General features: G+C 54.6%; 46 protein-coding genes across 46 annotated transcripts; 20 read left to right on the top strand and 26 right to left on the bottom strand.

The window, feature by feature from the left end:
• Positions 1 to 15654: 15654 nt before the first annotated feature.
• Positions 15655 to 16346, bottom strand: HRG_03761 (uncharacterized protein; the record flags this gene model as incomplete). Its single annotated transcript, XM_044862232.1, has 4 exons — positions 15655 to 15741; positions 15801 to 15862; positions 15951 to 16130; positions 16199 to 16346. 4 exons carry the CDS (start codon positions 16344 to 16346, stop codon positions 15655 to 15657), a joined length of 477 nt encoding a protein of 158 aa, XP_044723258.1.
• Positions 16347 to 17023: 677 nt separating this feature from the next.
• HRG_03760 (ABC transporter domain-containing protein) lies at positions 17024 to 18970 on the bottom strand (the record flags this gene model as incomplete). Its single annotated transcript, XM_044862231.1, has 1 exon — positions 17024 to 18970. One exon carries the CDS (start codon positions 18968 to 18970, stop codon positions 17024 to 17026), a length of 1947 nt encoding a protein of 648 aa, XP_044723257.1.
• A 472-nt stretch (positions 18971 to 19442) lies between these two features.
• HRG_03759 (proteasome maturation factor UMP1 domain-containing protein) lies at positions 19443 to 19987 on the top strand (the record flags this gene model as incomplete). The annotated part of the gene is made up of 2 exons (XM_044862230.1): positions 19443 to 19445; positions 19514 to 19987. The coding sequence occupies 2 exons, from the start codon at positions 19443 to 19445 to the stop codon at positions 19985 to 19987; spliced, it is 477 nt and encodes a 158-aa protein (XP_044723256.1).
• A 707-nt stretch (positions 19988 to 20694) lies between these two features.
• Positions 20695 to 21487, bottom strand: HRG_03758 (ubiquitin-2 like rad60 SUMO-like domain-containing protein; the record flags this gene model as incomplete). Its single annotated transcript, XM_044862229.1, has 2 exons — positions 20695 to 20862; positions 20918 to 21487. 2 exons carry the CDS (start codon positions 21485 to 21487, stop codon positions 20695 to 20697), a joined length of 738 nt encoding a protein of 245 aa, XP_044723255.1.
• A 2837-nt stretch (positions 21488 to 24324) lies between these two features.
• On the bottom strand, positions 24325 to 26803 carry HRG_03757 (non-SMC mitotic condensation complex subunit 1 domain-containing protein; the record flags this gene model as incomplete). The annotated part of the gene is made up of 5 exons (XM_044862228.1): positions 24325 to 25795; positions 25864 to 26228; positions 26278 to 26353; positions 26410 to 26594; positions 26759 to 26803. The coding sequence occupies 5 exons, from the start codon at positions 26801 to 26803 to the stop codon at positions 24325 to 24327; spliced, it is 2142 nt and encodes a 713-aa protein (XP_044723254.1).
• A 688-nt stretch (positions 26804 to 27491) lies between these two features.
• Positions 27492 to 28169, top strand: HRG_03756 (uncharacterized protein; the record flags this gene model as incomplete). Its single annotated transcript, XM_044862227.1, has 3 exons — positions 27492 to 27623; positions 27689 to 28041; positions 28097 to 28169. The coding sequence occupies 3 exons, from the start codon at positions 27492 to 27494 to the stop codon at positions 28167 to 28169; spliced, it is 558 nt and encodes a 185-aa protein (XP_044723253.1).
• Positions 28170 to 28254: 85 nt separating this feature from the next.
• HRG_03755 (major facilitator superfamily domain-containing protein) lies at positions 28255 to 29907 on the bottom strand (the record flags this gene model as incomplete). Its single annotated transcript, XM_044862226.1, has 1 exon — positions 28255 to 29907. The coding sequence occupies one exon, from the start codon at positions 29905 to 29907 to the stop codon at positions 28255 to 28257; it is 1653 nt and encodes a 550-aa protein (XP_044723252.1).
• Positions 29908 to 31541: 1634 nt separating this feature from the next.
• Positions 31542 to 32718, top strand: HRG_03754 (syntaxin; the record flags this gene model as incomplete). Its single annotated transcript, XM_044862225.1, has 3 exons — positions 31542 to 31694; positions 31754 to 32418; positions 32478 to 32718. 3 exons carry the CDS (start codon positions 31542 to 31544, stop codon positions 32716 to 32718), a joined length of 1059 nt encoding a protein of 352 aa, XP_044723251.1.
• Positions 32719 to 33578: 860 nt separating this feature from the next.
• HRG_03753 (aminotransferase class I and II domain-containing protein) lies at positions 33579 to 35135 on the top strand (the record flags this gene model as incomplete). Its single annotated transcript, XM_044862224.1, has 3 exons — positions 33579 to 33767; positions 33816 to 33875; positions 34065 to 35135. The coding sequence occupies 3 exons, from the start codon at positions 33579 to 33581 to the stop codon at positions 35133 to 35135; spliced, it is 1320 nt and encodes a 439-aa protein (XP_044723250.1).
• A 558-nt stretch (positions 35136 to 35693) lies between these two features.
• Positions 35694 to 37419, bottom strand: HRG_03752 (carboxylesterase family domain-containing protein; the record flags this gene model as incomplete). Its single annotated transcript, XM_044862223.1, has 2 exons — positions 35694 to 36729; positions 36818 to 37419. The coding sequence occupies 2 exons, from the start codon at positions 37417 to 37419 to the stop codon at positions 35694 to 35696; spliced, it is 1638 nt and encodes a 545-aa protein (XP_044723249.1).
• A 3470-nt stretch (positions 37420 to 40889) lies between these two features.
• On the top strand, positions 40890 to 42136 carry HRG_03751 (uncharacterized protein; the record flags this gene model as incomplete). Its single annotated transcript, XM_044862222.1, has 3 exons — positions 40890 to 41064; positions 41170 to 41230; positions 41317 to 42136. 3 exons carry the CDS (start codon positions 40890 to 40892, stop codon positions 42134 to 42136), a joined length of 1056 nt encoding a protein of 351 aa, XP_044723248.1.
• A 134-nt stretch (positions 42137 to 42270) lies between these two features.
• HRG_03750 (NMD3 family domain-containing protein) lies at positions 42271 to 43880 on the bottom strand (the record flags this gene model as incomplete). Its single annotated transcript, XM_044862221.1, has 2 exons — positions 42271 to 43753; positions 43816 to 43880. The coding sequence occupies 2 exons, from the start codon at positions 43878 to 43880 to the stop codon at positions 42271 to 42273; spliced, it is 1548 nt and encodes a 515-aa protein (XP_044723247.1).
• A 445-nt stretch (positions 43881 to 44325) lies between these two features.
• Positions 44326 to 45294, bottom strand: HRG_03749 (pre-rRNA-processing protein ESF2; the record flags this gene model as incomplete). Its single annotated transcript, XM_044862220.1, has 1 exon — positions 44326 to 45294. The coding sequence occupies one exon, from the start codon at positions 45292 to 45294 to the stop codon at positions 44326 to 44328; it is 969 nt and encodes a 322-aa protein (XP_044723246.1).
• A 630-nt stretch (positions 45295 to 45924) lies between these two features.
• Positions 45925 to 47433, top strand: HRG_03748 (aldehyde dehydrogenase family domain-containing protein; the record flags this gene model as incomplete). The annotated part of the gene is made up of 3 exons (XM_044862219.1): positions 45925 to 46329; positions 46384 to 47268; positions 47320 to 47433. The coding sequence occupies 3 exons, from the start codon at positions 45925 to 45927 to the stop codon at positions 47431 to 47433; spliced, it is 1404 nt and encodes a 467-aa protein (XP_044723245.1).
• A 1797-nt stretch (positions 47434 to 49230) lies between these two features.
• Positions 49231 to 49413, top strand: HRG_03747 (uncharacterized protein; the record flags this gene model as incomplete). The annotated part of the gene is made up of 2 exons (XM_044862218.1): positions 49231 to 49296; positions 49351 to 49413. 2 exons carry the CDS (start codon positions 49231 to 49233, stop codon positions 49411 to 49413), a joined length of 129 nt encoding a protein of 42 aa, XP_044723244.1.
• Positions 49414 to 50049: 636 nt separating this feature from the next.
• On the bottom strand, positions 50050 to 51501 carry HRG_03746 (phosphomevalonate kinase; the record flags this gene model as incomplete). The annotated part of the gene is made up of 2 exons (XM_044862217.1): positions 50050 to 51112; positions 51233 to 51501. 2 exons carry the CDS (start codon positions 51499 to 51501, stop codon positions 50050 to 50052), a joined length of 1332 nt encoding a protein of 443 aa, XP_044723243.1.
• Positions 51502 to 52523: 1022 nt separating this feature from the next.
• HRG_03745 (PPR repeat family domain-containing protein) lies at positions 52524 to 56036 on the bottom strand (the record flags this gene model as incomplete). Its single annotated transcript, XM_044862216.1, has 1 exon — positions 52524 to 56036. One exon carries the CDS (start codon positions 56034 to 56036, stop codon positions 52524 to 52526), a length of 3513 nt encoding a protein of 1170 aa, XP_044723242.1.
• Positions 56037 to 58000: 1964 nt separating this feature from the next.
• On the top strand, positions 58001 to 60220 carry HRG_03744 (DEAD/DEAH box helicase domain-containing protein; the record flags this gene model as incomplete). Its single annotated transcript, XM_044862215.1, has 3 exons — positions 58001 to 58233; positions 58300 to 59004; positions 59059 to 60220. 3 exons carry the CDS (start codon positions 58001 to 58003, stop codon positions 60218 to 60220), a joined length of 2100 nt encoding a protein of 699 aa, XP_044723241.1.
• A 477-nt stretch (positions 60221 to 60697) lies between these two features.
• On the top strand, positions 60698 to 60985 carry HRG_03743 (uncharacterized protein; the record flags this gene model as incomplete). Its single annotated transcript, XM_044862214.1, has 1 exon — positions 60698 to 60985. The coding sequence occupies one exon, from the start codon at positions 60698 to 60700 to the stop codon at positions 60983 to 60985; it is 288 nt and encodes a 95-aa protein (XP_044723240.1).
• A 448-nt stretch (positions 60986 to 61433) lies between these two features.
• Positions 61434 to 62074, bottom strand: HRG_03742 (COPI associated protein; the record flags this gene model as incomplete). Its single annotated transcript, XM_044862213.1, has 5 exons — positions 61434 to 61609; positions 61662 to 61730; positions 61786 to 61844; positions 61914 to 61985; positions 62055 to 62074. The coding sequence occupies 5 exons, from the start codon at positions 62072 to 62074 to the stop codon at positions 61434 to 61436; spliced, it is 396 nt and encodes a 131-aa protein (XP_044723239.1).
• Positions 62075 to 63618: 1544 nt separating this feature from the next.
• Positions 63619 to 66192, top strand: HRG_03741 (elongation factor tu GTP binding domain-containing protein; the record flags this gene model as incomplete). Its single annotated transcript, XM_044862212.1, has 3 exons — positions 63619 to 63810; positions 63868 to 63928; positions 63986 to 66192. 3 exons carry the CDS (start codon positions 63619 to 63621, stop codon positions 66190 to 66192), a joined length of 2460 nt encoding a protein of 819 aa, XP_044723238.1.
• Positions 66193 to 67930: 1738 nt separating this feature from the next.
• HRG_03740 (beta-glucosidase (SUN family) domain-containing protein) lies at positions 67931 to 69619 on the top strand (the record flags this gene model as incomplete). Its single annotated transcript, XM_044862211.1, has 3 exons — positions 67931 to 68284; positions 68338 to 68576; positions 68629 to 69619. 3 exons carry the CDS (start codon positions 67931 to 67933, stop codon positions 69617 to 69619), a joined length of 1584 nt encoding a protein of 527 aa, XP_044723237.1.
• An 835-nt stretch (positions 69620 to 70454) lies between these two features.
• On the bottom strand, positions 70455 to 72197 carry HRG_03739 (PCI domain-containing protein; the record flags this gene model as incomplete). The annotated part of the gene is made up of 3 exons (XM_044862210.1): positions 70455 to 71417; positions 71485 to 71788; positions 71860 to 72197. 3 exons carry the CDS (start codon positions 72195 to 72197, stop codon positions 70455 to 70457), a joined length of 1605 nt encoding a protein of 534 aa, XP_044723236.1.
• A 435-nt stretch (positions 72198 to 72632) lies between these two features.
• On the bottom strand, positions 72633 to 73980 carry HRG_03738 (acetyl-CoA acetyltransferase; the record flags this gene model as incomplete). The annotated part of the gene is made up of 2 exons (XM_044862209.1): positions 72633 to 73775; positions 73831 to 73980. The coding sequence occupies 2 exons, from the start codon at positions 73978 to 73980 to the stop codon at positions 72633 to 72635; spliced, it is 1293 nt and encodes a 430-aa protein (XP_044723235.1).
• A 716-nt stretch (positions 73981 to 74696) lies between these two features.
• On the top strand, positions 74697 to 75320 carry HRG_03737 (ubiquitin-conjugating enzyme domain-containing protein; the record flags this gene model as incomplete). Its single annotated transcript, XM_044862208.1, has 4 exons — positions 74697 to 74738; positions 74790 to 74854; positions 74914 to 75138; positions 75197 to 75320. The coding sequence occupies 4 exons, from the start codon at positions 74697 to 74699 to the stop codon at positions 75318 to 75320; spliced, it is 456 nt and encodes a 151-aa protein (XP_044723234.1).
• A 1341-nt stretch (positions 75321 to 76661) lies between these two features.
• On the top strand, positions 76662 to 79619 carry HRG_03736 (kinesin motor domain-containing protein; the record flags this gene model as incomplete). The annotated part of the gene is made up of 3 exons (XM_044862207.1): positions 76662 to 76778; positions 76840 to 79262; positions 79376 to 79619. The coding sequence occupies 3 exons, from the start codon at positions 76662 to 76664 to the stop codon at positions 79617 to 79619; spliced, it is 2784 nt and encodes a 927-aa protein (XP_044723233.1).
• A 785-nt stretch (positions 79620 to 80404) lies between these two features.
• HRG_03735 (ubiquitin conjugating enzyme) lies at positions 80405 to 81536 on the bottom strand (the record flags this gene model as incomplete). Its single annotated transcript, XM_044862206.1, has 3 exons — positions 80405 to 80837; positions 80883 to 81343; positions 81408 to 81536. 3 exons carry the CDS (start codon positions 81534 to 81536, stop codon positions 80405 to 80407), a joined length of 1023 nt encoding a protein of 340 aa, XP_044723232.1.
• A 1805-nt stretch (positions 81537 to 83341) lies between these two features.
• Positions 83342 to 83674, top strand: HRG_03734 (uncharacterized protein; the record flags this gene model as incomplete). Its single annotated transcript, XM_044862205.1, has 1 exon — positions 83342 to 83674. The coding sequence occupies one exon, from the start codon at positions 83342 to 83344 to the stop codon at positions 83672 to 83674; it is 333 nt and encodes a 110-aa protein (XP_044723231.1).
• Positions 83675 to 85647: 1973 nt separating this feature from the next.
• Positions 85648 to 86183, bottom strand: HRG_03733 (uncharacterized protein; the record flags this gene model as incomplete). Its single annotated transcript, XM_044862204.1, has 2 exons — positions 85648 to 85656; positions 85689 to 86183. 2 exons carry the CDS (start codon positions 86181 to 86183, stop codon positions 85648 to 85650), a joined length of 504 nt encoding a protein of 167 aa, XP_044723230.1.
• A 976-nt stretch (positions 86184 to 87159) lies between these two features.
• Positions 87160 to 88395, bottom strand: HRG_03732 (uncharacterized protein; the record flags this gene model as incomplete). The annotated part of the gene is made up of 1 exon (XM_044862203.1): positions 87160 to 88395. One exon carries the CDS (start codon positions 88393 to 88395, stop codon positions 87160 to 87162), a length of 1236 nt encoding a protein of 411 aa, XP_044723229.1.
• A 4435-nt stretch (positions 88396 to 92830) lies between these two features.
• On the top strand, positions 92831 to 93811 carry HRG_03731 (uncharacterized protein; the record flags this gene model as incomplete). The annotated part of the gene is made up of 1 exon (XM_044862202.1): positions 92831 to 93811. One exon carries the CDS (start codon positions 92831 to 92833, stop codon positions 93809 to 93811), a length of 981 nt encoding a protein of 326 aa, XP_044723228.1.
• A 661-nt stretch (positions 93812 to 94472) lies between these two features.
• HRG_03730 (cyclohexanone monooxygenase) lies at positions 94473 to 95921 on the top strand (the record flags this gene model as incomplete). Its single annotated transcript, XM_044862201.1, has 8 exons — positions 94473 to 94667; positions 94714 to 94748; positions 94801 to 94831; positions 94881 to 94927; positions 94988 to 95199; positions 95260 to 95355; positions 95409 to 95634; positions 95702 to 95921. 8 exons carry the CDS (start codon positions 94473 to 94475, stop codon positions 95919 to 95921), a joined length of 1062 nt encoding a protein of 353 aa, XP_044723227.1.
• A 496-nt stretch (positions 95922 to 96417) lies between these two features.
• Positions 96418 to 97571, top strand: HRG_03729 (leucine carboxyl methyltransferase domain-containing protein; the record flags this gene model as incomplete). The annotated part of the gene is made up of 2 exons (XM_044862200.1): positions 96418 to 96670; positions 96730 to 97571. The coding sequence occupies 2 exons, from the start codon at positions 96418 to 96420 to the stop codon at positions 97569 to 97571; spliced, it is 1095 nt and encodes a 364-aa protein (XP_044723226.1).
• Positions 97572 to 98593: 1022 nt separating this feature from the next.
• On the top strand, positions 98594 to 100288 carry HRG_03728 (transcription initiation factor IID, 18kD subunit domain-containing protein; the record flags this gene model as incomplete). Its single annotated transcript, XM_044862199.1, has 3 exons — positions 98594 to 98647; positions 99318 to 99407; positions 99467 to 100288. The coding sequence occupies 3 exons, from the start codon at positions 98594 to 98596 to the stop codon at positions 100286 to 100288; spliced, it is 966 nt and encodes a 321-aa protein (XP_044723225.1).
• Positions 100289 to 100541: 253 nt separating this feature from the next.
• Positions 100542 to 104138, bottom strand: HRG_03727 (fusaric acid resistance protein-like domain-containing protein; the record flags this gene model as incomplete). Its single annotated transcript, XM_044862198.1, has 4 exons — positions 100542 to 101728; positions 101789 to 102250; positions 102302 to 102376; positions 102632 to 104138. 4 exons carry the CDS (start codon positions 104136 to 104138, stop codon positions 100542 to 100544), a joined length of 3231 nt encoding a protein of 1076 aa, XP_044723224.1.
• Positions 104139 to 104858: 720 nt separating this feature from the next.
• Positions 104859 to 105351, top strand: HRG_03726 (clathrin adaptor complex small chain domain-containing protein; the record flags this gene model as incomplete). Its single annotated transcript, XM_044862197.1, has 2 exons — positions 104859 to 104890; positions 104952 to 105351. The coding sequence occupies 2 exons, from the start codon at positions 104859 to 104861 to the stop codon at positions 105349 to 105351; spliced, it is 432 nt and encodes a 143-aa protein (XP_044723223.1).
• A 180-nt stretch (positions 105352 to 105531) lies between these two features.
• HRG_03725 (uncharacterized protein) lies at positions 105532 to 107380 on the bottom strand (the record flags this gene model as incomplete). The annotated part of the gene is made up of 4 exons (XM_044862196.1): positions 105532 to 106128; positions 106186 to 106191; positions 106543 to 106619; positions 106681 to 107380. 4 exons carry the CDS (start codon positions 107378 to 107380, stop codon positions 105532 to 105534), a joined length of 1380 nt encoding a protein of 459 aa, XP_044723222.1.
• A 647-nt stretch (positions 107381 to 108027) lies between these two features.
• Positions 108028 to 109028, bottom strand: HRG_03724 (regulator of vps4 activity in the MVB pathway domain-containing protein; the record flags this gene model as incomplete). The annotated part of the gene is made up of 2 exons (XM_044862195.1): positions 108028 to 108912; positions 109005 to 109028. The coding sequence occupies 2 exons, from the start codon at positions 109026 to 109028 to the stop codon at positions 108028 to 108030; spliced, it is 909 nt and encodes a 302-aa protein (XP_044723221.1).
• Positions 109029 to 109724: 696 nt separating this feature from the next.
• HRG_03723 (PDZ-like domain-containing protein) lies at positions 109725 to 112967 on the bottom strand (the record flags this gene model as incomplete). The annotated part of the gene is made up of 4 exons (XM_044862194.1): positions 109725 to 109933; positions 109988 to 112285; positions 112354 to 112550; positions 112618 to 112967. The coding sequence occupies 4 exons, from the start codon at positions 112965 to 112967 to the stop codon at positions 109725 to 109727; spliced, it is 3054 nt and encodes a 1017-aa protein (XP_044723220.1).
• Positions 112968 to 114513: 1546 nt separating this feature from the next.
• HRG_03722 (uncharacterized protein) lies at positions 114514 to 115287 on the bottom strand (the record flags this gene model as incomplete). Its single annotated transcript, XM_044862193.1, has 4 exons — positions 114514 to 114629; positions 114700 to 114816; positions 114866 to 115064; positions 115231 to 115287. The coding sequence occupies 4 exons, from the start codon at positions 115285 to 115287 to the stop codon at positions 114514 to 114516; spliced, it is 489 nt and encodes a 162-aa protein (XP_044723219.1).
• Positions 115288 to 116612: 1325 nt separating this feature from the next.
• HRG_03721 (dnaJ domain-containing protein) lies at positions 116613 to 119309 on the bottom strand (the record flags this gene model as incomplete). The annotated part of the gene is made up of 8 exons (XM_044862192.1): positions 116613 to 117492; positions 117559 to 117652; positions 117698 to 118192; positions 118247 to 118378; positions 118469 to 118751; positions 118794 to 118988; positions 119052 to 119176; positions 119222 to 119309. The coding sequence occupies 8 exons, from the start codon at positions 119307 to 119309 to the stop codon at positions 116613 to 116615; spliced, it is 2292 nt and encodes a 763-aa protein (XP_044723218.1).
• A 1601-nt stretch (positions 119310 to 120910) lies between these two features.
• HRG_03720 (CUE domain-containing protein) lies at positions 120911 to 121542 on the bottom strand (the record flags this gene model as incomplete). Its single annotated transcript, XM_044862191.1, has 2 exons — positions 120911 to 121207; positions 121273 to 121542. 2 exons carry the CDS (start codon positions 121540 to 121542, stop codon positions 120911 to 120913), a joined length of 567 nt encoding a protein of 188 aa, XP_044723217.1.
• A 902-nt stretch (positions 121543 to 122444) lies between these two features.
• On the bottom strand, positions 122445 to 124468 carry HRG_03719 (NOT2 / NOT3 / NOT5 family domain-containing protein; the record flags this gene model as incomplete). Its single annotated transcript, XM_044862190.1, has 8 exons — positions 122445 to 122510; positions 122570 to 122711; positions 122767 to 122976; positions 123030 to 123231; positions 123301 to 123378; positions 123427 to 123878; positions 124174 to 124318; positions 124387 to 124468. 8 exons carry the CDS (start codon positions 124466 to 124468, stop codon positions 122445 to 122447), a joined length of 1377 nt encoding a protein of 458 aa, XP_044723216.1.
• Positions 124469 to 125402: 934 nt separating this feature from the next.
• Positions 125403 to 126801, bottom strand: HRG_03718 (cobW/HypB/UreG, nucleotide-binding domain-containing protein; the record flags this gene model as incomplete). Its single annotated transcript, XM_044862189.1, has 6 exons — positions 125403 to 125732; positions 125792 to 126299; positions 126344 to 126440; positions 126493 to 126504; positions 126560 to 126643; positions 126702 to 126801. 6 exons carry the CDS (start codon positions 126799 to 126801, stop codon positions 125403 to 125405), a joined length of 1131 nt encoding a protein of 376 aa, XP_044723215.1.
• A 367-nt stretch (positions 126802 to 127168) lies between these two features.
• Positions 127169 to 128730, top strand: HRG_03717 (mob1/phocein family domain-containing protein; the record flags this gene model as incomplete). The annotated part of the gene is made up of 2 exons (XM_044862188.1): positions 127169 to 127384; positions 127441 to 128730. The coding sequence occupies 2 exons, from the start codon at positions 127169 to 127171 to the stop codon at positions 128728 to 128730; spliced, it is 1506 nt and encodes a 501-aa protein (XP_044723214.1).
• Positions 128731 to 129231: 501 nt separating this feature from the next.
• Positions 129232 to 131614, bottom strand: HRG_03716 (fungal specific transcription factor domain-containing protein; the record flags this gene model as incomplete). The annotated part of the gene is made up of 9 exons (XM_044862187.1): positions 129232 to 129487; positions 129557 to 130356; positions 130414 to 130751; positions 130798 to 130814; positions 130893 to 130955; positions 131068 to 131150; positions 131217 to 131244; positions 131306 to 131348; positions 131407 to 131614. The coding sequence occupies 9 exons, from the start codon at positions 131612 to 131614 to the stop codon at positions 129232 to 129234; spliced, it is 1836 nt and encodes a 611-aa protein (XP_044723213.1).
• Positions 131615 to 132204: the final 590 nt, after the last annotated feature.

Below are 132204 nucleotides of genomic sequence, written 5' to 3'. Positions count from 1 at the left end.
TTTTATTTAAGTAAGTAGCTCCGAAATAAGAGCGCCGGTCTTATTTATATATAAACTAAGGGGTAGGATATAGTTCTATTATAACTATAGGGCTTTAAACGTAATTATAAAGCTAGACCGCTACCCCTTACCCTTAATCTTAGATATACTCTATAACCTTTTAAAGGTAAAGTAGTTTATAAAGCTAGACGTAAAATAGGCGTTCTATAAAGTATAGATCTTAGAGGGTAACGAGTAAAAGACAGCGTTCTATATATACTATAGCTTATTTAAGTAGCTTATAATACCCTTTAGCCTCTTAAAAGCGCTAGCTACCTTTTAGTATTATATTAATAATATACTATAGGACTTCCTCGATAAGTTCGCCTCTATATATATAGATAATATCCTTATCTATATAAGCGGCTCCTATAAGGACTATATATAGAAAGTATAAAGGGTCTTAGAGTGCCTTTAACTTTATAGGCTCTACCTTAACCTAGATAAGTATAAATTTAAGGTTAAGAGGGTTAAGTACCTAGGCTTTATTATCTATATAAGTATAGGTATATAGGCGGATCCTATAAAGATCTAAGCGATCTAAAACTAAGCGGCCCTAACTATATAAATAGGTATATAGAGCTTCCTTAGGTTTACGAACTATTATAGGATATTTATTAAGGGCTTCTCTTATATTATAAGTCCCTTAAATAAGATTACTAGGAAATAAACCGCTTTTTATTAAGGGCCTATATAGGAAGGAGCGTTCTATATACTTAAGGACCTATTCTTATAGGCCTTAGTACTACTTTAGTAGGACTTTAACTAGTCTATATTAATTAAAGCGGACTATAGCGGCTAGGTACTTAAAGGAACGCTCTCTTAGGAGGTAAATAAGCGGAAGTAACTAATAGCGTTTTACTCTTATAAGCTAACCTTAGCGGAGTAGAATTACGCTATTTATAATAAAGAGATACTAGCGATTATTAGCTACCTTAAGTAATAGTAAGTAAAGCTCTAGAGCTATAAGAGCTTTAAGGTTCTTATAGACTATAGGAATCTTATAAGGAACGGTGTTCCTACTATAAATAAAGCAGCTATAATATACTCTCCCGATTATATAAGCCAATAAGTAGTATATTAATTATAGACAAAATCTCATCCTATTGAGCAAGAATCGCTCGTCATTTTGCATGTCATTATGCATTAAACGGGTTGCCGGTTATCGTACAATCGGGAATCGAAGGAACAGAGCTAGCTTGGAATGCTAGCTAAGACCTCTCAAGAACACCGACACGACCAACCTCCTCTAAACACGAATATCAGTGGAACCAAGACACTTCCAGATTCACTCGAGATATCACGGAATTCCTTAGTCTCAGGGCTATACGGCAGCCTAAATCTGGTCCCGAAAGGTTCTTCCGTTCAGCTACAATTGTCTATATAAGACAGCATGTCCGCTGGTAGATAGATAGAGAATCATGAACTTTAACACCTCTTCCACACACTAATACACTACCAATAAATTCCGTTGAAAATCCTACCTTATACTCCTTCTTCCCCTCTATCACGTAGTCTTACGTGATTTCTTAATTTCCCAAAATTCCGCTTTTGCTTATATACCTTAAGAAATCTTAAGTACTTTATAACCTACTAGTACCTCTTAGAATAGTAAGCCCGCTAAGTAGAGTATCTCTTACGCTTTAACTTTTCGATTAAGTACCGGCTAAGGCGGGACTCTATAGTCCTAGATACGCTTTCTTAAAGGGATTAAGACCGGCCGATAGGAGCGGATATTAAGGCCTAGGATCTATAGCTTATCCTATAAGAATCGCTATAAACTTATATAGGAGCTTCCTTAGTAGAAGAAAGCATAGCGCTAATAGATAAGCCTTCCCCTATACCTTTACCTTAGCTTAGTAAGGAGGGATAGACCGGCCTAGAAGTATATATAGCGTAGGTATTTTAAGATAAGGTCCTTTAGCGCTTATAGGATAGGATATCGTCTCTAGACTATACCTACGAGAGCGTACGCCGCGCTATTAAGTCTAGCGCTTAACGCCTTAATCTAAAGCTAAAGCTAAAGGTATAAGTAGCCGACTATTATATTAACCTATAAGGGTATTTATATTAGCGGGGGAGACTATAAGTACTAAGCGCGCTATATATTATAGAAGCTAGGGAGAAGGATAGACTACTAGAGCTAGATAAATAAAATAAGCTTTAAGGGAAGCTAGTCTAGCTTATTTATAACTCTAGTATCGTAGGCTACTTAAGTAGGTAGGGTATAGTAGTAAGCCTTACGAGGGATTTCTACTAGCCCCTCTTATAGTACTACGTTCGCCGCTTCCTTTATAACTACGATATCTATAGCTATACTAAGATTTAAAGGGTATAGCTTAAGGGGCTACTTAAGTAGCTTCCGGTACCTAACTAGTTCTATATATATATATAAATAGACTTTATAACGGACCTCTTACTTATAAAGGGCGGTAACCGCTATATATAGGTAATTAAGGACTAACTTAGTAAGTCTATAGTATTAAAGCTAATACTATTTATAGATATAGAGTCTTATATAAAGCGCTTTCTATAGTACTAAGCCTACTTATATAGCTAGCTAGCCTCTATTATAAGTAATAGGGGATCGAATTAAACTAGCCGCTTTTAATAGTACCTATACTAGCTACTTTAAATTATATAGCTACTTAGTATAGTATATTACTTATAAACTAATAAAGGGCCTAAGAGGGTTAACTAAGAGGTATAAGCTTACCTATAGACTATTATAGCCTATAACTAAGTAAACTAAGACCGTTAGCTCCCCGCGGCCTAACTTACGTTAAATAGTAAACTATATACCTCTATTAAGATAGCCCCTTTCTTTATAATATATAGCTTTAAACTACCTTTACTAGTTCCCTTTACTATAGATATAGTAGTAGAGTAGTATAGTAATTTATTATTAAAGGGCCGCGCCTCTACGTTTATATAAAAGCTATAAGAGACTATAGATTATTACTAATCCGTAATAGCTACCGCGGTATAAGATTAATAGCGGTATACTAATAAGACTAAGGCCCTAGTAAATAGGTTTACGGTAAGAGATAAGGTATAGCTAGACCTTTATAACTATAGGTCGGTATAGCTAAAGAAGAAGCTTAACTAACTATATATAAAGTTTATAGTATAGAAGGTTATTAGCTTATAGGTTATAGAGCTTAATAGTCTTTTAATAGGGGTCTATAATAAGATTAACGTAGACCTTTTTTATAGAGCCTCCTTTAACCCGCTACCTAAATAAGAAGTAGTAGACGCTTAACCGCCTATAATTAAAGTAATAGGAAAGGATAAGTTTAAGGTTAAAGAAATATAGGCCGCGTACTAAAAGAAGGTTAGTAAGGGGAAACGCTAGGAGGTCCTCGTTAAGTAGTATAGGTATCTTAACCTTATATAGGAACTTATATATAAGTTTATAAGAACTATAGCCCTTAATAAGTTTAAAGCCTTATTTAAAATAGTAAACGAGAATAATAAACTAATAGACTATTAATAGTAGCCTAGGCTAGGACTACGAAGTAGGTAAAGTAAAGTAGGTAGTTATAATAACGCGAGCGTAATAATATAAGTAAAGATAAAAATAGCGTTTATTTTAAGGTAAAGCCCTTAGACTACTTAGACCTACTCCTTATCCTTATCGTTATCTTTATCCTTATCTTTATTATCCTCCTTTACTTTATTAGCGGTAGCGGCGCTCTCTAAGGCGCTTAAGCGGCCCTTTAAGCCCGCGAGCTAGTCGGTAGTAGCGGCGGCTTTAAGGGCTCTAGGAGTAAGGGGGGCCTAGCTAGTAGTAGCGGTAGGGGCGGCGGCGGGCACGGCTAAGGGGACCGCCGATAGGGCGACGGAGGTAGTATTCCTAGTACTAAGAGAGTTAGTAGCGGAAGTAAAAGAGCTAAAAGAGAGGAACTTACTTAGGGACGAGGCCCTAGCGCTTAAGGGCGCGGAGATTATAGTAGGCAGCGGCGGCGGCGGTAAGGCGCTTCTTAGTAGCCCCCTATACTTACCTATATACGCTAGCCTTTTAAGCTAACGCCGTAGCGAGTAGGATAGGAGGCGCCGCTTTATAGGCGCAGCCGGTACGCGCGTACTAGTAATAATTACTACTATAGCGGCGCCTAACTTAGTCGGCGTAAGGGAGCTCCTACGACGCGTACTATATATAGGGGGCCGCGCGGGCGGCTCCGGCCTATACTTAGCGTTTATACTTTAAGAAGTTAGCGGAAAATAGCTACTATACTTACTAGGTAGCGGACTTATAAGGGTAATAGAAGCGGAGGTAGGGGTAAAGGGGCCGGGCGTTATAGCCGGTAGCGGGGACGGTATTATTATATAGAAGGGCGACGTAAGGGCGGCTAGCGTAGTAGAGGTAAAGGCGGCGGCGGTAGGCGCGGTCGCGGGGGCGCGGGTAAGAGTAGCGGTAGCGGCGGAGCTATTGTCGGCCGTGCTTAGTATAGCGTCGATAAACGACTTTATATACTTTAAGAAGGAGGAAGTAAAGGAGGGGGAGGTAGATATATCTATCGTAGAAGTTAGTATTATAGATTATAGCCTCCTACTTTATAAGGCAGAGAACTTACTAGCTAAAGTTATTATTATTAAGGCTATTATTACTACTATAGCTATTACTATAAGTATATATTAATAAAGCAGCCTATATAGCTAAGAACGAACTAACGCCTTAAGTAGAGCGGAACTTACTTATTATTACTATTACTATAGTTAAAGAAGGAGGAAAAGGAAAGGATAAAAGAAGGGGGGGATACCGCCTTATATACCCTTAAGTAGAGGAGGCTACTTAAGGCCGAGGGGATAGGCAACCTAAGGCTTATATAGGTCTAGGCTAGCCGCCGGCTACTTAAGGGCGTATATAATAAGTCGTACCCCTATTTTAACGGCTAGCCGGCTAATAAGTATAGAGCTTAGTTCTAGCTACCTAGGCTAATAGGCGCGGAGATAATAAGGCTAGTAAGGCTTATACGATTAACGGGAAAGGGTAGGGTAGAGCTAGTAGTATAGGCCTAATAGTACGGAAGCTATTAATTAAGTAACGCTATACCGCGCTTAAGGGAGGGTATTATATAAGAGTCTTTAACTATTATAGGTTATAGGCTTAGGCTATAGCTTAAGCTATATAGTTATATATAGAGGGCCGGATCCTATATATATATATATAGGCTAGCCGTATATAGAAGAGCTCTATATAGCTTATTAATATTATTTTATAAATAGTACTTATACTTATACTTCTACCTACTCTATAATATTACCTACGCTTATATAACTAACTTAGGTAAGATAGATCTAAATATAATATAGAAAAGTAAAGGAAAGTATTTTAACTATAGGAAACTTAGATATTACTTTAAAGACTATAAATAACCTTATAAGGAGAAGAAAATATACTAAGTACTAGCCTTAAAAGGTAAGAAATACTTAAACGCTACTAATAGATAGGAACTAAAGTATAAACTCCTTAGTTAGACTATATATTATAACGACTAATATATAGTATACTTAAGCGATAAGAATAGTACTAAATAGTTCTTAAAGTTATTAAGGAAAACCCTTATAATAATATAATAAAGGGATCTTAAAATATAGAAATAAGTTAAATTTATAGAACTAAAATACCTTTATCTTAAAATAGTTTCTTAAGACTAAATTAAAAAGAATAGTAAATAATTTTAAGAAGATATATAAAATAAAAATTAATAATAATAATAAGTAGTTTATAAATAATATAATAAAGAAGATATAAATATAGCCCTTATACTTATAAAACTTAGATAATAACTTAAAGAGGAATAATAAAGTATTAATAATATAAGCTTTAAAGAATAAGAAATTCTTAGAGAAATAGAAGATAAAAATAAACTTATACTACTACCCTTACTATTAAGGGAAAATACTATAATTAAAGAATACGCTTTATACTTTAAAGAATTTAAAGAAATACTTAAAATTAAAACCTAATAAATACCTTAAATTCTTATAGAAAACTAATAAGCTATATTAATTTAATATTAACTAATACTATATAAAGGAGACTATACTATAGCTATTGCTATAGTTAATACCTTTATAGCTTTATAATAAGAATAGTAACTATAAAGAGAATCTAAAAACGATCTATAAATACTACTTACTTATAAGTACTATAAGTATATTCTATAGATATTATATATTTACCTAGATTATATAATATACTTTTAAATAAAGGTATAATATAACGCTTTCTTAGTTAGGTTTAAAGGATAGGTACTTTCGAAACCCTACCTAAGTATAAAACTAAACTACTAGAAAATCGATTAAAGCTACTTAAACGACTAAGTTATATTATTAAAACCTAATTATAGTATACTACTTAAGTACCGCGATAATAATAGTTTATTAATAAGATATCTTTTAAAGATATATAAAATCTATAAATACGCTAAAAATAAAGGAATAATATAATGCTACTTACTTTAAGATATCTAAACCCTTAATCTTTTAAAGACTTATATAATAAGTTAAATATAATAAAGAAGATTATAACGAATATATATACCTAAACTATAAAGTTTATAAATATAAAAAGTATAAGTATAGTATAAATAATATAATAGTATATTAAAAGATTATTAGTAATATATATAAAGGCTATAAGCTATATTTAACTAAGGAAGAATCGATATAAAAATACTATATATAAAATAGAAAGATATTAAATAAAAACTTAACCTTTAATATAAAAATAAATAAAATTATAAAGTATAGTATATAATTAACTATAAAGTAGTATAATATTAATAATATAGCGTTAAGAAATAAGAAATCTTTAATTAGCTATAAGAAATTAGTCTCTTAAGCCTTAATATAATACTATACTATAAAAATATAAAGAAACGATATTAATAATAAATTAAAGAAGAATACCTAAATAAAATAAATAAGGACTAAGTAAAAAATAAGGTATACTATTTATAAAAAGGCTATAAACTAGCACGATATAATAAGATCTAAGGACCTTATATATAGTAATAGTAAGCTATAGTAACTAAATAGTATTAGATATTTAAATCGTAAGATATTATATATATATACTTTTAAACTATAGCGTAATAGGTAATTACGTTTTACTTAAAGTCGTTAATTATTACCGATTTATATAAAGATATAAGAAAGATCTATATAAACTTATAAATATTAAAGGAGAGGCCTTTAACTATAATAACGGAATTATTAATATAAAGATTAATTACCTTAATATTAATATCTAGGGCTATAACGAATAAGTTAACTTTAATATTATAAATATTAAAGAATATAACCTTATACTAAGGCTTTTATAGCTATAGGTCTCGCGAAGAGAGATATAAGAAGTATATATAAAATGCACGAAGGTAAAATTAGAAGTAAGGGGTCGGACAGGCAGGGCAGAGATGTTTAAATCTTACGGGGGTAGCAATTATAGTAGGGGAGTAATTATTATATTGCCTTAATTGTCCTTCTTTCCTCTATCTAACGCCCCTATTTATACCCGTCTAGCATCTTAATTAATAAAGAAGATCCTGCTTAAAGAAGCTACTAATGTCCTTTTAACTACCGAGCTTTTTACCGGTTTTTTCCTTCCTTTATAGCCGTTTCCGGTATATCCGTCTTATCTCTCGCTACTTTATACTTTCCCTTATGCCCCCACCCTCCTTTCTATACCTCTTCTCGGCTCCTTCTTCTACACCGGGTATTTTTAGCTTCCTTAGTCCCTCTTGCTAAGGGATATCTTCGAGAACTACGAAATTAGGCTACGCTTCGCAATAATAAGAGAGTAACTTATTAATTAACTAGAAAACTAGCTAGCTATATTAAAATAAAGATATAAGTTTCTAGGACTAGTAGATTTAAAAGAAAGTAAATTTTTATAATAATTTAGCTATTAAATAGGATAAAAGGGATAACTATTTAAGTAAATTATTATAGGCTTTAGTAATATAAATAAAAATAGTAACTAAACCGGCGGATATAATAAAATTAACTAATAAGACCTACGTACTAACTAATATAGCTATATAACCTAGTATCTAATATAAATAGAATAAAGGATATAATATAAAGATTTAAAGAGTTATTACTACTTTAAGGAAAGACCTTAAATAAATTAATAAAGAACTTAAGTTAAGAGAAACTAGCTTTTAAAAGAAAGAATAAAGCCTATAAAATAAAATAAAAAATATCCCTTAAGAATACTAGAAATATAATAAACTCTTTAAGGAAGAACTTAAGATAGGGTTACCTAAATATAGCTAATAAGACTATAAAATTTATCTTAAGGATAGAATAATACCGACGTTTTATAAGATCTATAACTTAAACGAAAAATAACTATAAACGCTACGCGACTACTTTAATAAGAATCTATAAAAGGGATATATATAAACGTTAATATCTAAAGTAAGCTACCTAGTTATATTTATTTTAAAGAAAAATAGTAAGCTATAACTAGTTATTAACTATAGACGCTTAAATAATATTATAATAAAAGACTAAATACTATTACTACTTATATTAAAACTATAAGATCGACTATATAGTAAAAAATAGTTTATAGCCCTCGATCTTAAAGGCGCCTATAACTTAATATATATAAAAAAGGGATATAAATAGATAATAGCTTTTAAAACGAAATTCGGACTATTTAAATATCTAGTAATACTATTTAGACTTATAAATATACTAGCTACCTTTTAATAGATAATTAATAATATCCTACGCGAATACTTAGATATCTTTATAATAGTATACCTAGATAATATCCTAATCTTTTTAGATACCTTAAAAAAATATAAGGAATACGTTTATAAAGTACTCCCTATACTTTAAAATATAAAGTTACTAGTTAAACTAAAGAAAAGTAAGTTCTATATATAAGAAGTAGACTTCCTTAAATATACGATCTTATTAAGAGAGATATAAATATAATAAGATAAGATTAACTTAGTTAAAGAATAGCTAATACTAAAAAACGTTAAGGATATATAAAGTTTCCTAGGATTTATAAATTACTACTAATAATTTATTAAAGATTTCGGAAAGATTATAGTACTATTATATAACTTAACGAAAAAGGAAAAAGAATTTATATAGGACGATAAAGCTAATAAAGCTTTTAAATATATTAAAACTATAATTATATAAGAATTAGTCTTAACTACCTTTAATTTAAAATAATAAATCGAACTTAAAACTAATATATTAGACTTTACTTTAAGAGTATAAATCGGATAAAAAGATAATAAAGGAAGATTATAACCGATTATATTTTATTTAGAGAAGCTATATAGTATAGAACTTAATTACCTTATCTACGATAAAGAATTCCTTATAATTATTTAAGCTTTTAAGGAATTTCGATACTACCTTCTTAAAAGTAAGTATAAAGTTAAGGTTTATATAGATTATAAAAATATCTTATACTTTATAATAATATAATAGTTAAATAGATAATAGATCTAATAAGCTAAATACTTATTAGAATTTAACTATAAAATAATCTATAAAAAAGGAATAGAAAACGGTTAAGTTAATACCCTTAGTTAATAAAGTAACTATAATATAAGGGCACTTATAGTAAAAGGATAGCTCTTAGAAATTAACGAAAATAAAAACTACTAGTAACGATAGCTAAATATAATATTTAAAGTATAACTTAATAACTTAATATACTAAAAGATCCTAAAATAAATAAAAGAATATAAAGTATTAAATAAATATAATCTAAAATATTTAAAAGTTTTAATATATAAAAATAAAATTTAGATACTATTAGAATTATAAGATAAAGTTATATAAGATAAATATAAATATTTAATATATAGATACTAAGGAATCTAAAGAATAATAGAACGAATTAAATAATAATATAACTTCTTATAGCTTAAAAAAGTAGTATAATAAGTTATTAAAAAATATAAACTTTATATATAAAGTAAAGCTAAATAATATAAGCTATATAGAGAATTATAACCGCTACTAGTACTAAAGAAGCTATAGGATTTAATAGCTTTCGATTATATTATAAAGCTATTACTATTAAAAGAACTTATAACTAACGTTAAGTATAATAGTATATTTATTATTACTAATAGACTAATAAAGTATAGATACTTCTTACTATATAAAGAAGTAAGTAATATAAAAGAGCTAGTATATATATTCCTATAAATAATTATTAGTAGTTTTAAACTACTAAATAAGATTATCTTTAATAAAGAAAGTATATTTATAGCTAAGTTCTAGTAAGCTCTTATAGTATAATTAAGGATAAAATATAAGCTTAGTATAGCTTATTACCTATAAATAGATAGATAAATAAAACGACTTAACTAAACGCTTAAATAATATTTATAATACTATATTAGCTACGAATAAAACGATTAAGTTAAATAGCTACTAATAGTATAACTAGCTTATAATAGCTTAGTTATAGAAATAACTAAGCTCTTATTAGTATACGCTAATTATAGATATAACCTAGAAGTATTTAAGGTTACTTAATAAGGACTATAAGTAGAACGAGTAATACTATAAGTAAATTAGCTATAAAAATTATATAAAGAAATATAATAAGAACTTTAATTTATTAAAGAACGAATATCTACTTACTATAATTAGAAAAGATTATAAGGACTAATCTTTTAAGAGGGAGATATAGTCTACCTTATATAATAAAATATTAAAATAAAATAACTAAGTAATAAATTAAACTTTAAGAAACTTAGACTATTTAAGGTTAAGAAAACTATTTTAAAAGTTAACTATAAACTTACGCTACTAATAATAGTATATATATACCTAATATTTTATATCTTATTATTAAAACTAGTACTATAAAACGCTAAACTATAGGAAAAAATTAAAGTTAACGATAATTAAGAATATAAAATAAAATAAATACTAGATATAAGAAAATAAGGTTAGTAATAAGAATACCTTATTAAATAGAAAGGATATAGACTAAAGGAAAATACCTAGGAGCTACTTAAGTATTTAACCTACTATAGTTCTTTACTTTAATAGTTTTACTAAGCGAACCCTTACTTAGAAATATAAGGTTACTAAGAATAGTATCTTAGTTTAATATATCTAAGGTACTAAACGATTAAACCTCGCTAATAGTAATAGTTTCTTTATTTAATAAATAAACCGATTTATCTTAAGAAGAACGCGTTATACTATCTTCTTTATTAATAGCTTATATACCCCGCTAAAATAACTTACTACCTTAGTCTTTTAGGAAACGCTTTTATTTCCTAATCTAAGCTAAGCGAGCTATCGCTTCCTTTAACGCTTCTTTTACTTTCTATTCGTTTAAATTAATATTTTATTATTAATTTATAATATAATAAACTAAAAAAAAGGAATATTAGTAAAAAGAATAATAAGGAAGGAAAAGGATAAAATAAATAGGCGGACGCTATATTATAACTATTATAAGAACGGCCTATAAAGGTATATTTAGAATACCGATTAAAACGCTCGCCGACCTTATAAGTTAAGCCTAACCGAAAATAATAGGAGTAAAGTATAATTTTAATACTATAGATCTCGGTCTAGGATACTAGCTCCGATCGTTAATATAATTTATTAGAATTACGAGAATAAGATTTTTTTAAATATAACTAGATATACTATTAGTAGTATATCTTAAAAGGATAAAGGAATAAGGAACGATATACTTATATATAATATAATAAGGGTATATTTATATACGGTAGCTAAGGTAGTAGGTCTTAAGGGTAAGACTAAAAGGAGGAGAGGTATCTTATTACGACTATAGTCTAGTAAACCGCGGGGACTAGTATATATTACGAGGGCACGTAATATAGGGAATAAGGAATATTAAATAGACCGACGGGCTAATTAAGTTTAAAGCGACGGGTTACTTTAGCGCTTTAACGCTCTACGGCTAAGATTATAGGATCGCTTTAGCGCTCTAGCGCTCCTAGGCTACGGGATTACTTAGTGCTCTCGGCGATCTAAGAAAGCTCTTAAGATATATAAGGAAGGAATAGAATACTCCTTTAGATAGATAGCTTAATAGCTTTTAATATTATAATTATTACGATCTTTATTATAATCTTATCTTTAATTCTAATTACTTAATTACCTAGTTATAGTCTATAGTCTATAACCTTTAATTTATTACTAATATAATATACTTATTATTACTTAGACTACGCCCTATTATATCTATTAATATAAACCCCTTAATAGGTTTATCCCTTAAGAATAATATCGGTCGTTATAATTAGTTAGTTAGTTAGTAGGGCAGGTAATATCCGGTTACTAGGCCGGGCGCTAGTATAGGTCGCTCTTAGGTAGGGCCGGCTAATTAAAATTCGGTCGGCCGGTTCCGCTAATTAAAAATCAGTTCCTATCTAGCTATATAACTTCCTAATTAAGGGTATAGTAGCCTATATTTACTATCTATCGCTTCTTTTCCCTATTATATACTATTATAGGGCTAAGGTAAAGGTTAAAGCTAACTTATACCCTTAGACCTTTAGGCCTTAAAGATAGTATTTTTCTTAAGACTTCCCTTTTAGCTTTCCTTATTATATATATTTAATAGCTATATATTAAAGGGCCTTAAAGCTTAGTACCTAGGTAGGCTTTTAATAGCTTCTTTAGTAATCTTAGACTAAGATACTTAAGGTAGCGATACTATAAGTTACCTACCTTATTTATTAGTAGCTTAAGCGCTTATTAACTATAAATACTTACTTATTATACTATAGGAGTATTCTTATTATAAACTAACCTTAGAAGTTAGTTAGTTTAATATAAACCTCCTTTATAGCTTTTAAATAGAGGTATCTTAGGAGCTAGTTCTAGAATATCCTTACTATTATCCCTAGCTTAGCTAAGAAGATATTTATTAGTATTTTTAAGATAAAGTAAGTATCTAATAAAGTTATCTTTCTACTATTAATTATAAGGATAACTACTATTTTTATTTCTTATACCTTAAAAGCTTAGTTTTTAACCTAGACCTTATTATTAAAACCCTACTTAAAAGTTCCTTCTTAAAACTAACCTAGGTTATTAAAAAGGTTAATATTAGCCCTTAAGTTATATATTAATTTATTAGTAAGTAACGGCGTTCCTTTAATAGCTAAATTTACCTTAGATAGAGTAACTATATTAATAGTCTTTCCTAGCCCGTTATTACTAATAATAGTCTTTACTAGTTCTCTTTCTTTAAAATAGGAATTAAGGGTCTAAGCTAAGTATTTTACTTTCTTATTTAGATAGTCCTTTAGCTGTTTTTTAAATATTCTATTTAGCTAGATTATTATATTTCTAGCCTATTAAGGGCTTCTTATTATATATTACCTATAGTAAGTAGTAATTTTCCTACTAGCTTATTAAGCTATTAACGTACTACTTATAGCTAGCATATTTAGCTTAAGTATCTACTTTCCTAGAAATTTAATTAGCGCTTCCCCTTTTTATAAGTAGTTATAACTTCTCCTTATAAGTATATTCTTATTTAAAGTTAGCGATTAAGTTCCTTAAGAAAAGTTAATCTTTACTATATCTTTTATTATAAAGGTTAAAAGCCCTTATTATTATAAACTAATATAGGTCTTACTTATCTACCGCTATAAGAAAATCCTATTTAATTCTTATATCGTTAAGTATATTAACCTTAAGGTCTCGTAAATCTATAATAATCTAGTTAAGCTATTCTACCTACGCTTTCTAGTTTTATATAACTCTTTTATTAATAAAGGTTATATATCTCTTATAAATTAGCTTTTTCTCCTTTACCTTTAAGAGTAGGGCTTATATCTTTAATTCCTTAATTTTCTCTCTTAGGCTATTATATATTAAGGTTACCCCTTAAAGCCCTTTATTAATAGTTTTCTTAATTAATTCTTTAAGTATAATTAAGGTCTTTTACTAAACCTTATAGCGATCGAATTATAGCTAGAACCTTTTCTTAAAGTTATAAAAGGAGTCTTTTATATCCTAGTATCGTTCGTTATAGCTTATTTACCTTATAAGGAATATAGCCTTAGTTTTATCTTCTTATTAAAAAGGTCTCCTTTTAAGGTAAATAATAAATTACTCTTAGTCTAGCTATTAAGGCTATATAAGCTCCTTAATACCGTTTAGGTTAATATATTCCTAAATCTTATAAGTCTAGGCCTATAATTTAATCCCCTTAATCTATAAGGTCTAATCGAGGCTTTCCTTTAGTCTTATAATATAATTATCCCCTTTTACTTCCTTTAATATTATCTTAGGAAAATTAAAAGTTCTAGCTTAATAAGTAATATCCTTCTTTAAGGGATACGTAATTCGTATTTCTAGTAGTGCCCCTTACTATAGCTAGGTTCTTTACCTTAATACCACGATTTAAGCGTTATAACGGCGTTAATAGCTCTTAAATAGCTTTAAAGGTAATATTAGCGGGCAAAAAATAATCTAGCTATATAGGCCGGGCTTATAACTCTTAAGTAATAGCTTAAGAGCATAGTAGAAGAAATAAGGGCATAGAAAGGTAAATTTAGTAATGCATATCTTAGTCTATCTATTAGGATAAGGGAGGGGCTTATATAGGTAGGTATAGTGACTATATATAGCTAGCCAAAAGAGGGCATTGAGATATTTCTATACCTAAGTTAGGCCTACATAATGTCCTTGGGTTAGGGGAGTCATGTTGGTCAGGCAGGCTTCCTTATGCATGACTATTGGGTCCCTTGGGCATGACTATGGCCTCTTATGCCCACTCTCCTCAACAGTAACTGTCAGCTACCACCAGCACCCCCATGGCATAGGGGGTCCACTTCCAGGTCATCTGTTGGGGTGTCACTTCACTTTTGCCTGCACAACACAGTGGTTTCCTCACAGCAACCAGTTCGTCTAGGAGCCTCAAGCCGCCTTAATCGTCCGTCGGCTTGACCAGACTGAACTGGCAGTTTGGCCGAAATTCTCAGACTGGACTATTAGTCCGATACCCGGCAGGCGTTTCGTGGGCTTTCCTCATCCATGCATGCCCTCCAGCTTACCTAGTTCTTCCCAATAACCTACTACCATGTATCTCACCAACCCTATCCCCATCACTTTCTAGATCTTGGACATCGGAGACGTTACTCGTACCTGCCGGGTCTACATAGCGGCATTAAAATCCAGATTAGACGACCGTACGCCTCATAAAGCAGAAATATTACCTCCAAAGGGACTATGAGGGTGCTTTTGTCCTAGGGCCGTAGAAATTCCGAAAGATTTAGAGTTGCAGTACGTATTGATGCCCGCTGGTCGGTAGCCGTAGCTTTGGCCTTAGAAAAGAGTCGTTTTATCTCGGCAGACATAGGTGCGATAGACAGGATGACAATAGCCATTAGAGATAAGTTAGGAAACCTCCTTCTGTGCGCTAATTCCAACCACCATATCGAGGGGTCTAATATCACCATCACGGGTTCCCGGCAGTACACTTTAAACTCGTTATCATCCATATTGAAAACCGTGGCCTTTTGCTCCTTCAATCACACTTTTTATCCGTTCGGTCGTCTTTTGGCTAGCTCCCGTGCAAAGCCTTGTCGATTGACAAGACACGAGGTGGTTGACTTATGACTCTCTCTCCGAGCGAAGCTTTGGAACGACAATCAGAACAACACAAGTGCCGATGATGCAGAGGGCCAGTATGGCCAGAAGCTACGACGACCGCCGTGTCAGTGTTTGCCATGCATGGAAGACACGAGGAAAGAACTCACCAGCTGCGTTCTCCAGCCAGTCTGCACAATGGCGGCTCGGCGGCCGTACTTGTTTATAGTTGCTAACGCCAAGAGCGGACAGGGGGTCAGTGACACGATGCTTTCTTCTTCGTGGCCGGCGCAGGAGGCCATAGGGGTTAGGCAGCATACTGATGTAGTTGCCCAGGCCGATGAAGAGGGTGGCGACGGAGAGAAGCCAGAAGACGAGGCCGAGGGGCTTGGCCATGCGGCGCTCGAGGTCCGACGGCTGGTGGGTGAGGTGGAAGGACAGAGTGATGGCGATGGAGAGGACGGCCATGTAGACGGCGAGGCGGAGGTAGGAGAGGAAGGCTGCGGAGTGAGGTCGGTCAGAACAAGACGTCGTTGAAGGGTTGGCAAGGCCATCCGTTCATGCATACTCCGCTCGTTGGCGCAGTGGTCGCGCGCATCGCTCGTCTCATTCTCAAACAGCAGCGGGCCGAGCAGCGGCCAGGCGCAAAAGGCCGACGAGGCAGCGACCGAGGCCGACGCACGCGGCTCAGCGTCGCCGCCGCCGCTGCTGGCCATGGCGTAACACTGGTTAGTAAACACACACACACACACACACAAGACGGAGAAGAAGGAGAAGAAGGAGGCGGAGGAGGAGGAGGAGGAGGAGGAGGAGGAGTAATTTTTTTTTGGCTCACCTGAGTTGCGCGACCTGCACGGGCTGCGTGAGCGAGGCCAGCGGGACGCAGCACCGCGCGGTGGCCGAGTCGGCGTGTGGGCGGCGCGGCATTGCCTTTTGCCCTTGAGCTGTGGGCTTGTTGTTGACGGGGCGGAGGTGGTTGAGGTTGAGTGGCGAGGGAGTGGACCGGGGCCGAGAGGCGCGGGGGGTGTGTGGGGGTTTGAGTAGATGAGTATGGGCGAGTGCCCCGGCGAGTCCACTGTATTTAGGGGCCCGGGCTCCGAGTCGGGGGCGGCCCGTGACCCGCCTGGCATGCGGGGTGGAGAAGCACAGCTCTATGCTCAGTACAGAATAGCAAACCAGGGAGAGCAAGGAACCGGGTAGACAGCCGCGCTTCATTACACTGTACGAACACATGATATTCGTGGTAGTCTTTCTTCTACTTGGCACCGGGACCAGCGTCACCACTCCACGTGGACAGTTGTATGCATCCTGTCCCTTAACATCCACCACATCTCTACCTGGAGTCCTCTTCTCTCTCATCGATACTCAAGATCACACCCAGGCGCCGAAAGCGTCAGGTACCCTCGAACCCCCAGATATCCCGCCAGCCCCCCTCATCCCTCCGCAACGGCCCCGGCAGCCGTCCAAACCTCACCGCTCGTCCCGTGTTGGCCTCCGGCAGGCATATCCAGTCCCTCACGCAGTCCGGCACCTCCTCCTTGACGTGCGCGATGCAGATCAAGGCCTGCCGGTCCGTCAAGCCCCGGACCGCCGCCGCCTCGCTGTCCACGGCCCGGCCAGCGCGGTAGGCCTTGGTCTCGCCGTGCGCGAGGAAGAGCATGCACTTGTCGCGCACCGCCTCGTCCATGCCGCCAAAAGCCTCGTCCAGCACAATCACGTCCGGGCTCTTGATGACGGCGCGGATGAAGAGCGCCACGCGCTGCGCGCTAAACGACACTTCGCCCAGCATGTAATCGTCCGCCCATCGGAGCCCCCCGTCGAGCGTCGCAGGCGAGCAAGACGCCGCGTTGGGTCGCAGTTCGGGCTCGAACCAGCGCAGTGCTGCGTCGATCTTTTGCCGGGCCTCCTCGTCGAGCCTCGGCTTCGTGCCAAACGTGGGCGCCCAGGCGTTCTCGACCACACGCCGTATGCTGTGTCTGCGCGGCATGTGCTGATGCACTTCGGGACTCGAGTGGCCGATGCGAGATTGAATGTCCCAAAACGTGAGCGGGGGAAGCCCCGATCCCAGCTCCGGGAGGCGGCTTCGTCCAAACAGCCTGATGGGCAGAGAGTACGTCTGCGGATGGTCCGAGCCCAGCAATGACACAATCGTCGTCTTGCCGGACCCGTTGGGACCAAACACTCCCCAGCGCTCTCCCCTCCGGACGCTCCATACCAGGCCATCCTGTTTCCCTCGCGGCGTCTGCTGCGACCAATTGCCCAGTGCAACCTTGTTGCCGTAGCGGACCTGGCAGCCGTCGAACTCGACCAAGGGCTCTGCACTGGAATCTAAGCTCTTTGGATCCTGAACAGTCGTCGAAGAGGCAGTCGCCTTGTCGGCAGTGGATTGCATCTTTGGCGAGAGTATCCTTCCGACTTCCTGGAGCGAGTGGATGGGCAGTTTTTCATCCTCCACCAAGCCACCTTTCTTCACGCCCTCGACGTACTTTTTCAAGCCGTCGAGGACAACCTCCTTGGGGCCCATGGACTCAATCTGGCAGTCGGTTCTCAGGTAGACCAGGTGTGTGATCCACTCCGGAAGAGGATCCTGTGGGCGCGCACTCAGCACCAGCCGCGGGCTCGCTTTGGCAGCCAAGGACTGGAGCGAGGGACTCAGACTGGCGACGGTCGGGGGATCAAGGCCCATAAAGGGCTCATCCAATAGCACGACTTCGGGCTTTGTGAGCAGAGCACGTGCTATCCTCGCCCGTCGCCCCTGGCCGTTGCTGAGAAAGGTGACGGGAAGGTCGAGCAGATGTCTCAGCTTGAGGTCCGTGACGACGCGATCTAGCAGACACCCCGCAGTGGCACCCTCGTCTCCGCCGAGCGGCGCCTTGAGGGGATTCAGCTCGGTGTTTCCAAGCAAAAAGTCGCGCAATGAAAAGTCGGTGATCTCTCTTCTCGACTCATACCTCGCCGACAGGTACGCCGCCGCAACATGGCCCGCGCCACCCAACGCACCGGCATTCTGCTCGGCGTCGAAGCCAACGTACTGCACGGCCTTTTGCGGGCTCCTCAGCCGCGGCGGCACCTCATCCTGAGACAGATAGGGAAACGACCTCGCCGTCGGCGGATCGCAGAGAAGCCTGCCCCTCAGGATCTGCAGAAAGGTCGTTTTCCCGGATAGAGAGGGCCCGACGACGCACCAGTTACGCGGGCTAGGCGACGACGAGGCTATCTCAAAGGAGAGATTGCTGAAAAGCGGAGGATTCCGGTACGAAGACTGAGAGCTGGGATGATGGCGGTAAAAGGTGCCGTTGGCGATGCGGATGACGGGGGGCCGCGAGCCGAGGGATCGCATTTCGTCAGGGAGTTGGAGTCGCCCTCTTGACCGACGCTTTCAAGGGTCTGGACATGCCCAGGCGGTTTGGGCCAAGGGTTGTCGGCTATAGCCGTGGGTGTTGTAAGTTGAGGTTGAAGTTGAAGGATCCGATCCGGGACCAGTACCGAGGTACCTTGCCAACGAGGCGAGGTACCTAAGTACTTAGTACCTAGGTAGGTACGTATTGCGTAGACGCTAGGCACCGGCGAGGTACCCACAGCAATCGGCAGCCAGTGACGCGAGGCTGTCCGCAAAGACGACGTCCAAGGCAGCCCCGAGCTTCATCATCCATCCGCCACAACACCCTTCCCCATCTTCGTCTTCACCACCGCCGGCGCCCACACCCGAGACCGCTCTGAGGTGCTCTTTAGCTTATCAAACTCTCCACAAAAAAGCGAAGCGACTCTACGCCTCACAATCGCCAATCTCTTACGCCGACACAGCCGTCAAGATGGTAAGCAGCTCTTCCCAACAGACAGCACCGACATGTCCTGACGACGAGCCTCTCTCGGGCCCCTCCAGTCGCTACGCATCGTCCCCTCGCACGAAAACGCCTCGTCATTTTCCCCCGCGCACACCTCGTCGGCCCCCTCAGCGCCCGGCATCCACGACACGCTGCGCCACGGCGTCGGCCCCTCGCCCTTTGAAGGGGCCGCTGCTGCCTCCACCACCAGCAAGCCCGTCTCGGCCCACCCGCTCGAGGCCCGCCTCAAGAACTGGGAGGCCACCCAGGACGCCCTTCGCATGGAGTCGCTGCGCCGCACCTTTGGCATCGCCGAGCCCGTCCGCCGCGGCATGGAGCTCAAGATTGTCCGTGGCGGCGAGTGGCGCCCCATGGCCCTCGGTGGTGCCGCCGCCGGCCTTCCCAGCGTCCACGAGGATATCCTGCGGGGCAGGGAGGACACGATTACCTGGGAGGACGTGTTTACCGGCGACGAGACTAGGCCCGTGGCTGGCTTCCACGACGAGATGGAAAAGAAGCTCAAGATACAGTAAAGTTGCAGGTGCGGGGAGGAGAGGAGAGACAACGGAGGCCTCGGGGGCATGGGAGGGCTGATGCCTCTTGTAACATTCATCCGACGCATGGTGGACATGTTTCCCAAAGACCTTGGCCTGGCGGCTTTCTGGCCACAGGCTTGCTTGATGCACACCAAACCTAGACATCCAAGTGCACAAGAACAACAGTAGCACTTGTCTGTCATTCTATCCCGCTATTGACATGCCTCGTCCTGGGATGGGCTAAAAAGCCACCCGCGCCTCATCCCATGCGTAACCAGCACCGTGAGCGGCATGATGAAGTATGAAAAAGAAGATACATTTTGTACAAGACAATGCGTCCATGGAAACTCCGGTCCCTTCCGTCTTCCAAGATAGTAGCTGCTCGTAATTCGCCGCTTTCTGATCGAACAAGTTGACCCAAGAAGAAAAGTAAAGAATTGGATGAGCATAAAAGAGAGAGGGCGTGAGAGAGCCGAGATGCCTCAGCGTTCAACGGCGTCTGATTCCCGCCGTCGACATGGCCATCTCTCAGGCGTGGCGGGGAGACAGAGCGAGCAGCGCTCCTCGTGGGATGCTTGGACAAGGCCAACCTGAACGTGGCCCAAGGCCCAGTGTCTCGCCATTGTATCTGGCCCGGGCACAAACTTCGGACCCTGCCCCGGTGCACGCGTATGGTGTAGACGTCGACAGAGGCCAATGGATGCTCATAAGATGACACAGCAACCGCCGCCAGGCCTGGAGCGGTGGCCGTCCCCGCTGCCCGCCGGAAGACTCTTGGCTCCGGCCTTGGGCTCCTCCTCGTCGAGATCCGAGGGACGGACGCTCATGTGGACGACGTTTGGATTTTCGGTACTGAACTGGTACTCTACGGTCTGGTCAGCAAGAGGGCAGGACAGGATAAGGGGGCGAGCAGCGCCTACTTTTGACCTGTTCCTTGTCCTCCAAGAGCTTTCCGAAATGGATGAGACGTATGCTGCTGGGGCTGGCCGGTTTCGCCTCCCAATCGTTCCTCCACTCGCGCAGGATCAACTCTTTCAATGTGTAGATGCTGATGCTGAAGGGGTCCGGGTGGCCGGCCTCGGTTTCCTCGGGCATGGCGACGTTCCTCCGGGTGAGATACCTGGCATCAATCTTGTAGGGGTGACGGCTGCCTGAGGTCAAGAGGAGGGTGATGGAGCAGACGGGGCCGCCGTCGGTGCCGCTGGGGGCGGCGGCTCTGACATCGTCTTGGGCGGGACCGATGGCGGCCAAGGAGTCTCGCCTCTGCTTGGAAGGGGGTGTAGGAGCGTCTTGCTCCTTTCCCTTGCCCTTTGACTCCGCTGCGGATGTGTCGGCGGGGGGGGTAACGGGTTGGTCGGCATCGTCGCTGGTCGAACCCGGCTGCGAGCGAATCATGTCTGCCAGCGGGACGGCGTCACTCGGCAGCTCGAGACGGGGAGCACCCGATGAAGAGGTGTTTTTGCTGTTGCCGCCACTCATGGTCGTCGACGACTCCATGTTGGATTGTCTGTAGGACGGCGGATTCGGGTGGTGTCGCACCGGAGAAGACGGACGGGGTTTGCCACTGGGTGCGACAGGGCTCGACTCAATTCATAGATGTGCGGCAGCCGAGATTGGACAGGACGGCAGCCCGCCGAGAAGAGGGCTTTTTTTTCAACGAGGACGTGAGCGGGAGGCGACCAAGGCGATTGAAGCAGCGTCGCGGCTGTCGATGGCACGTCGGCGGTCGGTCGGCTAGCAGGAGCGCTAGCGGGCACAGCTGAGGCGCGAACGGGCGACTATAAAACGGATGGGGCGGATCCAAATCCAGGGCGCCGCACAGCCGCGGGATTAGGTGACTGGTGAGGGGAGCGACGAAACAAACGCTGATGAAGAGATATGGAGGAGCGAGAGAGAGTGCGATAGAGAGAGGGAAGGGGGTGCAGGCAGGGGCCCAGGCGGCGCAGGATGCAAAGTGGCTATGAATGGATGGGATGGGATGGAACTGTCAGCCGGCAAGTTGGTTGGCGCTGACTCGTCGCCCCTGGGGCAAAGGCGGCAGGTGAGGAAACGAGAGTGCGCGCGCAGCAACGACGACGGCGCTTCCGCGGGACAAAGATGTCGATATGGGGAGCGATGGAAGTTGTATGCAGATGCAGACTACAGTGGCAGACAGAGGCAGGCTGGTGAGAGAAGTAGAGGTGGTAGTAGTGGGAGGAGTTGGGCAGTAGTAGGTAATTAGGACGGCGGTTGGAAGAGCAGCCGTTTGACTTGCCTCGAGGGGCGGTGGAGGGGGTGCCGAGGCGGCTGTTGATTGGGCGCGCACTTTTGTCTGCGTCTGTTTGAGACACGCGAGAAAGAGTCTATTCGTCGCAGGCAAGAAAAAATGCGAGCAAGTTCGGGGTATGCCTTGAGAGCAGACAAGAAGCCGATGAATCCATCGTCAGAGCTCCCCAAATCCGGTCCTCGTTGGAGGCTTTGGCAGTTGGCAGTGCCAAGGCCAAGGCCTTGCAAACAGCAGGACGCTATAGCGGGCCCCAGGAGGTCCTGCCCCTGCCGCTAGCATGGAAATGGCCCACCAAGACCCTTGCAATTCATCACCTGCAGTCGTCGTCCGGAGCTGAAAAGGGATGCGGGCATGATCGAGGGAGATTCTTCGACGCTTTGTCCACAAGCGCAATTGCATTAAATCCCATCTGCCTTACCCCCCGCTGTCTGTTGACTGTGTGTAAATGCTGCCATCACCGGAGCCGACAGTGAGTCGTGTTGCATGCCTTCCCAATATGGACTAGGTAGCAATTGTCGTTACCAAGCCGGTTGTACGGATATATGCTGCATATATATAACTAACATAATTACCTAGTCATTGTCATCGTCATGATTCATTAACCCATCCATCCCGTGTCTGGTTGGTGGACCGACACATAACTACCACATACACAATACATGGACATTTTCGCCGAATTGCGGCACCCAGCCCAAGGTCTGTTTATATATCCCCCACTTGAAAGGACGGACGAACTCCTGCTCTATCTATTAGAACTACGGATAGGGTCTCTCGTGCCCACTCTCAGCGACCACCGATTCGGTGGAGGGACCATTGAAGCGAGATTCTAACTCACCTATGGGCCGCCCGTGGACCTTCCCAACTTCCCCATCGGTTAACGCCACTCGTCAGATCTACAAGTAACAGGTGTACGGTCGCATGACGGGCTACGTATACTTACGAAAGGGAGGAGCTCGGGGCCCTTGAGCTGAAGAAGGGAAAAGGGGCTTATATGTAGATCAGAAAGACATATATATTTAGTAGCTGCTTTAGACAACCTATTGGTAGCTTTTCTTCATAACCCTCAAGGAGTTCACATGTTGATTGGCAAAAGACTTGCCCATCACGTCACGCATCCTCTCTGCCCGCCTCCCGTTACAGTACCGGCCAGCCAACAGGGGATCCCCGGCATTCCCTTCCCGATTCGCTGCCGAGACGCGCGGCAGGGGTCCCGACTCATCACATGAACTGTGTTTCGTACTTTGGCGAGAGTAGACTCGCATATCGTCGACGAACACGGCTCAAGTCTTGAATACATACCCCGTACACTGTCCGCCTTGGAATTCTCCAAGTACACGCCAAAGGCTGCTCGTTAAACCTCGTCGAGCAGCAGCCACATGAGCATACGAGGCTGGGATGTGGACATCGAGACAAGGCTGACAACTGGGCGTCTGCCTGCCTCGAGGCTTCGCGTGCTACAGTACAGTACATCGGCGTCGCGTCTCCCTCCCCTCACTTGTCTCCACTCGGCCTTGGCCTTTGTGACATCATGCCTCGCAGCACCACTCTCCGCGCGTCAAGCACACCACCAGCGAGGTCACTTTATCTGCGGCCAAGCCGTGCCGCCCGTATTGTCGTCCATCCGAGGCTGTTTGCGTACAGCTGGACATCGCCTCTGTCGGGGGCAAAACGGCTTCACCTCAACGCCGCCATGCCTGGCCACGCTCCTCATGCACGCCCACGCCGACGTCGACGTTGACGGATCCGCATGTCCTGCCACCGCCCACCGAGACTGCGTCTTAACAGGCCTCATATTTGTCTGCCAACGCCGGATGGTTATGATCACCCACGGTTTCGCCGCCGCCGCTGCCATGTGTCACCCGCCTTCCCAACGTTCGAGTCGTTCAATAGCCGGCTTCTCATGCCATCGGCAGCTCTTGAGCCTGACCCCGTGGCCTTTCGAGCCCAAGCCGACGTCGGTATATAGCCGCTTCGCAGTTCCGAATTGCATCATCCCCCCCCTGCTGCGGCGCGACTCCCAGCCATGCGCGCCGAGTGGTCGCGTCGTACCGAATCGCCACTCGTTCACTCACAGCACCAACAGGTCGCCGTTGCTGCCCCCGCCCTGTGCAGGCTGGATTACCGCCTGCGGTGCGTGGGCACTCACCACGTAGCCCGTGACGCTGCCCCCACCGCCACCAAACACATCATCGCCCTGGTCTATTCGCATGGCCGCCAACTGTTGCGTTCCGATGCTTGAAAAGTAGGCGTCGGCGTCGCTCACTGCCTGTGATAGGTTGCCCTCGGTGCTGGCCATGCTTGCATTCTGACTTCGCAGGTCAATGTCAGTCGGCTGACTGCCTCGCCCGAACATACTCATGCTTTTTTGGCTGTCTCTGTCCACCGCTAGATTTTGCTTCTGCAGCGCGGGCGAGTCTTGCAGCTTCCGCGGTCTTGCGGACCGAAACACCGTCTGCACAGGCTTGAGATAGACCGTAGCCAGAGTGCCGACGTTGAGACACATTTCCTCGAGCGTCGATGGCTCGAGCCGCTCTGCCTCTGCGGTAATGGGCGGCTTCTCGCCCATGACTATGCGCTTCGCCGCGTTCATGTCCGTCGACAGCAGCCGCCAATACATGTAGGCCCGGTCCCGCAGGTCGGGGTTGTCCGTCTCTTCCGTCGCCCACTTCAGGACCTTGGGCACCAGTTCTTGGCCTTTGGTGGGCCTCTGGATGAACAGCTTGACCGTGGCTGTCAGCAATGCCAGCTGCACCTCCACCGGCTCCTCGGAAAACGAGTACAGGAAATCCTCCAGCAGGGCCTCGCTGTTCTCAATCCGGTCTGCGTACTGTCCAATGACCCACACCATTGCCGCCTTGGCTTCCGGCTCGTCCAGAGAATCGAGGTGCTCGCAGAGCGTGCTGATGATGGATTCGTACTGGTTGGGGTATTTCCGGAAGATGTTGCGGATCACGACGGTGGCTTCCTGCACAATGTACGTGATCTTTGTCGAGACGAGCTCCAGCAGCACATCGATGCACTGCCGGGCCGCTGGCTCAATCTTGATGGCAAGCTTGCCGATGGCTCGAACCGCTTTCCGCACAAAGTGCACGTCGATTTCCGTGGCGTACTCCCTCAGCTCCGTCAAGACCTCGTCAATGTTGCCCTCGTTGGCGAGCATAAAGATGAGCTCCAGCTTCGTCACCTTGACATAGATTGGATCGTTGTATTTGCAAAAGAAGACGCGAATGTCGTTCTTCAACACCTCGGGCCGCCGTTGGAGAATCAAGAGGGCATTTCGCAGGGCCAGGTATTGCACCTCCGGGCCCTTGGCTAGGAGTGTCACCAACGGGGGCGAGAGTTTTTTGCAAAGGGCCGAGATTTGCTTCTCGTCGGCGATGTAGTTCATCAAGTATAGGATGACTCGAATGCATGTCAAAACGACAGACGAGTTAGAGTGGGAGAGCCGTGGGGCGATGCGTTCAGCCAGCAGCAGCGCTTCGCCAGTTTCCTGCGGTACATACGACATCAAGGCCTCCAAGATGTATGTCTGGCCCCATCTGATACGTGTCAGTGAAGCTCACTGGCTTCGAAGTAGCAAGAGGGAGGGATGATGAACTGGACTTACTCGGAGCAGTCTGGGAGAATCGCCACCATCTTGGACGCATTGCTGTAGTCGATTGTGAGCTTGATAGAGTCGCTTCGCTCCCAGATGTCCATCAGCCCGGCCAGCGCGCTGGCAACGACCGTGGGGTTATCGTCCCGCAGCAGCGAGTTGAGGCGGTCAATGAGATCTGACTGCTCGACTATTTGCCGGTCGTGGTCGTAAAGCTTGGCGACGCCGAAGGCCGCCGTCTTCCGCACGTACGGGTCGGAGTCTCGCAGCATGTGCCTGACTATGGGCACGGCTGCTTCAACAAATTCCTTGACGTGGATGTAAGACATTGTTCGCAGGGCAAGGGCACGAACAAGCGGGTTGTGGTCGTTCATGTCCTAAGCCATGGTCAGCCGCCTTCCTGGCGATGGCCCACGAGCGACTCACAGTTTCTAGGATCGGAATGGCTTTAATGGCAATGTCTGGCCGAACGCGAGCGTAGTTGACGAGATAGAGAAAGCTCCTATGCCCACGTCAGCACTTGATCAAATTGCCCAAGGCGCCCCGTTTGACACTCACATCTTTTTGATTTCCAGGCTCGCGATATGCATGCATCCAATGATGTCGGGGAACAAAGCAACCATGTCATTGTTGCTCATCGTCATGTTGGCCACGATTCTCTTTAGCGCAATCTTCTTGACCGCATGGTTCTTGTCTTTCTTGCCGGCGCTGTTGAGCTCGAGACGAAGCTCGGCAACTTTGCCCTGCCAAGGGTCTTAGTCAACTGAACGTCTACGGCGCTCCGTGCACGGCCAAGCCATCCCATCATCAGGTCCTGTGGCAGGAAGGCCACGGAGAGTGGAGAGTGGTACAGGCGTGCGAGAAGGGGCAGAGCGGCACCACGGGTGATGGGGGCTGGGAAGCCTACCCGAGAAAAGAGCTTGGAGTCGCCTCCACCATCCTTGGCCGACATTTTGGTCGTATTCGTGTTCAGGCCCCGACCAGAAGGGCCTCTCTTTTGTGCAGAATCCTCGCCGCGCAACAGAGCGCGAGTGATGGATGGCGGCCCAACAGCCCAGCGTCAACTTTGGACCCTGTAACAGCGCGCTCGACGCACGATCAAGAATATGGCCTGATTTGCATAGAACAAGGCTTCAGTGTCTTGCGCTTTGTTCTTTCGGCGGGGGCTCGTCGCATGCGAGAGGGTCGGGTCGAACAGGTCAAGAGGAGCAACTATGCGGGCAGCTGCTCCGCGTCTCGGTGTGGTCTGCCGTTTCCGGAGCTGGAGTGGTTTCGTATCTTGCTTTGTCGTCGACAGAGGTGCAGTGATGGTCGTGTCGGCGAGCTGCGTCAAGTTGGTAATGTTGCGAGGTTGTCGAAAATGGGGCGGAGTTGAGGATATCTGGGCATCGCCGGCAACCATGAGGGCGAGCCGCGACAGCGATGAGGTAAGCCGTCGCATTTCAGCATGATTGATGTACGCGCGGGGGACTAAAGAAAGGCGCGGGTGGCCCCGTATATGAAGTACCTTTCAAGTATACCCACAGCAACGTGTGGCTTAGTCTACCATTCGTTCCCCAAGCCTCGTTATCCGGAAACACTTCTCCCGCAAACACGCTCACGCTCACGGCCTTTGACGACAACTGCAAGCACGACCCGCCATGGAGTCCTCAGGATCGAAGCCTGCCGTTCCCGCCTGGGCCGCACAGCTTCAGTCTCCGCCGCCCGCCCGCAGCAAGGTGCCGGGCATCCCGGACCCTCTGGGCTTCTCCGCCAGCACGCCCAGCTCCAAGGTACGCTCGCGCAACATCTGCCTTGAACTGGCCTGCTTGAGCCTGGCTAACGTCTGCCGGATCAGAAAAAGGATGGCAGCAAACCGCCGTCGCGCAAGGCCCCAACGCAGGAGGAAATGGAGACGCTGAAGCTCAAAAAGGCGTGGGAGGTGGCACTCGCCCCCGTCAAGTCGCTGCCCATGACGGCCATTATGATGTACATGTCGGGCAACTCGCTACAGATCTTCAGCATCATGATGGTGTTTATGGCTTTCAAGAACCCCTTGGTGGGCTTGATGAGCACCAACCAGGCTTTCGAGAGGTTCCAGACCGAGGGCAACACAGCCAAGTTGTTGCAGACAAAGCTCGTCTACGTGGCCATGCAGCTCGTGGCATTGGCCGTGGGCATTTGGAAGATCAATGCCATGGGCCTTTTACCGTGAGTACCTACGCACCTCGGATCCCCGGAGCAATCGCTAAACTCGAGGCAACAGGACAACACGATCGGATTGGTTGATGTGGGAGTCACAGAGGGCAACTGCAGATCGGACGGTAACGGCACTATAGTTAAGCCTGTGTTAGAACCAAAATGAGGCTACGAGCAAGAAAACAAGTCGCTTGGTACCAAGTCCCAGCCCTTTTAACGCCGTTGCTATGCTTCGCTTGTTTCGTCAACGTTGGTCTGTTTCGTTGCATGTCCCTTTTCCTGGGACACGGTCCGGCTGTCATCGCCGGCGGCCTTTCTGGCCCTTTCGGCCCTCCATTGCGGACCGCGCTTCTCCAAGACTCTCAAACCAGCAAAACAGAGCACCATGAGAAGTGCCAGAAAAGTAAAACACCATCCTCGGCCCATGCCATCAAGCATGTAATCAATGACGGCCGTTGCCACGGCGCCAAAGGAACAGCGCACAAGATTGTTGGCCGCCGCGGCCGTGGCGGGGGCGTGGGGGTTGAGGTCGACAATGAGGGTGTTGAGGACGCTGAAGGAGGTGGGAACGAGCATGCCGATGATGAAGGAAAGTACCAGCGGTGCCGCCACGTTGGTCTCGGCTTGCAGGGCCCATCCCCAACCAATGAGGGCCGCGGCGCCCACTGCCAGGGCAGGATACACCAGCTGGATGCGAGCGGTTTCCACGGGAAAGTCGACGAGAGCCTCGCCCCGTTTACGGTGGACTGGTACCCCGAGCTTGCTTGCGATCCGGCGATAGTTCCAGTCGACAATGTAGCCCTGGACCAGGCTTGCCAGACAGCAGCCAATGCCATAAGGCAGATAGCAGAGGCCGACTTCCAACTCGTTGTACTGGTAAATGTTCTTGAACGTCGTAGATAAGGTGGCGGAGACGAGGATAAAGTTGAGGTATATGATGGCTGAGATGAGCAAGATTAAGCCCTCCTCTTTGCGGAAGACGACGTAGAGTGTCCGCAACGGGTTGGGGATGCGCAGCTCCACCTTGGGCTCAGACTCGGGCCGCTGATTGACGCCGCGGCAACGGACAAAGTCGATGAGGGTCATGTTCCATTTGGGGGGTGCCACGGAGCCGTTGCCGACGACAGCACGGCACGTTTCGGGGACGCAAAGAATCCACGGGACGAGCCAGAGGAAGACGAAGATGGCACAGAACCAGAAGATGGATGGCCAGCCGAGATACTGGCTCAGGACGCCGCCCAGGATGGGGCCAACGGCCGGGCCAAAGTTGATGCCAGCGCTCACGAGACCCATGTAGACGCCGCGCTCCTCACTCGAGGCAATGTCGGCGATGACGGCATAGCCGAGGGCGAGGGTGCCGCTGCTGCCGGCCGACTGCAGACAACGAAGCACCATGAGGGCGGCGTAGTTGCGCTGCAGAGCCAGGCCAATGTTGGCGAGCAGGTAGATGGCAAAGGCGACGATGAAGGCGGGCCGGCGGCCGGCCATGTCGCCAAAGTCGCCGAAGATGGTGGGCGACAGGCCCTGGAGAATCATGTAGGTGGTCAAGGTCAGGTTGATGAGGGAGATGGACACGTTGAGGCTGTCGGCGACGGCGTTGAGGGCGGGGTAGTAGACGTTTGCCGTCATGGGGGAAATGACGCTCGAGATGGTGACCATTGTCGTCACCCACATCTTGGTGGAGCGCGAGAAGGCGCTGTAGGCATCTCCGTCGTCGTCATCGTCGGCGTCTTGGAGAGCAGCAGGGGCGGATGCAGCCGACGCCGTGTCGTGAGGCGGCTTCAGCTTGCCACCCTCGAGGCTGTCGGGGTCGGGCGGCGTCACGGCCCAAGGATGCTGCAACTGCCGAGTCGACGGGCCTCGAAAGTCATCCTCCATCGTGCTGCTGCTGCTTAGTACCGGTGGTGACGAGACGAATCATAGCGCCAGGCGGATTCTACACGTTGCAGGCTTCATTGGAAGAAGGGGTCGTCGAGCTATTAAGGGACGGCGGGCCAGTCGGCTGACCGCCGTGCTGGGGTTCGGCACGTTGGAGAGGGGATAGAGGCTTCAGAGGGGAGGCGGGCTCGCATCGTAACACGTCGGCTGAGCATGCGCTCGGACGACTTCCGGCCGGCGTTCAGACCACCGGTGGCTCGGCTGCAAGTGCGCGGTCAGGTTCCGAGGCGGCGTCGAGAAACCTTTTCTTTTTCGGGAGTGAGTTTTTCCACCCTTTCCCCATCCCACTGGTCCATCCGCTTCGAGGCTGAGAGAAGGAGACAAACTAGAGAGATGGGATGAAGGCCGTTGAATTTAGCCTGGGTAGGTACTCCGAGTGGGTAGGTACTCCGGGTGGGTAGGTAGGTACTCCGGGTGGGTAGGTAGGTACTCCGGGGAGGTACATACATACTTGCTGCCGGAACTCGGAGACGCTCTGCCGAGCGCGAAGCTTGGTATACAAACTTTATCCCTAACTAGGTACGTACAGTATCTGCGGGGCCGCGTCCTGTCCCGATGCCCTAACGGCTCCGCACCGGCTCACCCTTGCTCACCCTTGCTTGGCTGGCCTGCATGTGCATGCGTACTGTAGAGGTATATCGAGACGGCTGTGCGAGACGGGGAAATACCGTGCGATAGATGGCGGAGGTACTTGGTGTTCGTATATCGCCGAGAACCGGTCCTGCTGCACACAACGTAGTATCCTGCCCACAACCCGGCATAGGCCGCTGTCGATCGACGGGACTCTCTCCGTACATCCCGCGATATCCACGACGACGGGGATGTCTACAGTAATATCTGTACGGAGTACGGAGGAAGCTTTCAATAGTTGTTGCTGACACTAAAATTACCCCTATAAAGAAAAAGAAAAGAAAAGAATACGTAAATACGTAAGTACTAAATCGTCTTCTTATATACTTCTTATTTTCTATCTATAATTCTTCTTTAACTACTAGGTTATAATACTCTATACGGATACTTGTCTTTATTTTATAAGAGATAGTAATAACTATTTATATACTAAGGAATTCGCTCTATTAAGGCCTATTTTTTTGCGGCCGCTCCTTCTTAGTATTAAGAGGGAATATGTAGACGGAGAGCTAGAGAAGTTTAGTACGTTTTGCTTTTTCTATACAGGGGTCATTTTAGCGTCCGCAACGACTTTTGAAAGCTGCCGCCGTACATCAGCTCAAGTTGGTCCACAACCACTTCACCCAAGGCGGAAGCTGCTGTGAGGGTTTAGCCCCGCACATGCCCTACCCGAGAAGGGGTCGAAAGGTGTCGGCAATCCCGGTGAGCGCCTGCTCTCACAGGATATTCGGTGGGAGAGGCCGGCCAGTCGATCAAGCGTGAAAGTGGGAACGTACTCGGTCCTCGTGGGAACGAGCCACTGAGCTTCGTCATGACTCAGCAAGCTTATGTAAAGGGCCATACGAAGCCAGGTACTTCGTCATTGCCAGCCCAGGCTCGCAGACGGAACTTGTCCTCGCCGACATTCTCGACCAGAAGCTAAGCCTCCCAGACGTCGACACGCCATGGCGCTTGCACCCTTCGCCATCTTGCCATCCGCCGACAAGACACCCGAGTTCGATGCGCTCCTCGGCCAACGTGGCGCGTCGACGACGGCGGGGAAAGCTGGTCTGGACACCGAGGCCCTTGAGAGCTTCCTTCGAGAAGCATATCGCATAGTTGGTCACCAAATTGCTCCCATCTGCAGCCCGTATTCTGACGGCGCATCGCCCAACAGAACTCGCACATCACCCGTCTACACAGCGAGCTGAGGGATGTCAGGCAGGCCTACCTCTCGACCGCGCAACCTCGAAAGTCGCATGCTCGCGCCGCCCAGGGTCAGCCACGGGTTCTGACGGACCGCGAGCGCGAGGATGTCGACGCAAACGCCAAGCAGATGATCCGCGAGCTCAATGCAGGCATCCGAGCCCTCGACGAAGCCGAACAGCTGCGTCGCGAGACGGAAGCTGCAATCATCCGCAAGAAATACGCCAGCGGGTTAAGTGCCCTCAGCTCCTGGGCTTCTGGCGGCAAAGCGAGCAACAAATCAGCAGACCACGCAGCCGCCGAGGCTCGCGCTCGGCAGGTCGATATGCACCGAGACGGGGTGCTCTGGTTTCTACGGCAGAGGCTGGAGCTGTGCTGCCGGACGCAGCAAGACATGATGGAGACGAGGCTGACGCGCGAAATGGAAAAGACTCGCGGCTTCTTGCCCCCTTCCGCTACCGATTTTGCCGCCTTTACGCCCCCGTCAGCCGAGTCACGGCCGTCTGTGGCGCCGACATCCGACGCAGTCGACCAGATGACAGGGTGGCAAGGCTTGACCGAAGAGCAGGTGCAAATGTTTGAGGAGGGCAATCAGGACATGACAAAGCACTACGAAAGCACGCTAGACAAGGTTAAGTACGCTACCGTGCTGTATCAGAGCTCTGTTGGGCAGGATGCTGACCAAGACATGGCAGGACCGCGGAGAAGTCTCTTGTCGAGATTTCCGAGTTGCAGACGCTGTTGGTGAACAACCTGGCGACGCAGTCTGCACACATTGAGCAGCTGGTAACCGACTCGCTCTCGACTACCGAGAACGTCGGGGGCGGAAACAAGCAGCTGAAAAAGGCCACGCAGCGGCCCAGCGCGGCTCGCTACACGTTCTTTGCGGCCAGCGGGCTATGCGCCTTTCTGGTGATCTGGGACTTGCTTATATGATTGCGGGAGAGCAGGTATCGCCTGCGACGGGGTGTGCAGGAGCCATTGAGGCTGACCGTGGAGAGCCGGTAGTGAACCTCTGCTGCTCGCCTGGTTGTCGGGGCTTTCGGGACTGTGCTCTGCCCACTGTGTACGCATTTGATGCCTCATGAGGCATGATTACCCCTTCGTCGTGCCCTTTGCGAGGACGAGAGGAAGCTGAAGCTGGAAGGAACCCTGTGCAGAGTACCTAATACAGATGTACAGTATATGCGAGGCGAAGCAGGGCATGAGGAAGGCGTGAGCCGGAGCTTCGACTGTCATTGTTCCTCAATAGCCTTCTGCCGGGGGAAGCCCAAAGGCAGCGTTGGGGGTTGTCCTGTTGAATAAGTGGACGACAAGACGGCCGAACCATTTGACGATTGCATTCGCTTCGCAGGCGGGACTCTCCTTCATTCTCTCTACCTATCTACCGACTATTCGTAATTGTCCGCTGCAGTCTGCAAACTGGACTTCTTCATGCCTGCCAACGCCCGAGCTGCTCTGGTGTGGCACTGCCAGTTAAGGGATCAGGCCCGAGGTCGGCATCCGCACTAACACCGGCAAAGGTACCTACAGCAGCCGAAGACGCTCTACCTCGGATAGCTCCCCGCATTCTGCATCCCCCGCGCACGTCTCGTCGTCTCCAGCGCTCTCCCAACCACGTCTTCCTTTCTCCAGCACCCAGCCACCGCTGTCGAATTACTGACGCGCAGGCTCCTAATCACCTATTATTAGCACCGTCGGTACACCTCGTACGCGGCCCATAGCGCGCCGACACCGCCCCTCCCCTCCCCTAACTTACCCCTTCCCCCCACTATCCATCCCTCTACCATCCCACCATGGCCCCTCCGCCTTCACCAGCTTCTTCTTCCCTCGCGCGTCTCGGCAACATCGCAAACCACGTCTCGCCCGCCATGGCTTCCGTTACCAGCTTCCCTGCCGACGCCGTGCCCCAAGCCCCCGAAGATGCCCTGTTTGGCCTCGCCCGCGCCTTCAAGGCCGACTCGAGCTCCGACAAGGTCGACCTGGTATGCCACCTCTGCAGAGCTCGGACTGACTCACGCTCACGCTCATAGGGAATCGGAGCCTATCGCGGCGACAATGCGAAGCCTTGGGTCTTGCCAGTTGTCCAGAAGGTAGGCCACCACAGACTGATTTGCGTCTCGTCCACCCGGGCGAAACCTGCACTTTGAGGAGCCTCCCTGTGATGCCGCCGTCTCGATGCTGCCTCGTACCATCCCGGCGTTCCCTTGGCCCCCTTCCCTTACGATTGCCTCGCACTCTCCTGCCATGGCCGAGCTGACCCCGCGTGCCTCCCATGACAGGCGGACGAGATCCTCCGCAAGAACCCGGAGCTCAACCACGAGTATGCCCCGATCGCCGGCCTCCCCGAATTCACCTCCAAGGCGGCCGAGCTGATTCTCGGGGCCGACTCGTCTGCCCTCAAGGAGAAGCGCACCACGTCGCTCCAGACCATCTCCGGCACCGGGGCCGTCCACCTCGGAGCCCTTTTCCTCGCAAAGTTCTACAAGGGCACCCGGACGGTCTACCTGTCCAATCCCACCTGGGCCAACCACAACCAAATCTTTGGAAATGTCAACCTAAAGACGGCCCAGTACCCCTACTTCTCCAAGCAGTCCAACGGCCTCGACTTTGACGGCATGAAGGCGGCCATTCGCGACGCCCCCGAGCGCTCCATCATCCTGCTTCACCCCTGCGCCCACAACCCGACGGGCGTCGACCCGACTATGGACCAGTGGAAGGAGTTGGCCACCATCATGAGCCAGAAGAAGCACTTTCCCTTCTTTGACTGCGCCTACCAGGGCTTTGCCTCCGGCGACCTGGCTCGCGACGCTGCCGCCATCCGCTACTTTATCGAGCAGGGCTTCGAGCTCCTCGTCTGCCAGAGCTTCGCAAAGAACTTTGGCCTGTACGGCGAGCGCGCGGGATGCTTCCACTTTGTGACGAGCGCCGGCCCCGAGGCCACGACGACCATTCAGAGAATCGCATCCCAGCTCGCCATTCTCCAGCGATCCGAAATATCCAACCCCCCGCTGTACGGGGCTCGCATCGCCAGCATCGTCCTCAACGACGCCAAGTTGTTCGCCGAGTGGGAGGACAATCTGCGCACCATGTCGGGCCGCATCATCAGCATGCGCAAGGAGCTACGCTCCAAGCTCGAGTCCCTCGGCACGCCCGGCACCTGGAACCACATCACGGACCAGATCGGCATGTTCAGCTTCACAGGCCTGTCCGAGGCCCAGGTGCAGAAGCTGCGGGACGAGTACCACATCTACATGACGAAGAATGGCCGCATCAGCATGGCGGGCTTGAACAGCCGCAACATTGACCACGTGGCGCGGGCCATCAAGAAGGTGGTTGAGCAGAGTCAGTGAGCATCGGTTACCCATTGCAGCAGGCCCCTACCCGAACCTCTCCGCTCCTCTTCCTTGGTCTTTCTTTCGTATGCCGCTCCACCTCGTCCAAGGGCCGGAAGGTCTGCACGGCAGGTGTACCAGGTATTGCTAGACGCAGAGAGGCGGAACGAGCCTACATAATAAACCCTTTTCGTTTACCTGCCATGATCCCCGGTGGGCCCACAGGGCTGCACTGTCTTTAGACACGCAGCCCTGAGACGTTCTCAGATCCTACGTAGGGAAGGGCAGTGGTTGCAAGTTGAGTTGTACGCATTGAAGCTCGATTGGTAGACATGGAAGGAGAAGTTGGAGGCATATCTGACCTTGAGAAAAGTATGTACAGGAAACCCTGAAGATAGCCCATGTGTTGGATCGTTGACGTCGTACCCATACCATCATATACGCTGAGCTGAATATGACACAGTAGAAGAGAGAAACGAAGAATATACAAAGGCATGTACAGTTCTTTGCCGGAGAACAGGGGAGGAGCAAGACATATACAGGCGGCGGCACAAACCGCGGGGAGGGAAGACGGGCTCACGTCAAGGTGGCTGCGTCGTAGATGCTCTTGTAGAGGAAGCACATGCGGTCGATGCGGGCGGGGTTCTCGAGGGCCATGGCGGGCTGGCCGGTGCCGTCGTCGCCGCCGGGGCGGACGCCGGCGCCGAAGACGGCGACCTCCAGGGCGGACCGCCAGCCGGGACCGCGGGCCGGGTCCCTGGCGAAGTCGGCCCAGGCCTTTTGCATGGCCCTGCTGACCTCGGCCTGGTAGGGGGTTGCGCCGGCGCGCGGGTAGGTGCCGTGGACGAGCGAAATCTCGGCAGAGTGGTATGCTCCGCTTCCGGGGAATATTTGCGTGTTGGAGAAGGTTGCGTTAAAGTAATAGCGCCACGAGGGGATGCCGACGGCGGCGCTCTCCTCGGCGACGACTTTTGCGGGGCAGCCAAAGTTGAAGTCGCCGAGGATGGCGGCGAGCTGCCTGTTGACGGGGCCGAGGCCGCCGTCGGGCCGGTAGGTGCCGAGCAGGGTGCTGATGAGCTTTGTCGAGTTCGCGGGCAGCAGCTTGGCGAGGAAGCCCTGGATGTCGGTCTGGCCGTAGACAAAGACGCCGCCCTCGTCGGCGTTGCTGCCGATGAGGATGGGCACGCGGGCGATGCGGCCGGGGGCGGCCGGGGTGGAGCGGCGGCGGTCCTGGCGGCCGGAGCCCCTGTAGGTGGCGCCGCCGTCGTAGATGGGAGCAAAGGTCAGGGCCTGGCGCTCGACAATGTCCTTGAGGCGAGAGGCGGGCAGGGCGCGGACGCAGGCGAGGGCGCCGCCGGGGATGTCGCAGCCGGCGGCCTTGACCAGCTTCTGCCACGAGTCGGCCGATTTGCGGTTGGGCGTGGCGATGGAGCCCTGGCCTGACTGCATGATGGCGCCGGCAAAGGGTACGGGCTCGGGCGGGTTGGTGACGAGCACGTCGACGCTACCGGCGCCAGCGCTCTCGCCAAAGAGTGTCACGCGCTTGGGGTCACCTCCAAAGGCGCGGATGTTGCGCTGCACCCATTCTAGGGCCATGCGCTGGTCGAGGAATCTGATGGTGAGTGTTAGTCCTGACACCGGTTTTTTTTTATAAAGAAAATAAAAAAACAGGGGGAGAAAGACAAGGACGGTAAACCCACCCGAGGTTCTGCTCGGACTGGGGCTTCTCGGGCGAGCCGGGGAAGCCAAAGACGTTTGTGCGGTAGTTTGGCGAAACGACGATGACGTCCTGGTTCTCGGCAAAGCTCGCACCGTCATACAAAGGCAGCGAGCCCGTACCAAAGGAGAAGGCGCCGCCAAAGAGCCAAAACATGACGGCCTTGGAGCCCTCGGCGGCGCCGGCGGGCACGAAGACGTCGAGGTACAGGCAGTCCTCGCTCTCGCCGGCGGGGGGGCCCGGGGTGCTGAACCACCGGATGGCGCGGTTGCGGACATCATCCGGGTAGTTAAACTTTTGGACGCAGGCGGGCTTGGGCCGCGAGGCGTCGTAGATGCCCTGCCACTGCGGTGCGGGCCGGGGCGGGTCGAAGCGGACGGGGGGCGCGGCAAAGGGCACGCCGAGAAAGCGGTTGACGGCGGCGGGCGACGCGGTGCCGGCGACGCGGCCTGCCTCGAGCGTCACCGTGGGCCGGCTCGCCTCTGCAGGGCTGTTGCCGCCGCCGCCGGGGCTGGCCAGCGGCTGGCCAGCGGCCTGGGGTAGGAGGGCGAGGAGGGCGAGGGCGAGGTAGACGGCGGGCGTCATGGCTGCGAGGCTTGTCTGGGAGCAGGCTGACAACCAGGAGAGGCGGCTGGGCTTTTTGATATCGACTCAGTTGTTCAAGACCCAGAGAGAGAGACATACAGTATGAGGGGACTGAGACTCCCTTGCGTCGTCGTCTACCGGCTTTGATTTATAGAAAGAGACATGGCATCGGGAAAAAGAAACGTGCGGGCGTTCGGACAGATTTGCCGGCCTGTCATGCCGTCCAACGGGTCTGAGTCTGACCATGCGGAGAAGGGCAGGCAACACCCAGCCAACGGCCCCCTCCTCGGTCCGCCCGACCCATCAGCATGGGTGGTAGAGAAAGGCTCGTCGCCATGGCTCGTCGCCAGCTGCTTCGCTCCGGAGAGCCAGAGGCGGTGGAGGTTGTTGGGCGGTGAGCCTCGGCGGAAGCGCCGTGGCCGTTGCTCCACGCGGACCCCCAATCTTTCTCCCCAGGAGACTTTTTCCAGTGGAGGGGTGGATGATTTGCATGCGAGGCTCCTCTTTTCTTTTCTTTTGGGAAAAGCGTCCCTGGCTATGCGGAGGCAGTCCGAAGAGGCGTCAGACGCTTGTGGGAGGGAGAAGCAGTCTTTCGCTGCATACAAAGGAGTTGGGACAAGGACAATGTCAGTCAGTCAAGCCACCACGTTTTTGGCTCGACGGGCGCTCACGTGGCGGAAGAGTGGCGCTGGGGTTTGCTAGAGACTGCGCCATGGGGGCTACAGGGCGAGAGGTTCTGGGTACAAGGAATCCCCAGACATGCTTCCATCACATGAAGCAGTAGGAATCGCTCAATCGCCCTTGGCTGCGCCCAATGCAAATGCATTATTTTCCAAGCTGCACTCCAGCATGTTTCGCAGTTTCTTGAGAGAAAGAGGGAGAACCAGGGCGATGCGCGGGCCGGGAATGACGTCATCGCTTTGTCGCACGTTCAAGTAGCGAGGACTTGCTTATAGCCTACTTGTAGACGTGCGCCCAGCATACGGAGTAGTTATGCGCCCTTAAATTGCGGGGGGGGGAGGGGTCTCTCGGCAGGCCGTCACCACTAACTCCCTCTGGCAAGGCAGCGGCCAAACCATGCCGCCTTTGTTCTTACATACGATCGAAGACACAAGCGAAACAGGCGTAACTTGGCACAGTGGTGTAGTGCTAATTACAGCCCCCAGCGCCGGACTCAGACAAGCCTGCGGGCCCTTGTGGCCGTGTCCGCGACCGACGAGCCGTGGCCTACTGAACTGTAATGTTGCAAGTGCCGAGGACCGGCACACCTGCCCTTTATGTCGAGTATTACTATTTGTACACAAACACATCGCTATTCGTACAAAATTCCCATTTTTAGTATACGTACTATTATTAACACCAGCCCGCCCCGCCCATTTGTACCGCGCCCGCATGGCAGGTACTTAGCGGTACCGCCCAAATGCCGGCACCCGCGCCTGCACCCGCCCATACACATGCACCCCAAATTTGAAGCTATCACCAGCGCCGCGATGCCCTGACCAAACGCGGGAGCTACAGCCATTGCGGCCTTGCACCGGGCGACTTACAACCCAGCTTGGCCTGTCTTGTGCCTACACGATCCTTCAGTGCCTTTAAGCCGGGCTAATGCTAGAAAAGCGTAATGTGCTTGCATGATATCCAGTGGCTTAAGAAGCTGTTGGTAAAGACACCCCCCATTTTAGGTAGATTTAGCCACTACCTAACGACTACTCTAAGGACCTCGAGGAGCCGATGCTTTAAATCTGCGACCCCGACGTTGTTATAGTTACACGCGGCCGGCCCCGTAAAAACCGAGTTACTTACACCAAACTCCTCACGGCGAGGGGCATCACAGCCGGCATCACAGCCGACATCACAACCGGCATTACAGTCAGATCACAGTCACATCACAGTCACAGCCGCCACATCCGGCATCACAGTCACAGCCGCCACAGCCGGCTACGCGGGCATCGCAACTACCCAATTCGAGTCAGGCCAGCTCAAGGCGGCTTCGTCGGGCCTTGGAGGAGTCGTTGAGTGGGAGGCTAGACTAAGTGGGCGCCGCCGCCTATACAGCCGTGAGGACCAGAAGGGCCGGATTTAACACTGGCGGGCCGGATTGTTGCAACCTCCTGCTGAAGGCTCGGAAATGCGTCGTTATTTGAGCGAATTGAGGCGCGGGTGCGGACATTTGGACCCTTGGCCGACGACGCCATCTATCCCGATATCGAATCTTTGCATCATGTGCGCTGCAGTTGCCCTCAAGCACCCGAGCCACGCTTCTTGTCGCACGTCGTACGTTGAAGGGGAAGCTGTGGGGTATGCCAAGACAAGACCAGAGACGAGACCAAGGGGGTGCCTCGAGGTAGAGCGACACAGCCAAGGGAAGTAGAAACACTCGTAACAGCATGGCAGCATCTACCCACCTCGTTCATCAAGAATAGTAGAGTCAACCATGTGAAGAAACGGTGGCGTTTTCGTTCAGGAGAGCGACGGCGTGTGCGGTGAAGAAACGAGTAAGCCGGCCAATATCTCGCTCCTGCTCTCCTCGGGATGGGAAGACGCGGGTAACTTAGATTGTCGCTATAGCAGGGCTCGGGTGATTGATTTCTAAACTTGGTTGATGAAAGACTTGCCAGGGGGGGGGCAACACCAGGGCAACCGCAGACAGTCCAACACGGCAAATGTCAACATGACGTCGGGCAATTTCTGTGCCAGAGGACAGGTATGCTCGATTTGGAGCTTCAATGGACAAGGCGTCGCCGTGAGAAACCGACGTCGGAGGCGGCATTCAAGTCTGTCTTCTCCGGGACCGAAGCTCTCGGAAAGCGACGCGGGTCCACTGGGACGGCTTGCCCGGGCGGCGGGAATGTGCCGGCTCCGGCGCCGGGGAGCCATGATTGGACGGAAAATCAGGTGCCTGCAGGAGCCCGGCGGCGTCGTCCGTCCGGCACCAACAGTCGGCGCGGCTGAGCCGAGGGACGCATCCCGTTGGGCGGGCGATACCACGTCATCGGCACTGGACATCCCCAGTGACGTGCTCCTTCATTTTTCAATTGCAAGTTGAACTCCTCGGAGCCTCGAGGGGGAGAAGAGACGGTATGTTCTGGTGCATGAGGCAGACTGCCTACCCTGTACCCCCTCCACCTTTGCATCGTGGGCATGCCTCGAGCCCGGGAGACTTGTAACAGAAATCTCCGGCCGCCATTTTCCCGTCGTTTCTGTACGCGACTGTCGTGTGCCACGATTGCTTTGAGTTTGCGACACGCGATGTTGTACGAGTGCAGGGTGGCCGTCACCCAATCCGCAATTGGCACTCCAAGGTACTTGCTCATCCACCTGTCGTGCACGCTCACATTCGGTATTCTCTATCGCGAACCTCCCTCGCAGCCCTATCCATTTCCACAACCTCAATTCCTCGCTCCCGCTCCTGCTCCCACCATCGCACCCGCCCGCGCACCTGCTGCTCCTCCTCCTCCGCCCTCGCCACCATGGCGCGCCGGCTGCCCTGGAAGCAAAAGCAAAGCAGCCCATCGCCCAAGCCCTCGGCCAAGCCCAGGCCCGACAGCCCCGTCGCGTCTCCAGAACAGCCAAGCCTCCCCGCGAGCACGCCGCCACCTCGCGCCTCGCCCACGCCGCAGCGACGTCGCGTCCACGGCTCTCCAGGTGAGACGCCCTCCCTGTGATGGCGATGGGATGAAGCAGTAGCCCCAGTACTTCGTTGCTCGTGAGAGAAAAGGGCTGACGCCTCGGGGCCGGGGACAGCAGCAGGCCTGTTTGAACTTCTTCGCAGCCCCTCGACGTCGCCGCCGCCAGAGCCGCCACCGGAGCAGTCTGTATCCCGTCCTCGTTCTCCCCCCTTCACCTTGACGATCGGAGGTCTGGTGCAGTCGCTCATGCCTTGCTTTTGATCCGCAGGCCCATGATCCCCTCCGACGACCGCTACCGCATGGTCGAGGACGAATTCCTGCACACGGCGCAGCGCTTCACCACGCACCTCCACCGCGCAGAGTACAACCGCCTCAAGGCCCGCGCCAAGAGCCAGCACGCCCTCACCATCCGCGCCATCGAGCGCCCCGTCGTCGGGCCCCAGACCGCCACGGCGCGCCTGCGCGACGCCGCCTTCAAGCGCGCCGCTCGCCAGCGCAAGGTCCTGACGCCGCGGCGGGCCCGACAGGCGGCCGATGGCGATGGCGATGGCGATGGCGATGATGATGCGCCGTGGGTCGGCACCACCCTCCAGGGCCTGATGGAGACCCCCCGCGGCGAGGCTCGCTGCATATCATCGTCCTGCGCACCCGCGACTCACCCGACAACCCGCGCCGCTGCCGGCTACCAGCAGCCCACCGTCGCCGCCGCCGCCGCCCGGTCGACCCCCCGACGACAGACTCAGAATTCCAATGCATCCCCTCTTCCTCCGCCAAGTCGGCGCAATCTACCCGCCACGGTAGCAGACCAGGCTACATTCCACGTTGACGCCCCTTCGCGGGGTAACGGCGTGCGAGACATCGTCACGCGGGACCGCACCCGAGACAGCGCGCGAGACAGGCGTGGCAGGGTGGATCTCGAGGGGCGGCATGCGGGCGGCAGCGACGAGGACGCGACGGATGACGATGACCCGTTTAGCATCAACCGGCGGAGGATGCGGCGGGCAAAGTCGAGGGCCCAGCTGCGCAAGAACGACGACAGAGATCCCCCCAGAAAACTGTCCCCGGACACGATACCATCCTTTTTATAAAGCGCCGCCTCCTTGCGCGGGCGTAGGTAGCCAAGACATGCTTCACGCACCTGGACCTCCATGCCACGAACCATTCGCAATGCACAGAACGGAGCCAAGGTCGAACAGAATGATGGAAACGACGCATCAACCAGCTATGTATCATGCATCGTGAGCTCCTCGAAATCATCCAGCAGCTCCTCCATATTCACCCGCGGCACCCCGTCATCTCCATCATCCTCCGTCTCCGCCACGCTCATCTCCTCGTCGGCCCGCTTCTTTTCGTTCTTGTACAGCGCCAGAGCTGCACGCAGCTCCTCGTCCTCCTCAACGTCCTGCAGGAACAGCTCGTACTCGCGATCCATGCGTTCCTGGTCCGCCTTCTTGGGCAGAAGCTCGCCCTCGTCCTTGTCCAAGCGCTTAAGCTTCCAGTTGCGGCGGCGATTCCTCCGGCGGTGGGGGTAATGCTTCTTGACCAAGACGACATCCGGTATCGTCGACGAGTACGTGTTGGACTCCTCAATCGCCTCAAAGTCGGGATTGTTGAACATTGTCCCCGTCAGCAAGTATCCCATGGCCGAGTCGCCGGGCTGCAGGTAGTGGCCGAGGTGCGTCCTGGTAAAGTACGTCTTGTCGTTGACGGCGAGGTCGGATGCGCGAGCAACCGTGGCCTCGGAAAGCACCCATTTCCCTCTCCGGGTAGGCGTCTGCTCGATGTCCATGACAACGAACTCGATCAATTCCCGGGCATCGGCCAGAGACGCGAAAGGGGCGCGCCAGTAGATGGGTGCGCTGATATCCGCAGTCTGCAGCGTTTGGGGGTCAAGCAGGTACACCGAGGTGCCGATCTTGTGACACAGGACCAGTGGCGAGATGTTTCCATATTGCTTGGCCAGCTTGATGGGCATGGCAACGAGGTCGTCTCTGCATATCGGCACCAGCTCGGCGGAATAGGAAAACTTGAACGACTTTTTTGACGTGTGGACATCCTGCGAAATCAGCTCCTGAGAGGCCTTGACTTTTACGGGCACCACCGAGTTGAGGAAGTCGATGAATTTCTCGGCCTGGTTCCTCTGGGAAAAGAAAAAGTCGATGCCGTCCTTGGCTTCCCTGATATTGAGGGTGTCCCGGTGAGCGCCGTGCTTCATCATTAGCTGCTCGAGGAAGAGAAAGGTGCGCTTGTGAAGGACCTTTTGCCGGACCTGGACGCAGGCCCTCCAGACGTTGGCCGTGTACGACTTTGCGCACTCTGGGCACTGCTGCGTGGCCACGACGTAGATGACCTCGAAGCTCTGCTGGAGGAGGACGCCTTCCTGGACCGAGTCTTGGATGGTGAGCTTGACCTTTATCCGGCGCGAGTGGGGTTCTGTCCAGATGAAGCTCGCATCGACGACGCGGACCTTGTTGAGGCCGCGGAGTTTCTTGAGACACAGGGCCAGCAGTTCGCGTGACTCGGGCATGGCCACGACCCAGCTTGTCGGGGGCATCAGCCACCGGTCGCAGTCGCGGCAAAAGTTGAGCGTGGCTTCGCGCTGGACGCCCTGGGAGATGTCGACGGTGAGCTTGACGCAGGCGAAGCACAGGGCGCCGGTGGCCGTGGTCCCGTCAATGGGGGCGCCGCAGTTGCAGCAGAGGATTCTGGAGACGGGGAAGATGTCAGCGGGTAAAGAGCCTGGCGGGGAATGGGTTGGGCGACGCACGTTGCGCCCGTCTGTTGCGGGCCACCGCCCATGGCCACGGGGGCCTCGTCGATGTCCATGGACATGGTGTTGGACGATCAAGGATGGAGATGCGATGAGGGGATTTGATGTAGATGGTTGAGGCGCGAATGCAGAGCGAGCGAAACTGAGGGACAGAAAAATGTTTGCCCCGCTGCTTGATAAGCAGTCCCAAGCACCTTATCGGCCGGCCGCCACAGCGGGGGGGGGCTCTGGAGGGCCTAGGCTGGTGGGGCGGTAGGTTGTTGCGCTGCGGTACAGTAATTACAGGCCGAGCGAGGCCCTATGTACAGCACTGTACTGTATTTAATTATTTAATTATTCTCGGGCTGGAGCAGAGACGCAGCGCGGCACCTTGGCTCGAGATTCTTCCACATGGAAGTGAGCATGGTCAGTTTTGAATATAAAATCTGCACTCTACAGAAGCCTGAAGCTGTTCCAATGTCCAATCCCAAACACCGTGCCGCTTGCATGCGCCGAATCAACGCCGACCTAGAAAATCCTGCTCAGCACTCGGGTGACCTGCTCGGGCTGCTCCTCAGCATCCGTCATCTTCCTAATCTGCGGCACCTGCTTAAAGGTCCGGGCCCGCTCTGCCGGCGCGACGGCCTTGTCGTCGTCGGCCTTCCTCTTCTTGGCCTTGGCTTGCATGCCGTCGAGCATCTTGGCCCGCTCCACGTTCCTCACAAACTCCTTGTTTTCCTTGGTGGCCTTGCTAATCTCGGCCCTCATGCGACTTGTCCTCTCGGCATTCTCTGAGGCAATCTGCTCCGTCAGGTGGTGCCACTTGAAGCCCTTGAGGTACAAGAGGTTCCAGATGTCGTCGTGGTAGTAGTTGCCTTTTTTGCCGCCAATGATGTGCGCGTTGAGCAGCTCGCAGACGGCCTTGGCGTCCCTTTTCCTGACAAACTCGACCCATCCCTCTGTGTAGAGGCGCTTCTTGTTTCCGCCGGCCCGCACCCGGCGGGTGTGCGCGACGGGATCCTCGGGGGCGAGGAATATGCGGTTGATGGTCCCGTACGGCTCGAGGAGGGAGCGCAGCTTGGCGGGTTTCATAAACGGCGGTATCCTGGAGAGGAATACGACTCCAGACTTTTTAATCGCCTTTTCAGAGGCGACGAGGTTCTTTTTGGTCAAGGGCCTGGTGATGTCTGGAAGCTCGGTTTCCAGCTTTGGTTTGGATTGCTTCGCCTTGGCCGTGCCGTTGTCTTTTGGCGCCTCTTCTTTATCGTCTTCTCTGCCGCTTCCTTCAGGAGCCTTTTCGTCGTCCTTTTCGTGGTCACTGGAATTATCACTCTCTGCGTCGCTAGCCTCGTCGCCACGTCGGCGGCTGTCGACTTTGCGCCGTTTGCTGGCTCTGTGGCCGCCCTTGGCCATGTCATCGTCCGAGTTGTAGTCGTCGACATGGTCGCCCTCGCTGTCAGACGCATCGAGGAACTCGTTTCGCTCTGGGGGTGCCATGGTGCGGCGGCGGCTGGGACTCTTGCGCGTAAGTCTGGGAAGAGATGAGCGGAGGAATCGAGATTGGGGAAAAGTCGAATCATATCGATAAGAAGACCCGGCCCCACTTAATCTTTGGAGGGGTCGCGTACAGTAAGTTGAGGTACTCGAAGCCTGGCGAAGACGGGCACACATCTTGAAAACCCCGAACTTCTGATGAGAGCTCCTTTTCTGACAGCTGAGAGTCTTCAGAGTCTCGGAGGGGTCCCAATCTCTCAGGGCCACGCGTCCGAGGGTTGCTTTGGAATGACCCCTGTTCGAGAGCTCCGTTTGCGATGGCGGCCCACAAACCACTTCCTCCTCGGTGCGCCGTTGCGCGGCTGGCGGCTAATGCTTCTGCTAAGCCGGTACCCGCATCCACCGGGGCCTTGCGTAGCCGATACTCGCTCGGCGCGGCGTCTTTGATGGAGCCGCCTGGTTCCGGGAACGCAGCAAGGGGCCGCGGGGCAGGTGCCCTGATAGGACGCAACGAGGCCAAGCTCCCTCCATCTCGCCCACCTTGCTCCAAACCTCTCATCCTGCCCAGCCCACGTCCGCCTCCAACGGCCACAGACTATACAACTCTTCACCAGAGCTCAGCCGTCGCCCGCCATGTCTGTCGAGGTCATCACCACCATCTCCCCAACCACCAACGAGGCCATCCTCACCCGCAACGGCGTCTCGCAGGCCGACTTGGAGCTGCTGCCCAAGGTCGCCACCGAGGCTTTCCAGAGCTTCCGCAAGACGACTCTGCGCGAGCGACAGGATGTCGTCAGGAAGTTTCTCAAGGGCCTCTCGGACCGCCAGGGCGAGCTGGCCGAGGAATTGACGGTCCAGATGGGCCGGCCCATTGCCTTTGCCGCGACCGAGGTGGCCACCGCGGTCAAGCGCGGTGAGTACATGCTCAAGATTAGCGACGAGGCCCTCAGGGACACGGACGGAGAGCCTGAAAAGGGTTTCAAGCGCTTCATTCGCAAGGTGCCCGTCGGTCCTGTCCTCGTCCTGTTTGCGTGGAACGTGAGTCGCAGCCCCCTCGCCACCGCCAGGCGCGACGTCTAATCCCTGTCTCAGTATCCCTACTTGATTCTCGTCAACTCCCTCATCCCCGCCATCCTGTCTGGCAACACGGTCATTCTCAAGCCGTCGCCCCAGACCCCCACCGTCGTCGAGCGCGTGGCCGAAATCTTCTCTGCTGCCGGCTTGCCCGAGGGCGTCCTGCAGTACTTTCACTGCGGCTCACCCACCATCATGGAGACGATTGTGCGGGATCCCCGGGTCGCCCTCGTGTGCTTTACCGGCTCCGTGGCCGGTGGGCTGGCGGTGCAGAAAGCGGCCGCCGACCGCATCGTAAACGTCGGGCTGGAGCTGGGCGGCAAGGATCCGGCCTACGTGAGGGGCGATGTCGACGTGGCCTGGGCCGCCGAGGAGCTTGTAGACGGTGCCGTCTTCAACTCGGGCCAGAGCTGCTGCTCGGTGGAGCGCGTCTACGTCGATGACAGCATCCACGACGCCTTTGTCGAGGCGGTCCAAAAGGTGCTCAAGGACTACAAGCTGGGCGACCCGTTTGACAAGGCCACGCACGTTGGACCCGTCATTTCCAAGCGTTCCAAGGAGACGATTGAGGCGCACGTCAAGGACGCCTTGGACAAGGGGGCCAAGGATGCGACGCCGGAAAATGAGAGCTTCAACGACGCGCCCGCAAAGGGCAACTTTGTGAAACCCACGCTGCTCACGGGCGTCGATCACAAGATGCTTGTCATGACGCAGGAGACGTTTGGCCCTGTGATTCCAGTCATGCGGGTCAAGGGCGATGACGAGGCAGTCCGGTTGATGAATGATAGCGAATTTGGACTGACGGCCAGCATCTGGACCAAGGATACCGAGCGAGGATACCGACTGGCCGAGGAGGTCGAGGCAGGGACGGTCTTTGTCAACCGATGCGACTACCCGAGTCCGGTATGCATTCCCGACCCGACCTGGGCTTGCTTTTGCGCTGACACGCGACAGGATCTTGCGTGGACCGGGTACAAGAACTCGGGCAAGGGCCAGACGCTGGGCCGCTTCGGCTTTGAGCAATTTGTCAAGTCCAAGAGCTTCCACGTCAAGGAGTACACCAAGTAGCGCAAAAAGGAAGCCTTCTGCGCCGGCTGCTGCAGGACGCCGCCCCGGCACCCCCGAAACCCCGGCCACCGGGTCGAGATTAGCGAGAGATGTCTCCCTCCCGTCCCATCCACCCATGTTACATACCCCTATGCGATTGGCACGCGACCGGGATCTGACGGGGCAGGATGGGCCCTTGTGGCGCGAGATGGACACTGTGTTGGTGGCGGCAAAAACGGGCAACAAAGGGTCCTTTGCCCCGTGGCTGTCATGGCTGTTACGAGTTTCAATTTTTCCTCTCAATTGCAGGCATGGCGCGAAGCGACGTGAATGATTGGAAGCGAATGCCGTCACACCTCTGTGAGTATCCGGAGGGCGAGGCGTGTCTCGAGACGCCTTGGTCCCACCATGCGCAAGGGAGAGTGAAGGTGAGACGGAGTGGCTGGCCCGGCACACAGGCGCAGGAGCCGTTTGAGGCTCGCGATTCCTGGCCCTGGCCCTGGCCCAAGAGGGACGGCATCGCACAATGGACCCTGCAGAGCCATGTCGACGAGGCTCTCTCTCTCCTTGCGTTTGCCAATTGGCCTCGTCGCACTCTTCTGCCAGGCCAAGACATGCAATTGCCGGGCCCAGATTCCAGCCACCCCCGACAGGCGGCATTCCTGGCCATGCCTGCGGTTGATTGCCCTCGGCTCGCATCGCCCCCACGCTTTCGTCTGAGACGCAGGCAAGACCCCTTCCCGGTGGCTCAGGCACCGCGCCCGCGACGTGTGCAGCAGCATGGCATGGCATGGCATGGCATGGCATGGCACGTGTGCATGCCTGCGAGCTTGCCCTGTAGTTGGTATATATCGAGTCGGATTCCCGCCTTGGCCGGAAAGCCCATTAAGCAGCCGGCCAACAAGGGGGTCTAGCAAGTGAGTGAGTGAGTGAGTGAGTGAGTGACCAAGAGAGAGAGCGAGAGAGAAGAGAGAGAGAGAGACCGAGACAGAGAGACGCGAGAACCCAGCCAGACACATCCTCTGGTTTTGTCGGCGTGCCACTCGTTGAAACCTTGGTCTTCGTCATCCTTGGTCTTTCTTTTGCCCATCGCTGTTGCTCGTCCCCCTTTCCCGTTGTAATTCAAGGAGCACACACGCGCGTCTCCAGACCCTGCGTCTCTCCCGAGCCCCGACTTGTTTATTTTTTTTCCGCCCTCGTTTCTTTTTCCTCGGTGGCTCGATCGCAACGCTCGCCCACCCCCCTGGACCCGGACCAGCAACGCCTCGAAAAGCCGTCGCTTTGATTAACCAGGGTGCCTGCTTTCTTTTGTCGGCCTTGCAGCCTTTGCCGGCCAACAGAGAGCAAGGCCAGAAGGAAAAGAGGGTCCCGTGGAACGAGGCCAGAACACTCTTGACAGCTGGTGTGGTGGTTATTTGGAGGGCGCGCGCGGGTCTAGGGCTGGACGCGACGCACTCGCCAGCGGCTGGTTTGCTCCTATTCCTGTCCGTTTCCGGGCCTGCCTACTAGTCGAGACGGAAGACGTCAGCGTCTTGCACTGCATCGGCATCATACATCTATATATCCTCCCTACACCCATTCCTGTCTCTCGGCTCCCTTTCTCTCTCCCTCTCCCATCGTCATCCACGCTCTCTTCTGACGTCTCACATCGAGCCTCCACTCCTTTCACACGCATACACACGCACACACACACATACATACACACACACACACACACACACACACGACGGGAGGCATCGAAAAGACGCGGGCTCAACAGGAACGAGGAAAAGAAGGGCATCGCGAAGCCACATGGCATCGCAACCACACAACGTCACCATGCTCTGCTCTCGGGTCCAGACTCTCCTGCAGCGCCGGCGCAAGCAGAAGACGGCCATGGAGATTGTACGTGCCGCCTCGCCCTCCCTCGCCCTGCCATGTTCTGACCACGAGCTGCAGTCTGCTCCCTTTGACCTCAAGCAAGAGCCCGTCTCGCTGCCCGGAGTCTCCGAAGACGAGTAAGCCTTCGGCGCCAGCCGCATCGGCGTCTTCGAGGCCCTGCCGCCCACGCGCCCTCCCTCCTTCAACAAGATCTCTCGCCCGTCCCGAACCCCCGTCGTCACCGTCCACCAGCCGCGCACCACCCGGTCTGCCTGGTGATGCTTCTTCCTTCTCCACATTCTCTCTTCGTCGTATTCTGTTTTGGTCTGCCTTTGTTGGATACCTGCGTCCTTGGGCGCCGCGACGAGGGGGGCTTTGTTTCTGTCTTGGTTGGGAACGAGCTTCGCTGCTTGCCCACCTACTCTCTGTCCCCCTTTCCACTCCTTTGTCTCTCTTTGTCTTCCTTTCAAGCAAGGTATGGTGCGTTGGTTTGCTCGTTTTACTTCGGAGTATAGACATCGGAAAGAGGGATAGATTCGTCTCGGCAACATGATATATGGCGCAAAGAAAAAATAGAGGCCGCCTCGGGATTCGGGGCGCGGCAAAAAGCGATGCTCGATTTTATCAACGGGACCATGCCATGGTCACGCTACTATCAATAATGATTAATAATAAAAACCGCGATTGAACAAATATTTCGTTCAACCGTCGCCTTCTATCCGTTCTCCCTTGCCGTCTTTTACGCTCCCGGTCCCGTTCGATTGCGTCGCCGGTGTGTCACACCCACCCTGAATACACGTCCAGCTCTTCCCGCCGAACACCCTCCACCTCGCCCTCGACGTCCAGCAGCCTGACGTGCGAGCCCTTGTCGCGGCTCCAGTCGGAGAGGCGGGCGTCGAGGCGCCGCCGCGTCTCCTCGCCGTCGTCGACGAGCAGCGCCACGGCGTCGTAGCCACCCGCGCCGGGGACCACGCCGCCGTAGACGCCCTCGACGGCGCTGACCGCGTCGAGCAGCTCCGTCTGGGCCTCGGGCTCGATGGGCACGTCGCTGAGCCGGCCCATCTCCCGCACCAGCGCGCGGACGGCCCCGATGGCCGCGGGGAGCTCATCGACGGCACCCTCGCGGAGCACGCAGCCGAGCCGGTCGTTGCTTGCCTGCAGGGCATCCCAGAGCTGCTCGGATGTCTCGGAGTCGCTGCTCCTCCATGACAGCACCTTCTTGGCCATGCCGACGCTCTGACTCCCGCAGTCGACGTCGCACATTCGCAGCGCCACCCCCTTTGGCATGCGTAGCCCCTCGTTTGAGACCTCGACATCCCACTCTGCCCCGCCGTCCACGACAGCTGCAAGTCTCTCGCTAAAGCCAGGGGCCCCGGGCTCGGGGAGCTGGCTCAGCAGCTCCGGCGAGAACCTCCGATACACGCACGAACCGTAGACGGCCGCCGCGACGTCGAAGCCGGAGCCGACCTTTCCCTGCGCCGCACAGTGAGCCGACTGCGCCAGGTTGTGCAACGTCCTCTTGCCCGCGGGCGTCGTGACGTCGAAGACGTCCCTCGGCAGGTAGTGGCTGAGCAGCGACGCCGTCAGCGAGGTGACGAGGGCTGCCGAGGATCCCAGCCCCGTCTTGTGGGCGCGGCTCAGCGGAACCGAGAATTTGGCGAAGCGACCGGGCACTTCGCCTGATGCCGCCGTCTGAGAGTAGTAGTCGTTGTCGGCGAGGATGATGAGGCGCGCGGCGCCGATGCTGTGGCCCGACGAGGGAGGCGCAACCTGATTCATGTATGTCAGGGCGTAGCTGAGTGTCGTCTCAACAAAGTTGTTGGGCGAGATTTTGGTTCCGCTGTTAAGGGCAAGCCTTGTGAGCGAGGCTCTGAGCAGCAATTCACGTCGCGGCATATCCCATGAGAAGCCACCACGGAAAACAGAGGGCGAGTGAGATGACAGCACATTCCCAACTTACACCTGCAATTGCGTCACCTTGATGCCCCCCCCCTCGGGCGCCAGATGGTAACCATATCGCCACTGCGCCTCGAGGAATTGCGGACTGTCGACGACAATCTCGTTGAGCTGTACGCCCTCGCTCGTCCGGATCTCGGCCGCCACCACGTTGATGCGCGCGCTCAGGCCGAAGACGAGCCCCGTGTACTGCCGGTCCAGGACGAGATAGCCGCCGGCCAGCAGCACCTTGCCCGGCGCCGAGACGGCCACGGTCGGATGTCGGCTCGCCATGGAGCCTGCTTGAGAAGCCGGGGGTGTTGCTGTGCCGCAAGCCGCTTGCCGACGAGGAGGAGGAGGATGAGGAGAGGAGAGAAAAGAGCGCCAGCGAAGCCGCCCGCGCCCGGGACCGAAGAGGGCAGTTGTGTGACTTCCAACCTGGTCGTGTCAGTGACACAGAGCGTTGCTACTTCCACGGGCGACTCGTAACGGCGGGCGCGTCGGGTCAAAGTTGGTCTCTTTTCTGCATGCGGATCGTGACGCGCTCTCTTTTGCCTAGCCTCAACGCCGTTGTGCGTCTACATAGCACAGTGCGTCATTCCACGATAAGGCCTAGTAATATGCACTGTGAGCAGTCTTGGCAACGGCACGTGTACCGTGCGGACAGCAACGGGCTCATGTAACTTCGCTCTCGCCTTCGTCAAAAAGCCTCGTCTCACCCAACCTGAGCCTAGGCTTCACCCGACTTTCACCTCGAAGCTCGACAGCGCTCGCGGATGCCGCATATCCACCACTCAGCCGCTCTTGCCCGGAACTAGCAATCTATGATTCCTCTGGCCACGAGAACCCTCACTCACCGGCAGCATGCTCATGCTCACGTACGCATCCAAACCACTGATGCTGCCAGATCTTCGTCGCATTTGAAAGGTCTAAATAGACAAATAGCTGATTCCTCATCTTGTCCAACCGGGGCCGCCTGGCTCCTTGCTCCCATCCATCCCGCCTCTTCTTGGCTGCTGCTAAGATTGGCTTTTTCCATGCCGAGTGGAGATGTGTCTATCCGTGGGCTGCCGGCCCAAAACTCCAATGCCAACAACCCTTCGTAATACTACTAGGCCGATGTTCCGAGGCCGATTCCCGTTTTAAGCACGCCCAGAACGCCGTGCAGAATGCCGACAAGGAAATTGAACAAGCCTCTGATGTCGCTCCCTCGCGGCACCCCAAGTCCTCCCCACAAACCAATGGAGGTATCTCGTCAGAGGCTCGCCGAACGTAACAAAGGAAATGAAATCGAATCATTGTTCCCACACAGTCGCTTACTCCGTTGGAGCCTCCTGGCCGCCGCCGAGCAGCTCCAATACCTTGTTGACAACGGCACTGGGATACCCGCGGGTGAGCATTTCGCCGGCGATGCCCTTGGCCTGTTCCCTCTGCTCCACGGCAAGGAAAGCCCTTGTCATGGCTTCGTACGTGCTCGGCTCGCGCTTTTCCCTCACCACGGCACCGTAGATTTCCTGGGCCTTGCCAATGTTCTTCTGAGCAGCCCAGCCGTGGATCAAAGTGTTGGCAATGTACGGCGTGAGCTCGATACCCTTCTTTCGCATTTGAACCAGCAGTGGCTCCGTATCCGCCACCTGATGGTTGGCAACCATGGCCTCCAAGAGCGCCTGAAACAGACTGGCGTTGACGGGCGCTAGGCCCTCGCTGACAACACTGTCGAAGAGCTTCCGCGCGCCTTCCATGTCGTGCAGGACACAGCCTCTCGCGTGGATGAGCGAGGCATAGTGAACTGGTTCCGTTCGCTGGCCCGACGACCGGATCTTGCCGAGCACCTCTTCCGCGGCCGCCATGTCCACAGGCTCAAGGGTCGCGTGCGTATCAATTAAGAGCTTGTATGTGTGCGACGTGGGCGCGATGCCCCTGGCCAGCATGCGCTCATAGTACGCGAGCACCTTGGTCTTGTCGCGCTTCGTCGTGAGGGAGAATTGCATCATGCTGTTGTACGGGGCTGGCCTGGCTTTGTAGTTGGGCATGGCCTCCATTTCGTCGAAAAGTTCCTCCGCAAGCTTCTCGTCGCTGACTCGGCAGAGCGCGTTGACGATTGTGCCGTACGTTACAGAAGTTGGCTTGACGCCCAGGGCCCTCATTTCGGCAAAATGGAAGAGGCAGTCGTCGATTCGACGAGCCTTGCCAAGCTTGCCGATGAGGGCATTGTACAAGAACGAGCTGGGCTCCACACCTTCGTTCTTGGCGCGATGGAAGATGCGCACCGCCTCAGACGCTTCGTCAAACGTCTTGGTCGAGTCCTTGAGAGTGGTAATGTAGAGGCCAAAGGTGTTGGCCGATGGCGTGGCGCCCATTTCCAGCAGCTCTTGGTGGTACTGTTCGGCTCTTCCGCGGTTGCCCAGGGTCAGGCAGGCGCCAACCATGGCATCCAGTATCGAGGACCACCCGTACCGTACCATGGGATATTGGGCTAGCAAAGGGACGTCAGTGCGGGCCATGGCGAGAACATCGTGGCACAATTCCATCTTGCCCTCGCGGGCCGCGGCCGAGATCAGCTTTGCGTAAGTTATGTAGCGAGGATGCCGGCTTGCACGGCGCATGTTGCGCAACCGATTGAGGGCCTCGTTCAAACGGGGTCCCCTCCGGCCATGACTGCCCTCCAGGTCATCAGCGATGAGCGACGACCCCTTGAAGTCGGTGTTATGCGCATGCGGATCGAAGTTGTCCTCGTAGGTGGAAACCGTGGTCGTCGACGGGAAAGGAGAGCCTGTCAGGAGCTGCGAATGAGTGCTCGACGGTTGAGATGCCAGCTCACGGGGATCGGCGATTCCACGCGTCTGCATGTAGCGGTGGATAAAATCGACGCCCTCGTCAATCTCCTCAGCGAGCTGAGGCCGCCCCTCCGACTCGAACGCCCGAATTCGCTGAAACATCATCTCCGACTGAATCAGGCCTTCCGCGACTTGCCCGGAACCAATCAAGGCGACGGCAAACATGGCTGTGGGCTCGATGAAGGATGCGGTCGCGCGAACGTCGGGGCTCGCAAGGGCGTGCCAGTGCTTGCTGGCCGAAGCCACGTCTCCCTCGCGGATGCTCATTGCGAGCAGGGCCATTGTCGGATTGACAACAGACCCGGACGTGGGGGCGAGATCAGCGTAGGCCTCTATGGCCGTCACCTTGTCGTTGTTGTCGGCAGCAGCTGTGGCGACGCGGCTCAGAGCTCGAACTCGGGATTCAGACTCGACCGACTGCGCCCACCGGAGAGCCTGTTGGTAGACTCCGCGCGAGATGAGGCCGTCGACGAAGCCAGTGCTGACCAAAGCATCCTGGATATCAGCAGCTCGGACGCCGTACTCGTCGACTATCCTCTTGAAAAACTTCATGGCGCCCTCAATCTTGTCCGAGACGACATAAGCGTTGATGACAGCGGCGTAGACCTGGTCATCACGTCTGTCCCGCAAGGTTGCTCTCCCGGCGTCGTTTGCCACGGCAAGGATCCGGTACTCGTTATAGCATTCGACGGCACTGACCAGGTCTCCCCGGGCGGCAAAGGCAGTGATCATGGCCGGAAAGATGGCTGCGATGGGGGCGGTTTTGCTGGACTCCATGTGCTCGAACAATGCAAGCATGTCAGAAACGCGTCCTGCCTGGGCGCAGGCAGAGATCAGCTGATGGTACGTCTCCGCCGAGTACATGGCCGTGTCCGCATCGACGGACATGTCGAATAGCTTGATGGCGAGATCTAGCCTGTCGTCTTCGCAGAGGATAGCATGCTCGAGCTCATGGGAGGCGAACATGAACTTTCCCGCCTCGTCCATGCCGCCAAAGCGTTTACGTTTGTCTTCGAGTGCAGCCTTCATCTCGGAGACCTCTAGAGACCGCGAGGCTAAGAGGCCCACAAGGATGTTGTAGGTGTCGCTGTCCGGCGTCACTCGTCGACGAATCATGTCCGCGTACACGTCGAGGGCTTTGGAGACTACCTCGATCTTCTTGGTGGGAAGGTGGATGGCCGCCATCAGGAGAGCGTTGTAGGCACTGGCGGTGGGCTTGACCCCGGTGGCCAGCATGGCCTCGAAGACGGCCGGAATCTCGGCATATCGTGCCGTAGTCGAGAGGCTGGAAAGATGATTGCCATAAGACTGCGACTGGCTGTCGACGGGCGGCGTCGGATTGCGGGCGACACTCCCTGGAGTCAGGGACCGACGGGATACGGGGGTGTCCAGCCTCGAGACGGGCAGGGAGGCAGACTGGAAAGCCTGAAGCGCATCCTCGGCAGCGTCTTGTAGTTTCCGTGCCTTGATCTCACCCTCCAAAGCCGCGTCAATGTGAGCGAGCGCGGCTGCTTCCTCGGTTGAAAAGGAGGCGGCGGTAGCGTCGTCGTGGGCCTCAGCAGCACCGGCCTCGTGGGTGACGGCAGTACCCTCATCCGCAACAAGGATCGTGGACGAGCTCGGCTTCCACTCAAGCCGCTTCTGAAACTCAAACTGGGTCCATTCCTTGTCGACGTCCCCGGCATCCTGCTTCTTTTGCAGAGCCTCGAAGTAGGCATCTAGACCTCCGTGGACGTGGCCATGGCGATGATCGGACGGGAGGCCAGCTCCTGTCCGCTCGGTATGGAAAGCCGAATGAAGCTGAAGGGTAGAGAGACGGCCTAGTCGGCTTGTGTGTCGGCGACCGAAGACGGGGCGGTTCTGGGAATTGAGAACATGAGGGTGTGTGGCAGCTACGACGGATTGCGCGTAGCCGTGAGTGGTGATGGATTTTGCGAATGTTGATCCTTGACGGATGAAATTCGTGTACAGCGAAGAGTAGATGGTGGGCATTTAGGTGACAGCAAGAGGGGGGAGGAACTGGGTGAGGGCGCATATTAGCAAAGGATCACAGAGTCGGCGGCTCGATGCAGGGTCGACGAGGCGAGCTGCATGAGTCACGAAGCGGCGACGACGTTGAGGCATACTCACGGGGAAACGAAGGAAGAAGATCAATTGCAGGTTCATTTGACAGCGCCGAAGCCGTCAAACGAACGCGCGGTCCAGGGGAAGGGAAATGGGGGTATGATTTGGGATGGTTTGGGAGGCGAAAGAATGTGCCGGAGCTTGTAGAGGAGAACAAGTTGCAGAGAATGTGGGAGACGGCGGGCGAAATGTAGGCGTGGGATCTCGAGGGTGCGCCGGGGGAGGGGGGGGCGGCGGGGGCCACTTTGGGGGATTTTTTCTTCCCGCGTCCATTGTAGGTTTCTTTTAGGGGGTTAAAGTGGGTGGAGGCTCAGCGCTGACACGGTTCTCAGAGCACCTCGGCCGGCCGCAAGGATGCCGCGGCGAAGATACCTAAGTACCGTTGACTCTCAAAGCCTGTTGAACACACGTGGCCAGAGATGTACCGGACACGCCACGCGGGGCCTCCGTCTGTCAGTCCCAAGCTGTCATCATTGGCACGCTTTCTTGGCCTGACGCGACCCGAAATGCCCTCCTCGGTATCCGTAGGTACTGTATGTACTTTGTTCTTTTCCTCTCTGCTGCCGCGGTTTGTTTCTTCTAAACCATGCATTGTCAAGCGGGTGGTTTCAGCCCCCGCATTCATTCAATTTAATATGCCGAAATTTTCCCTCTTTTTTGCATCATCCTCCGCCAGGGATGGTGAATGGATGACGACCACGACTTGGACCTTCATCCCTCGCGAGAAGAAACCGGCCCCGGCCACGCTGTCCGGGCCTTAAAGGTGGGGGCCATGGGTGAAGCCGGAAGCCTCGGGCTCCTCCACCCTCAGACAGCCATCCAATGGAGAGTCTCGGGTAAAGCTGTGCTTTCAACGCCGCCTAACTCCGCAGTCCGCTGTAGTCCCCGTATCAAATCCCTGATTCATCATTTTGCAGCAGCGTCTCCGACGAGAGAAAAGGGGAAACTTGGGAAGGCCAGCCGACTGGTCACCAGCGCAAGGCGTTCCAAGCCCGCCCTCCCAGGAAAGAATGAAAAAAGCCTTGACATGCGCAGGAAAAGAAACCCGAGGTGGGCTAAACTGGACTGGATTAGAGGCAAGAAAAAGAAACGGCCTCTCAGCTGTGGACCGTGGTCGACGGCCTTCAGGCACACCAATAACGTGCTTGAGCCAATGGTCTACGTCAGCTCGCCGTTATACCGGGCCTGCATTGCAACCACTGAAAGTACAGTACAGTACAGTTAAAGGATAGCGCCAGCAGCGCTGACCAAGCTCGCCCGGGCCGTCACTTGACCCTTTACGGATAGGGTCCACGAAAATCTCCCGCTCTGTCTTCGGAGTCCGCCAACTGCCCGTCTTACTAATGAGACCCGGCGCCGGCATCTTGGTCCGCGTCCGGCACGCCTTTCCCGTACTGTTACTGTCTTGAATGCGCAGTGACTCTCACTCGCTCCCGAAAAACGGCCACTGGTGTTAATACAAGCGCTTCGTATCAAGGTGGCTGGAAAATGTCACGATTTGAAAGCCGTATACTTTGTAATGGCTCGCTCACAGCAAGGTCGTCTTCAAGTAGTCCAGTGCTCCCGACGAGTCATGGCCTCCGGACTCGCCTGCACGGGCTCAAGTACAGCCGGCACAGGCACTGTACCCCGGACCGTAGACTGAGGGACGACCTGCAGTACCGAGTGAGTGAGAGCGGAAGTGGAAGTGGGCAGTATCTAATCGATCTTATCGATAAACCCCATAAAAAACGGGCTTAGATAAGAAAAAAATTCAAGAACCCAAAAGTTGCTTCACGGACGCCCCACCCAATCCGAGCTCAACGAGAAACAGTAGAGACAACCGATTCATCATGGCCGACGATGGAATGCTGCTCAATTTCGAGCTCGGAAGTGAGCCGTTCAAGCCCCAAGTCAAATTCAGGGGAGGCCGGTGGCGGGACAGGAAGCGCGCCGAAAGGAGCGCCAAACTCGCAACGTCACGCCCCGCGACTACCCAGGACAACGATGTCGAGGAACAACGCTTCGCGAAACGTCGCCGAGTCGAGGGCGAGAGATCCAAGGGAGATGCAGGTGCCCGTTCGGGGCTTCCAACACACGATGACCCTGGCACCGACCATGGAGCTCCATCCGACCTCCCCAATCGACACAGGAATCCTGCGGCGGACTCAGGCAAGGGGTCTCGACAAGTCGTTTCCCGGCTCTTCTCGTACAACCCAACCCAGACGACGGCTGCGGCGGAACAAGAAGAATGGGAAGCGCCGCAGCCTTCCAACGCGCCGCTCGCCGATGTCGCCAACTTTGGGTCCCTTACCCTGTCGTCGCGGCTGGTGGACGAGCTGGCCAAGATGAATCTGAATCGCCCAACAGCCATCCAGCAAAAGGTCATTCCGCACTTGCTATCGAGCACGTCTGATGCATTTGTGCAAGCAGAAACCGGTTCGGGCAAGACGTTCTCCTATCTCCTCCCGATTCTCCATCGTGTCCTGCTCCTGAGTGGCTCTGCTGGGGGCAAGCAACTTCACCGAGATTCCGGCATCTTTGCCATCATTGTCTCGCCAACCCGCGAGCTGGCTAGGCAGGTCCATGAGGTCCTCGAGCAACTCATTCGGCCCTTTCCGTGGCTTGTTTCCACCGCAATCACCGGCGGAGAGTCAAAAAAGGCCGAAAAGGCAAGAATTCGGAAGGGCGTCAACTTTCTCGTCGCCACCCCCGGTCGGTTGGCCGATCACATAGACAACACAAAGGCTCTGAGCTTCGCAACTGTCCGCTGGTTGATACTGGATGAGGGCGACCGATTGATGGACCTTGGCTTCGAGCAAGATCTGCAAAAGGCCATATCTGCGCTGCGGGACCTGCCCGTTTCCAAAACAACAACAAACGGCACGGCGCTTGACGCACTCCCTACCAGGCGTGTCACCGTCCTCTGCTCCGCCACCATGAAGATGAATGTGCAGAAGCTTGGTGAACTCAGTCTTACTGATGCCACACTTTTAGCGGCTGAAAAGGACGCTGCCGACGAGCCGGAAGACAATGCAGTCCACAAGGCTCCTGCGCAACTGCATCAGTCGTACATTATCGTGCCGTCGAAACTCCGCCTGGTGACGCTGGTGGCGCACCTCAAGTCCATCTTCTCTCGCCGCGGCCGTATAATGAAAGCCATCATCTTCATGTCTTGTGCCGACTCGGTCGACTTTCACTACGAGCTTCTCCGGCATCCAGACGACTCAGCCCTCCCGGCTCCTTTGCCAAAGGAGGCAGAACAAACTGCCAAGACAGTGTCCAAGGCGGCATACGTCACCTCTGCGGCTAGCCCGGAAGTCATCTTGCACAGGATGCACGGATCGCTCAGCCAGCCAGTTCGGACAGCAACGCTGCGGTCGTTTTCCGCGTGCAAGTCTCCGTCGGTGCTAATCACCACAGACGTCTCGTCTCGTGGTCTTGACATCCCGTCTGTCGACTTGGTCATCGAGTACGATCCGGCCTTTAGCTTCGCAGATCACATTCACCGCGTGGGTCGGACGGCTCGAGCTGGACGCCCTGGTGATGCCGTGCTATTCCTTCTTCCGGGGCCGGAGGAGGGCTATATAGAACTCCTCAAGTCATCCACATCGCCCACGTCGCTTTCTTACGAGTCAGTTCTCAAGACTGGGCTCGTGGCCAAGCTCGAGTTTCCGGTCGAGACGTCTGCGACACCCGCAGACGGATCTTCATACCACGACAAGGCGGAATCCATGCAACTTCACTTTGAACAGCGCCTCCTCAACGATACCCAACGGCTGGACCTGGCACGGAGCGGCTTCAGATCACACATCCGGGCCTATGCTACGCATGTCAAGGAGGAGCGTGTGCACTTTAACCTCACCGAGCTGCACTTGGGTCATGCGGCGAAGAGCTTCGGCTTGAGAGAGGCCCCCGGCGGCATCGGCGCAGGGGTCGAACGCAAGGCGAGGAAGGGTCCAAAGGACGCGGCCATGGGGCACACGCAAGAGCAGAAGCCCCCGCGCGACATCATCAGGATGAAGAGCAGGATGCTGATGAAGGCAACGGCCGACGAGTTCAACATCGGGTAATGACGCGGCGACGTAGCTCCGTGGCGAGGATGGGCTGCTGACCTACTGCTTTGGGCAAGAAACGCGACGCAGGCTTGCCTTGAGGCTCCTTGGTTCGCTCTTCACCCAACCTGTTTCTTGGAAAGAAGGATCACATGTCACCGTGCCGCGAGCAGCTGGCTCTCAGCTCTGCTGGGATGCGCGATCGAGATTGAAGATGCATCAGGCTGACGTCATAACGTCATGAAAGATGGACCTTGTGCTGCTTCATCATCTTGTTTATCCCAAGCTGTCTGTCCCTGCCTGCCGCCAAGGCTACGGCCGAGCCATAAAAGTCCGCCTTTCCTAGATTTCAGCGTAACTCTGGAAAACCCTCTATTACCTCAAGTGCCTCGGTTCAAGCGCAGAGACCCCTAGTCACCAAACTCGGACGACTCGTATCCGATCCCACCTCTCATTCATCAAACACAAACCTCAGACGCACAGCACCGACCCGCCATGTCCTCCAACGACAGGGTCTCCAAGACGGCAAACACGACGGGCGACCAGGCCGCCGGCGTCGCAAAGTTCACAACCAGCACGCTGGGCAACGTGGTGGGCGGAGTGGCGCGGACCGTGGGCGGCGTAACGGGCGCCGCGACGAGGGGCGTGGGCGACACCATCTCGGGCGCCACGGGGGACGCGGGCAAGCCCGTCGGCAATGCGCTGGGCTCCCTCGGGACCGGCGTCGAGAGCGGCGCGACGGGCGTGGCCAAGGGCGTCGAGGACGCGGGTCAGTGGAAGTAGGCGGCGATGGGCTGGCGATAAGGTACGGGATGCAGAAATGTGGGATACCATTCGAGGCGTGAGGTCTTTCCCCTTTATCCGATGGGAGTGTCCGTGGTAACATTACTGCGTATTCAAATTGAACAGGGCCAAAGTTCCGGGCAATCTCTCTTGGACCAGTCGGCAGGTCGCGCGAAGGGGGAAGAGAATGCTCTTTGCTTCTTCTATCGACGAACCACTACTCTTCCACTCAGCCCGTCAAGCCGTCCGCATCAATCTCGTTCCCTGTCTACCCTTGAACCGTAAAAGTACATGGGTTCCATCGCCTTTACCCGGCGGTCTTGAATTTGTCGGCGATTTGCTCCATCTCTTGCGCCGCCTTGTGCAGCTCGTTGACCGAAGCGCGATGTCTCGAGGAACTTGTTAAAGTCGTTGCCCTATGCTCCGGGAGCACTTGCGCAGGTCTTGCCTAGACCTGCTCAGCGCCCCAGCCTGCGACATCGGCCTCACGCATGTTTGTTGGGGGCTCGATTGAAGGGACGAATTCGAGGACGACATAGCCGATGCCGACGATGCCGACAATGCCACCTGCGATCTTCTGGATGACCATGTCACCCAGTAGCAAGCCGCCAAGGAAAATGTAGACTAGGAACGATCAGTATTTGAGGTATGTTCACTGGTGAGCTGGAGAACCTACAAGCACCTCGGCCGACAAAGGAGAAGAGGAAGGAGGCATATCGGGAGATTTGAGGAGGAATCTGGAACTCTGGCCCGAGCGTCAGCAGGAGTGCACGTCCCATTGACGACGAGGAGCTTCATACCCAGCAGAGCGATGGCGAGACCAAAGACAATCATGTAGGCACCGACGACGATGGTTGAGCTGAGCTCGGCAGTCAGCGGATGTTTCGGTCGGAACATTCGAACGAAGCTAGTCAGGGGTCAAACGCACAGCCTGAAGCCGAATATTTGCGCGATGCCGCCGAGGACGGTGATGGCACCGAGAGCCAAGTTGACGAAGCGACTGGAGCAAGGGGCGCAAAGAGTCAGTTCCTAGCTCCAATTGAGACTGGGCTGGCCCGGCGACACGTACAAGATGTCGGAGAGTTCCATGACGGCGAATTGCGGCTGCGCGAGATGCGGTGGCTGAAAAACACGAGTCCGAGGAGAAGATGAGAGTGTGCGTTGTGTGGACAGAGGCGCTAGCTAGAGATGACTGGAGAGCAGAGGCTTGGGCTCAAAGGTTGGGAAGATGAGGCTTTCGCGACGCGAGAGAGGAAGGGCGAAAGAAAGATGGAACTAGCGTTACGCGGACGACTTGAGCTTGGAAGTGACGTACTCCGTATATACCTGGTAACTAGGTACCGTAAGAACTTGATAATAGCAGCAGGTGTTGCGGAGAGCCCCGTGGTTACTAATCCGGTGCTCGAGCCTGCTATCTAAAGTATCTAGGTACTAACTGAAGTTCTGATTCTGGGGGGACTGAAAACTAGATATAATACCTGCAAGCTACAGCACTGTCAAGCTGGTAAAATACCGCTACACAGGGCAGAATAGGGGCACCCTCAACGAAGGTGTTATTAACGTGGATTACAAAGTCCATTCTCTCTGCTCTGACGCCTACCGTATTCGTAGCTTCACATCATCCACGGGGCTGCACATGATGGGCAACCTCCAACCTCCAAGGCATTAGATATTCTAGTTCTATGTATGCAGATGGTGTTGAAAGCACCTGGAAAGATGCTGGATACGCAGGGATAACCATATTGCATCATCTCTCATGTAAAAGAAGGAAGAAAAGAAAATTACATCCTCACACCCCCTGGCCATGTCCGTAGTGCTGGCCCGTAACTTGATACGATCCGACAGCTGGTTCTGATCCTAGCCGGAGCACATCTTCTCTTCGCTACGACAGAGGGTCCGCTCTCCCATTTCGGACGCCCCCGTCCCCGTTTGCGCGTCTCCGTCTCTGGCGGGGGCCGTTGGGCTCTTGGAGCCGCATTTCATAATTCTCCTATGGCAGTAGTCCGAAGAGACGGATCCTGGGAGGGGATAGAGGTGCCCTTGGGAGCCACTTTTACCAGCCACCCCTTTGTGGTCACTGGTATAATAGTTTTGATGGTCCAACAGCCGGCGTAGGCAAGCAAACATGCACGGATAATACTAGACGTGGACCACGAGATACCATGTTCGAGCCAAGAACATGAAGATTCGGATTCCATTCCAAACCGTAGTCAATGCGACGCCAGCCTGGGATAAAATAGCTTCAGATCATCGACGTGCAGATGCCTTTTCCACGGTCGACGAGAGGTTCCCATGCGACTTAGAGAACTTGCTATTCCTTTGAGGAGCGGCAAGCTGGTCACCACCGACGTCTGGTCCCGTTTGGGTGGATGGGAGCTGCTTCAAGTATCCCAAGTACTTATCTTCACCGCCTACCCGATTTGGACAGCTCCGGAGGCAGGAACAGAAAACCAGCAGCTCGTCACCTCGAAGCCAACCTTGCGTAACTTGATTGCCTCGATAGTTGGCCACCCTCTCGAGTCCCTGCAGACGACGTCTCACAACAACAGAGGCTCGCCGTCAACCGGCATGCCACAGGCCTCACGTGGAAGGAGAAGTGACGGGATGCTCCCGCATAAGCTGCATCGGGCGACATGATCCACTCGACGCTTTCCCGCAGGATGCCGTCCGCGTCGGTATGCCTCTCTGCAAGGGCAAAAGGTCGCCTGGCGTTGCGAGGAGCCGTCGGCCGCTGTTGGCTTCACGGCCATGCCGATGCCCCGGCTCGTCATGACACCCGCCTCGAGGACATCCGCAACATTGGCATCATCGCCCACGTAGATGCTGTATGCTCTCTTTGTGTCCTCTTGATTGACGACTTTGGAGCTCATGTTGGGACATAGGGCAAGACGACCACGACAGAGCGGATGCTCTACTACAGTGGTGTCACGCAGCGAGTCGGGGGTAGGTGACACTAGAGCCTTTCGGCAACCTTGCTCCAGTCTACTGATTGCCCTGTAGATGTGGACTCTGGAAACACCGTCACCGACTTCTTGGAGCTCGAGAGGGAGCGAGGCATCACCATTCAATCGGCCGCCATCACCTTCCACTGGCCCTTGGCCCAGAATTGTCCACCCGGCACACAACCCAAGACTGTCAATTTGATTGACACCCCCGGCCACCAGGACTTTAGATTCGAGGTCGATCGATGCCTCCCGATTCTTGACGGCGCCGTCTGCATCATAGACTCGGTCAAAGGTGTCGAGGCTCACACCGAGCGAGTCTGGGCTTCTGCTCACGAGCTCAACATTCCGCGCGTCGTGTACTGCAACAAGCTGGACCGCGAGGGCGCCTCCTTCAAGAAGTCGGTCCTTGAGGTCGGCGCCAGGCTCAAGGGCTGGCCGCTCGTCTGCCAGATACCCTGGTGGGAAAGAGAAGAATTTGTGGGCGTCATCGACATCATCGATGGCGTGGGATATCGATGGAAATCTGAAAGGCACAAGGTTCGATACGGCCCCGAAGAGTTGGCGGAGGTGCTCTCGAGCTCGAACCCGGCCCTGCTTGAGGAGGCACAACTCGCAAGGCAGCATTTGATCGAGGGCCTTGCTGAATTCGACGAGGTAGTCATGGATGAGTTTCTGGCTGAGGATGCAGAGATCCCGGCGTCCCTGCTAAAGCAGGCGATCAGAAGGGCAATCCGCAGCGGCGATGGTCGTCTCATTCCCGTTTTCGCAGGATCCAGCTTCCGCCACATCGGAGTCGAGCCGTTGATGGACGCCATAGCCGATTATTTGCCCTGCCCGTCTGAGAGACCAGACGTCGAGGTGCGGCTTGGACCCTTCAAGCATCGGCTTGGGAACCTTCTCGGAGAGCAAGGCGGCCGTGAAAATGTTGCCTCGGTCGCGTCCGTCTTCAAAGTATTCAATCACCCCAGAGAAGGCGTCATCAGCTTCGTGCGCGTCTACCACGGAACGTTGACGCGAAACGCATCCACCTTCAACGCCAACATGATGGTTCAAGAACGACCCATGGGCATACTCCAAATCTCAGCGTCGAAGACGCAAGAGGTGCAAGAGCTCCGCGTCGGACAGATCGGAGCACTCAAGGGACTTAAAAGGGCAAGAAGCGGAGACACATTGATTACCACAAGAACCGGGAAGCCGCTCGTTGAGCGCCTCCGCCACATACAGGTCCGGCCACCAGAGATCCCACCCCCCGTTGCGTTCTTGCAGGTCGACCCTTACGGAAACGTCGCGGCACAGCAACTTCAAGTGGCTCTGGAAAACGCCTCCCGAGAGGACCCGAGTCTACGGTGGACTCGAGATCCCAAGACTGATCAGTTCACAGTCCAGGGGATGGGCAAGCTTCACCTGGATGTGTCCGTCTATAACATGAGGCAGAGGCACAAGATAGATGCCGAGTTTGGGCAAATCGAGGTTGACTACAAAGAATGTGTCACGATGCCCACGCAACCGCAGTACGCCGTGTTTGACCGTGCAATAGCCAGCAAGCCTGGAAAAGCTTCATGCACCGTTACGCTGGAGCCGATGGATGAGCACCAAAGCCAGGGCCCAGGAGAATATGGCTTCGAAAGAGACGGCAACGTCTTTGACATTGACATACCAGTGTCGCTAAAATTTGACGCGGACGAGGCTCGTCAGCAGCTCTTGAATGGCGCCATCGCCGGCCTGGCCCGGGGCCCTCGACGTGCGTCCCCGGTTCACGGTTGCCACGTCAGGGTTTCGCTCGACGCGTCCGACGGTGCGCTGGAGAGTCCAAGTGGAGGCCATTTCAGCAGCGCGGCAAGAACGGCCGTACAGGCGGCCCTTCGCGAGGCATTCGACAAAGGTCAGATTGGCATTCTAGAGCCCATTATGTTGGCGCACATAACGTGCCCAGAGGCAGCGGCAGGAACGGTGCAGCACGACATCACGGCCGGCGCCGGCGGCCACATCCTCGAGGTCACAGATCGGTCAGCAGAGTCAACAGGAGACAACCTCATTGATGTGTCCAGGATCTATGCGCCCCCTGATCCGTACGAGTCGGTGACGTCGCTCAGAGGCAAGCGGTCGACGAGTCGCATGGTGGAGATTGTGGCCAAAGTGCCATATAAGGAGATGCTGAATTACGATGATCATCTACGCAGCAAAACGGCTGGCCGTCACTCCATGACAATGTCTTTCGACTCGTTTGCCAAGGTCGTCGGGCATAGGGAAAAGGGCCTTTGATGCTCCCTGGAGGCACACAGTCCCCTACCCTTGTATCACATTTTCGCGTGTACTTAGACCTGGCTCCGGACCGATCACTAGGGAAAATGGTGTCTTGCATGAGGCACAATGGGAGAGATAGAAAGAGAAATGTGAAACATTTATCGAGCAGCGGCCAGGTTGGACGAGCCAAGCTGCAAACTCGATTTGCGGCAGGTACGGCAGGGCGACTAGGTGGAAGAGCCAACGGTTATAATATTGACGGCAGGGAAGGCCGTCGCTTCTCGATCAGCAAGGGCCTGCCCTTCATTCGTTGGTCAAATAAAGACCGTGGCTTCGCTGGGTATAGCAAGCCGCGAGTGAGTCTGGCATGGCAAAGAACCTCAAAGCGCACCGCAGTGTCGCTGCCGTTTGGCGGAGAAACCCGCGGCTCTCCCTGTGCGAAGCCCGCATCACCAGCAGTTGTTTTTTTCCTGGCGCGGAACGCTGGACACTAATCGAGGGTGATCCATCATCATGACCAGCGAGCTGTTTCGCCAGACATGCGAGCATATCAGGCCGACTGTTGGGACTGGTCATGACAGCTGTCCGATTATGATTAGATTCGTTGCCCGCTGGATTGCTGCAATAAATATTCGGCTCAGCCTTGCAGCTCCCTGTTCGGTCCATCGAGGAGGCTATGAGCAAGTCCGGATTGTTTGGTCTGGGCATGGGGTCGCAAGAGGGAGAATACGGCGCATTGTTGGCCCTTGATTAGGGCACAGGATGGTGGAGCCGCAGGCCAAGGGCCGACTTGGAAGCATCCTCGCGATTGTCTGCTTGGCTGTCGATTAGCGAGAGTCTAGGTGCAGGGCCTGGCGATGGATCGCGCCCCCACGGTTCGGTCGGATCGCGATTGCGAGTCTGTCGGTCGTCGAACAACAAACAACTGGTTCACCAAGCTGGCCCTCGAGCAGACTCCCCAGGCAACCAGTCCTTGCTGGCGGGTTCGGCGCATGCGACGAGGAAAAAAAAACGGTAACGCACGGCTTCTAGATGATGTCTGTCTTATTGCGAGTCGAGATGACGATAGGGGACCCTTGTGCTCAGCGGCTGATTCTATTCGCTGAGCGACAGCTGCTCGAGGTTTTTGTGGGGGGGTTCGTTCCTTTTTCCATTTCTGTTCGAAATCCGGCCAGACCGAGACTCGAGGTGAGGGAAGATCAGGCGACGTAAGCGCTATTAATAACATGGGCAATAATAAAACTATGAACGCCGAGCGGGGCTCTCCATTTCGGCTCAACATGTCTCGCCCGTACGATTGGCCGACCCACCGAATAAGGAAATGAGTTCTGTAAGAGCGCCTCGCGCTGATTGGAGGGGTGGCTGATATCCCTGTCCGCAACCCTTCCCGCAGTTGGCTGAGGAAAGAAAGGGCTTGGCCCCCCCGGTGGGTTTGCGCAGATGCGGTAGGCATGGTCATAACAGACGGGACCCCTTTTGACGGTCCTCTCTCTCGTCGTCTCCGCTTCGTCGCCAACGGCCGTACACTCATTTGTCCTGTCTGCTTTGACCAAGCCACTCGCGATCCAAGAGCCCGGTTTTGGCTGCTCGTCCACTCCTTTCCTCGCCTTCTCTCGCTTATACACACCTCTTGGAACAACAAGACGCACACGCTCCTTAGCTTTCAATCTCGACTCCGTCCGACCTCGTTCGCTTCTCTCATCCGCTTGGAGCTCTCTATGCAGCGACCGTGACGCCAGGAAGCCATCGACACGGTATGAAGCTTGCTTCGATTCACGCCGCCCTCGGGCCGGCCGCCCTCCTCCTCCTCCTCGCTACCGGCTGCAGGGCCACGCCGGCGCACGAGAAGCTGCACCAGCGCGCAATGAGGCCGAGGCATTTCCATGGACACGCTCACTGGCACCCCATTGCCAAGCGCGGCAAAATGTGCGAGTTTCCCACTGACGACCCCAACCTCGTCGCCATCACTCCCGAGGGCAAGAATGCCGGGTGGGCAATGAGCCCCGACCAGGAGTGCAGGCCGGGTCACTACTGCCCCATCGCTTGCAAGCCGGGCATGGTTATGGCTCAGTGGGATCCCCATTCGGATTATACCTATCCCTCGTCAATGGTATGCTGCCCTGGCCCTCGTTGGATAGGGCTCCGCCGCTGACCCCGGCACAGAACGGCGGACTGCACTGCGGTGAAGATGGGATCGTGCGCAAACCGTTCCCCGACAGACCAAACTGCGTCGAGGGCACTGGCACGGTCAGGGTCGTGAACCAGTGCCGAAACCCCCTCTCTTGGTGTCAGACTATTCTGCCCGGCAACGAGCTCATGGCCATCCCGACCCTCGCCGAGGTCGAGACCGAGACGACCATTTCGGTCCCTGGCGCCAGCTACTGGAGAAAGACTTCAGCTCAGTAAGGCAGACCTCGTGCCTCCCGCGCAACGCATTGCTGACCGAGGCCGCAGCTACTACGTCAACCCTCCCGGCACCGGCGTCGAGGGCTGCATTTGGGGCAGCGAGTCGCAGGCCATTGGGAACTGGAGCCCCTTTGTCGTCGGCGCCAATACTGAACGAAATGGCATGACCTTTGTCAAGATTGGCTGGAACCCCAAGTTCCTCGAGCTGGACATGAAGGCCCCTGGCTTTTCGCTCAAGATCGAATGCCCCGATGGCGGCTGCGTCGGACTGCCGTGCGAGATTCGCTCTTCCTCCGGAAAAGGCAGCGTCGAAAGCAAACTGGCGGCCGCCGGTGCGGGAGGTGCCAAGTTCTGCGTCGTCACCGTTCCCAAGGGCAAAGTGGCCAACGTTGTCGTCACCGAGGAAGGCAGCGGCGGCAAGGGTGGTGGCGGCGGCGGCGGTGGTTACCCCGTGCATTCCTCCAAGGAGGCAAAGACCGAGACTGTGGCCCCCCCTCCAGAGCCCTCGACGACCGTCGTTCAGGAGCCGACAACTGTACCAGAGAAGATGACCACCACACCAGAGCCATTGACGACACAGCAGTCGACGACGATCAAGACGACGACAAAGCCGCCGCCGCCGCCACCACCTCCTGTGACCACATCAGCTACGACGACATCCTCGGCGGGTTTGTTATCGCCGGCCTATGTGCCCATCACAACGTCCAAGAACCTCGTGGCAACAACCAGCTCCGTGGCGACGACTACGTCAGGAAACCACAAGACGTCAAATTCGACAATGTCCTCCACGACCAGCAAGTTCAGGCGCCCCACGATGCTGCCCGGTGCCGTCTTCAATGAAAACGCCACCGCGCCCACCGGCTTCGCGGCCAAAGGCTCCGTTTCGTCGTCCTGGTCTCCTCCCCAGGCAACGCCCAACAGCCCGCCCAACAGCCCGGCCATAGTCTCTAGTAAGAAGGGTGAGGCCGGTCGGCAGCAAGGCAACGCCGCCGTTGCAGGTCTGGTTGTTGCCTTTGTCGCGGCTGCCTGCTTCTTTTAGATGCAGCTTGGCCTGGCCTGAGTTTTCAGACCAGCAAGGCACCCCCTTGCACGAGCTTGACTTCTGCCTGTCCATGCCCGACGGATTCCTGACGAGTTGCTTTTTTTGGTCTTTTCTCCCCTTCAACTGCTAATTTATATTACCTCTGCTTCTTGCGGCGGGCTCTCCCAATGTTGGCCGAGTCGCTCAGACTCGCGCCGCATTCTTGGCCCCGCCGTTTTATTCCTACTATATACCGTTCTCCTTCTTCCACATATTAGCCAACTTAGCTATCGGCGATAGGGTGTTTACTGCCAACCTGACAGAATGACCGCGGCTGACTGCGTTTCCACGACTCGCCACGGCTCACTTCTACTCGCTTCACACTTTCGCCGACTACTAGAGGCCTCTTTGACGGCATTTGCTTGCTCCTCTCCCCCTTTTTCCTTTTTTTCATTGGTCGATACCCTCTTAGCCTCGGAAGTTTGGATTGGTGATTGGAGAAGGGGGTTTAGGTGTATTCTGGACAGGCGGGGAGTGGAAGAATATATGCAGACACGGGAGAACCAGCCGGGTCATTCGGCTGTTCTTTAATGGAATTGTATGCTTGTCCCTTCCTATGAGACAGGAAGTAATGAGTCGTTGCGTTCTTGAAAGAACCGGCTACCCCGCGAAGGAGAGTATGGTTTTTTTGGAAAACTCAAACTCCATCGCCAGGGGGCACAGTTGTCCCCTTTTCATGCTTTTGGCTGTGCGCGAAGCTCCTGGGTATCGTTGTGTTGCCAAACCTTCCTGCAAGATGGCTTGTCAGGATAATGTATCGGTATGGAGGCTCTCCCCTCCCTCGATTCACCCTTTAGCCCTTGACCCATCCAGGGACCTCGTTTGGGTCAAACGTCTCCTCGTATCTCCTCTCTTGAATGGCCTGCCAGACGGTGGGCCAGCCGGCGAGAACGGGCCCCTTTGCCTTGGCTCCAATGATGGCGAACCTGCCCTGGCCGTGAGCCACGAAGCCGTGCATCAGCTCTTGCTGGATGAGCGAGGCGACCGTCATCTCAATATCGTTGAAAGTAACGTCTGCGTTGCCCCAGATCAGGCCCTCATTGGGGCGCAGCTTCTTGGGTCCGCCGGGGGGCGGCACGAGCGTCGTCTCGGTGGGGATGTGGACGTTGCTGGTGATGGCCTTGATGAAGAGGGCGTTGACGTGCGGCGGCCGGCCGCGGACGACGTGGCTTGAGGGAAGCCAGCCCTGGAGGCGACGCTGAAGGTACGTGGCCACGGCGAGAAGGTCGGCGAGGTCCAGCGTCGCGGCCTTGCGCGACGCCGCATCGGTGGGGGGCACGTAGGTCAAGATGAAGGTCTTGCGAGCCAGAGACCGCCACAGCAGCGGGCGGAGACGGTAGCTGAGGGGTAGATAGAGGCCCTTTTCAAAGAGCCAGGCTTCGTGGGCGGCGAGGTGGTGCTGAAACTGGATAAAGTTCCCGGAGCGGACGGCCTGGCATAGGGGCAGGAAGATGGGCTGCAGGGAGCGGGCCTCGGGCCGGTCGAGGAGGCGGGCAGAGGGGAAGCGGCCGACGAGGAGGTTGCAGGGTATGAGGTAGGTGAGGATATTTGTGCGATGGGAGACGAGCTGGGGCGGCGTCTGGAGGTAGGCCTGCTCGAGACATAAGGCGGCGCGCAGGTAGTGGTTCGTCGACAGGTTGAAGCGGCCTAGGTAGTAGAGGTAGGTGACTCGCTGCGAGGCCGGGTAGAGGTGCAGAGGAGGCGAGCTGGCCGACATGTTGCGAAATATCATGTTTGCCAGGTTGGTCCTTTTGCACTGGACGAGGCGACGGCGTTAGAATGGAAGGAAGAGAGAAAAAGAAAGGGGCATGGGCGGAACGCACGGCAAAGAGGAGCTTGAGGACGAGGTTGGCAAACATGTAGACGCCGACCTTTTTGCCCTCCGGCTTGCGGCCCGAGGCGCGGTCCATGAGGCACGTCTTGAAGATCTTCTGGATGGTCTCGGCCGAGGACTCGGCGACGGTCTTTGTGGCGCCCTCGTCGTCGCGCGAGGCGCGCAGGCGGCGCGTCAGGTCGGGCCTGCGGTTGAGGCGCAGGGTGAAGCGGGCGAGCGACTCGCACAGCGACATGCTGAGCTGGATGAGCATGGCGCCGTGCTGGGGGTGGGTGAAGGCGGTGCCGCAGGAGCTGCAAGTGCGTGAGCAGCATTGGACACATGAGAGAGAGAGAGAGAGAGAGAGAGAGGCAAGAGAACTCACTTGACCAGGGCCGTGAGCAGCTCATGAGCCTGCAGCAAGTCGTCGTGGTTAATGTCCCGCCAGAGGGTCAGGTAGTCGCGCATAAACGCCTGGAAGCTCGGCCAGACGGACGCCTTGGCGTCGTCGTCGTCGCCGTCGTCGCCGTCGTCGTCGAGCGGCAGGCACTCGTCAATGACGGCCTCGAGGCCCTGCGCAAAGGAGCGCCGCAGCTCGGCCGCCATGTCGTGGTACTGGCGCGGCGCGCTGGGCTCGACCTGGAGCCATGCCCGCAGCAGGTCGTCGCGCTCGTCGCGCACGTGCTGCCGGATCTGCGCGAGGAACTGCCGCACGAGCGACATGCCGGGGTTGGCGCCGCGCGCGCTCGCCTCGGGCCGTTTTGCGGTTGCTGTTGCGGAGGGGGAGCGGGCGAGGGCGGGTGGGTGTGGTGGTGGCGGTGGAGGTGGTGGTGGAGGTGGTGGCTGTGGTGTTTCTTCAGCGCGTCCTTCATCTCGGCGGCACTTGGCGGGGCGCCAGTGCTCGACGACGGCAGAAAGGGAGCAAGACTCCCAACTCGTGGGTCAATTGACTGATATGAGCAAGAGTCAGAATCGCATATCCTGTACTTTGCTGGAATTGAGCAATGTGCCACGGCAGAGCAGCTGCGATTGGTGGCCCAGACTACAGAGCTCCATCACTCCATAAGTCGAAAGCGAAGACGCCCATTTGCCTACATATCATGGACGCTGCAAAATACCCCGACCTTATCCAGAGAAACAGGAAAATGAGCAATAAGCCTACACAGAGTCCACCCTCTGCACAACCATGGCCGTGGCCGCGCCGCCGCCGTTGCAAATGGCAGCAACTCCATACTCGCCGGGCTTGAGCTGGTGAAGCAGCGTCGTCAGAATCCGCGCTCCCGAGCTGCCGAGCGCGTGTCCCAGCGAGATGGCGCCGCCCAGAGCATTCACCTTGGCGTTGCCGAGCTCGAGAATCTTCTGGTTGGCTAGGATGACGGCGGCAAACGCCTCGTTAAACTCCCACACGGCCACCTGGTCCTTGGTGATGCCAGCGCGCTCCAGCGCAATCGGCACCGCCTTTGCGGGGGCAACCGGGAAGTCAATGGGCGCCAGCGCGGCGTCGGCGTAGCTGCAGATCTTGGCCAGCACGCGAGAGCCCGTCCCAAACTGCTGCGCAATCGCCTTGCTGCCCAGCACGAGCGCGCTGGCACCGTCATTGAGCGTCGACGAGTTGGCCGCCGTGACCGTGCCTGACCCGTCACGAATAAAGGCCGGCTTCAGAGTTGGGATCTTTTCCATCTTGACATCCATGAAGCCCTCATCCGTGTCAATGACCTTGTCTCCCTTCTTCCCAGGCACTGTGACGGGCACAATCTCGTCGGCAAAGGCCTTGTCCGCCCACGCCTTTTGCGCTCTCTTGTACGACTGAATGGCGTATTCGTCCTGCTGCTCCCTCGTGATGGAGTGCTTCTTTACCGTGTTCTCGGCGCAGTTACCCATGTGGAACTGCTGGTACACGTCCGTCAAGCCGTCCTTGATCAGGCCGTCCTCGACCTGGACGTGTCCAAACGCCGGCAGACTGCTGGCACGAGGCATGTAGTAGGGGACCCGCGACATGTTCTCCATGCCACCGGCAACCTGAGCCTCGGAGAGGCCCAGCTGAATGTTCTGAGCGGCGAGAGCCACGGCCTTGAGGCCCGAGGCACATACTTTGTTGATGGTCGTCGCCTCAATCGACTGCGGGAGACCGGCGAAGATGGCGGCCTGCCGAGCCGGCGCTTGGCCAACGGAGCCCTGCATGACATTGCCCATGTAGACGTCGGTGATCTTGTCGGCAGGGACCTTTGATTTCTCGACGGCCGACTTGATGGCCTCGGCGCCGAGCTTGGGGGCGGGCACCGACAGAAACGAGCCGTTGAACTGGAAGCCATGCGTCAGCCATCAGCAGGCGCGGCCAGGGTCAAGCCCGACGGACCTTGGCCGTCGGCGTCCTCGAAGCGCTCAAGATGTAGGCATCGCGAATCTCCCTTTGCAGCGCCGCGCCAGTAGAGAACGAACGGGCGACTTTCACATGCCGGGCGAGCCGACCCGGCAGTACGGCCGATCTGAGCTGCGCTGCGGGCATCCTGGGAGCAGAACCGGGGATTTTGGAGTAATCGAGACGTGCGGGAAGCTGTGGTGGGAGGCGGCGACAAGAAGGGGGCGAAGAACAAGGAAGAAGAGGGAGGAGGAGGATGGCGGTTGCTGTTCCGAGGCCGCGATTCTGGTGCTCGGTACGCTTCGGCTTAAAGCGGGGGAGCTCGGGAGGGCGTTTGGGGGAGGGAAAAGGGGGAACTGGACGCTCCGAGGCGCACTTGCTGCAGGGAGCAATGCGACGGCATGTTGCACTTGGTTGTATGCCGTAGAGGCATTTTATGAGAGTTGATAAGAGAGAAATGGACATGTCGTTGGAGTCGCCCAAGATACACGATTTCATCCGAGTACCACATCCTTGTACCTCGGTACTTTCCGCGTCACCGTGTCCCCGACCGAGGCAGGCACGGATCACCCAACCAACTGGCGCGCGCCACCCGCTCCGCGAGGTCACGTGATGGGATCACCTCATCAAACAGGGACTGATTGGCCCCGTCGCCACTGGCAGGCACAGTGAGAAGGAGAGTCAGTTCTGGGCTGCTACCGATTCCCGTCTCGCAAAAGAGGCGTCGATGCCAAAATTCCTCCCAAGTTGAACTTCGAGCGGGGTCTAGACCAACATCCAGACATCATTTCGCGACTTTCCCGCCAAGCTGCATCTTTCTCTCCCCGAGCATCGTCACCAGCTAGCCCACGGGCCCCTCCATCATGTCTACGGCCGCCCGACGCCGCTTGATGCGCGACTTCAAGGTCGGCCTGGCCATCTGAAGCTCCCTGGCAGCGTCGCTGACTTTTGCGCAGCGCATGCAGACGGATCCCCCTGCCGGCGTGTCTGCCTCCCCCATCCCGGACAATGTCATGACCTGGTTCGCTCTCCCCGTCAAACCACTTGCTCACCCCCGATGGGCTCTAACGACGACTCCAGGAACGCCGTCATCATCGGACCGGCCGATACGCCCTTTGAGGACGGCACGTTCAGACTCGTCATGCAGTTCGAAGAGCAGTATCCCAACAAGCCGCCGCAAGTCAAGTTCATCAGCCAGATGTTTCACCCCAACGTGTACGCTACGGGCGAGTTGTGCCTGGATATCCTGCAAAACCGATGGAGCCCTACATACGACGTGGCTGCCGTCTTGACGAGCATTCAGAGGTACGCCTGTCGATGTGCAAGCCAGGTAGATGATGGATCCTGACACACGTGCACACAGCCTGCTCAACGATCCCAACACGGGCTCGCCTGCCAACGTCGAGGCCTCGAACCTGTACAAGGACAACCGAAAGGAGTACACTAAACGGGTCCGAGAGACGGTTGAGAAGAGCTGGGAGGACTGAGCGAGGCGGAATGGCCGGAAATGGGCCTCGCCACTTCAAGCAAAGCGTCGGCGTGAAGTTTTCTCCTCAAGGCCAGTCTGTTTTCTGGACCTTTGCTCGACGGCGGAGGAGTTTGCGGGCGTTTGGGATGCAGGGTGTTTGACTGATTATACCATGGGATGCTTAGCGAATACGAGTGTCGACACTTATGACAACGGTGCCACTTTTGCGTGGACATGGTGCTGCCTTTCAGCGCGAGGTGTTCTGCTCCGGGGAGCCGGGCGAGAGGCAACGCGTCGACACGCTGGTTTGCATGATGGCATTGCCCACGCTAATTTGCGTGGCTACGTGGAGTGGCCAAGGACAAACAGCCCAATTTGGGGCCCTGGCTTTTATGCGCCGAGACGCATGTCAAGGAGTGCCTTGGGGACTTGTTAAATTGGGACTTGTTACACGATCACGACGGGTTGCGCCAAAACACGCCCCCACAGGCGGTTCGCACGCGTGGGAGCGGCGGAGCGAGTCAAAAGATGGCGAGAGTGAGATGGTGGTGATGGTGATTGGCAGTGGGTGGTGGCGACTGCTGATTGGAGGCTGGCACGCATGCCTCGTGATCCGGATTACTCCGTGTTAGGTGGCCCTAGACATGTAGGTACAGTACAACGGAGAGTAGTATTTGAGAGAACAGGAGCATCTACTAGGTGGTAGTTACTGCACGTCATTTTGGTAACCGCTCTTTTGGCGCATCCATCCACGCGTCCGTCACGCCTCTTTTGCTGGGCTCCCGCCCGAGCCCTTCAGATCGCCCACTGTAGGTATCTCATCTCCCCACAAGTGGGAGCTTCCAGGTGTCAGATACTTCACAGTACCCACTCGGCCTGATTGCTCAGCCTGTCATGTCTGTACCTCGCTTGTACTCGGGCTGTGCCCAAACACCCAAACAGCGCGTGCCATGTACTCCGTACCCATCTTCCCCGGTCCAGCTCACCACCGCACGCACCATTTTGCCCATTACACAGTCTCAGGGCGACTGAGAGTGTCTGTGTTTCGCTCGCCTTTGCTTCCCGCTGCCGCCGGGGCCTCCCTCTGATTGTTTTCTGTTGGCGGCTCTTGGCCCACCGGCCCGCCTCTGTTTTGGTCTCCGCTTGTCCAGGACTCGGGCTCCCTCGGCGCAGTTGTCCTTTTGCTTGTTGGGCTCATTTTCTCCTCCATCCTCTCCAGCCTTGTCGCGGGCTGTCGCGCCACCTTCTTCTCTTTGGACCTCGCATACGCCTACACCTCTCCAGACGGCGACATCAGTCCGCCCGCGCCTCATGATTGCAACGACAACCTCGCCTTCTCACCAGCCGTAGCGTCGCCAACATGTCTGCCAACAGCATCAAGGTTGTCGCCCGGTTCCGCCCCCAGAACCGGGTCGAGCTGGACTCGGGCGGCAAGCCCATCGTCTCCTTCAGCTCGGAGGACTCATGCTCTCTCGATGTACGACTCTCGTCCTGTCCCCATCCATCACCCCGCACTGACTTTGCTTTCTCTACTCTAGTCTAGGGAGGCCCAGGGCAGCTTCACCTTCGACAGGGTCTTTGATATGGAATGCAAGCAGCAGGACATCTTCGACTTTTCCATCCGCTCCACCGTTGACGATATTCTCAATGGCTACAACGGTACCGTTTTCGCCTATGGCCAGACGGGCGCCGGCAAGTCCTACACCATGATGGGCAGCAACATCGATGACGAAGTCGGAAGGGGCGTCATCCCGCGCATCGTCGAGCAAATCTTTGCCAGCATCATGTCGAGCCCCGGCACCATCGAGTACACCGTTCGTGTCAGCTATATGGAAATTTACATGGAGAGGATCCGAGACTTGCTCGCCCCGCAAAACGACAATTTGCCCGTACACGAAGAGAAGAACCGCGGAGTCTACGTCAAGGGCTTGCTCGAGATATACGTCTCGAGCGTGCAGGAGGTCTATGAAGTCATGAGAAGAGGAGGCAACGCCCGCGCCGTGGCGGCGACAAACATGAATCAGGAGTCGTCGCGATCGCACTCCATCTTCGTCATCACCATTACGCAAAAGAATGTCGAAACCGGCTCGGCCAAAAGCGGCCAGCTGTTCCTCGTCGACTTGGCCGGCAGTGAAAAGGTGGGCAAGACGGGGGCCAGTGGCCAGACGCTCGAGGAGGCCAAGAAGATCAACAAGAGTCTGAGCGCTCTTGGCATGGTCATCAACGCCTTGACCGACGGCAAATCCTCGCATATCCCATACCGAGATTCCAAGTTGACAAGAATTCTGCAAGAATCCTTGGGCGGTAACAGCCGGACAACCCTCATCATCAACTGTTCCCCGAGCAGTTACAACGATGCCGAGACCCTCAGCACCCTGAGGTTCGGAACGAGGGCCAAGTCCATCAAGAACAAGGCCAAGGTCAACGCAGAGCTCAGTCCTGCCGAGCTCAAGGCGCTGCTCAAGAAGGCCCAGGGCCAGGTCACCAACTTCGAGAGTTACATCCATGGCCTCGAGGGCGAGATTCAGCTGTGGCGTTCGGGAGAGTCGGTGCCTAAGGAGAGATGGGTTCTCTCGGCGCCACCCGATGCCGTTTCCGGGACCAGGGCCGATGCCAAGGCTCCGCGCCCGCCTACACCGTCCCGGCAAGCCGCCGAGAGCCGCTCCGAGACCCCTGCCATCTCTGAGCGCGCCGCCACCCCCAGTCTGCCGCTGGAAAAGGACGAGCGCGAAGAGTTCCTGCGTCGCGAAAATGAGCTGCAGGACCAGCTCGCAGAGAAGGAGACGCTCGCCACGACCGCCGAGAAGCAGCTTCGTGAAACAAAGGAGGAGATGGTGTATCTCAAGGAGCACGACAGCAAGATGGGCAAGGAAAATGAGAGGCTCACGTCTGAAGTCAACGAATTCAAGATGCAGCTCGAACGGTTAACCTTTGAGAGCAAAGAGGCGCAGATCACCATGGACGCACTCAAGGAGGCCAACTCTGAGCTCACCACGGAGCTGGATGATGTCAAGCAGCAGCTCCTCGATGTCAAGATGAATGCCAAGGAGAGCGGGGCAGCCTTTGACGAGAAGGAGAAGAAAAAGGCCGAGAAGATGGCCAAGATGATGGCTGGCTTCGACCTCGGCGGCGATGTCTTTAGCGAGAACGAGCGCTCCATCAATGAAGCCATCCAACGCATCGACGCTCTGCACGAACAGAGCACGGTCGGAGACAACATCGCTCCCGACGAGTTTGAGGCACTCCGAGCCAAGCTTGTCGAGACACAGGGAATCGTCCGACAGGCGGAGCTGTCCATGTACGGCACCTCGTCTAGTGACATGGACGCTCGGCGGAGACAGGAGCTCGAGGAGAGACTGGAGACACTGCAGCAACAGTACGAAGACGCCTTGACGCGGAATCTCGGCGAGAGCGACGTGGAAGAAGTCAAGGCACGCCTGGAGGAAGCATACGCAAACCGCCAGTCGGCCCAGGCCAAGCTTGTCGAGGAGCTCAAAGCCGAAGTCGCTCAAAAGGCGTCGGAGAACTCGAGGATGAAGACGCTGCTGGACGACCTGCAACAGCGCGTCAAATCGGGCGCCACCTCACCGATGGCTAACGGCAAGACCATTCAGCAGCAGATTGCCGAGTTTGACGTGATGAAGAAGAGCCTGATGCGCGATCTGCAGAACCGCTGCGAGCGGGTCGTCGAGTTGGAAATCTCCCTGGACGAGACGCGCGAGCAGTACAATAACGTGCTGAGGTCGTCCAACAACCGCGCCCAGCAGAAGAAGATGGCGTTTCTGGAGCGGAACCTGGAGCAGCTCACCCAAGTCCAGCGCCAGCTGGTGGAGCAGAACTCGGCCCTCAAGAAGGAGGTTGCCATTGCTGAGCGCAAGCTCATTGCACGAAACGAGCGCATCCAGAGCCTGGAGAGCCTTCTGCAGGACAGTCAAGAAAAGATGGCCGCCGCCAACCACAAGTATGCCCCCTCCGTGTCTTCCCCTTTCCTACCCTTTTCTAGCCTTCCGCCAGGCATCTGCCTCGCCTGAGCTCTATACCTCGATGTGGAACATGTCCTGACTTCTTTGCTAGGTTCGAGGTTCAACTGGCCTCGGTCAAGGAACGCCTTGAGGCGGCCAAGGCCGGCAGCACGCGAGGCCTGAACGCGGCCGGCGGCGGCGGCGGCGGCTTCAGCTTCGCCGGGGCTGGCAGCCGCATCGCCAAGCCCCTGCGGGGTGGCGGCGGCGACGTCGGGCCTGCCGTGCCGACCATACAGTCGCTCCAGAGCGAGGGAGCCCCCAGCAAGCGGAACAGCTGGTTCTTCAACAAGTCGTAGACGGTTATGCGCTTTTGCTCGGACGGCGTTGAAAGTAGGGAAAGGATTAGACCCATCATACCCCCCTTAACCCCCTTCTTGGTACACGGCTCTCTAATGGAAGCTTGTTGGCACCTCGAGGTTTACTTCTCCCTGTCCTTCTTCCCAAGGAGTCTCCCTCTCTGCTTTTACTCCCCCCGTTGTCAGGGCCGTGTCCTCTCACTCCCCTGCATGACGATGGGTGCAACGGACATGTTTAAAAGCGAAAGACCAGGTGGCATTTATGATTGGATTTACGGCACCCCCTACCTCCCGCCTATTTTTGTTTTGTGTGCTGTGTGAATAGGGAGAGGCGCCAGCATTGGCTCATGGGAGCGCGTCAGACCCGGGTCGACGCGGCCATGGGAGGAAAAGAGGAGCGGTGGCGACGTGAGGCGTGCTTTGGAAGGTTCACTGGGCGAGAGACCTGGCGGTGGGGAGTTGGGATGGTCGGGCGGTTACTGTTGTAGAGCTCCTGCATGAATCATACAATGAAACGACTGGGATGAAGCACGACGAGCCACATTGCGAGTGCCGATGGAGAGTTGGTACGTTGATACGAAGTACAACCAAGGCTAATTTAGAAAGGAGAAGCTGGTTCATATCCAAGAGTACACAAGTTTCCGCTAGGCTCGAGAATGAGTGAAGATAAGAATAGTAGAGAGGCCGTTGACCGAAAACTGCCATTTCATTTCAGTGGCACCGCCAGCGTGCATAGCGCCTTTCGCAAACGCAACCCTGCTCATCCTGCCTGGCCAACGCTTCCATCAGTCGACACGGACAGACCGGCTCGCAATCACAATGATCTCGGGCAATATCAGGGCGGCCATGAGAGCTATGCCGGCAATGGTGACAAGGAAGATCTTGACGTAGAGAGTGAGGAGGCGGCGCCAAGCAGTTTTGCTAAACGTGGCCCAGGCATCGGAAATGGTGACAAAACCGCGACCGCCCACAACGGCAGGCTCGGCCCTGCCCTCAAAAGACCGGTCGAAGGGGATGATGGTGTCCTCGTCCGGGGGGAGCAGCGAAGCCTGGATGCGGACGAGGATGACGTTGGCGGGGATGACGAGGAAGATGGAGAAGACGAGGGCGACGAGGAAGATGAAGAGAGCCTTGGCGAAGAAGGCGGCGTCGAGATTGCGCAAATCAGCGCCTTGTCCACCGGCGACTTGGAGCTCGGGGAGAGAAATGCCTGCGACGCTGATGAGGACGACGGGCGCCCAGCGAGCGACCTCGCAAGCAAACCAGTACATGGTAACGGCCCTCCAGGTGGCATCAAAAGTGTGCTTGAAGGCAGGCAGGCGTTGCCAGAAGGGCAGCGGCGACGGACGCGAGATGACGATGTGGACCCAAGCGGTGCTGAACTGGACGAGGGCGAGCGAGGCGAGCAGAGTGGCGGCGGGGGCAAAGACGCCACCAAAGGATGCGGTGAAGACGACCATGAGGATCGAGGTCATGAAGGACTGGGCCAGGGCGCAGGTGAAGCCGCGAAAGTTGGCCATGACACCGCCGTTGGCCATGAGGAGGCGGTTGATGGCGCGAAAAGACGAGGTGACGGTGCGCGTCTCGAGCTCGGCGAGCTTGGAGCCGGGACGGACCGTCTCGTCGTCGAGGGCGTCGCGCAGGGATACGGGCTGGTAGGCGGGGGGATTCTCGTCCTCGATCATGGCGAAGACGGGATAGACGGCCTTGAAGGTGTAGTCGAGCTGGGGGGGAGGCATGGTGTCAGTATGATGTGGAGTAAGGGTGTCTCGGGCGGGAGGCACGAACGATGACGGTGACGGGGAGCAGGACGATGAGGTCGAGCAACATGACGACCCAGGCCCAGTCGGGCAGTTTGTAGTCGGGCAAGCCATCCCCGTGGGCCAGGATGGCTCGTCTGATGAGTGAAATGGCCATGGCAAGTGCGGGCGTCTGTCGGCGGCAAGGATGTCGTGCGACGGTCCGGACGGTCTGGATTCCGAAGAAAGCGGTGGATGGAGGCAGGAAAGGCAAAGCAATTGCTTGGTCGCTGCTGGAAACGCGTTGAGACTATAAGTGTGTGGGAAAGGGGAAGAAGAAGAAAAGATCGTTGCCTGAACCCGGATGACGTGGACGGTATGAAAGGAGAAGTAGCATGAATAGTAGATGAGGTGTCACGTGTAAAGACGGTCAACTATAGAGTAATACTACCTATTTGGCAACACCAGCTAAAAGGCGGGATACGTTAATGTCACGCTCTAATATCTCATATGTACTATCCTTCACTTGTTCCTCGACAGCAAATACCAAAAAAAATGTCCAGGTAGCTCTAATTGCGAAATAGGGTACTTGAGCGCCCGAGCCAGTAGAGGCGGGGATTAAAGAGTTCCCCTTGGGGAGGGGCCCTACTATGAGGGTTTGTCCCTCGCGCGAGGCGAGCTGGATGTACAAGACGAGTACCTGGAAATACTTGAGATTTCTTGCGGATAACGATTAAGAGACTCTTGGCCGAATAGGTAGAGATATATCCTGGTAAGAAATAAGTAATAATGCTGGAATTATAATAGAATAGCTTGCGCTAAGAGGTAGCTTTTTAGCTGCACGTGGGAAGGAACAGACACGCATCTCCCGCACTACGGGAGGTGAATTTATTGTGAGTAAAGTGAGACCTCGAATTTGGTTGCGCCCGGCCTTACGAGTCTTCTTTAGGCAGCCGGGCTCAAGTTCACAACCGTATTTGCCGCCTATTAGCCGCCATCCATCCAGTAGATATGGCATCGCTCGAGGAGCTCTGAAATGAGCCATGGTGCAGCTACTGCAGTGTCTCACGAGTCACTTCACTAGGCTCCAGCCGAGGTCAAAATATTCCGACCGCTCAGTCTGCAGCTTGCATACTGCGTTGGGGCCTGCGTCTCCGGTCGAGACGGACCAACAGTAGGGGGTCATCGTCGAGTTATCATGCATCTATGTAAAGGGCTGCGCTTAGCGGCGTCTTGAAGGTTGTGAGGGCTAATGCTGTTGGTTGCTGAGCTGAAGAGGAGGGGAAGGAATTATCAATAGGAACTTCAAAGGAAGGGTGATAGTTGCGGCTTAAAAGAACCACGTCATATGGGGCCGCCTTGGTAACGAGTCGGGCCGTTCCGAGTTCCGACCTATCACAACTTCTTTAGGGTCATTGGTCCGTTATTGCAGCCTCTACTGTAGGCCGATGGCGACCAAGTCCGGCTGCGGCCAACTCAGGGTAGCGTCCGCGACAAGTTAGCCGCCTGTGCCTGCTCAAGTCTCCACTCACGCGGCCTCACCAAACCAAAGGGGAGAACTGTGAACCTGGGGGGCGCCAAACAACGGCCAGTGACTACTAGATATGACTCCCCAGGGTTGCAGCAAGGCCGCCGTATGTAAGTCGAGCGCTTACATGCGGGATTCCCGATACCACCGGACTCTCTATCCAATGGACTTTTACATATCGTTCACGTCTGACATGTTTAATCTGTCAAGGTGTGTAGCACGGGCGCCGCGCCATGTATCTACAAAGGCTCAAGTAGACTGTCGTGGGCTATAAAGCATGCTTGGTCTTGCGGTTTGCGAATAGGCAGGTCGATCTTGTCCATGCAGTCCTAAGTTGAGCTTTGAGATCAAGTTCAAGCCGTTTCTCATTCTGCCTTTTAAGAATTCTTACCGCACATCCCCCGCAGTACAAGCCTCGTCTGTTCCGTCTGCCCGGTCTGCCGCCCGTTATCATCATGGCCTATTACGACCTCGTCACTAGCGAAGCCCTCTTTGCCAAGTACACGCCCGGGGGGGCAGAGAGCTTCGACTCTCTATATAAGTCGGACGACTTTGAGGGTGGCGTGAGTCGCTGGGACACGGCACACTTATTTGCGAGCCGAGTCATCTGCGCCAAACCTCAGAAGCGCCTCGCCCTCTTTTCCGACAGAAATTTCCCAGACTCTGTAGGGGGAGTCCATGTTTGCATCGACCGTCTGGTTGACGGACCAACTGCCGGCTTCAGAGACAAGTATGAGCACCAGATTGTCCGGCAGCAGCAGCAGCCAGACAGTCTCGGCTATGTCTAGGCCGCGCTCGCCCGGCTCCTGCAAGCAGAAATGCAGGCTACCGCTATGATATCGGATAGAACTACACGGGCGACACGACCGGCGACACAGCATCAAGGCTACGTCTCGTCTGCGAGCATGCAAGTCGCTAGTAGCTCGCCAACTGGATCGGCGTCGGACTCGGCCTCGTCCGCGGCGAGCCTTGATTGGGTGAATAAACTATCGTCGGCTCCCCTAGAGGACCTGACTGTGCGTCTAGCGAGCTGTTTTATCCGGTGTGTGATTAACTACGCTCAGCCGATCGATAAGGCGTTTCCTATTTTCTTTCGCGACGAGCATCTCGCGCACACCTTCGAGAGTGCTTCAAAGCAGTCGATTGAAGCAATAGACGATGGCGGCCTACAGGTCCACAAGGGTAACCAAGTTATTCAGGTGGCAACGATAGAGGGGAAATGAGCCTTCCAAAAGTTTACAATCGAAGGCAAGCCGACGGTCTCGGATAAGACTTTAGGCCAGCTAGTCGGACAGGCTCTCGCCGTACGGCGTGCTACTAGCACCAAGCCTCTCGTTAAAAACAAGTGAGTATAAGTACTATGTTTGCCTTAGCTCTGTGACTTTTCCTAATTAAAGCACAATCCCCTTAGTCTTATAATCATCCTTGCTGTTACACATTACGTCAAGTTTTTCCACTTCTATATAACGCTCGATTTTATTAATGAATACGAGACGCCCTCGCCTACAACTCATTACTTAAGAGTAAACTCTACAGAATGGTTTGATATTGATAAGCGAGGCCACCGCAAGGAAGTTATCAAGCATATTCTGGCCATGTTGGCGTGGGCTGATGAGCAAATAAGCATATATAGAGACGAGCCTAGGGACAGCAGTGGTGACCGCAGTGATAGCGATGAGTCCATGGAGAGCTAAAGACCTACCGTGTTGGTCTTTTCTGTTAGGCCGATGAAAGTCCTCTAATTTCCATATTCGGGTGTACCTAGAAACCCTTTTTTCGAAACCCAATCATTCTCGTACTCAATATTAGGTTCTGCCGTCTCAGAAACTATAGCACCCACCGATTTAGGCAGATGGCACCTCAAACCCATGTTCCCTCCTGAGGCGCCCGCCGCTTCGTCTGCCTCTGTTGTCCTGTCTGCTTGTCTGTCCCGCCAAATGGTAGAAAGTGGTGGATTGATAATTACCCCCCCTTTCTGTCAATCGAGCTTCCTTCTTAGAACATTGTTCATCAATTGACAGGTCGGCGTGAGGCTCCATGTACCCCCGGCGACGTGAATGCAGTAAGGTTGCTCTTATTACACCGTGTCAGTTCACCCCCTTTGGTACCGAGTGAAAATGCCTAGGTGTCATTCATAACGCATATCCAGCCGCACTGGTCCAACGATGCCAACATCCTCTTTTGCCCGTAGATGCAAGGATGATGCAGCATTAGGTATATCCAATTGATTGCCCGGCATCTTGTAGTGCAGGCTGGCACTGAAGGTCTTGGCCTTGGCCTTCTGTTTCCCGTATCTTGGCCAACTCTTGTGCTGGAAGCAAAAGCACGGCAAGGCGGTCGAGAAAGGACCGATACGGCTTGTATGGGATAGTAGTGATCTCGACCTGGATAGATGTCGGCTCCGATGGCTTGAAGGTAGGGTCCTCGAGACTGCAAAGAAACGAAGAGGTAATGCGTGCTGTATAGAGATAGATAGTTTCCTTGTCGCTTGACGAGACTAGTACTTGGGACTAAAGAGAGAAGGAGTTATATTAGTAGAAAATACTCACACGCAGCTTGGTATCGTACCGTAAATAAGTCCAAGCCGGATTCCTGTCGATAGCCGGCCCGTCGCTTATTTCCCTGCGCCAAAGCGATAAGGATCGCTACAATGTATGGATCGTGCAGGTGGTTCGTAGGGGTGATTTTCTTTGTCTTAAGACAAGATAATGAAAAGGCGGATTTACACCGCTGTCTCTCGATAGGAAGCCGAAATAAGTCTCTACGTAAGCTAGCGATGCGATCGAGGTCAACGTAGGCTACAAGAAGCGGCGGCCATGGGTCTGGTTCTTGCTGTATCTTAGGGAGAAAGATTGTGCATCGGAGAGTCTGGACGTGGCGCCGGTTGAAGGCGAAGCGAATGTTCTGTCTATCGATATCGTTGGTCAGTCGCAGCAACGAGGGCAAGGTAAGGAAGGAGGCGCCGAACCGATCCGCGAATGGTCCCGCCGTCGCAAGAACGTCGAGAAGAGCAGTTTCTCGAAATTGCACTCTCCATTCTCGATGCTTAAACGCGTAGCGCAGGTAGCCGGAGCCTCGCCGCCCAAACAAAACGGGCGTCGTTTTGGGAGGCGCGCGAGACGGGTCACCAAATGAGCATCCGAGCAGCTCAAGATGGCGGTCGGTCCAGTGGATTGGGCGCACGAGGAGTCGCTCCCTGCGATGAAGACGAACCAGCTGAGAGACTGATAAGGGAGCGGTAGGTGCAGAGCATGGCGGCGAGGGCGGCGAGGGCGGCGAAGGCGGCGCTTCTTCCATGGGGCCCCGTGTTGTGTTCAAGTGTTGACGATGACAACAAACGACCAGCAGTGACTCTCCAATCGTGGCCAAGATTGCTGAGTGCTGACATAACTAGCACGCTCGACGCGTTACGCGTTACCGTGGTGCATGTACGTACTTTCTCATCTCATCTCGAGCTGCGGCACTCAACAGAAACAGTGTGCCAGTCAAGTAGCGGACACGTTTTTTTTCTTTCTTTTTTTTCTCTTCAGAATATTTCCAGCTGGCCTGTATCGCGAGCTTGCTTGCTTGATTTAATGAATGAAACTCCCACCTCGCACGTCTTGGGCGTTCGTCAGGCCGCATTGGCGAGGTGAATGAATGTCTTAAAGAGTTGAAGAAAAAACTGCACGGCGAGACGAAGCGCATCAAAAGAGAAATCGACGTAGAAAAGGGGGTTCGATCTCTTCCTGAGCGTCTTCCCGTTTTTAGGCCTACATGTGCAGCGCGGCGTAGCGTGTATCGCTGTCACGGTGGAGCCGCCTCAGAATAGATTACTGTCAACAGGACAAAGACTTATAAACTATACCAATAATACCTCTCCACTGGGGGTGCCCCTATTGTGCTTGCGGTCAAGTAGTATTTGCTATGTTTAACATTTTCTGTCAGCAGGACAAAGACTTATAAACTATACCAATAACACCTCCACATGGGGGTGCCCCTATTTTGCTGGTAGTCAAGTGGTATTTGCTATGTTTGACATTTATACATCATTATAGAGACTAACAGCAGACGCAGACGCGCCTGGCCCAGGACCCGGTTTGCATTACATTTATAACCTCGGTGAGCTATGGCGCTGCTGGCTCAAACCGTCTGAGACGACCCAGACTGACCGAACCTATCGATCGGTTGGTCTACAGTCAGACAGACTATATTCACTTCTTCAGACAGTCTGTCAGGCGGTCGGTTTATCTAGCCACGCTGCTACAGCCTCGGTGAGATATACACAAAACGCCTAGGCCGATGAAAGAGCCTTCTTGACAGCCTGCTCGGCCCACCCCTCTCGCATCAGGGCCGTCCTGAGCTTCTCGAAATATTGGGCCAGGAACTCTTTTGTCGACTTCATGGCCGACTGGCGCGACTGACCGTCGACGGCTAGCGCCTGGAACAAGGCCTTGGTTGTGACGTTTTGCGCAACGTCGAGAATCTTCTCTTGCACCGCCGGAGCCACGAGAGAAATAATCGAATTTTCGAAACGGACAGCGTCGAACCCGTGCTTGCTGAAGCATGCCGCCTCGCCGCTATAGCCCCCCTTGCTCCAGTGGTCGACGCACCACTCGAATGTCCCAGAGCAACGCTCGTTGGGCTCCCCCTCCTTGTTGCAGCTTTTTGAATTGGGCAGGATGAATCCCGGGCTCCATCTTGCTGCAACGCAGTCTTGTTTCAACCTCGCCCTCTCGAACAGAGAGCATGCCTTGAGCGTTCCAAGGCATTTCTCGGACCGCTTCGCACAATCTTCTCCATACTTCCAGTCGAGATTGGAGTGCTTGGGGGCTCGTTGGCGGATCGAAAGACATCCCTCGAGTGTTCCGTAGATTCCCTTTTGGTACTCACACCAAGCTTGTGAGCCCATGCACCGCTCATCCTCCAGATCCCCTGTCACCGGGCAATCCGCGGAGAATGGGAATCTCCAGGGTGCCGGCTCCCGAGCGTTGTAGCAGCTAGTCCGTATTTCCGGGTTCCTGATTTCGGTGCATAGGGCCTCAGTGCCCCTACTGATCTCGGAGTCGGCAAAGTAGGAAACGTCTGGGAATTTCCACGGTCCCTTCTTGTTGTCCGTGGGCCGGGGCTTGCGGTCGCCGAAACAGGCCTCTTGGCTCGAATAAGTCGCCCAGTAGTAAAGTGCGCACCAGGAAAACGTTCCAAGGCAGCCCTCTGTCTTCTCGTGACATCCGCTTCCCTCTTCCCACGGATGCGATTGCTGGGTCCCGTCTCGGTGTCGGTAGTCTATGCAGTTCTTGCTGGACCCCCATATCTTGACAATGGGGCCTCTCCCGCACCATTCTTCGGTCCCGACACAGGCTTCGCTGGATCTACTGGGATCGACCTTGCAGTTTTCTTCTAGCCCTATTTGGAACTGTGGGCGTTTCCGAGATTGAAAGCATTGCTCACTCTCGGGTCCCTGCCGGTCGCAAAGGACCTTGGTCCCCAGGCAGTTCTCACTAACAGAGTGCCGCTCATAGCACTGCATATCATCTGGGTATTTCCATGGCTTTGGTTCCCCAGCTTTTGCCTGGATTAACTGGTTAGTTATCACAAATCCTGAAAACGTGCAGCGTGTCTTGAGGCTGGAGCCTCTGGAGGTAAGTTGTATTGATTGGAGTATTGTCATTGATTTGTGTGTGGATACTTGCCTGCTCATCACGAACTCGAACCGCCTGTTCAGCCGCTTGCTTAAGCTGGTCAAGCCTGTTCACCAGACTAACGGTCCGATTCCCTTGTTGGCTCGGGTCGCCTTCAAGCACGTTGGGCAACCCAAGGCCATCCAGCTGGTCCGCTGGAAAGTCGGGCTTCCGTGCCGTATCGCGAGCATCTCGGAGCTGAGCATGGATAGAGTCGTAGTCCTTATCGCACAACTGGATAGTGGCCAACAATGATTCCCCAACAAATTCCGCTACCCTGACCTTTTCCTCGTACATGTTGTAACATGTGGTGGCGTCAGAGATAAGGCCGCCAATGTCCACTATAAGGTTCCTGTATGTGTTTAATGGTTCGCTCGGACGGCCCGGGTCGGGTGCTTCGGGGGCGGCCGAGGGAGCGTCCTTAGCTAGAGACCTTACAACAAGCGCACCAACCAGCAGGATGTTCAACATGGTGCCGAGGGATAATGAAAGGAGACGGAGGGGAGGAAGCCCATGTTGCCCATTGCCGGCCTCCCTTTATACCTACCGTCAGCTGCCACCAGCACCTCCATGGCATATAGGGTCCACTTCCAGGTCATCTGTTGGAGTGTCACTTCACTTTTGCCTGCACAACCTAGTGGTTTCCTCACACCTGCGTATTGGCAGGCAAACCCTTGTGCTTTGCTGTGCACAGGGCTGCGCATTTCTTGGTAAAAGTGATTGCGTAGCTATAGGACATGCTTAAAGCGCTCTAACTTATTCTACATTACGCCCCGCAAGAAAAGGAGACAGCCATGTAACGTCAGCCACCTAGCTTACAGCATACCCCCCTTCCAGCACCCTTTTCCCACTAAAAGTCGGGTTTTTTATAAATCTATAACTAATTTATTAAAATAGGTAGAAAGACTAAAACTTTATAGCTAAAGAGCTAAGCTATAATAGATTTATAAAGTACTATAAGTTTTTCTTTTTTTCTAATAATAAATAAGTTATATTACTTTTTAGTTTTCCTATAGTAAAAATAAAATACTAAATAAATAGTTTAAAAAAATTATATAGTACTATTTATCTTTATATAGCTTTTAGTACTTAAAAGTACTTTCTATTTACTATTTTATCTATTAAATAAAAAGATAATAGGATATTCTTAAAATACCTCTTTTTTTAATAAAGAGAAAAGTTTATTACTTAATAACTTAAAAGAAAAAGCTATTTATAAGTCTTTAACTACTTTATTAGTAGTATATACTATAAAAAAGCTTATTTACTACTTAGCTTACTTTATTAGAATTTTTTTAATATTAATTTAGTACTTTTTAAAGTATTAAGGCTTACTAAGTAAAGTAATAGAAAGTACTAATAAAATACTTAAGTTAGCTTTAAGCTTTTATATAAGTATAATTAGATATAATTATAAGGGAATACGTATCACGGTACGATCAGTCAGGTAGTAGAGATAGCTAGAGGTACTGCGCTGTGTGTATTGTGTTCTCCTCGTCGCAAGACTGAAGCTTGCGAGAAGAGGGATTTTTCCTCTTCCGTCGGAATGGCGAGTGGTCTATGACATGCGAGCGGGGTAGGCACGATTCCCTGCCGATACCCTGCCGACACATTGGTACTACGTACCCGAGTGCTTTGTCAGCCCGTACCTCCTAGTAGCGCTCTCACAATAATATATATAAAAAGTAAATTTTAATACTAACTTAAGCTATTTTACTAATAGTATTCTAGGAGCGAATAGGCATAACTATTTTTCTTATATTTATTATTTAGTGTTTTAAAGCTTGCGTTTTGGTGAGAAAGGGTGCTGGAAGGGGGGTATGCTGTAAGCTAGGTGACTGACGTTAACTGAGAAATCCCATACTGAAGGCGAGGTGGGGGTGGTATATATTCAACGTCGTTAAGATGCTAAGCCTTGGCAGCGCTTTAAACACCATGTGGATAGTGGAAGTAATTCCGCTCGGCACGCCGCCTATAATTATTCCGGGTGCCTATAGGCGGAATTCAACCCTTTTCTTAGCATCTTTGCCTAATCAAGGTGTCTATGCGGCCCCTACTCACTTGTTGATGCGTTGTAAACAAGGGTGAACATACAGCTACCGAAGGAGGAGCTTGATTTCTTTGACTTACACGGAAAAACACTGCTAATATAATGCATATACTCTTTTAGCCTGGATGCAAGTCTGTCTCGGTCTTATTTAAGGCGTTATATAGGTAGCACCCACAGGTAGATTCACTCGAGCACAATGCCACAATGTCTCTGGTGGTCGCGAGGTCTTGCCAGTGGCTCTGCTGTAAGTTATCTCCAGAGCCGCCCGTAGCACTTATAAGCGTTATAAGCATGCTATAACCATGCATCACAACGCCCTACGCAATGCAATTAACCCGGCGATGTACAGTAGAGTGGAAAGAGGTCCCGATTAAGCAGGCATCTCTTCTTGCATACTTCGGCCTTTCCTCCCTCTCTTCAGGTTCTTGACAGAGCCGACTAGATTGTGGAGCGCAACAGGACAACAAAGCCAGCAAGCATCTCTCTTTTCACCAAAAATATTATGTCCTGTACTGTGGATGTAAACCGTATATTGACGGAAGCAGTCTCTAATTAGGACTCTCGTGTTTTTGTCCGAATTACACTGTAAGTCCCTCCAGTTGTACAGAGCACAAACTTCAAAGGACGCCGCCCGCATCAACAATTTGACAGGGGTACAGATGGGTAGTAACAATGGCCATATTGGGGTGCGGAGCAGGGCTAGAATATTACGACCATGGAAAAATTCGGCATATCGGAGAGTCTTATTACTCGCCAAGCAGCTGGCATCAAGTCCTTGAGTGAGGTCGGCCCAAGTTCAGACTGCGTAATATAGACAGTAGGCGGTGCTATGCTATACTGGAAGTCAACGTACGGAGTACGCGAGAGATTTGCATTCATGCGATATTGAGTCATGCACTCAAACAAACACTGCCATCAATGTTCTTAAATGATAATTAAATTATTAGCTTACTTAGGCAGGCGGCGGGCGAAGTTTCGTCCTCGTTGTCTATATCAATGGAACTTGGCAGCATCTCTCGCTTCAATGTTTTCAAAACCCATCTCTCTTGACCTTCTCTCTCTCTCTAGTTTCTGTCAGGGGCCTTAGTTTTGCTTGACACCGGTCCCTCACCGCCGACATGTATCCACGCTGGGTGATGTTGATCCTGTCCTGGTTACTGTTGCTCCTTGGCACCAGCGTTGCCAGACCAGCGCCTGACGAGCAGCCGCAGATCAGGCAAGTCCAAATTGTCTACCGGGGCGACAGTCGAACCTCAACCGAAATCCAAGGCCAAAACGGATTCCTTCCGGCAATCAATCCCCCACCAGAGGACAGATATGGCTTGAACGAGCATTTGAAATACCGCAAGGAACCCTATGGCATCTTTGCCTCGGCGTATATTTCAACGTCAGCCCAAATTTTGCCCGCAATCAAGTATGGCAGCCACCGCGCCAAAACGGATGCAACGGAAAGCTATCTCTATCGCATTCAGGCAACACCAAATATGATTGAGGCATCACCAAGCATTCAAGGATACATCTCTGACATGGCCAAATCGGTAGACGAATATGACGCGTTGGGAGGCATACGATGGGACCAAGTCATTGGCTGGAACACCATTCCAGTTCGGGCAACAGACGAAGTTCTAAAGGCGTATATAGACGATCCGTCTAAAGACTTCACACGCAATCTGGATTATGACACCAAATACGATTCATGGCTCGCCAATGGGCCACAGCCCCAGCTGGCTGACGGGTCAACGGCTTATAGCCGTGCTATTGAGTTCATGAACCAGCCTAATGTCGGGGAAGTTATAGGCTGGAACAAAGAAACTGGCTTCCCATTATTTACAGCGCCAAATCACGCCGAGATACTGGCCTCAGCGGAGAAAGCATTCAAAGATATCGAGGTGGAAGCAAAGCAAGTCAGTGAGGCGGCAACCGAGGCCGAAAGGGCATATAACTCCGTCCGGGAGGAGCCAGATGCACAAAAGGCTAGGGAAGAAGCAAACAAGGCGGCCAAGGCGGCCAAAAAAGCAAAGGAGTCTACCAAAAAGATAGCCCAGATTTGCGACGAATACGTGTGCCTCCATTCGGAGCCCTATAAAGGGGCCCTCAAACTAACCAAGGACGCAAGGGCCGCAGCCGCTGAAGCCTCCAACTTGGCATACACCAACGCCGCCAAGAGCTACAGAGAGGGAGCGCAAAAGGCTGCGGAGCTAGCAGACGCAGACAAGGCAAAAGCAGAGGCTGACATGATACCTAAACTGAAGGAGGAGGCTAAGGAAGAACTCATGGAGAAGATGAAGGCGAAACAGCCAGTTTCAGAGATGCTGGAAAAGCTGAGAGATGGGGAGGCCGCCCAAATCTCGCAGAAGGAGCCGTTTACGGCGTTGGAGATGAGTGCACAAGAGGTAGAGGCCGCCGACGTCATATGGTCTCGAACTCGGGATTACGACTTGATCTTCGCGGTTTCGAATGAGGACAGTATCCTCAGCAATGAAATGATGGAGTTGCGCAAAACCATCGAAGCAGTTGGGCAGGAGGCCGACAAGGCTAACAAGGCAAGCAAAAAGGCTCAGAAGAGGGCCAGGAACAAGAAAAAAGGCAAGGCTGAGAATACGGGAGAGGAGAGGAGCTCCGGGGAGGTACAGAAGGACGAAACAGCTCAGGCGGCGGAGGAAGCAAAGAAGAAGGTGGTGGACGACGTTCAGCAAATGCAAGCCGAGTCAAGCGGCGGATGGGTTAAAAAGGCATTGGGAGCCGCTGTCGGGACATTCATTGCCCTGGGGGGTTCAGCATTCTTAACCAGCGCCGCCAGCGCCGGGGCCAGCACTGCGGGCGGCGCCGGGGCCGGAATTGGATTGGGTGCCGGACTGGGCACGAGCTCGGGACTCGGGGAGGGCTCCTCGCTCAGCGCGGAAAGGGCATTTTTCCTGCCCCCGGCGGATGCAATCAGCGTCTACTCGGCCGAGGTCGAGGCGTACGTCGACTATCTCATGTCCCGGGAACTCGCCAAGACGGTGGCGCAGACATCGATCCGGGCAGAGGCACAGGTGGCAGAGGCCGAGTTGGTCGGCCCGCTGATGCGGCGGGGATTGGTGACGGTGCAAAGGCGATCCAGCGATGCCGACCTGGGGTTCAAAAGGGCGGCGTTGCGGCCGTTTGTGGTGCGTGCTGTCAAGGTCGCCATGGAGCAGGCCATGGAGAGTTCTCGCAGGCACATGGAGCTGTGAGCTCCGAGCCGCGAGTACTTTTGTCACGTAACGGAAGGTTGCCACGGACCAGCGTGGGCCGCAGACTATTTAATGTGTAGGAATTACGGATGCCCGTGGGCTCAACACCGTATATGATGGGATTTAAGTTGTGTATGATTGAAGGCTCTATATATGGACCAACCGAACCCCCTTGAATTCCGAAATGCGAGCTTTCCCAAGTTAAGAAATAGCGTAGTAGAAGAAAGTTAAAGGAATAGGCAACGTTAATTCCCCCCCGGCTCATAACTGTCCAAGTCCCTCTGCACCAGACTAGGCAGAAGTGGAGTGGTGCTAGAATCCTGCCCCTTTTTATATAATACACTACCCATCTGTGGCCAGTTGGGCTACGAGGCGGTTGCCGATAGAAGGTCTAGAACTGTGCTTATGTTGCCTCCAATTCCGTAGCCGCATATGCTTCACGGTGCTTGCCCGGGCTTCTCGGCGCCCCAAAAGCGCCGGAGACGGAAACCACCCCAACGCGCCTCGGCTTTTAAAGGTGGAATATGGCTCAGGGGACACTGGGCGTTTGCCTGGCGTGTTGGCTGCGGTATAACGATTCGATGAGCTTCTCGTGGCGGCACAAAGTGCACATAAACAAAGTAGACGAGTCCTTGGTCCATCTCTGCAGTCGTTGCTCAAGATGCCTGCGGCCAAAGCGCCCACCGGGGCGACGGCAACTCCCTCGCCCTTTTATCACGAGTATCAGCCGGATTTCGACAAAGAATTTGCGGAAACGCAGCGGTTCCTCGCCGGCAAGCAGTGCATCAAGTCCCCGAGGAAGCTGCGGATCATGGCCATTGGCGCCGGAGCGAGTTCCCTAGCCTTCGCCCGAGAAGTCAGAGGGCCGGATCCAAAACGCCGAGCTGGTGCTGTATGAAAAGAATGCCGGCGTAGGGGGGACCTGGTGGGAGAATAGGTAGGCAGGTTTGCAGACAAGTTGCCAAGGGACTGTATTGACAGCATTGTAGATATGCGGGATGCGCTTGCGATGTTCCGTCGGTTGGTCTCCCAGAACCAGCCTGTCTCTACCAAGTGCTCACCAAGACAGCACAACTATCAATTCGCATGGGCAGCGAACCCCAACTGGAGCAAATAGTACACACCATGCACTGCAACCACATCTCGGGAGTCGCATTTCGGCTGATTAGTTGGTAGCTACGCTGAAGCACCTGAGATTAAGCGGTATTTCGAGTCGGTTGCTCGAAAGTTCGACCTTGAGCCATATATCAAGCTTGAGCACGAAGTCGTCAAGGCTCAGTGGAAAACCGCAAAATGGGAGATTGAAGTCAAGAACAAGGCTACCGGGCAACTCTTGACCGATGCCGGAGACGTTCTTGTCAACGGTGTGCAGATAACAGCGTCTATGGGTAAAGGTACGACGCTCGAAAAGCCCAGCCGCAGATTCTCAGGTATGCTGACTGCAGCAGTGGTGGACAAGATGACGGTAGTCATGCGGTCACCGACGTGGATCACGATTGGCTTCGCCCCTGCTTTTGCCGGGCCAGGAGGCACCAACTTCGAATGCAAGCACCTCTTCCGTTTCTTACACAGCGTCTTGTCGCTGACAGGGCGGCAGACAGCGAAGAGCAGAAGCAAAAGTGGCGAGAAGATGCCGAGGCCTACCTGCAGTTCCGCAAGCAGGTCGAGGGCGAGCTCAGCCGAGGGCAAAACTTCTTCCTCAAGGGAACGCCGGAGCAGCGAATGGCGCGAGACTTTTCGTACCGCGAGATGAAGAAGGGCCTCGCTGCCAAGCCCGAGCTGATGGACAAACTCACCCCCTCGTTTGACATGGGGTGCAGGAGGTATGTGCAGTAGCCCCCATGGAATATGGATACAGGGGGGGAACAGCACTGAGCATAAGACTTGCAGGCCGAGTCCGGGCAACGGCTTCCTCGAGACGCTTACCCAGTCGAACGTGGATGTTGCTTGGGGCACTCCCCAATGCGTCAAGGACAAGACGATTATCCTAGGCGATCAGCGCGAGATTCAACCCGACTTTATTGTTTGCGCTACAGGTTTCGAGCTCTCGTATAAGCCGAATAACGAACGTCGTCTTTTTCATAAGGGGGGGGGGGGTGGAGAGCTTTAGTAGGCGGTTTTATTTAGTGACTAGCCTGTTGAGGCCATGGCTGTATAATAGGATAAGGCAGAGGTAGACGTCCAAGAAGAAGGATATATACAGCAGAATTTATACAAAGATGTTTCCCGCTTAGAGACACATTATTAACCAACTATAATGCCGCCAGGGCGCCCTAATAATTATACTGTACTGTTTTCTACGTATCGTGATAACCCTTACTTTTTGTATACCTTGTTGTATTAAGGCGCGAGGTAGGCGCAAGGGATGCACGCACACAAATCTGCGGTATCGGCCCTCGTTATTTACAAGCCACACTAACCCACCCTTTTTCGGCTTGATACCTAGGTAGGTACTAGGTAGCAGACACTCGGCTCATTTTTCATTTGGCTGACGTCATACTGTCTCTTCATGCACTGTAGTATCCGCACCGCAGCTCCAGTTCAGTTGCCCTACTTGGCGATCTTCTTCTTCCCTCTCGTCGCGCTGCTGCCCTGCATCGCACATCATGGCGGCGCCCTCCATACCGAACCTCCTTTCCATGCGTGGCGGCGACAGAGGCGGCAGAGGCGTAGGGGGCGGACGGGCGGCTGTTGTTGCTGCCTCTGCCGGCGCCTCTCCAGATGCCGTTATTCAAGACACCGACACGGATGCGGCCGTGTCGCGACTGAGTGCCGTCCAGCTTGGCTATCTCGACGATCCCTACGCCGAGTGTTTTGTGTCGGGTCCGCCTACGAGAAGGCTGCCCATCATCAATCGAGGTAGATGAAGCAAGCACTCCTTGCGGCGCCGAATTCGAAAGCGCTCACACTGCCTCAAGGGACCTACGTCCGGACTCGGGCACTCGACATGATCATCACTGCCTTTCTTTCCGCGCCCAACGAACCTGGTGACAAGGGCCCCAGGCAAATCGTCGCTCTGGGCGCCGGCACCGACACGAGGCCGTTTCGGCTACTTGAATCGCACTCGCCTCAGGAACTCATCTACCACGAAATCGACTTTGAGCCCACATGCCGACGAAAGTACCAGACAGTCCGCACGATACCTGCGCTGGCGAGCAGACTCGAAGATGTTGAGGTGGCAGAGAGTGGCTCATGGAGCGCACGATGGCGGCGCGGCGGCGAATACCACTGTCATGCGGTCGACCTCCGCCACATTCACGAAAGCCTCACTCCGGTCATGGGCGCCGCGATTCGAACGAATGTGCCCACGCTCATCCTCTCCGAGTGCTGCCTCTGCTACCTCACCCACCAAAACTCGGAGCGCGTCCTCGACTTGTTTCAATCGAGGATAGCCCGCCTGGCCATTGCCGTCTACGAGCCCATGCCACTGGACGACAGCTTTGGTAAAGTCATGATGTCGAATCTCAAGGCGCGCAAGATCTATATGCCCAGCTTGGAGCGGTACAGGGATCCCCGGGGCCAAGAGGAGCGGCTGCGGGATGCGGGGTTCGAGACGGTTGGACACGCGACCATCAAGGATGCCTGGGAGACATGGGTCGACAGCCAGGAAAAGGCGAGACTGGACGCGTTGGAAGGGCTGGACGAGGTCGAGGAGTGGCAGCTGCTGGCGGCGCACTACGTGGTGGCCTGGGGGGCCAAGCAGACGGGCTTTTCCGACTTTGGGAGAAGAGCCATGGCGAATATGGGTGGACGCATGTAGACCCCGAGTCTTGTATGCCTCTTTCCAATGGCAGAGGCGTTGGAGATGTACAGAATACCAGGCATGCGCCCAACGACGGCAGCTGAATGTTGGTGTGCTTCGTCACTGGAAAACGGCATAATGCAGCAGCCTCAGACGAAGATGTCCAGGCACGGGACACGATTTGGTCGGGCGAGCAGACGACTAATTCACGCATGGGACGGCGTAGAAGTGAGCAAGGGCTCTGCTGAACTCGGTAATGATTGGGCCCAACTAACCAGCACACGGCTCTGACTATCCGGCACACAAAGGGTGGGGAGCCTGTGGCGCATAAGATTGAGAGTACTTAAGCAGCCTTACCTATATACTTTTTAAATATTAAAGTAAAATATTAATATAGCTAACTCTAGGCCCTAAGCTAACCCTAGTCTTAACCTAAGTGCCTAAAAACTAGCTAGGGTTTTTATGTGTGCTGGATAGTCAGGGCCTAATGATTCCGCCAGCGCGATTTAATGGTCATGTGACGTATACACAGTACCAGAACGTCACCATGAGCACAGACACTGTACGTTAGCATCCATCTGAGCTGCCGTATGTACACTAAAAGTAAATATCCTAGTAGAGAAGCATTTCCCGAGCAATGAAAGATACGCCGGAGATACAAGCCCGACGCTAAGCGCCCGGTCTTTGTCTACCTAGGTCCCGCTTTCAACAACCGCCCTTCATCTCATCACCATTACCCCAGTCAATGCTTCTACAAACCTCCCTTTTCTTTGTCACGCTTCTCATATTATATAGTCACGCCTTGCTCCAATCCGTTGGTTTCTCGCACCGCATACATACAGGCTCCTCTCGAGCCTCACCTAACACCAGCCCCTGCCGTCGTGAGCCGCCGACGTCGTCGTCTCCAAGTTGCCAGCCGAGCCTCGGCCTTTGGTTGGCGGAAGAGACACCGTATCTGTCTCGTCAGAGGCAAAGGGGCGTCTTGAATCCACTCAACCGTCATCTTCGCACGTGTCCCGGAACTAACCAGCGTCGCAACCATGGCGGAAACAAGGGACAGCAAGGCGTACAAGTATCGCCAGGAAATCAGCCAGGTAGGTCGTCTCGCTCTGTACCTCTGGCGGTCTCTTCTTGTCTTCATGGGCTTCAGCTTGCGGATGGGTAAGTGAGGGAGATCTCGGCTTCCCGACCATGGCCGGCAACATTTCGTCGGCAACATTTCGTCATGGAAACCAAGTCCGCATCACCCGCCATATCTTGACGACCCGGAGGCCTTTCAAAACGGCCAATCTCCCACCAGTCAAGCCCCCACGTCACAAGCCTTGGATTCAATGCCGGCCGTCGTTTTCCCCGGGCGTCCGGGCAACGCACCCAACCAGCACTCCTGTTTTCTTCGCCTTTGCTAGAGCAACTCTCAAGCTGGAGCAGGCCACGACCAAAACCACCAGAGGCTTTGCAAGCCAAGTCGGAACCTCACCCCACTGTTTCGAGAGCTTTGCACCTGTCAGCCTTGTCTGGGGGAAGCATCCGGTCATGCAGAAGCCGTAACCGCTCGAGTTCAGTCTGTTCCTCCCGCAAAACATCGAGTCAAGCGACCAGGATCGGAGGCAAGGGGATTCATCGCCCAACACTGGGGGAAACAACCAGGATCTCAGCCACGAGGATTTGTTGCCCAACATGGCACCAACCGCACCTCGAGCCCGGAAGACTACAAGAAGACCGCCGCCAACTGCGAGAGACTTGATGATTGACACGGTTCGGCAGATGATGTACGTTTCTGGCGAGACGGCAGAACCCTCGGTTGAAACTTCAAGTATCATCGAAGACATCGTGCGGCAGCAGGTGATTGAGCTGGTAGGCAAACCCAGCTCCTCTCCTGTTCAAAGGTTCGCCCGCTCACGCTGGCGAAACAGCTGCGCAACTGCACCGAGCTGGCCTCGCGGCGGGGGTCCAAGTCCATCAGCACAAACGACCTCATCTTTCAGATCCGCCACGACCAGGCAAAGGTGTCCCGTCTGCGCACCTTCCTCTCGTGGAAGGACGTGCGCAAGAACGTCAAGGACTCGGACGACAAGGGCGCCGACGCCGACCTGGCAGCTGGCGATGACCCCGGAGGCGGCGTCGTGCCCGGCGGCCCCGTTGACGAAGGCGCCAAGAAGAATAAGAAGGCCAAGGTCGGCCTTCCCTGGGAGCCGGCGTCCTTTTACCCGGTCGAAGTACCTGAGCGCGACGACGAGGACGACGAGGAGGAGGACGAGATGAACTACATGACGCTTCAGCGCCTCCGCAAGGCCGACGAGCGCACAAAGGTCATGACGCGCGAGGAGTATGTGACGTGGTCCGAGTACCGCCAGGCCTCCTTCACCTGGCGCAAGGGCAAGCGCTTCCGCGAGTGGGCTGGCTTCGGCATCGTCACCGACAGCAAGCCCTCGGACGACATTGTCGACATTCTCGGTTTCCTCACCTTCGAAATGGTCGCCACCCTGACCGAAATGGCCCTCAAGGCCAAGGAGCAGGAGGACATGGCCCGCGCCCAGAGCGGCGGCGACAACGTCGGCGCCAAGAAGCGCAAGCTCCAGCAGGGCCTCTTCGACCCCCCCAGCGAGGGCAAGACGCCCATCGAGCCCCGCCACGTCCAGGAGGCCTTTCGCAGGTTCCAGCAGAGACCCAAGAAGTCGCGCGCCATGCTCAACGGCACCAGGCTGATGCAGCACACGCCCCTCAACATCATCTGAGCCACTCTAGGCTCGGCAGCAGCCCCGGCTTCGATTTCGGTCACCAACATGGCGTTGCGAGGGCAGACTATGGGAAAGAAAAGACGACCATGGCACGGGCGGCTCTCTGGGGAAGCGATTGGCATGCTTTGTTTTCATAATTACAGCTATTGTACGGTTTCCGGCATGATACCCGCCCAGGTCTCTACATGTTTAAGCGGTTGGGTTGCCTTATGCCAGCGAGCGCATCGTAGGATAATGGAATAAAAAATCTTTACCCTGGACGATTCCCTATCGTAAACGCCCTTCTCCTGACGACGGTGCTGTCCTGCCTCAACCTGGTGCCAACTCTTTGCAAGCTTCGAGGGATGCCGTCGTCCTGTGTTGCGCTCGCGCCGTCGGCTTCCGCATCCCCACCCTTTCCTCTGAGTCTGTCAGCCAGCTGTAAAACCGTGGCCGCCCGTTTCAGCGGGAACCCAGACCGCGACCCCTTTGACGAATCGAGAGCAACGCCCTCGTGCCCCTCAGGCTGCGCCGGCGCGCCTCTGCGACCCGGTAGAGCCGTCGCGGCGGCTTCCCGGTTCGCGTCCATCCGCCCAATATACTGTCTGTATGTGGGCCGTTCCAGCATGCCGCTCCGAAAAGCATTGACGCCCACCAGCAGCTTGACCAACTCGACGAGTTCCTCGAGATACTCAATAATCTCCATCTGGCCAGCCGTGCTGGCATTCCACGAGAGGAATTTGCGCTTCGTGATGAGACTGGCCGTTTCTTCATCCGGCTCAACCCTGACCCCCAGACTCTTCGCGAGGTCCACATTTGACTTGCCCGCGTTTTCCGAGGTGAGTATCTCGCGGACGCGATTGATTAGCCGAAGCTGTGCGAGCCGGGCCGACGGGATGAACTGGGGAAGCGGTAACCACGTAGTCAAAGCCTCGTTGATCAAGAAGAGCATCAACGTGCTGCTGGCAGCCACGTTCCTTCGGTATGCGTAAACCTTTGGGTTCAAGTCTTCGAGAATAGACGAGCCGTACGCCCTGCGAAGCTGCACCACATTGTCCATCCGATCAATAATCTGGTGAAGAACGTAGATGGTTTCCTCGTAGATAGGCGCCAGCGGCTTGAAACTGCCCTTGAGACGTGGCTCGTTGAGACAGAACGGAAGAAATGTCTCAGCCGCTGTGAGTGCGCCTTGTGCCTTGTCTCGGGAACGATCGAAGCGGGCAAGAAGAGCTGGGGACTGGAGATTTGGTCTCTCTGGCCCATCAATCCCGATAGCAAGAGCCGCTTGCATTTTCTGAACCTGGCGAACAGAAGCAGACAGAGACTCCACCAAACGATCCCTCGCTCGGACAGGAGCAACGACGACTTCGACCAGCATGGCGACGAAACCGCCCACTAAAAAGGCCACAAGACGCTTGTAGAAGACCTCGTACGCAGGAGGGCTCCCATTCACCGCAGCTGACCGAGCAAACGTAAGTCTCTCTCCGAGCGATGGGCCAGGCGGGGCATTTGACTTACCAAGAGCAACAACCGTCATCGACACGATGGAAATCATGCCAGCCTTGACATATTTGGTAGCCACTTGGATGTAGATTGAAGGAACGAGCCCGAAGAGCACGACGAAAACCAACACAATGCGATTGCCCCCACCGATCTGAATCGCGAGAAATCCAATCACGCAGCCAAACACGACACCAAAGAGTCGGATGAGAAACGAAAACACCGAAGTGCCGATGGCCACTTCGAAGACCAGGATCAGTTGCATGGGCGCCCAAACGCCACGAACATCGGCATACCACGAGGTCCAGGAAGCCACCAGAGCCGGCCAAGTGACAAGGAACACGGCAATTGCCAGCTTCAGCGCGTAGTCCACGTCGTCCGAACCTTGGGCCCACTCCATGGCATCGGCTGCCTTTGCCCTCATTCTCATGATCCGGCTGGGCCTTGGATGATTCGGGTTTCTCCCGGAGCCCCTTTTAGCTTCGGCAGAATCCTCCTCTTTCTGCCTTTCCCGCTGTCCGGATTGGCTACTTGATGGCTCTTCATCCGCAGCACGGTGGGAGTCTGTCTCATCACTTTCTGGCATTGCCTGGTCTTTGGCGGACGCTGGGGCGACTCGAGTGCCATTGCTCGAGCGCTGGGCTTTCTTTGTCTTTTTATGAGGGACCCTGGTGTCAACATCTCCGCCAGTCGCAAGCCATTGGCGAAGACTTGTATACTGAGGCATCCAAAGTCGCGACCGATCATGGTGAAGTTGTCGTTTTTCAATGAGACGTCGTAAGTGGCGCAGCATCTCCAATAGTTGCGCTGCCGAGTCTCGAAAAGCAAGAATAAAGGATGATGCCAAGAAGGTCTCCATACCGGGCAAAAAATCGATTGATTGACCCGACTGATCCATTGTGGCTTGCTTGAGTTCCTCGGCGGACTGGAAATCGAAGAGTGCCAGTGCGTCAGAGAAATGATCGATGCGCAAGTCAATCTCCTCCAAAGGTATGCCCTTCGGTGCAGGAGCACCAGAGGGAAGCTTCGGGACATCGAAACAGTAGGCGACACACAAGACAACTAGGTTGGCAGCCTCTGTCAAAGACGCCTGGAACTCTTGAACAGGGCTTCGGACCCGCTCGAGAATCGACTCTAGCAACTCAGCACTGCTCGCCTCGAGTTCTCTGATAGGCCTGACGCTGTCCACCTGGTTGAAATAGGCCCCTTTCGTCTTCTTGGGTTTCTCGCCGACGTCTGGGGTTGCCATGGAAATGGATTTTTGAGTCCCTTCTGCGTACTGCGGAGTTATTGGCAGATCCTGCTCCTCTTCGATCGTCGACGAATCACCCATGTGGTCATCCTTGCCAACGACGACGAATTTGTTCTCGCACGCCCCAATCAAGGTGAGGACATTTTGAACCATGTCTGCCATGTACTGAAGGCTGATTGGTTTCATAGCGGTTGGTGGCAGTGGCGATAGGCAGATTTCAAAGTTGATCTCGTCTTGGGCCGCCCTACAGCGGGAGAGTTGACCCCGAAGCTTGGACTTTTGGCCGGTCAGGTGAGACAACTTGGTAGAATGAAGAGGCAGGGAGGAGAGAATGGACCCAGTCTTCGAGGATTGAAAAGGATTGGGAAACTGGGAGAAGAACTTCCGTATGAAGCCTGGTTTTGCACCCTTGCCAGGATTCTCTGCGTTACATGTGGACGCGAGGCTGGTTTGCTGCTGATTGTCATCAGGATCGCCGCCCGGGGTAACAAACCAGTGAGTTGCATGAGTCAAGGTGTCCATAGTCTCCGACAGGGTATCGATGGTCGAGGATCCCAGGTAGCTGCTTGATAGCTCTGGGAAGATTGCGAGGTTGACAAACAACAATACACCCGCGCCGAGCAGAATTGGGATGTAAATTGTTGTGAATAGGGAACTTGAGGCGGTACCGGGCAGTTGGATAGCCAACAAGGAAGCGATGAGGAGAAAAAGAACAGCGCCTAGTAGACGCGGGCTCGATGACCTGACATAGCCGTGAACAAGGACGGAGACCAGAAGAAAGAGGCCGCGAATGGTGTAAGCGGCCGGGAAATTGGAGGCCTGGACGAGACTTGACAGATGAAGGCCCAGCAGTGACCAGGACAAGCCGATAAGAGAGCCAACGAGCACCATGAGGAGATCCTCGATCATAAGGCCCATTCTTTGACCGGGATGGGCAAAGACGGTGACCATGGGTGTCAGGAAGTTGGCGTTGGCTTTAAAGGGAGGGAGCAAGGCGATGATGAGGGCGATGGTCGAGGCGAGAGAGTATTTGACCATGCGCTGCCACGGCGCATTGGTCTGACAGCGGCCCCAGATCATGACAATGAGCCATTGCAGGGGATTTGAAGGTGCCATGACGGGCAGGATCTCCAGGCCGATGTCATTGCAACGGAGCGGCTCCGGCGGATGTCGAGTCCAAGGAACCCGGGATGTCCGTTTGGTTGGTGGACGTCGAGCAGGGGAGAGGTCAATGGCGGCGGACTGGTCGGGGGGCTGACGGGATGGGACACTTCATGGTGATTGAATGGTTTGAAGAAAACGCCCGCCATGGAGAAGGTTAGTTGAAGTGGGAAAAGGCGGAACGAGTCATGGCCCAGAGAGGAAGAGGAAGCCCACCGCGTAGCTCCATGTGTGCCGGGTACAACGGCCGAAGCCATGGCTCCACCCCAGACTCCGTACATGGTACGACGAGAGCTAACAAGGCGGTGGCCGCACGCGGGCGCGCTGTTGATTGAGGGTTCAAGGCATTGTTTCTCCCCGGCACTCACACTGCTGGGCTCTGTACTACAGGCTACTAGAAGCTACTGCGGCGCCTCAGTCGCGGCTACCTTCTTGCCTACCTACTTTAATTAATCAATCCGTAGATCCAACATGGCCTTTGAAGCGCCAAAGGCCCCGACAAGAGGTAAACTTGCAGCCTGCAGGGTAGGTGCAGTATAGAGGAGCACTGATTCTGCCTGGCCAATCAATCGCTGTCTACGAATACCCCTCGGCCGAGCCACCACCTCCCATCATCCCCGGATTCCAACGACACCCTCATCCGGGCATCTCCAGCTCCGACAACCCAGCGTCGCCATGCTATCCTTTATCCTCATCCAAAACCGACAGTGCGCGCCCTCCCTTGCCACCCGCTCGCTGCTGTCCACGGCTAACCACCCTCCGAAACAGGGGCAAGACGCGTCTCGCCAAATGGTACGCCCCATACAGCGACGAGGAAAAGATCAAGCTCAAGGGCGAAGTCCACCGCCTCGTCGCGCCGCGTGACCAAAAGTATCAGTCCAACTTTGTCGAGTTCCGTAACAACAAGATCGTCTATCGCCGCTACGCCGGGCTCTTCTTCTGCGCCTGCGTCGACACAAACGACAACGAGCTTGCCTTCCTCGAGGCCATCCACTTCTTTGTCGAGGTCCTCGACGCCTTCTTCGGCAACGTCTGCGAGCTCGACCTCGTCTTCAACTTTTACAAGGTCTACGCCATCTTGGACGAGGTCTTTCTCGCCGGCGAGATCGAGGAGACGAGCAAGCAAGTTGTCTTGACCAGGCTGGAGCATCTCGACAAGCTGGACTAAGAGACATTGCGCCATTCACGGGAACAGCTTCTTCATCCTCATTCTGGCCGAGGCATTGGCATTGGATGGGAAACAAACTCAGCGAAGCCGGCCACCAACTAGACTCTCATTCACTCCACCTGTCGGTTTCCGCCTCGCAACGTCTTGATTTGCATCTCCTTCCCTCTACCTCCTCGCACTTTACTTCTCCATAGCTTTGTTCTCGCCCTCCTCGGCCGCCTTATTCCCGGCCTTGTTCGCTTCCTCCTCGGCCGCCTTCTTCGCGTCCATTTCGTCCCACATCTCCAGCGCCGTCTTGCGCGGCACCTGGTTGACCCAGACGTTGCCTCGAGTCTCGAAAAGCGCCAGCGTCTCCGCAGAGAACGGCCCGTCCTTGGTCAGCGGCATGGTCGTGACGCCGAGCTCCACGGGAGGCTCTGCCGCCTTGGGCGTGCTTGGAGCGCCGCTGTCCCCCATCTCCTGGTCCTCGTCCGTGGGCTCCACCGCCGGGACCTTGGGAGCCTTGGGCTTGGGGCGAGCCGGCTCGACCAGCGCACCAAGAGTGGGGATCCGCGCGCGGCCCGACCTCGTCTTCAACTTCTTGGGCGCGTGGTCCGACTTGGCGGCCGTGGACTGAGGCGGGGGGGCAGGTGCGCTGGCTGCCATTGCCTGCGCGGCCCCTGCCTCTGCAGAGAGCTTCGCGAGAAATGCATCAGCCTGGCGCAAAGCCTCGAGCTCTACCTCGTTCATCTCCTCGATTGGCTTCCACTTCTGATCGTCACCATGGCCCTTGCTGTCCTGTTTCACGTGTTAGCTTCGTGAACACGGCGTCTGCGTATTGCTTGGCCAACTTACGTCGTTCTAGGGCGACAAGCGATCCATGGTGCGAGCTGATCCCGCCGGGCCCCGGGTGCTGCCATGAGATGACGCCGAGACTCCAAGAAGATCAGCATTGCCTCCCTTGGCCTTGCTTCCTGATCCGAGAGACAGGTCCTGAAGGCTTCCGAGGGAACTGGGCTGCTTGTTCTGCGTCGCCTGCTGCAACTCGGCATGGGCCTGGGTGCTTTTGCCTCGTCGAAGCGGAACTGGAGACTGGTGTGAGACATGACGTTCTGCCCGAGGAGAGCTAGAACCAGAGGACGAACGTGGGCCATATCCGAAGTTCCTTCCAGGGCAATTCTCCGTGGTATGGTCGCCCTGAGCACTGCAGACCTGGCAGACAAGGCCGGGCTGGGACGAAGAATCCTCGGTCAGCTCTGGCTGGTCAGAAGAGTCGGTAGCATAGTGGCCTATGAACTGTCAGAAATGCCTCGAGATGGACACAAAGAAGAACAAGAGAACTATACATACCTCCAACCTTGTACTGGTCGCCCGTGTACTGAGTCTTGGCAGCTGTGGAACCGCCGAATGAACTCTCACGCTCCTCCATGGTCAGCTCGCTGCCCGAGTCGGAGGGCGTGTCCCGGGTGGCCCTCACCATTGCGGGGCCCGCTCCCGCATCTCGAGCGGCAAAGGACGCGCGGGCGTCGTCGACTTGCATGGCGTCGTCAGCGGCGACTCCCCTACGGCCAGGGACCGAAGGACCGGACGCGGTGGCGGCCTCGACATCCATGCGGTCATGTTGGCGGACGTTGCTGTCTTGTTCCCCGGGGTAGGCAGCAGCAATGGCATCGCAGACGTCTTTTCTCACATCCCGCACGCGCTCCGGGCTCATGATGGCGCACCACTTGTCGAGCACGGTGAGCGCAGCCTGCATCCAGATGACCTGGAGCATGGCCTTGCCGCAGCCGCGGCGAGCGAGGTAGTGGCACCAGCGGTCGACGACGGCGGCGGGCGGCGCAGCGCAGCCGCTGTAGGCCTGCTCCTGAAGCCAGGTGGCGTAGATGGAGGCCATGCTGGCGGGCTGCAGCTTGCTCGCGGCGGCCGTGAGGCGTCGCTCTATGGTCTCCTGACGCATCGGGGCCAGGTCCTCGAGGCGGCGCACACCGTTGCAGCCGAGCACCTCGCGGACGTTGCGCAGGATCTCGTCTCGGGAATCCATCATGTCCATACTCTCCTGAGGCAATAGATCGTTGGGATGGAAGGGGGCCAAAGGTCAGAAGGCTGGATGAAAACAGTGCTGAGGGTGGGTGACTTTGGAGGGAGAAAACTCTTCCGAGTCGATCCAGGAAGAACGATGTGGGCAAAAGCAGACGTCAACAAGTGAAGAAGAGTAGAAAAGGGAGACAAGAAGATGAGTGAGGTGGACTTGGTGATCTCTGTTGTACAACCAAGGCGCGGTTGCTGTCGAGAAGTGCCACAGACGAAGCGTCCACAGGCGAAGGCGAGGTGGAAGGTGATGTTTTTTTCTCTCTGCCTCGCGCGACGGAACACAGAACACGCGTCTATATTTATACTCGCAGGAGACGCAGGGCAAGCAGCCGAGGCATCAACCTCAGGCCGCCAGCCTGTTCAGGGCCAGCGCCGGCTGCCAGGCGGTTGCCAGGCCAGCAGGCGATTCGTTCACCCAATCACAGAATACCATCGCGCCAATAGACAGAAGGGGAGAGAATAACCGCACCTAGACCATTGCTCATTGACTCCGTTGCATTCGGGCCATCATGTCATAAGAGGCGCTTCAACCAGCCGAACCCCCCCCTCCCCCCCCCCCCCCTTTCCCTTCCCCTGATCAACGAGCATGACCCCTGTCCTCCACCGTCACCTCTTCTTGAGAGCCGCAAACCTCCTCTCCAGATCGCTTATGTCCGGCACCGCCCCCTCAGGCTCCCGCTTGCCCGTCGCCTCCTCCATCTTCTTGTTGGGCTTGAGCTCCATCGAGCCCAGCTTGACCCGCGGATGCACATTGTCCGTCGTCATCCGCGGCGGCGTCACCGTCAGCGGACTCCGCGGCCCTCCAAGCCCCCTCGGCGGCGTCGCGCGGCTCAGCTCCTCCTCCCCCTTAGAGAGCTTCCGTTCCGCCGCCGCGGTGGGCTGCTGCTCCGCCGGCACCTTCTGCGCCTGAGCCCCCGACGGCTTATCGTCGTCGTCGTCGTCGTCGTCTGAGTCTATCATAGGGGGCGGCGGGCTTGCCTTGTCGCGCTTCGGCCAGTTGACGCCGTACGCCTTTGCAATCTCCTCGAGGTACCCCTGGACGAGCTCCTTTCTCGGCGGTTCGACGCTCAGCTTCTGCACCACCTTCTCATTGACCTTGCCGTCGGAATTGTCCATGGCCTGCATGACAAACTCCTTGCCGTACTTGTCGCCCAGCAGCACGCGCACGGTGCCGAGCTCCTTAATCTCCGTCTTTGGCGCCGCGTAGAGGATGCTCTTGATGGCCTCCTCGAGCCCCGGGTCGCACACGGGGCCCTCGAGCAGCCCGGCGCGCGCCAGCAGCAGTTCGCAGTAGAGCTCAAGCATCTCGTGCAGCTCGCTGGCAATGTCGGAGCGGATGATGTTCTCGACGCGGATCGTGGCCGAGTCCACCTTGCCCGTCTCGAGGAGCTGCGCCATGGCCCTCCGGTGCGTCTTGCCCAACTGCTCGTCACGCTGCTGCACCATGCGCAGCCTCGCGATGGCCAGTTTGAGCTGCACCTTCAGCTTCGTCTGCCCTTGTGCCTTAGCTGCCCATTGCGTCACCGGCTCCTGTCAGAGGGCCACCGTTTAGGGGGGGGGGGGGTTGGAGTTGCGGCACATACCACAAAGGTCGCCTGCGGAGGCATGCCGCGTCTTGGTGTGGCCTTGGCCAGATGCTAGGAGGAGGAGGAGCACACGTGAACTATGGCGGCGACGTAGGACCCGAGTTGATCTGGTCTTCTTTGGTTGCTGACTTGGAAAGACGCCAGGTCCATCCATGCATGGCATCGACGAAGCACAGGCAGTACCGGTACTTGCGACCTACTGACGTGTACCCGTATCAAGCAGCTAATCGGGGCGCGGGGCGCAGCAACCCCACCGGAGCATCCGTCGCCGACTCGCCGGCTCCACCACGGCTTCGGATCGTCGCCCCGCCAGCAGGAAACTCTTCGGAGTCGAGGCACGTGTTTATACCCTCATCATCGCCCAGCTCGTCGTCTCATGTACAGCCCGACGGCCAGCAGCCAAGTCTCCAGCCAGCTCTGATTGATACATCGACCGACATGGCCCCTACAACCAGTAGCTCCGTCCCGGGCAGAGACACGATAACCGTCCGTCTATAAGCCCACCTCCCTTGCTGTCCACACAGGTCGCCGGCGTCTGGTCTGGGCCGTCCTCTAGCCTACAGGCTTCGGCTGCTACCAGTCGGCTCCCCAAAGGTTTGCATCGGATCCCTTGATAGCCGCATAACGCCCCGATCCAATGCCCAGGCCCCTAGTAACTCAAAGCGTCTATCGCACATGGTGAAAGCTTCACCCGTCGACCAGTCATCGGCCACCACTTCACTCCATCTCGGTGTCCTCAACGACAGGCGGCACTCCGTCAATGGATTCCCCTTGGAATACCTGGGTGCCCTCGTATGTCGCACGTCGCCACCCGCATGCCTCGTTGCCGTCTTTGACCCATTCCATTGTGGGAAAGTAGTGGTCGTTCTTCTTCATCGTGATAACCCAAGGCACGCTGTCAAACGTCACCGCCTTGAGACGGAAATCTGGCCAATGTTAGCCTCCAACATAAGCATCTGCGGCGCATAGGATGGACTTACATGTGTTGTCTGGGATCTCTCGGGTCGCTGCGATGAATGACTCCAGATCAGGCGTCGGCCTTCCATTCACGTGTGTGATGAAGTTGGTAGGGGCCACGCCGTACTGGTAGGCCGGCGAGCCCCGGATTCGGCTGGAGACATAGACCTCGCTGTGAAGCTTGCTAATCTGCTGTCGCACGGCCTGGTGCGGGCGATGGAGAACAGCGCCGCAAAAGGACACGGCGTGGTCCGTCTCCATGTCGTCGGCTGCGACCGTGGGCAGCTGCAGATGCAGCTCTTCGCACTCGCGGACAATGACGGCGTCCAGCAGCTCGCTGGAGTACATGACATCAAAGTCCGAGATGGTAGTGCAAATCTTGCCGTTCAGCGTCAACACAATGTCCCCCTCGAGCAGAGACACTGGATGTTGGCCTCGCTCAAAAGTTCTCTTGCTGACCATGAAGAGCTGGTGGTGCGACCGATTGGCCTGCGTGACCTTCTTGATCCACTCATCAGACACCCCCATTACGCGGGCCTGCGACATCTGCACCGATCTGAACTCGACCGAGAGCATGCGCAGCTGCGGCGTCTCCCCCTTCTGAATGGCCGAAACGACGGGCAGCAGCGTCGACGTGCCCAGGCCCAGGTAGTACTCCTCATCTCGCTGGCTGCAAGGCGACCGTTCGCCGAGGTACGAGAGCCAGAGCGCCTGCACCGTACCGTCGGGGGAAACAAGCACGCCGCTGTTGCACGTGGACCCAAGGTTGCTGTCAATGGTAATGGCATCGACGTTGACGGCGCGATATCGCGGGGCCCCCGAGTTGGCCGGGATGGCCACGGCCGTGATCTCGGTGACGGTGGTGGCGCCATGCACGACCCGTCCGATCCTGTTGTAGCCTAGAAAGTACGTCTTGGCGCCTTGGGTGAGGTGCTCGCTGCTCATGCGGGCGCTCTTGACGGGGGCGTCGACGAGCGACGGGTCGTACTTGATGATGGCGTAGTTTTGGAGCGGATGCAGAAAAATGACTTTGCCCTCGACAATGACCGAGTCGGCAATGGTCACGGTGATGTCACACAGGTCGTAGGGCACAATGGCTCTTGAGATGAGGACCAGGCCATTCTCGGCATCAATGACCAAGCCCATGCCCCAGCGGCGGTTCTTGGGGAAGCCGTCCAGCTTTACGGGCATGGTACAGTTGACATGGACAAAGCTCCGAATCAACTCGGCGATGCCCGGGTGCGGCATGTGGTCGAGCTCGATGAACGACGCGGACCGGCGGACCGGCGGGACCGGCGGGAGTGGTTCTCCTAGGTCGGTAAAGTCCCACAGCCCCGTCACGTCGTTTCGGACGGCCAGCTTCATCTTGGACGACCAGTGCCGGTCTACGTAAATGACTGTTGTGTTGAGGGTGTGCAGGTCGCGCAGGTGCTTGTACGTTACCACAACCCTGGCCTTGTCGGGAATCTTCTTCATGACCTCGATGAAGGCCTCGAGATCCGGGACTTTGTTGTGATCGACCGTCTGGACGATCCATCCGTTGTCGGTGTTGTCGAACCTGAACGATCCCGCAGATTCGCACACGTAGACACCCTTGACCGGCACCGCATATAGCCTGGCCTGCTGGTACGAGAGATCGTGGAAGCTGGCCCCGGCCACGGTGACGAAGCGGTCTGGCGTGATACGGTGAAGGTCTCCGACTTCGAGCTCCACCTCGACATCTTGGCCGCCACGCTGCAGCTGGAGCTTGATGGGCTTTCCGACGTTGGAGTCGAGGATGTCGTCCAGGCGAATGAACTGCGTGAGGAGCTCGCCGTTGACCTTGATGAGGACATCGCCCTCCTCAATATTGTTGGCCGAAGGGCCCGACGGCAGGACAATCTCGGCCACGAGCATGTTTGTCTCGTCGGGGAAGGCCTCTCGCGTGGCCGCCTCCCAGTGCGGGCTGAGACCCAGCCTGCGGCATTCGTCAAAGGGCTTGAGCAGGAACTGGCACTGGATATCGCCACGAGTGACGGGCTGTCCCTGCTGAATGCACTGAAGAGCACGCAGGGGGCGGTCCAGGGGAAGGAAGTAGTCTGTCGAGGCTCCGTCGGAGCGACCGCCAGCCTGCAGGGCGACCGCCGAACCGTCCTTACTCACGACCGGACTGCCAGAGCTACCGCCGCTGGCGGCAGCGTTTGCCTGGTAGTAACACGTGTTGAAGTCGCTGTAGCCCTCGCCGTACTCGGGCGCATTCCGGTCCAGGCGGCTGATGACGCCGGACAGGATACTGAGCTTCTCACCGGCATCGTTGCCTACAACCCGGATCTCAACACCCACTAGGGAGTCAAGGTCAGCCAAGGTCCCGCGCAGGATGTTTGTGTATTTGGAAAGCGTCAGCACATACCCTTGGCCTGGTCTGGCCTGAGATCCAAGCCGTCGACGTGCATGTACTTGATGGCTTTGGGGTCGTAGCGGAGGATGCCAAAGTCGTGGACGGGATCGCGGTACACAGGGTAACAGTCGACCTCCTCATGGTTGTCGAAGACGCAGTGGCCCCAGAAGGGACCGGAGCCAACTACGTGCCGGTTCGTCATGATGTATCTGTAGAAGAAGGCCAGGTTGTCAGCACGGGAGCGAGTGAGCGGCCGACCAGGCAGGCGGCACGTACCCTCGTTCCGAGTCGACAACGAAGCCGGTTGCCTCGCTGGTCAGGGCCGGGTCGGTATCGAAGGAGCACGTTTGGCAGAAGCGGATGGCGACGACGTTGCGGACAACCTTTTGGATCGTGTCCTGCCATTCGCCCAGGCTGCTCGGCGTGCCGACGTACAGAGCAGCATGGGGGTGGAGGTCGTCGGAGAGGGCAGAGTCGTCGTCGTCGTCGTAGTCGACAATGTCAATGTCCGGGGTGACGTCGTCGGCCGGGAGCTTGCCGTTGACGGAGCGCTTGGCGGGGGGCGCCTGGCCAGGAGAGGCCGGGGCCTTTCTCTTGCCCGCGGCCAAAGCTCGGGAGCCGTTCATGATGGCGGCTCTGGCGTCCGGGGTGGTACGAGGAAATCCCACGCCCTGAAGGGGCCGGCGCGACGGGGCAGAGCAGAGACGGCGGGAGCGTAGTAACGGGGGCAGCGAGGGCGCGAGCGAGAGGGGACAGAGACTTTAAGGGCTTGTCTGCTGCCAGGCCGGGACCGGGTGCAGCTGCAGGCTCGTCGGGCTCGTGATGGCGACGTAGGGTGGCAGCGCATCCAAGATACGAACGAAGGCGCGCTCGAGCGAGGGACTGTCGCCGGCTATTGCAAAGGATGGTGCATGAACTGCCTGTCCATGTGATGTCGTTGTCGGTGGGGGAGGGGAGGCGAAAGGGATGCAGCTCTCGATGGGGTGGATCAGCAGGATCCAAGAGGTGCAGCGGCCGTGTCGATGCGGTTGAAAATTGGCCAGCTCTGGGCGAGCGCCAACTGCCCCTGGGTGTGTGGACGACCGTAGGGTACTTCGCCGTGCCGGACGGGGTGGAGTTTTGCTAGCGAGAAGGTGCTTCGGCACAGTGCCCTCGCGAGCGTGTACCCTGCACCCATCCTTCATCCATCCGTCTCGGGCCCCAGAGGTACCGATCCAGAGCTCCCGGCGGCGCTAGGCCTCTCTTAATGGTGGTGTCTCAGTACAGGTGCAGTAATTACAGCGCCAGCCGCTATCCGTACGGAGACCTTAAGATACCACTCATATTATTTTTCAGTACCCTCCTCCATACTTACTAGTATTAGTATCTGGCATTTTCACACTTTCCATCCTCAACACAGGCGACGACGGCTCTGGCGTGTATCGCGTCCGAGCCCCCGAGAGCCTGCCGTCCACCGCAGCATTTGTTCCATGCGGGCTTTGCGTCCGCGTCATCCTCATCCGCTTCATCCCACGCTGCCCATCGGCCATCGCGAGAGAGGAAGTGATCCCCCCCTCCCTTGATCAATGCACCGCTGCCTCACGAGGTAAAGGGCCAAGAGGGCCTAGACGACACCCTCCCCCACGCGTCATGCCCGGTCGCCCCAAGGGACTCGATGGACTCGATGGCTTCGGGCCGCTGCAAGATCAGCTCTTGGAAGCAACCTCGACCCAACTCCACACCATCGTCCCCCTCTCCAATGAGACCACGCCAAGCATGGTTAGACAAACGGATTTCGACGACGCCTTGTTTAGCGCCGCCCCCCCCCGGCCTCTGGTCTGCCGGCATCGGCTGTTGGCTCGCTTCAGCTTGCCATGTAAGTTGAGCTGCTGCCCTGCGTCTCTGATCCCACTTTGTCTCTGTCGTAAGTGCGCCTCGACCTGGCCAGCTGCGCCCTCGCATCACAGCCTCTCACCAAAGACAAGGGCACTCGATCATGACTGTCCGGGGAACCTCTGCTTTCATTCACGACCCTCACTGTAGTCTCATCCTGTCGTGATGCGTATTGTCTTCATAACCCATCCGTCTCCCTGTTCCCCCCCTCTGGCAAGTAGAGCAAAGCGAAGGGTATCCAGCCCGCAAACAATCGTAGGCCTAGGCATCAGAGACAGAGTGGCCATGTCGACATCGCAGCTAATCCTTCTCGGCACCATCATCCTCGTCGGAAGCCTCTTCCTTCTTTGCTCCCTCATCGTCCGACTCCGCTCGCTTGACCTTCTTGGCAGAGCCTTTGCCGCCACCGCGACGCGCTGTACTCTCGATGTTAGCTGTTGATGCTCAGGAATCGCGATACCATGCGCTACGAGACTTGGAACTCACCAGCGGGACCACGCTTCTTTGGAGTCACCTTGGCTTCCGACCCGCCCTCATCGTCACTGGCTCCGGGGGCAACGACAGCCTCCGACTTCTCAACCTTCTTGGCACGACCTTTGCGAGCTAGATCCCAGTCAGACATGCCGGTGGAATTTCAAAGCAGCATACGTACGAGTAGCCTTTGGCTTGGTCGGGGTGCCCGTCCCGTTCTCGCCATTTTCGGCGTCCTCAATCTCGGAGATTTCCTTGTTAACTTTGGTCCACTGATTCTGCAGTGATTTGGTCGTACGACCTTCCATGCGAAGGCGGGTCCAGTTGATGCTTTTCCCATCCGCTCGAAGTTGAGCGATGATGCGAAGCAAAAACTGAGTCTAGCCAGAGTTTAGCATGTTAAGACAAACAGGAAGAGAAGAGAGTCGGACAAGGAAGAGACAGCAGAGGTGGAGGTAGAGGAAGAGGAAGAGGAAGAGGTGTGGGCATCTCAAGAGAGGGGGCGGTAGAGAGAGAAGTGGTGATGAAACAAATCCTACAACTCACCTTTGCTTCCTCGGTCCATGGCATGAGCTTCGAGGGGGTGGCCTCTGTGTCCGACATGTTGAATAGTTGATCTTTTAGAAGATGAGATACTTTGGAGAGCTCAAGCGGTGATGTTGATCAAGCGTTGGGATGCGTTGTCGCCTTGGCTTCGTGGAGTTGCAAGTTGTGGGAAGAGGGGAGAAAAAGGGTGTGTGCGGGCTGCGGAGAAAGGGAAAAGAGGACGGAAAACAGATCGGCAGCTGGCAGAAGTTGCGGCATTTCCTCTCTCCCCCTCTAGGTGTTGTGAAAAGTACAATTGCTGCACTGCTCACTGACTAGGAGCGAACTAGGGGAGGGAGGGCAGGTTCAGAAAGGGGGGACTGAACACGGCTTTTCGTGACGGGGCAACGCTGCAGAGAGGGGAGGGCCTCACTATAATCCACGCGGAAGGCATAATAGACAGTCAAAATCTCAGCAATACAAGATGGCCATGTTATTCATTAGCTGAGGGATGCAAATGATCAATCGTCCGCGTTTCGAACATGAGAATAGCCAAAGGGCCGCACAAACTTGATTCTGTTCTAGGAACTACCCGATTTGACCCATTCATTCTCTGACATTCGCAACAAAACTAGCTCGAAAAAGGACATCTTGTACAAAGACCACCTCGGTGTAGTGCCACCTTTCACTTACGTGTGGCCTCACTCAAAACGTCGTCTTCGTTACATATGCTCATCCCACACGAAATGAGTTGCTCAAGGATGATAGTGGCCGAGACAAATCCGGTCGTGTCTGAAAACAAGGGAGTATTAAACAGTGATTTGTCGCTCTTGCGGCAAGAGATTCGCTCGACTCTATGCATACAGTTGTATTTCCTACAAACCAAGCCGCTGTGTCGACCTCGAGTAAGCCACAGCGCCTCCATCAACACACCTCTCTATGCCAAACGCCTTCGGGCACCGGCGCCACTTGCCAGCTCTATGCCAAGAGTCCCAGCGTCATTCTCGATGGGCTGGCGGGTAAGGTCGAGACAGCAACTTCAGAGAATGACAGCTCCAAGTCTGCCGATAGAGCAAGGTGTATCGTTCGTTGCTGCTCGAACGCAAACCGTGCGCCATCAACAATCAAGACTCAAGGGCGATCCATGAGTGACAGTCCCAGTGTGCCTCCCTATTCTCCTTCACCACAATCACAAAACCGCGCCGATTCTCCACTGCCCATCCGCCGCGCACCAGCAAATTCGCCGTCTCAAGTCCAAACAGGATGTAGTTGCCGCCGCATCCTCGATATGGGTATCGTATCCGACGGAGAGGCAAGCCAAATGCAACAAGCAGTCCTTGGTGAGATGAGAATAGCCCACGTCTTATATCCGCACGTGTCGCCCTTGCAGATCCTGAATCGCGTCACTTCATCTTCTCTCTAAAGGTCATGAACTCGCCAAGCCGCTTCTCGTGTTGGTCGCAGCAAGCATTCCAGCGCTGTCTCACATCATTATCCTGCTGCACCCAGTTGAAGTATTCCCGGACGTCGCCGTCGCCGCGGGCGCCCAAAAAGGCGTATCCCTTCGAGCTTCTGGTTCGAGAGATGAGAGCCCTGCGGGTGGCAAAGTGGTCCACCACCTGGCCATTGAACTTGTCCCATTTCTCAAGGTAGCTCTCGAATTCGGCCAGATATTTGACCCATGACGCAGCGTTCGGCTTCATGCCTTCAATAGCAACGGTAGGTGGCAAACGGGGGGCCTCGGGCGGTTCCGGAAACACCAAAGGCTGGACCTTGGGCAGTTTGATCGGGAGGTCCTCCGATGCCCGGCTCTCAAAGGGTAGATTGTCCTTGAGGTCTGCAAGCGACTTGAGACCAGAGCCTGGTTGTGCAAAGGGGGCAACGTTTTTCAACTCGGCAAAACTGGCCTTGAACTCCTCGCTATCCTCCGACCCGACGGCATTAGCGTTGATGGGAATCTTCTCGGGCCGCTCAGGCTGGGTCTCGCCCGCCATGGAATCGACGTTGCCGGGCCGCCACTCCGGCCGCGATGGCTCCACGGGTATGTTTCGCACGCTGCTGGGCTCGGTTGAAGATGCAACTGGAGCAAATGGCGGGGAGTCAATGTCCATGGCCTGGGGACTGTCGGCGGCGGCGGGCTTTGCCTGGGTGTTTCGTCCGCGCCACTCGTACGTCTCTCCATCACTGCTGCTCTCCTCGACAACGGCGGCGTTTCCGACCGTCGGCCTGACCCTCACTTTCTTAGAGTTTGCGCGGCTGGGCCGTGTAGGCGAACTCGATGCACTAGGTGCGGGCTGAGGCACAAACGTCTGGGGGCTGAACTTGTCACTCCAGCCATCTGCATTGAACCCGCTCGAGGGCTCCGGTTGCGGCTGATGATCAGTATGCCCAGTCTCCCGCGCAGTTTGGCGTTTGAGCGGCGAGCGGCGGTTGGCACGGCCCACTGAAGGGGGCCGACTTGTTGTCTGATCGCTCTGCTCTCCATTGCCGGCGCTGAATTGCCATGTACTTGAGCCGTCGTCGTTGACGAATCTCGTGTTGATATCGTCGACGCTGCTCTTTGCTGATCGTCTAGGGTCGGGCACAGGAGACGTTGGCTCAAAGGCATCATCGCCAACGGCGAAATTAAAGCTAACATCACGAAATTCGTCAGCGAAGTCCGTCGCAGTGCGATCTTTGAGGGGGCGTTCAGCATTGCAGGCTCTCTTTCTTTCCGGTTGCAAGCCAGTTCCCATGTTGCTGATCAAGCGATCGAGCATAAGGTGCTGCTGCACCTCAAATGAGGGGTGAGACTGAAGAGCATCCTGGTTTCCACTGGGAGCCAGTTTGGAATAAAAGTCTGCGCACGGCCCGTAAACCGAATCCAAGCTTTTGGTGACGAATCGGCTATTTGTGGCAAAGGCTGAGCGCGGAAAAGGGTGCTCATCGTGAGGTGCGTCATACATGGAGGGGGCGCTGCCGCTGCGCTCCTCGGAATCAGGTTCTGGGATCAAGGTTAGCTCTACGAAGGCTGAGACTTGGAACCAAGGGTGCTTACGTTTCTCAGCATTGGGAGGCGGCCCGCCACCGTCTTGTCCAGACGCTCCACGGCCTGGAACAGGTTTTCTTGGAGTTGCAAATTTGCGTGCGCCAGAACTGCGGTAATCCTGTTCCTGGAAGACACCCTCGTCTGAGGTGGAAAAGTCCTCGCGCTGGTAGGGCTCCCTGGTGCTTTTCGAGCGTCCCAACGGAATGCCGTCAAACGGATCCGTCTTTTCACCCCCGTGGGAAGAGTACGGCGTGCTCTGTCGGGAATCTGCGAAGCCTGCGCGAGCTCTGAACTGGTTCAAGGGATCAGGCATGGCGGTAGGATGAGGCTTCCGAGGTGGTGGGCTAGGCGCTCGTGGCTGCTCTGTGCCTGTCCTCGGGTAATAGTTCTGGCCAGATACGGGGGGTTCATCGCCTGGCATAGACGAATGGGGCTGGAACCCGGCCTTTCGTGACCCAAAAGCGGCCTGGGCGCGTTGTCTCGCAGACTCGGTGCGAGGAGGCGGTGGTGGAGGCTGAGAGGGGCGAGCTTGTTGCTGCGCATTCTTGGCGCTTGCCTGCGCTTGAGATTTGCGCATATTCTCAAATGCCCGGGCAGCATTCTTCTTGGCCTCCGCATCAGACGGTGCTTGCTGCTTGGCAGTCGGAGGCACTCCGTTGGAGAAGCGTGACTGCCATCTCTGGGCCCCCGAGGTCGCGTTCCGTGCGGCCGTGTTACGGCGCGGAGGAGGCGGGAACTGCTGGCCGACATTCTGCCATGGATTGCCCCTGACTCCAGACGCGGTGGGGAAACGGCTCGATCGACTCAAAGTCGCGTCGTACTTGGCCTTTAGCTGCGGGTCGGTGAGGACCTCATGGGCCGACTGGATAATTTGAAATTTCGAGTTGACCTCAACCTCGCGTCCGGGATTTCGATCGGGGTGGTATTTCAGTGCTAGCGCTTGTCAGCAGAGCATGGGCTTGGGGCGTGGCGGGCACTGCATACCAAGCTTCCTGAATTGCTTCTTGATCTCTTGAATGTCTGCCGTTTCCGGTAGCTCTAAGTCAGCGTACCAGTCCCTCTCGGCGGCCATGGCTGCTGGATATCGCTAGCCACTCAGTACTGCAACTCGAGGTGAGATTTGCTGGTCCTACTCGACCGGTGCCAGCATCAAACATATCAAGAAACGTGCGGCTTCTTATCGGGGGCGTGACTGCGCTCAGGTATGGTCAAGCGGCATCAAGATGTTCCTCTCCGCGAATTTGGCCGAGCAACAAAGGCGTGTAGGCTTGCGACGGGGCAACAATGGGATTCGCCAAAAGCCGTTTCGTGGCGGTGAGGGCGGGCACACGACGGAGGCAATTCGATCGGCAAAGTTTGAGGGAGAAGGACTCCTGTGATGCCAGTACAGGCAAACGTTAGCTAGACGGGTCAAAAGGAGCTTTGCAGTGGCCGTAGCATGGGATAGATGTTGCCTGGGAAGCATACCAAAACGTCCGTAGTTGAGGAATAGAGACTGCGATGCGACGAGAGGACAGGCTCTCTCGAATTGAGACGAAACAAAGGCTGTTCGGATGCACAGGGTCGGTGTGTGCAGAGGCAGAAAGACAAAAGCAAGGCTCCTAGGTCGTTTCTGCAGCAGCTCTTGTTGGCGGCCGGGGGTGGCAGGCAGCTGGCGAAGAAAGGAATCGCGTCCTTTCAGCCGGTCCAAACAGTGCGGCAGAGAGCCCAAGCTGACTCACTGACGTCAGCTTGAGAGACACTGGTCCGTGAGCTCAAGCTCGAGGTCAAGAGTTGCACAAGGCTGTGTGGACGCGCCAAATCGCAGGCTGTGTGCACACGCTCTCTTTACCCCCCCCCCAAAAATCTTGTCGCCGGGGAGTGAACTTGCTTGTTCGACGACATCGCAAGACCCGCTCCCCCGTCCCCGCGGTGACGCACTGCGGGTCCGCTGGCTGGCACGGCGAGCGGCTGTGGCTGTGGCTCAGCAAGGCGCTCCAGCACGCATCCGCATCGCCCGTGGCTAGGCGCAGCAGTAGCGCCCTGAGCTTTTGGACTTGCAGTGGCGTTCCAGGGCACCTGGAGGACTCACCTGGAGGCCTTCAACGCTTGGTCACTTCACATCACATGACAAGGTAAGTACGCAAGCAAAGCCGGCAGTCTCGTGCAGAAGCAAGGCCGTTCTCTCGCTTCTGGTTTCGCAATTCACATTTGACACCAGCGCCCGCTCCCTCCCGCAACGCCACTGACCCCTACCTAATGTGTCATCAGACCTTGATGCATGTGAGCCTCCATCTTATCCCATGCTGAGCAGGCTCTTATGTACATTTGTTGCTGGCCGAGAGAGTCGCATGAGATCGGCCAATGGGAGGCCAAGTTGCTGACTGCCAAATAAGCCCATCAGACCCCGCAGCTCAAAGGGCCATGGTTCCTTTTGTCTCCCGTCACACTCTCGTCACGATCCCCTTGGCCCTCGGGAGTGTGGTTGCCATGTACCGATGCTCACTCGCTTGATGGTGCAGGGTCGAGGTACCCGACGAGACCTGTATCGCAATTCCCTGCCAAATGTCGTCGCAGCGCCATCAGCATCGTTTGATTCGTACAAACTAGGATCATGGTTTAGCCAGGGGGCACCAAGATGGATTCCCGCGAATACCTTCACCTCGCCCTCGCCTTGGCCCTCCTCCCACCGATTCAGCTACCCTGCGCAGCCTTCTCGGCGGCAATCTTGGACTCCATCTTGCGTCGTGCTGCCAGAATCATCTCGTCTCGTCTCCGCTGCAGCGACGACTGCCGCTCGTCCCTGTTTGAGCTCCATCCTTTTCCGTCCTTCTCGCCCCCCTCAACAGGCGCTTTCAGCTTTGCTTCGAGCTTGTATCGCGTAATCAGATCCGGCTGTACCGACTTCTCGGGCGCTCTCGTCGCCGGCCCGGCGCTCGCGCTGGGCGTCGCTTGGCCGGGTGCTGGTGCTGGTTGAAACGTAACGGGGGGCTGTTCATCGACGTTAGCCGTTTCCCTCCGAGTGCGGCGTCCAACGTAGACCAAGGTGGTCTCACCGTTTCTAGGCTACCAGCGAGAATCCGCTCCGTGGTGCTCTGAATGCTTCCGCCGTTCCGTTGCAGATCCCAGAGTATGCTTCTCCTGTCGGCCTGCGGAAACATTTGCTGGATTCTTTCCACGGCGGCCTCCCTAGCCCTCAGAAAGGCCTCAGGAGATGGCGGAGGCCGTTGAGCCGGAGGCCCAGCGAAGAACAAGTACCGAATTATGAGGCCCGACAGCACCAGGATGGCTGCCAGGTACGGCAGCGATATTTGGTCGTTGGACATGACGTCTCGTGCGTAGTCGCCGCAGCGGTCGCAGCGCGAAGTCGACGGCCTGAGGCGAGATGAGGTTCGCGCGGTAGCGTCTCTGGGACCTGCCCACAGAGGGAGGGCGCGGTATGGTGTCTCCGCGTGGCGAGAAGACTTGAGAGGCCTCGTTCGTTGTTGATCCGCAAGGTCGAGAGGCAAACTGTCCAAGGGAAGGTAGTGACAGCGCTAGACTCGGTCAGTAAAGTCTTAACGGCGGTCATGATGCGTGTTATAAAGGCCTACCCGTTGGCTAGTGCATTAGACGGAAATATTGCTATGCCTAGCCGTCACGTTCTGAACTCGATAATGCCCGATCAAGATCTTGCCTTCGCAAATACCCAATTCGAAGGTATACCTCGGCATGTCAAGCTGTCCACGTCTCGATGATCTCACGTCTTAGGTAAGCCAGCGTCGTTACGGAGGCTCGGTTAATCCGACTCCACGTTGTGTCCGGCCCCCTAAATCCCCTCCCGCCTTTGATATTGAAACCATGTCAGCATGGTTACCGAGCGAGGCCTCAACATTCAGAGGCCTGGGGCGGAATTTTGTGGGCATCATGGGCTCGCAAGTCTGGCACGTTCACATGGTCATGGCAGCCCGTCTGGCTGGTCTTCTTGGTAATGGATCGAGGACGGCGAGGCAGCTCGCGTCGACTTTATTGCGCCAGGCCATACACGGCGGCAGGTCTACCGTATTTAACCCGAAAATGCATTCCAAGGCTCTGTGGCCGCCGGACCCATTCCCAATGCCGTGAGTATGCCATCCCCACCCCCCGCGATGGCCGAACGCCAATTGGTCCTCTTGACCAGCCATGAAGCACCGCGTTTAGCATTACGCAAGAACGCATATCGTAAGCCGAACGAGCCTGAATGGGGCACCTAGGCCAGCGCTGGCCCTTGACCCAGCGACGAGTCCAGATCATGGTAGTGCAGCGTGAACTCTCTCTTCAAGGCAACAGTCAGCTTGACCCGCTGGGCACGGTGGCTAGATCTGGGGCTTTTACTCGGTCTTTCCGCCAGTTGTTGGCGTCCCACACAATGTAGTAGCCTCGCTCGTGACTGGGGCTTAAGATCTGAGGAGTCATGTGATCGTCCTTGGTGAGCCAGATCTGCAGCTTTTTGTGCCACCGCCAGTTCCGAGTGTGCCTACCAAGTGTCAGTAGGGCTTGGACGTTGTGGCAGGGGAGTGCGAGATACTCACAGTTCAGCAGCGGCCATTTGTTGTTTTACGTCGAGCGGACAGCTGTAGAAGATCCAGAACAACGTTTCCTCGTTGAAATTTTGGATCTTGCTCTCGATGGGCTGGACATTCGTCACGTTGTAGCAGTCTGGTAGTCGGAACTTGCTGGAAGTGACCGTCGGCCTGGGCGGCTGCTCGTCGAAGAGGGAGTAGATTTGGGGGGAAATGAGGCTGCCGACCGTTAGCATCTTGCAAAGCCGATTGTAAGGCTAAAACTGCCTTACTCTTGGGAACTCAAGTCGAGCCCGAGCGTGTTCGGGTCCATGCCCACTACCATGGCGTGGAAATCGGGGTAGTTGTTCATCAGAGTCCGCAGGCCTTTGATGCCCCACTTGTCCACCGCCGCCATTCCGGCAAGAGGGTCAACAGGCTCGGGATGTTGATTTGCCTTGTCGTCTTTCGACTTGCCCATCGTCCCGTCGTTCCCTATGGCGCCAAGATAGCTTCGGCCGCCCGCTGCTTGTATCGTCCCGTCGCCGCCGGCAAGAGTCTTGCTGAAGCCTTCCTCGCGGAACAGGCCTGATTTGTGCCTCGGTTCTTCGGGTCTTTTGGCGCCTTGTGCTCGCGTTGAATCTGAATCGAGTCAGCAAGCTTTGGAAACGTCACAGAGGGCGAGATTACCAGAAGATCCTGCTCCGGGCGGCGACCGTGCCTCATTTGCTCGACTATTGGCAGACAGAGCATTCAGCAGACCGTTGCCTCTGTGGGTTTGCACATGCGTCGGGCCCGTGTTTTGAGGGCCAAATCCTAGGTAAGATGACTTGTTGGCAATGATTTTCGACGACATTTCGCCGATGGCAGCTTTTCTTGGCGTGGCTATGCCGCTCATTTGGGTCTGAGAGGTCGCCGACGCGTGCATTCGGGTGCCAAAGGGGGACAAACCTTGGTTAGGCGGCATTCGAGAAGAGGGTGCAGGGCTGAACAGATCGTCTTGGCCTGTGGTCTGGGAGGAGACTGGCGTGGGTTGGTTGCGTTGTACAGGGCCATTAGGATTCCTGGAGCCGCTGGCCGACCACATCGAGCCCTGATTCCCGCTGTTGAGTTGCGAATTATTGGACAGGGAAGGAAATTCTCTGGAGATTGGTTAGCATGTGTTGCCTCGGAAACCGGCGAAAGATGGAAATAAGGCGAGAGGGGTGACAAGAGTCGAGTGAGAAAAGGATAACGGAAAGTCGAGCAGAGTACCCCTTGACTACAGCGGAGTAGGCCAGACCAGGCGAGCGCCCAGGAGAGGTTGCGCGCCCTGCCATGTCGATGGCCCTGCGGGCGGATTTGAACCTCTTGGGCATCGTCGACAGATCCGCGGCTGCTAGGCTTGGGGCGAGGGAGTGACGGAGGGGAAATGGGAAAAGAAGAGCAGGTACGTACGACAGATCCAGAGGAGTGGCAGGTTGCGACCCGCTCAAGCTCTGCGCAAAACTGACGTTGCCGCCCAGCTGGTGTGCCTGGTTTTGAAAACCAGCGCCTCCCATAGGAACAGCTCCCCCAAAGGCCCAGCCGGATCCGTTGTTCGCTGTTGTCCAAGACATCAGTCAGCCAGAGTTGTCAGACTGGCAAACCAGGCTCGCCTTTGCTTCGTACCTAGTTTCCCGTTCGGCAGCCGACTCGATACTGATCGGCCGGGTTGCTGGGGTTGGGGCTGGCTCCCAAAGTTGCCGGGCATGCCCCGTAATGTTTGTGGTACTGCTCGTGTGGTTCGTCAGCCTTTCCGTCTTTCGGCATTCTGCCGCCTTTCACGCAATGGGCCCTGTCGCGACACAGGACATGGGTGGAAGGGCGAGGCCACAATATCTTGGTCTGGTCGTCTGGTGATTTGGGGTTCGCATTTCTCGGGGCATCGAAAGTCGTCGAACTCGGTCTACCGAAGATGTGTAGTGGGTGGATTCAATTGACCTGGTCCTCGGCACGCCAACCGAGGTTGAGGAAGCCGCACAGAACTTGTGGCTCTTTCCGGTGCCATGCTTCGACAGGGAGGGCGTCCGTTTGTGCGCGCGCGAGGCAATCGTCGATGATGTCGAATTATATTGGCGCGGGGTGCCCAAGGCTGAGGCAAGGAAACCAAGGGGGTTCAGCCGGGGGCTTGTCCTACCTGGCCGATTCATGGTGGCTATCAATCGCACAGTCGAGTTCTCGAGTCGTTGGCGGGATTGGGTGTTGGTCATGTAAAGGAAGCAGCGGTTTCGGGTGATTCCCGCGCGGTCGTCGTCGTCGTCGGGAGATGCCTTCTTGAATCTTTTGCTGGAGTCGTCGAGGGAAGGCTAAGTAAGGCTTACCAGTGGACAACGCCGGAATCAAGTGGGTCCGTGCCGAGCGCGGCTTTCTAGCCAACCACACACCCGCAACTCCCTTGTCACCTGCAGCTGCCTACGGGGTAGCTAACAAGGCTGACACTACGGATACGGATAGAGGTGGACAGCGATGGTCCAGAGCAAGTATCCGTATCCATAAAATACCTTTCCTTTTATTCTGTCCTGACGCACGCCACGCACTGTACGGTACGGCACATCAGCGTCGTGTTGCTGCAGGTCTGGGGCAGCTCGTACGGCGTGTTGAACGGCATGCAGAGACTGTGCTGAATTATGTTACCGAGCTCAGCATTAACTTTGGTCGATTGCCCTCTTGAAGCTGCCCTCGAAATCCACCTCGGCAATTCTCCTCCCGATGAAGATAATCTTCCCGCTAGCAGGCTGTGGCTCCTGGAGGCCTGGAGGCTCCGTCAACTCAAAGACTTCCCTGACGCCTTGCAGCATCTTGACGTCTCCGTTTTGCAAGACGATGCGACCCTTGGAGCGGTGAATCTCAAAGTCCCCCTTGCATTCCGACCCTGGGACTTTGCTATCCCAGAGCACTGAGCGCAACCACCGATCGACGTCGTCCAGCTGATGCGGGGGTAGCCGAGGGACGGGCACGCAAATCGTTGATATAGCCTGGTGCGGTCAGCCAAACCCATGTTTCGGATTCCGAGAAAAGGGATCCCGCAACTCACGGGATCCAGATGGCTGTGGCCCTTGACTTTGGCCTCGTGCTCATTGAATTGGTCGTAGGCGTGCAGATCCAGCAAGAAGCCCTCGAGCTGGGGGATGACGCTATTCTCCGTGACATGAATCTTGGCGAGGCCGTTGATGGACTCGATTCTTTCTCGCACCCGACGCAGCTCGTCCTCGCTCACCAAGTCTGCTTTGTTTATGACGAGCACATCGGCGTGCGAAATTTGCACGTGTGCCGTCGTCATCAACGGACCCCTGTGGTCGTGCGGCTCGGGACCGTCGACCTTGCCGCTCGGGTCGTCGAGGCTGCGAAGAATGTTCTTTGCGTCTACCAACGTGACGATTCCATCGAGATATATCGTACTCCCCAAGCCGTCATCTACCCAGAAAAGCGGTGCAATGTTGCCGGGATCCGCTAGGCCGGTTGTTTCAAGCAGAATGTAGTCAAAGGCGCCCTTCTTCTCCATGAGTGACTCGATGGCATTCACCCCGGTATCCCTACGCGAGCTATCAGCAGTGACGGACAAGAGCAGCTGGGTGGGCCGATGCACTTGACGGAGCAGCAGATGCAGCCATTTCCAACCTCGAGCCACTCCTCGAACGTCTCCTCGCCTTTGTTGACGGTCAAGGACTTTTCAATGTCGAGTGCTGCATGACGGTGAGACGACTCCCATGTTTCTTTTCTGGTCCGCCCACTTACAGTCACCAAACTCTGATTCAATGTCAGCAGCTGTTTCATGCTCCGGGCAGATGGAGGGCTTCCAAACCATTCATAATGACCGCTATCTTCTTGCCATGCTGGGCTGTAAGGATGTAGTTTAACAGAGTGGTCTTGCCGGCGCCAAGATAACCTAGTTCGACCCTTGTTAGATATATTTCTCTTCTTTTTTCCGGCGGTTCTGAGCATACCTGTAACTATCGTGATGGGAACTTTCACTGAGATTCCGTCCTGATGAACCCCCCCCGCGGTGTCGACCAGCTCTGGAGGGGCATCCTCGTCAAAATCCATGTTCCCTGCTGTGATGGCAGGCGCCAGGCTTGAAGTGTTTTTAAAAAAAAAGGAATCCACAACTGAGCTATTAATGCCGCCTTCAAGGGAGACGAATCACGAAACTACTGTGTAGGAACTAGGAGCCGAGTCGAAGCACAGGCGGGCCAAATCGTACTAATGAGACTCTAGAGCACTGTGGCGGAATTCATTACATAAGCGCGACAAAGGCCATCCAACCGCACGAGGCCGGCTTGGCGACCATCTTCAGCACGCACACCGGTCGACGCCCCGGGCTCCTTCAAGGCCCTGCCGCCTCCAGCCAACGAGCAGGCCGACCTGACGAATCCTCCGCTCGACTTCGCGGCGTCCTCCTCCGCCGGCAACAATGGCGCTGGCATCGAGCTCGCCTCGACTGCCGAGTCCGCCGCCGCCGGCAGAGATTCAGCTCGGCCCCAAGTCTCCCTCGGGCGGCGTCACCGTCAGCCCACACGATACCCAGATGGAGCAGACGCTGCTCGACGCCAACTCGAGGAGGCGCGTCCATCCCGGAACAAGGGCGGCTGACATGGCCGCCGGGCCGCCGCTCATCCCCTTGAACGAGGCACGACGGACCTCCTTGACCCTGCCCAGGCCTTCAAAGCTGACACGAGTCGCCAGCTTGACTCCGCCTTCCAGCTCCAAGAGCACCTCGCCGCCCTGCACTACCACCACACAGCTTCCTCGACGCAGGCCCTCACGCGTACGACGGCTCTGCATCTCGCTCAACCCCCGCCCGGCATCGACCGCACCCTCTGGCTCTACGAACTGTGCCGCTTCCTCATCTCCCAGTGCAACTCCCTCATTGTCGGCTTCCTCTTCGACTCCCCTCCATGCAGCGCAGGCACGTGCCCCGAGATGCGAGCCTCGGAGTGGCAGTTTCTCTGCGCTGTCCACGAGCAGCCCAAGAGTTGCTGCGCCATCGACTACTGCTGTCACACCCTCGACTGGGCCGCCAATGTCGTGTCCGACCAAAAGATCTTCCCGAGCAGATTCGTCGTCTTGAGTGACACGCACAACAAGAACTTGGGCATTAAAAACTTGGTCAATGTCTTTCGGAGACTGCACCGAATATTCGCCCATGCCTGGTTCCAGCATCGCAGCGTGTTCTGGACTGTCGAGGGGCAGACGGGCCTCTACGTTTTCTTCAAGACAGTGTGCGACTTGTACGACCTGCTGCCTGCAGAGAACTATAAGCTTCCACCAGAGGCCGAGGGTCTCGACGACGCGGTCTCCGAACCAGAGGCCGAAAAGCCGCCTCCGACCATCTTGAAGCCGACAATGCAGCAGCGCGGAGGATTCGGCGACGACGACGGCTTGCACTCGGTTGGCCGCACCAATACTCGGAGACATATTAGGAGCAGTCCCTCTACAGGAAGTGCTGTGACGACGGTGATGGAGACTGACGAGGAGGATGCGGATACTGCCTCGGGCAAGTTGTTGAATGTGCACGCGTCCGACCCGCCGCAGCCGCCCGCAGAAGAGCATGAGCCCGAGGCGGCAGAGATTCCCGTCATTGTGGAGCAGGCCGCGCCAGTCAGGGCGCCGTCACAGACAGCGTCGGCCCCCAGGGAGGTGCAGGAATCGACAGACCCGGCAGAGCCCGTGGACGCGGGACAAACAGACACCACGGCGCAGCCAGAGCACGATGAACATAATGATGATGCCGCTCACCCAGATGGCTCGGCCGACTCGTCGGCAGAAATCGCTGGCAAAAATGAAGCCCCAGCCCAGCCTGCTGAGGCGCCCGAGGAGGAAGCGCCACCAGATCCCGAGCCGGCTGCCGAAGTAGCAGAGGAGCCAACGTTGGAAAAACTCGAGGAGCCTGGCACTGATCTAACTGAAGAGACAGCGGCGAAGGCAGAGACGGCAGAGGTATCGGCGACGGAAGAGTCAAAGGCGGACAAGTAGCGAGAAAGTGCGTCATACCCCATTGGAGGAATCACCATGGACGATCCAAGATAATTCAAGCGGCCTTCTATCATGTCACGATGGGAGCAGGCACGTCAGCGTAAAGTCTTGTAAACTAGATTTCTCGCTGATGCTATGGATCTCTACGTCCTGGAGCCGTCTGCCGCAACTGACCCTCTGTGTTTGCACGCACCGACACATTTTCCAATCCTTTCCTTACCCAAAGTTCGAGCCAATCGCAGATGTACCTCTCCCCTTTTGATTCTTCTTGTTCCCCATCTCTCTGCTTTATCCTTTGAAACACTTGAGCACCAACCGCCCCGCTATGCACAAGATGTGGCCTAATTCATACAGCTCTGTTGGGGTTTCTTCCAGTTCGACTCCTGTCAAGCGTCTGATTCAGAAGTCCCCTTCACAGGCTGTTGTTGGTCGAGTTCCACACGTCAAAAGCGCGTCTCGAACGGTCGGTCAGGCATCTCCATGGCAGATACTTCGGGCCCATCATGAACTCCTCCCTTTACTCCCCGCAGCGTCGTCGTCCTGGGCGCCAATCTCCAGCTTGGCAAACAGGTGCCTCACTTCGCGGATGTTATCCACCTGGGCATCCACAGCCGCCGCGTTTCGCTCGTCGGCAAAGGCGCGGATGCTCTGCAACACCGGCGTCAACCCCTCGTCATTGGGCAGCCACCAGTGCGCGCACGACGGATCGCGGAACACTTTGGCCATTTTGATCCGACGCGTCGTGGGATGGATACATCTTGTCGACGGCGTTAGAATTCGAGACAAGGCCACGGGGTTCAAGCGAGGTGTGCCAGGAAAAACCTACCCCAGGATGTCCAGGCAAGCAAACTTGCGGCGAATCCACATCTGATGCTTGCTGTCTTGGGGAAGAAACAGTGCGGCAATGGAGATGCACGGCTGCAACGAAACCATGGATCCCTTTGGCTTCGAGGGCCAGAATTCCACCGACTCAAAGTACTGGCAGGCTGCAAAGGCATGCTCTCCAAACTTGACGAACAGTTGGCTTGGTGGCATGTTGGCCGCTTGAGACAGATGCATAATCATGATGGAATGCCATTCGGCGGCTATCAGCGTCGTGGTGAAAAGGGGCGGCTTAAAGAGGACCCCGGGCTTGTAAGGATCAACAATGTCTCCGGGGTCAAGGGGTTTCCGGTAGTAAAAATCAGTGACGAGGTATTTGGGGTCCATCAAGGCCGGATCCCACGAACTCCTCCACTCGTGCAGCTTGCGCGTCACTCGTTGGTGCTCGCGACAAAAGTCTTGGAGGGAAATCTGCCCTCGGCTCCCCCGGGCATAGAGCATAGACATGTCATACGAAATGGACCTCAAACGTGCGGAGCGATCGTCAATCCTCCAGCGCAGATCGTCGGGGCTAGCTGTGACCTGAGATTGGCTATACTCGGTCATGCAGTCGAACCACTCGCGAGATAGCTCCGTGGGGAAGCCGCCCATGATAGCCACGTAGCTGTCATATCGGCTGTACCAGTTCAGGCATGCCCTGCCCACCGCCGTGTGCATGACTGTTTCTGGCTCGAAGATTTCCGTGATGATTTCGAACGCGGCCTTTTGGTGCCCCATTAGGTTCACCCAGTCACCTAGAAACTCCTGTCATTTGATGATTAGCCGTGCTGAGGGACGAGGCAAGCCTTGAAAGAAGCTTACCTCCATGGTGGCCAGCTGCAGAATGGTGACCAGTGTAGGCACGTTATTAGCCTCCTTGCGTTTCAGACACTCGAGCAGCAGAGTGACCCCTCCGTTGTAGTATTTGAGGAAGTCTTGAAGCTGCCCATCTGGGTCCTGCAGCATTGCGTGATACGCAGAGAAGCCTACTACCGCGTGTAGCAGAGGCTCATGTTTGACGGCCATGGTAGGCAAGATGGCGGTGAAGAATTCGTCTCCGTCGTTGGCTATGCTGTAGTGATAGTTTGTAATGTTCGCGACGAAGTAGTTAAGATGACGCTGGAAATCTGGAGGCAAATGCGACCAATCCCCCCGTCCGTCTGGAGAAAGATCAAGCTCCGAAGGCGGCATCGTGTTCACGCTCACGGCCCCGGCGGTCGAAGCTGAATGCGGGGAGGAGTTTTCTGTCAGCCCGCGTGATGGGCTCTCTGAGCTTTGCCTTGCAACACGCCGGGTTTTACCGGCGGGTGCCATATTCGCCATCCCGAGCGTTTGTGAGCCAGATCGCTCCGGAGATGGAGGCTCTGCGGAGTCATCCTCGTCGAGAATCGTCGTCAGCTCCGTATGCTTTCCCAATTCGCCTTCTTCGCCATTATTGGACAGCTTCAAGCTAGATTGTTGCGTTGCGAGAGCGACGTTCTTTGATACGTCCTGACTCGAAAGTCCCTTTGGAGCGGGAGGGTCTGGATAGACACAGTCGCGATTGCCTTTCTTGCAGCCTGGAATGGTTAAATAAGCCATTGTGCCCGTAGTATCAGGCCCTCAAGAGTGAATGGTAGACATACGCTGGCATACGGGATGCGTCTCGTCACACTGTGATTTGTGGTTTTAATGTAAGCGACATGCTTCGACGGCCTTTCCCGTTCAAACTCACCTTGACTCGTCTGCTCCGACAGACAAAGCAGCCAGACCTCGTCCTGCGATGTTTCACTGGGTCTGTGCCATTCCCGGACCCGGCTCCCAACTTCCTCCGACCTTTTGAAGGTCTGGAGGAGCTGATAAACACTGGATCCGGGAAGTTTCCAGGGTGCTCCAGATTCTGATGCGAATCCGGCAAGGGGGTGCCGCGCGCGGGCATGGAAATTCCACTGTCTGGAGACAGGTCGGCTTCCTCAGGGGCCGAGGTGAAGTAGCCCGGCACTTCCGACACGGACGTCAGGAAGTGACGGTAGTGGTCGTCCATGGAGGCTGGTTACTGCCACAATCGGAAAGCAGGTGAGTCTCTGTCAGCTGATGCGCTGGCGGGAAGTATCAGGGGCTGAGCGGCGAGCCTTCCGGGGCCATTTGCATGCTTGACGAAGAGATGATTGAAATCAGTGGCGATGAAGATGCCAGAGAAAGTGCAGACCGGGCCTCTCTGAACCGACTGATGTCACAGGACATGGACTGAGCATATGTCGAGGCGATGCCTGCTCAAGGCTGCTTGGCTGGTCAAAGCATTTGGCGACGAAGGATGTGTTGAAAAACAGACGAAATGATGAGGACGAGCCGAAGGGTCCAATACGTTCGGCTGAAAGTGGCGAGCCAGAGAGGCAAAGAAGATCCGGTTTGGTCCCCCAACACTGAGGGAGCTGTGATTGACTCGCACGCTGGTTGAAGGTGCAAATCTTCAACGGAGAGGAGTGAGCGAAATGTCAATGAATTATGGATGGACGTGCGGGTGCTGATGATGGCCTCGTGCAAGACTTCTTAACCTCTCAAGACCAGGGTTGTCGTAGGCCAGCCGAGTGCTGCATCTACAGTCTGCCGATGAAACGATTGTACCCTTCTTTC

This window comes from Hirsutella rhossiliensis (genome assembly GCF_020360975.1).
Source record: "Hirsutella rhossiliensis strain HR02 chromosome Unknown scaffold00003, whole genome shotgun sequence".
Classification (NCBI taxonomy): Eukaryota; Fungi; Ascomycota; class Sordariomycetes; order Hypocreales; family Ophiocordycipitaceae; genus Hirsutella; species Hirsutella rhossiliensis.
The sequence above is the reverse complement of the archived record's forward strand: the minus strand, read 5'-3'. Positions and strand labels throughout refer to the sequence as shown.